We start from the raw sequence: 144,179 nt of genomic DNA, 5'->3' as shown, positions 1-144,179 counted from the left end.
AGAGTGCATCGATCTAATGTAGTGACAACCAAAATATGCAAGAACTGTGTTTTGCAGGCCTCTAAAAGGCATTTGCGACATATGATCATTAAAAGGAATTAGGAGATGTACTTACAAACTATTCAGGCTCTGGTGCGACACTATAAATTGTACGTCTCTATACTGAGAAAACATGAGAAGGCTGATGTCGAGCACACATCTCTCTACCATAAAGTCTTTCACAGGCACTTTGTTGTATGCGACAGGGAAGAGCACTTTCAAGCTGTGTTTGGTTACACGAAACCTGAGGCCATCCTGTGACTGCAAAGAAAAAAATCATCAGAAAACAGGACTGGTCAAACAACTGGAGGCAGCAAGCTGTTGGACGAAGAGCGAAGTGTGGGAGTCAGGAGATCTGAGGGTCCCATCACATTTGCTACTAACCCGCCGTGTGCCCTTGGACATGTAGCTAACACTGACCAACTTCAGTTTCCTGATTCATAACGTGGGGGAGGGGAGGCCAGTTAAACACCTGGAGCACAAGATAACTGCGTCATATTATAATTGACATCTTCTAAAAATTAATAAGGTGATGAATCACACTAAACCTGTCACTGTGAGCCAACAGAAAGGAACACAGAGAGATCTGAAGGAACAAAGACAATGGCTCTGTGTCAGCAGCCAACATTCATGGTAGATGGTACAATCCACAGGAAATACAACAGATACAAACCCTTCGAACGCAGTGAAATTCTGGCAACATTATTTTTGTACAATTGAAGGAATGACTTAGCAATGCAATTTATTAGGCCCACAATCCAGTTCAAGACGTGGAGTCCTTATTGATTTCATTTCGTAAACTAAAATGAATATAGCTCAAAAGTGAAATGAGTCACAGTGGTCAGGAAATTGTCACTGCTGCTTACTAAAATCTTTCAGCCCAGGAAGCAGAGGCCACATGAGGAACCCCATATTGTAATCATTGGAATGTATCAGCCTTTGGGTCCAGAACAAAGCGCAGACTGTGGCAGAGGTAGAAATGGACACAATGGGAGGCAATAACCGGACCCACTCCTTACAACTAGGTGAAATTTTAAAAATTGAGTCCAATGCCTGGTCTCTAGATAACTATTATCAGAGACAAATTTTAATTCTTCAAGTAAATCAATGAATTTGCAACTAAGTTTGTAAGCTCTCATGTGCTTAGTAATTTGTTGTGGATTTCTTAGTTAGGAGAATAGAGTTTCTCTATGCAAGACTGTACATCGGTAGCAAAAGTCCCAAGTTTATCATAAAGCTTAGGAAAGCTTTTAATGAAATACATTCCAGAGGGTATGTGCAGTGCTGCAAACAGCTGCTGCGGCTCGGGTCCCTCTAGTCCTGGGAAGAAGGCAGAGAACAAGAGATGTGAAGCCTGGACAGGCAGGAGTGGAAATGTGTCTTGTCTTTCAGCAAAGACTGACAGCTTAACTGGAAGTGGTCATGGGAACAGAATTGGAAGCATTTTCAGCTCTTGTCAATTCCTGTTTCTCTTGTTGGAAACTTCTTCTCAGTCCTTCCAGTCCTTAATATGAGGTGTTAAAACGCACTTTTACATCAGTGGGGAAAGACTAGTTTTTCATTAAATAATGTTGCGACAGCTGGCTAACCATTTAGAAAAACAAAGTCAGGACCCTATCTCAAACCAAAATAAACCACAAGTGGGTTGAATATAGAAAGGAATAAAAAGACATGAAAATATCAGAAGACAATACAGGTAGATAGTAATAGAACTATGTTATGGGGAAAGCTTTATGACTAAAAGGCTTGCAGCAGAAATTATAATGGGAAACATGATTGTTGATTGCATTAACATTTTAAAAATGTCCTTTTATCAAAAAAAAAACCATAGACAAAATAAGGAGAACAGTAACTTAAGAAAACACTTTGATATATCAGGTTAAAGGGTTAATTCTTCTCAATAAAGAAAATGCTTTAATAAATGAATTAGGAAAAAGTGACCTGTCCCTTCTTCTCCCCTTACCCTAATGCGGTAATAGTCACACATGGGATGTTTTAAAAAGAAGAAAGACATATGTGGTTAATAGACATGAAGAAAGTACAACCTGGGGTGGGGAGGAGGGAGCAGGTTGGAGGGCTGGGTGGGGGTGTGGTGGAAGGGTTGAGCAAAAAAAAGAGAAAAAAACTCATGAAATGGACAACACTGTGGTGATTGCTGGGAGGAGGGGGCTGGGAGGAGGTGAGGAGGGTATAGGGGGATAAACGGTGATGGACCGAGACTTGACTTGGGGTGGTGAACACACAATACAGTGTACACGATGTGTTGTACAATTGTGCACCTGAGACCTGTATGATTTTGTTAACCAGTGTCACCCCAATAAATTCAACGAATAGGGAAAAAAAGAAAGTTCAGCCTCACCTGTAATCAAGTGCTTTTCATTGACCAGGCTGTCAAAGACAAAAAGCACCGACACCCCACGTAAGAAAGCCCCGGGCGGGCAACGTGCAGTTGTGCGCACGCATGTGTTATGGCGGAGCAAACACGCAAACGCTTTCTGGGGACGATGGGCCATTAGATACATTTTTAGTGAGATGTCTTTGACAACTTCTGATATTTATGCTTAGAAAATGATCAATCAATGACATGCCTGAGTATTTAGACCAAGGATGTTCACTGTAGCATAGTTTAGGATCTCAGTTTTGAAAGCTAAGGAGACATCTGCCATCTGAGGTTTGTTAATTAAGATATTGTTTCCACAACGGAATACTACAAAACTATTTTTTTAAAGTCATGTGTTGATGTGGAATGACATGGTGTCTTGGACTGGATCCTGGAACAGAAAGAGGACCTTAATGGAAAACTGATGAAATCCAAATAAAGTTTGGAATTTAGTGAAGTGTAATATATCAATGTCAATTTCTTGGCTCTGAGAAATGCACCACAGTCAAGTGAGGTGTGAACAACGAGGGGTTGCTCAGGGGCATGTGGGAACTTACCATGCTATCTGAAGCTTTTATGAAAATCCAAAGTTATTCCAACATAAAATGTTTATTAAAAATATCAAAACAGTTTCAAAAAGGGTGTATACCTAAGGAGTTGGATTAGGATGAGAGACCCAAAAACTTTCAAACTCTATGTGCATAATTTTTTATGACTATGCATGTTATATAGTGAAGGATAAACTGATTTAAAAGTGAAATGACATACTTCTACAAAAAAGTTTATCTGTGAACGTGGTCTAATAAGAAAAAAAACAAATCAGCATGATTCTATTTAAATGTCTTCTGAGTTGGTGATTTTTTGCTTACTTTTATATTCTAATTTATAAAACAAATATATATTTATTATCAGCTAAAATAATTAAAATTTAAAACCTATCTGAAGGTGAGTGTGGGACAGGTGCAATTCTCAAATCTCTGGTCTTGTGTGTTGGTATTAGGGATTTCCTGGCCACATGCCTGCCCCTTGGAACTTTGGGGTCACAGAAACTTTGTTGCTTTCTTCTGGTGATTAATTTTAATAAATATTTCTTTACTCTAATTATAATCCAACATATCTTGCCATTGCTTAGGTCAGTCCATTCATGACAGAAGGGAAAAGATGCGAGTTTTGATATAAATAAAATGGGAGAGAATAGCTTAAGAGCATGAAACATCATTTCCTGCCAGACTGGTTATTTATAATCTGATTTTCAGAGAAAATGACAACCAGCTGATGAGAGAAAACAACAAAATCACTCAACTTAAACACTGCTATTGGAAAACTGAAGACAAAATATAAATAACCATTTGCCCATTTTATGTTTATCACATAATCACAGTTCTACCATATTTGGAATAAATAGGCTAATAATTGAATGCAAATGTGACTGATGTTTATTGTAATGCTTTAGACATGTATTCACATAACGCAATCTTCTCCTATGTTTGTCTTGCCCAGAAATGAATTTGCTGGCTGGTTTCCAAGCTGTAATTTGTACTTATAAGAATATAAATACCACATTCTCATGGATTTGCTGGTGGTTTTCAGCTCACAGTGATTAGGTAATGGTCAACGAAGCCGCGGGGACACATCTGCTCACGTCACCTACCACACAGGCCTCCCACCCGCATGCGCTATATTGAAAAATATGCAAGAGAGGACCTCCAAAATGGAATTTATTTATAAAATATTGTGTATTTAGTCTTACATGTTGAAACTTCAGTCACCTTCAAAGTACTCTTCATTTGATGCAATACTTTTATCAAGACTTTTTTTCCACTGTTCAAAACAGTTTTTGAACTTTGAACTCATCCATTTTGATGCCTTCTAGTACTTCTGCTGTTTTTTGTTTCACCTTTCATACCAGTAAAATGTTTCCCTTTGAGGACTTTCTTCATCCGGGCAAACAAAATAAAGTCACTCTGGGAAAGATTGGGTGAATGTGGGGGGGGGGGTGGATGGGGGTCATGCTGGTTTTGGTCAAAAACTAGACACTCAGCACAGTGTGGGCAGGCGCACTCATAAATCACCCATTATGAAATGGGCACACATGTTCAAAGAGTCTTTTAAAAAAAATTAACTGAGGCCATATACAGCCTCTCACAACAACACCAGCTGGTACTCGGATGCAGATGGGTTCCTCGGACACTAACCAACAGGGGAAGCCTGTACTACAAGGGGCCCACCCTCCAGAAGGTAATTCTGGGTCATTTGGGGGGTTCCTCCTCATATTTCTGTGAGTTGTAGAGACTTTATGGTTTGAAGGGCCTTCTTTATAAACACAATAATTTATGCCAGCTGAGGATTACTGACAAGTCAACTGGTAATGATAACATAATGCGTGAAGTGCTGTAATTGGTGAAATTATAAGAGTTCACAGGAAATCAGAAGAGAAGCACCTTAGAACATGGATACCTGGGTGCACAAAAGGCCTGCCCAGGTAAGTGGTGCACCTAAAGTGAGGTTTGAAGGATGAGGAGTCACGTCTCAGGTGAACACGAGAGCAGGGAGAAAGAACAGTGTTCCAGGCCAAGACAGCTTCATGTGCAAGGGCCAGCAGAATGGGTAGAGCATGTGGGGGCCAGTAGGGTGGGCAGAGCCCTGGGGTGCAAATTGCTCACCGAGGGGTGAGGGCTGGGGCCAAAGGGGAGGAGCAACCCATTCGGAAGGGCCTTGGAAGCCAGAGTGAGGAAGTTGGATTTTATCCTAAGGGCGTTAGGAACTGAATTGTGTTCTTGCACCTCCCAAATTTCATAGGTTGAAGCCCTAACCACACAGTACCCCAGAATGTGACACTATTGGGAGATAAGGAACTTAAAGAAGCAATTCAGTTAATATTAAGTCATTAAGATGAGCCCTAGCCCAATAGGACTGGTGTCCTTATGAGAGGCAACAAGGACACACAGCAAGAAGACCATATGAAGACGCAAGGAGAAGACGGCCCTGTGCCTGCCAAGGAGGGAGGCCTCAGAAGAACCCAGGCCTGCTGATTCCCATGCTTCGGCACTGTGAGAAAATGTGTTTCTTCTGTTCAAGTAATCCAGTCCCCAATACTTGGTGTGGCAGCCCTAACAAACTCATACTAAGGGCAAGGAAGTGTTTTAAGGAGGCAGAAAGGCAGGAGCAGGATGGTTGGATTTATCTTTCTCAAAACCACTCTGGCTGATGGACAGAGGGCTGGATGATGGTTGTGGCTGCTCTGAGGGTCTGTGCAGGCTGTGCTCCGCACAGCAGGAGGGGCAGCTTCCAAATAGATGATGGTGCAAATCATGTGCCCACAGGTTGTGTACTGCACACTTCACAACTACACAGTAGACAGGTAAACAAATTGGAAATAAGTGAATAGAGTTGAGAGAGATTTAGAAAATAGACTCAATAGTTTTTAAAGATTTGTTGGAAACCAGTAACGAGAGAAAGGAAGAGGTAAAGGACAAAGCTACTTTTCAGCAACTTGGGGGGTGGAGGCAACTGCCAAAGACATGAAAAAAAAAAATCCGAAGAGGAAGAGCTAGATTGGGGAGAATGAGTCCATTTTGGCTCGAATTTGAGGAACAAAGGGGATGTGTCCAAGTGGAGATTTTTAATAAGGAATTGGAGACATGAAGATAGGGACTTTCATATGGATCACAGTTTTGAAGCCCACTATTTTAAACCACAGAGGTTGATAAGAGGTTGATAGTAACACAGAGGCTGGTAAGAAGAAATAACATGTAAAAGAAAAAAACAGCGTAAGCAAAATAAAAATAAGCATTGTTTTTATAATCCAGACCACCCAGCTGGAAACTCATTTAGGAATGTAGTGCAAAATAAGAAAAGTGGTGCCAATCAATCCCTTCTCCTTTTATACCCAGTCCCTGGTTCCAGGCACAGTCAGGTGCTCTTGTCCAGCTCCCCGAGGCCCAGAAGTGCCCTGGATACCGACCCCATGCATGCACAGGTTTCCGTACTTGTTCAGCAAACACCAGGGAACCTATCACATGTTATATACTATACTAAGCTTCTGTTGATTAATAAAAACCGTCATGTTGCTTCCCATTCTCAGAACAATCCAGATGTTTCCTCTGTTGCAGCACCCTAGGAACTGTCCTGCCAGTGAGAGCTTGAAAGAGTAAGGCCAAGTCTTTGCTGAATGCATAGCTGAAGTTGCTTCAAGAATACATGTAGCTTTGGAAAAGGAAAAAACGAAGCAAAGCCAACTGCCCTTCCATCGTTATTGTTATAAGTAATCAAGGGTTGACCATAAGGTAGCTGAAGGTGGTACTTGGCATTTGGTATTATCTGAGCTGAAGTTCAAACAGTACTAGTTATCACTCACCCCCTCCCCCCAAATATCTTTTTAAAAAATTCATGAACATGTCTACAGCCTTTGGTCTAGTTATTAAAGCAGATACGTTTAGGAATTATGCTTTGCAACAGGACACGCTAGAACAGAAGAGGATGCCTAGAAACCACAGCTGTTCGCCCAGTTTCTGTGTACCTAGGAGGAACCCCCTTTAGGGCCATGGGAAAGTAATTGATGGACAACAGGAGAGGGGGCTTTGTTCTTGCATGAGCTCAAGGCATGATGATTTGAGGACAGTTGTAAATGTAACCTTATTATCAGCTCCAGACTGTGAGGCCCAGAAATACTTGGGCAACATGAAATAAGTAAACATATATTCAAATCCTTCTGGGAGCCTGGGATAAGACTGCCTTGTTTTTTTTTTAAAGAATATTTATAATATGAAATAATCATTTATGTTGGTCTTTCACTTTAAGATGGAAGTTTGTTCAGCTTAGCAACTCCATCAAGAGTAAAAAATTCACATGCAGGAGATTATAGGAAAGCAGAAAGCTTTAGTCTTTTGGCAGAAGAAAAGGGAAATAGCCAGCCATGACGAAGAAGTCAAAAATCCTTAACTGAGCTGTAAAATCTAGTCTGGGAGCAACAGGAGATCCACAATCAGCCGCCCAACCACGTTCTTATAACAGGCTGGTGACACCAAAGGAGGAGCTGGACTTAAAAGGTAGAAAAGGTTTAAAGTGATGCCTCCCAAATCAGGTAGAATTGGACTTCCAAGCTTTCCAGGGGCCCATGTCAAGTCCTTTTATTGTTTCGTTCTGATTCAGTACACGTTCAGCCCAAATGGGAAGTCAGCTGAGGCTGGAGGTCTCTGGTGACAGAGAAGTGAGAGATGTGACAACATTTTACCCAGAAGAATAATCCACAAACTGAAATTAATTCCAGGACACACACTCTGCATAGGTAAATGTGCCAGCCCTGGTGCTCACCTGCCTTTATCTTCCCGTGATGCTTCAAGGTAGATAAGCCACCTAAAAAACAGCTAGATGTCTTCTGTGTGAACTGAGATTTTGCGTCCTACAAGTCAACTGTGAGGAGGGCAAAATTGACTGTCAGAAACCACTAATGGCAGACAAATTCTCCTGAGGCCTCTCGAGCAGCGTTCTCAACTGGGGTGTGCATACGGACAGTCCAGGAGGTGTAGTGAAAATGCACATTCTGATTCAGCATGTCTGAGGCGGGGCCTGAGGTTTCTCTTTCCAAGGAAGGCCAATGCCATTGGTCTGTGCCACACTTCAGCAAGCCCACATTTCCTATAACGTCCCGTAAAGCTCCTCGCCTTTTCCTCCTACCATTGCAGAAGACTCAGCCACAGAGCAGTGGGTTTCCTGGTGTTCGGCAGGATTTAATTTTAGGCTGCCTGCGCACCGTGGATGAGCTTTACAGATAATTACCAATTTAAAATAAACAGAGGCGGGTGTTGATGGTTGTAATCCCTGCTATCATCACAGTTTTAAAACACCATGTTGTAAAATTCCGAATTTACCCAGGACTAAAATTATTATGAGGACAAAGCCTGGTGTCTGAAAGTATTGACAAAACGTCAAACAGTCCTAACAATGACGACAACAACAATAATGTTCTGGCTCTTTGAGGCATTGGGCAGCATATAAAAATTTAAAGAGAAAGCACCCTTTCTTCTGGAATGAAAACCAGAAGACCTAAACATTTAGATAAGACATCTTAATCAGGACAAAGGTGGATCAGGAAACCGCCATCTTTTTCCCACATGCCGTGTATCTCAGAAACCAAGCGAAAGAAAAGTACGTAATGGTGAGCATGTGACAGCAGTCCTTGCTTTCGCTGACCTGGAAGAATATTCAGATCTTGAATCATAAGGAAAATGTCAGCACCACTAAGGAGCTTTGAGTTGGGGTTATTTGTATAGTTAAAATATCGGAATCAAAATATGAACCTGGGAGACTTGTTTCCTTTTCTCCAGAAAAGCACCAGATAAGAAGTTAGTTTAAGACTAAATTATACCTCTGACATCTAACATAGAGCCTAGCACAGGACCAGAGGCTCCCAGGAGCTTAACCCTGCATTTTTCCAAGAGCAATGATTCAGTGTTCATGAGATTTTAAGAGCATAACTACCATGAATAATAAGAATCAGTCATAAATACAGATGAGGTAATATGAGTCTGAAATTTGCTTTAAAATAATTTGGAGGACTGAAAGTTAGAATATAAATAAGATAGACTGGCCATAAATAAATTGTTCAAGGTGTGTAAAAGGTATATGAGTGTTCATTATATTATTCTTTCAGCTCTGTATATATTTGAAATTTCCCATAACAGAAAGGTTTTATTTTTAAAAGAGAGAGAGAATAGCATAGCAGAAACACAAGTTTGGCTTTTCTTCAGACATTAAAAAAAATCACTTAGTGCATTATATCAAGAAATATAATTATTTAGAAGTAGAATAAATTAAATTTCACATTAAGTATAAATGATTCAGTGCCATGTTAAAGTTAAGTATATACAAATCTGCAAAAGATAGTGAACGAGTGTGGGCTTTATAAATTGTAAGGTAATATGGCAACTTACATGTTGTTTTTAGAAAGTAAAAAGAGAGGCAAGAGACTTCTAAATAGAAGACTACGTTCTGCCATTTGACTGTAATAAAGCTCAGTTTCTAACCCTCACTCTTACTTATCCCATTAATGAACCCGCTTCAAGCCCCTGGGACGGCTGCACCCCATCTGCCCCCACTCAGCGTCTGAGAGTTCATACCAGGTCAGATGCGAGGCCTGACGTCCTGTGTTATCACTACCTATTTCCACTGCAGTGCCTCCTCAACTCGCTCCCAAGCTCTCCGACACAAATCCAACAGTTCCTTTTGCCAGGCTAAAACTTCTGTATATTCTGTTCTCCCTCGTTGCCTACAATGGTGTTTTCCAAGTATGTTCTAAGGGGAAGTTCCAGAGACATGTGCCGGAACATCCGAAGGCCGGGGTCGGCTAAAGGACCCGGAGCTGACCAGCAGCATAGAGCAGCGCCCACTCTAGAATTTGGGTTTGTAAAAGCTTTTGCAAGGCGGAAAAAAAATCCTGCTTCTTAGAAAAAAAAAATGCAGAAGGTAAGTTTCTGAGGCTCATTTTATAATGTGTGAATGTGAGGGCTTGATAAATACATATCACAGCTGTTCCCGATGAGCCCGGCTCACTCAGGTGAAAGACACCAATTTCATTAGGTTTTCTTACAGAAACCGGGCTCTTCTGCAGCCAAAATCAACATGGGTTTTTCTGAAATGTTTAGCACTGGCCAGATTGTTTTCACCAAGCTGCGTGTTGTTTGAGGGTCTTTAGCTTGAGAAAGATTTGGAGAACCCTAAAAGATGTTTGAGTCCTCATCCTCATTACTCTTTCTTTGTATGCCAGTCATTGCATGAATTACTTTGCATTATTTTTTTTTAAGATTTTATTTATTTAATTTTAGAGAGAGGGGAAAGGAGAGAGAAAAAGAGGCAGTGAAACATCAGTGTGTGGTTGTCTCTTATGCACCCCAACCAGGGACCTGGCCTGCAACCCAGGCATGTGCCCTGACTGGGAATTGAACCTGCGACCCTTTGGTTTGCAGGTTGGCTCTCAATCCACTGAATCACACCATTGTTATTATTATTATTAATTCCCTCTCAGTAAACTTGCAAAACCGTTGGTAGCATCCTCATGTGTTATGCTTTCACAGGCAAGTGGCAGGCATCCAGATCTAATTAGCTTAAGTCGTGTTTGCCAGGTGTAGAAGTGCAGGGTGGATCCTGTCTCTAGAGGGATCAAAACCCAGGGCTCCAAAGCCCACAGGACCCCAATTCCCTTCCCTCCTCTTGGCTTCCATCTTCCCTTTGGCTTGTACCCTCCGGAGATGGTCACTTTACATGCTTTCCACGAAAGTAGGGACCTTGCTTTTTTATTACAATACTCCCAGCAGACATAGTAAATGCTCAGTGTGTTATGTACTTTACATGCATTATCTCATTGAATTTATCAATTAATATCTCTGAGCATTTACTATGTCAGATACTATTATTTGCAATTTGTCCCTGAGACACTTCAGTTGAATGATTCTTATTATTTGAAAAAGAAAGGGATGGATCAGAGTTCAGTCAGAGTGGTTGATTAGCTAAGACATGGAAGAAGTATAAAGATGACTTTAATGGTTGTAGGACAGTCCATCTGCTTTTCTTTGTGAGCCAGTGTCCCACACCCTTGAATCTTCACAGAAGGTTCTACCAGTTGAAAATCTGATTAGAAGCGTGTTCAACAGGAATTTAGGAATTCTAGAGAAACTAAATATAGGAAAAATGTCCATAATAATTCACGATTCAGAGAAGGAAAACTCTGACTCCAAAAAACCTCCGCTGCCTTGCGGCATACCTCTTCAGGGGAAAGGCTAAGGGAGTAAACCCCGACAGAAAATCCGGAGCCGGAGTCCCTAAGGCGGTTTGACGTTGTAGTCAACACCGGCAACTCCTGCGGCGCACCTGAACCCAAGCTGTATCGACTCCGTCTTTCCCTTGGACCCTTCAGCTGCGAAGAGAGGGGGGGTCTGCTGCATGGGCAACAGCAGACCCTCCATATTACCCTGCCCAGGCTCTGTAGCTTCAGCGTCATCACAAGATGTCGATTCAACACGGGAGGAGGCAGATACCATGTCACTCCCGAGTCGGACTGCACAGCCATTCTCGGCGGTGCAGATAGACTCTTAAGAAGCTACACCATCGTCTCTCGAGACGGACGGCTGCCGACGACTCCCAGCAGATAAAACAACACCTCGCACATGGAAGGCACTCAAAATGTATCTGTTGAATCAGTGGATGGGATACAATCATGGTATGGGTTTTGTAAGTCCCATGATTCTATGCTCATGGGACCTTTCCTGGGGTACAGTGTACCCCTGTGTGCACTGAGCGGGTGCATCTCCACAGCCTCCCTCCAGCCAGCTTCAGAATGGCCTCTGTTATCACACCATTATGTGTTCTTTCTCACTCGTAGCCAAGTTATCACTCCAGAAGTCCAGAAGTTTTTCTTTTTTTTCTTTTTTGGTGTGATATGTGTGAATCTAGAGGTAAAACAAGATGAGCACACTATCTTTCCATGAAATACACAGGCAGGTTGGTCTAGAGAGCTCTCCTGACTTCAGGTTACTACAGAGTCCCTTGCCATTTATTGAGCATCTATCCTCTTAGTTCCAGTCTACCAAGCAATCTCACTACACATCTATCATTTTAATTTGAAGAAGAAGCATCCTCCCATGGGTTGGGTCCAGAAGAAAGTCAAAGACTTAACCTTGGACCGCCAAGATAAAATGAAAGGTCTGGACAAAGAATTCAAGGAATTTCCTGGTTTATTCTGAACATCCTCTTACCCATTGCTCATCTTCACATCTGCCCAGCGCTGTTCACTACTGGGGGCCAAAGCCAGGGTGTTTTTCTACATTGGTCTCAGGAAGGCATTTCAATACTGGTTTTTAGAAAATATAAGTCCCTAGCAGGCTTTCTAGAGAAGGAAACAAGCAATAAATAATAGCTAGTATGTACTGTATATTGTATAATGTAGAATTTAATAAGATACATGATGTAAGATAGCAAAAAGGGACAGGAATAGAGCAATGCTGTGCAGTAGATGTCTTTAATTTCCAGTAGTCACATTTAAAATGTAAAAAGAAAGTGGCTGCTCTGGGTGGTGTGGCTCCATTGGTTGAGTTTCATTCTGCAAACTGAAAGTTCATGGGTCTGAGTCCTGGTCAGGGCGCATGCCTGGGTTGTGGGTTTGCCCCCAGCTGGGGTGCATGCTGAAGGCAACTGATGGATGTTTCTAGCTCGCATGATGTTTCTCTCCCTCTCTTTCTTCCTCCCTTCCCCCCTCTAAAATCGATAAAATAATTTTTTTAAAAGGAAATGGTGAAATTAATCTCAATAATACAGTTGATAAAACCAAATAGATACAAAAATGATCAACATGTAATGAATAAAAACAGTGAGATATTTTACATTATGTTTCACACTAAATCTTCAAAATCCACTAACATTTTTTTGAAACCCAAGTGTGCTTCACACTTACAGCATATTCTATTTTGGTTTAACACTAAATTTTCAATAAAGTAAAATCTAGTCTCTTCAAACAATCAAATTGTTCAACAGGAAAATCTTTCACATGCCTTTAGTCTTCAAATTAAAGTTAAATACAATTAGAAACTCAGCAGCACTAGTCACATACATCAAGCGCTCAAGAGCTACACATGACTAAAGCTAGCGCGTTAAATGGCAAAGCATAGGGGGCTCCAGGGCCGAGGGGCAACGGTTTAAGATAAAGAAGTCTTGCACGAAGACGACAGTGCGAGCAGACACATGAATGGAATGAGAGAGGGAGTCTGCCAAGATGTGAGGAGGCAGCATTCCAGGAAAAGAGAAATAAAAACCGCAGAGGCCCTGCGAATGGGATGGTGAACATCCACACATGTAGAATCTTGGAAGTCGTGACCTTGGAAGTCCAAATCACTGGTGCTAAGAACACCACCTTGGTGCAGTATCTTTTTGGTGTTTGGGACACAAAGTTCCTGAAATATGCACGGCTTCCCCTTCCTGTTATTCATTACAACAAAACATGAGAGTCATCTCTGTTATGAGAAACAAGTAAAAAGAAATTTAAGGCTCTGGGACTGGTCTCAGGACTGAGCCCGCTGCCTCTTGGTAGCTTTGTGGTGTGTACCACTAGAGAGACATTAAAAAGACACAATTTCTGGAAGACACCTGGTGGGGAGGTGCTGCTTGTTCTCACCCCCCCAACCCTGCCCTTGAAAAGGGTTCACGGTGGCCCGCCATCTGCGTTTAGCTAATCTCAGTGTTATTTCTCTCTTGGCAGGTTTCTAGACAGCTGACACCTTTGACGGAGATATCAGAAGTAGGTTCCCAAACAGTGCGGTTCAGAATCCACTCAGAGAATCTGAGCAAATGGATGAAAGCCTTTCTTATCTTTGCTTTTTCTTAGGCAAGTTAGACAGAGGTGTGTAAGCTGCTGAGTAATCTCAGCCAGGGACAGAAAGTCTAGAGGAACTGAATGACCAGGAGCTGAAAGGCTTCTCAAGTGAGCCCTGAGCCCCCAGGCAGGGAGCTCACAGAGCACAGGAGGCAATTCAGGGAACAAAGGACACCAACTTCCTGTATACGGAAGGCCCTTTTATACCCCACAAAATACCTAAGTGTGTGTCCAGTATTGTTGAAATGAAGAAGGAAGATCCAAGTGTGTAACACAACAAAAATAGATTTTGTTAAGGTGGTTGGTTGAAAGCTTTTTACTTTTATCAAAATTATCTTTCACTATTGATACTAATTAAAAGTTGTAAAACAGTAAGAAGATGCTTCACATCACTAATCTTCAGGAAAATGCAAAGCAGAACCAGAATGAGATATCACCTCATACCTGTTAGGGCAGCTACCATCAAAGACAAAAGAAAAACAAAACGAACAAGTGCTGGCGAGGAGGAAGAGGAGAAAAGGGAACTCTGGTGCACTGCTGGTGGGGGTGCAGCCACGATGAAAGACGGTGTGGAAGTTCCTCAAAAAATTACAAATAGAGCTGCCACAAACAATTCCACTTCTGGGCATTCTCCAAAGAAGATAAAGTCGCTGTCTTAAAGAGAAGTCTGCACCTCCACATTTATTGCAGCTTTAGTTACAATAGCCAAGACATGGAAATAACTGCAGAGCCCATCGGTGAGTGGGTGGATGAAGAAAACATGATACGCACACCAAGGAGTGGGCAAAAGCAGGTTTACAGTTGTGAGTGCGTGAGAGCTTGTTCTTGGACTATTGTTTATTAGTCATTGTATTATTTTTTTGTATAAACAGCTGTAAACCTGCCTTTACCCACTTCTGTAAATACTACCCAGCTATGAAAAAGAAGGAAATCCTGCCATTGACAACAACATGGATGGGCCTTGAAGGCATCATGCTAGGTGAAATATCACAGAGAGACAAATACTAGATGATCTCACGTATATGTGGAGTCCAGAAAAGCCGAGCTCACAGAGAGAGAGAGAGGAATGTGGTGGGCCCAGGGGTGGGGGTGGGGAGAAATGAGGATGCATTGGACGGGAGGTGCAAACTTGCAGCTCTAAGATGGATTAGTTCTGGGGAATCTGATGTCCAGAACAGGAACTACAGTTAACAATGTTGTATTGTGTGCTTGAAAGTTGTTAAGAGAGTAGATCTTCAATGTTCTCACCACAAAAAGGAAATGATAATTATGTGACATGATAGAGGTGTTAGCTAATGCTCTGGTGATAATCATTTTGCAACGCGTGAGTGTATCAAACCAATACGTTATACACCTTAAACTCATGCAATATTATATGTCAATTATATCTCAATGAAATTAGGGGAAAAGTTGTGAAACAAGAAAGCTTGTAAATTTATTTTTAATTTAAGATAAGTACTGCTCCACCTTTCAGCCTTTATTAAGCCTTGATGAAGGAGGATCCAGAGATGGTTTGTGCAGGCTTGACCCCAGCCCCTCCCCTGGATTAAAGCCTCATGAGGGTGAGCATGTGCCTGTCTTGTTCACCAGGTAGCCCCCAAAACTCAAAACCATTTGTTGAATAGTGAAGGGTCAATGTCATGTAAGAAGTCCTTGCCCGATTACTGGACAGTAGAAGAAATGCAGAAAATGGAACCATGTGCCTCAGAGGGAAGTATGAGGTTTTATTTTCTTTATCTTATTTTTTTAATTATGGTATATTTTACTGATTATGCTATTACGGTTGTCCTGATTTTTCCCATTTTGCCCCCTCCCCCCACCATTGTTCATGTCCATAGGTCATGCATCTAAGTTCTTTGGCTACTTCATTTCCTATCCTGTACTTTACATCCCATGGCTGTTCTGCAACTACCTATTTGTACTTCTTAATCCCCTCACCTCTTCACTCATAACCTCCCATCCTCCTCCCACCTGGTAACCATCAAAGCATCCTCTGTGTCCATGATTCTGTCTCTGTTCTTCTTGTTTGCTTAGTTTCTTTTTTAGATTCAATAGATAGATATCTATTTTTGCCATTTTATTGTTTATAGTTTTGATGATCTTTTTTCTTAAATAAGTTCCTTTAACATTTCATATAATAATGGTTTGGTGATGATGAACTCCTTAAGTTTTTTCTTGTCTGGGAAGCTCTTTATCTGCCTTTCATTTTAAATGACAGCTTTGCCGGGCATAGCAATCTTGGCTATGTAGGTCCCTGCTTTTCATGACTTTGAATAATTCTTGCCAATCCCTTCTAGCCTGCAAAGATCTTTTGAGAAATCAGCTGACAGTCTTATGGGAACTCCCCTGTAGGTAATTAACTTCTTTCCTCTTGCTGCTTTTAAGATTCTCTCTTTATCTTTAACCTTTGGCATTTTAATTATGATGTGTCTCTGAGTGGGCCTCTTTGCATCCATCTTGTTTGGGGCTCTCTGTGCTTACCGGACTTGCATGTCTATTTCCTTCACCAAATTAGGGAAGATTTCTTTCATTATTTTTTCAAACACATTCCCAACCTGTTGCTCTTTCTCTTTTCCTTCTGGTACTCCTATGATGCGATTGTTGGAACGCTTTAAGTTGTCCCAGAGGCTCCTTACACTATCCTTGTTTTTTTAAGATTTTTTCTTCTTCTTGTTGTTTGATTGGCTTTTTGTTTCCTTATATTCAAATCATTGATTTGATTCTCAACTTCATCCACTCTACTGTTGTTTTCCTGTAAATTGTTTGTTTCAATTAGTGTATGCTTCATTTCTGACTGGATCTTTTTTATGATGTTGAGCCTCCTTGTGTTTGTTTCTATGTATTAGGGAGAGCTGCTTTGACTCCGTATCTTGGTAGTGTGGCCTAAAGTAGTAGCTGTCCTACAGTGTTCAGTGGCACAGCCTCCCCTATCACTCAAGCTGGGTACTCAAGGTGCATCCTTTATGTGGGCTGAATACACCCTCCTCTTGTAGTTGAGCCTTGGTTGTTGTTGGCAGGTCAATGGGAGAGATTTACCCAGGCCTGTTAGATGCAAAGATTAGGATTGATTGTGACCACTTACCTCCAACCTCTGCCCTCTGTGGAGGATCAGCTGCGCAGGGAGAGGGTGGTGGTGCTCTGACAGGTCTGTACCTGTCCACTGAGTGCGCTGGCCCCAGGGTTTCCTGGGTGGTGTAGGCCAAGGTCAGCCCCCACCTGTGTTTTGCCTGGGGCCACCCTGCCTAAGTAATCTGAGATGGCTGCTAATGTGCTGGGCTTGGAGATTTCCTGACAAAGCCAAGTGATTGAATTTAAGCTGGCTGCTCCTAGTGCCAGGCCTGGGGCTCACTGAGGTCAGCTGTTGCTTGTTTGAGATTTAGGAAGTTGTGTAGCATGAACCAAGACCAGCCATTCATATGGAAAAGCAGCTTGGGTGGTCCCATAAATTGGCTGGGGTGGAGTCTCTGGGGATCTCCAAGGTGTGTCAAACAGTGTTAGCCAGGTTGATGGAGTCTAGGATATGGCACCAGCTTGCCGGCTCTGTGGGGGAGGGTTTAGAAAAGGGACAATGGTCTCTGCTCAACTTGATGCCAGACACTTCAGTTCCTCTCTTTATGCCACTGGTGCCTTTTAAGCTGTTACCCTGGTGCTGGAGCTCAGAGGAAGTGAGTCTGAGTAGGTGAGTCCATGTGTGGGTTCTTTAAGAGGAACTGCTTGGGGCTCCAGCAGTTTCTTCCACCAACTCAGTCCCTGCTAGTTGTGGGGACTTATCTTCCTGGCACTGGAACCCTGGGCTGAGGGGGCCTGGTGTGGGACTGGGACTCCTTGCTCCTGCGATAATCCCTCCTGCATTCTTATCCACCACCCGTGGGTGAGGGACCAGCCTGTTCCACATCTCTGCCCCTCCTACCAGTCTGAATGGATGCGGGTTCTTTGATTTCATAGTTCTCAGACTTCAACTCAATTTTGTAGTTGTTAGACCTACATTCCTCTTAATTTTTGATGGTTCTGAGTGATGATTGTTCTGTATTTTTTGTTGTAATTTTGGTGCGATTGTGCAAAGATGCGAGCCATGTCTGCCTACACCACCTTTTTTTTACTGGAAGTCCCTGGGAAGTATGAGGTTTTAGAAATTGAGACCCTGAAGAGTGAATGCATTTCTGGAGTTGCCGGAGGATGGAGGTTCCAGGCAGTGTAGAAAGCCACTTTGAAGGACATCCAGGGCCCTGAATTTTTAAGTCCAGGGACACAAGGAACTTGGGTTGTAATAGCACCTGCCTTTGTAGGTTTGAGACTCTTCAGCTGGCAGATGAGTCTGCCCTGAGGTTTGAGAAGCGAGAGACAAATGAAGCACCGACTCTGCCCCACGCCCCTTTTGACTGTTCAGCACTAAAGGTGAGCAGTAAACATTCTGCTGTGAGACCAGCAGCTTCTGGCTGGGAAGGGAGCTCAGAGCCAGGCCTCCTCTCTGCCCTCAGGGGAGAACCGCAAAGGTGAGAAACAAAGTATTTTCCTTGACCCTCCAGTCCAACAGCATCTTCCCCTCCTCTGACCCCCAGGATATCAGAGTGCTGTGAGGTAAGAGAAAAAGCAGACTTCCCGTGCCCCTCTAGGAAGAAGATTTCTGCTCGGTTTTACAAAGACGGTGCTAACCTGTACAGCTCTGCATGTCACAGGCTGCCTTCTGAAGTGAGGTCCGCGTCCGAGCCTGCGGGACCCGACCCACAGCCTCACAGGGGAAAGCCTGCACCTGGAGAGAGCTGCCGCTCGATGCGCTGCCTCGCTAACAAGCGCACGCCTGTGTGAGCAGAGCCAGCGCCTCCGATCAGGGCCAGCTGGCCGGGCGCAGGGCACCCATGCTCCACCCCAACCTGAGCAGAGTCCAGACTACAGGGCCGGGGGTCCTTTGTCCCCTGCAAACACGGACGCTTTTCAAGTGCAAGGGGACCGTAATGACAATGGGCAGAGCAGGGCAGATAGGCAGCCGTGGCCCCTAACTAGAGTGCACTATTAGTAAAGCTGACCAGCCTGTTAGAGGAATCTATGGCTCTAAACAATAACATTTATTAATGGGCTTAATATCTGCCTGGTGCTATTAAAGACAGAGGGCCTTTGACAACTCCAGCAAGACATATAGCCATGGGCTGTCCTACAGTGACCCTTGGCTGGGAACTCTGGTGGATACGAAACACTGGATGGTTTAAGGGAGGCCTCAGGCTGGAAGAGAGAGGTGAAGTGCTGAGAACGTGAGTGTGGGAGGAGGCTTGTTTCAAAATGCCTTTCCATGGACACTTTAAACACCCTTAAAGGTGAGACTCAGAAATTCTCAACTGCCATAGCAAATTCTGTCATTTTCTTTCTGATGGAGTAATTTGGGAAATGCCTAGAGTAGATGTATAGACCACCCCCGCCCTGCCGCCACTGCATCATCACCAGGCCACACCTCCCTGCTGGCACCGCTGAGATTGACAAACATCTGGATGTCAAGTCCTCATCTGTAAAGCCAAGCAGGAGGCCTTTGCCACTGGGTCTCCATCCAGCTTGGACCTCTGTGACTTCACTCTCCTACTGACTTACAGCAAACAAGCTGGCGCCGTGCCGGGCCATTGCAGACCTACCAGAGTGATTCATTTCATGATATTTGTAATCTTTGAAATATGAGGTTGCTCCATAAAAAGGAGTTAGAAAATAACTGTGACTTTAGTAATGTGTTAGCATGCATACCCAGGAGTCTGTCCTGTCCAAACAACTTTATGATCTCCTGCCTTCTTACTATTCTCCCCCTTCTGGGGCTCCTAAAGTCAGACTCACCCTAGAATAGTTTGAAAGTCCCGTCCTTTCTGACTGGGCCCATCTGAATGGAGCCGTCACTACTGTCTTCACAAATGGCATTTCCATTAACATTTCTATTTCTGTCCAATTGGGGCACCTAAAGATTTCCCACCAAGATTTACATCAACTATTTTAAGAAAGTGCTTTTAAAAAGCCAATGCATTGGCTAAGTTTAAATCTGACTTTCTCAAGGGATGTTTAAAAGAAATACACAAAGTTTTTTTTAAAAAGAACCTTTGTAAGTTCAAAATAACATTCCAGAAGGAGTCACTAGAAAAACATTCAGGGTAAGGGGGAAAAAAAATTTTTTTTTGCATTTGTGGCAGACAGACCTAGCTTGATCCTAATGTTCTGTTTGTTTTTTGACACAGAAAAGTCAAATAGCCATAAGAGTCAGATAATTGAAAGAAAAATGGGTTGTGCTACGCATATCTCGAATATTACAACAGAAGGAGGAGTCAAGTCTGTGTGGATCCATTCACTAGGCCAGGAGGTTTTGACAAATAGCAGAGCTTGGGAGGTTCTCATAGACCTTATAGGAGCAGCATCAAAGCCATTATTATTATTTCCATGCTCACCAGAGGACATTTTTTCATTGTTTTTAGAAAGAGAGGAAGAGAGAGAGAGAGAGAGAGAAACACAGATGTAAGAAAGAAGCACTGATCAGTGACCACCCCCTACACACAGGGACCAGGGATAGAACCCACAACCTAGGTAAGTGCACTGATTGGGAACCGACCCTGCACCCCTTCTGTTATGGGAGACACTCCAACTGAACCACACCAGCCAGGGAAGAGCCATTCTTCAACTGCCCACTGGAACTGTCCATCAGGCCGATGATCCGCGGTCTTCCCATGCCAGAGCCTGATGGAGTGCCTGATGCGGTTGGACCGCTGCCAGTCAGAAAGATAAACTGTATGTCTCTAGGCTTAGAGACGGGCCTCTGTGGGCAGAGCAAGATGAGAGCATCATTGAGAATTAGGTTTTGCTGCTAAGACTAAAACACCCTCATAATAGTGGCCTAATCATGAAAAGTATCCAGGGGGGAGGCTTGGGGCTGGTATGATAGGACTACAATGTTATCAGGAACCTTGGCTCTTTATACTCTTCTCTGCCACCTCAAGCACATGGCTTTTATTCTGCAGGTTACCTCATGGTCCTAGACAGCTGCCAGGCTACTTACCCTTCATCATGATGGCCTTCCAAATACATGGGGAGAGGAACAAGGGAAAGTGTGGGCCCCATCTGTTAGATGTCCCGGCAGTCTCGTACAACAGGGCATTATGTCTCATTGGTCAGAGTTCGATCACCTGGCAATCACCAGCCACAATGCAGGATGGGAGTTGCTAGTTCAGAAGGGTTCCCAGCCACCTCTTTCACACACATAGACTGCTCTGAGGCTTTCATATCTTCCAGAGACCTACTGTCCTAAAATCAGCATTTTAGACTGCAAAAGTCTATATGTATGTTTGCTCACCATTGGGCATTAAAAAGTAATCTGGAAGTCTGAAAAGAATGCCATTTTCCTAGAACTATAATAGTGTTTAATCCTAAAAATCGTAGGCAAGAGTATCTCTTGTGCTTCCCCCAGAAATGCATAAGGAAGAAGGCCCATGTTAGAGTCTAATAACGGTGTTATGTCCTAAATTCACATTTAAAGCAAAACGAGAAAACCATCAGCTTCTAGAGAATCTACCGCCAGTGCTTGCAGCATTCGTATGGAAAATCCATCATCACCATAACTCTACGCAGAATCGCTGACCTGTGCCAGACTGGCTGGGAGGGTAGAAGTTAAGGGGGGAAGAGGAGGTGAAGGCGGTAAAACTTGTCTTCAAGGTTTATTTCCATAACAACATGATGTTCATGATTTGTTCAAAATCTGTGGCTTTCAAGTTTAGTAATCCCCACCCCCATGATGGAGCAACTTGGTGACATGAGGCAGTCCTGTGTTGGAAACATTTTTAATCTTCCCGCACAGCCAATGCTTACGAAGCAGGTGCCTCCCACAGGATCCGGGGCTGCTGCCCAGGAGGCCTGAGCTCTTGACCGCAAGTGTTTAGTGGATCTTTCAACTTTAAGTGTTTCTTTCTATTTGAATAGACAATACTCAGGGGGGCTCTTTCACACCAAGATCTATCATGATGAAAATAAAGGAGCTATCTGGGAATAACTGTGTCTGTTATTTATATGCTATGGAGTAAAATACATGTTGGTCATGAAACCATCACAACAGACGCCAATAATCAGGCACTGGCGGGGTTTTATAAATGGTTTCTCCAGCTTTACTGAGGTATAATTGAATAATAAAATGGGAAGATATTTAAAGTGGACAGCATGATGATATGATATCTGTACACATTGTGAACAGAGAAGGAAAACTCTGACTCCAAAAAACCTCCGCTGCCTTGCGGCATACCTCTTCAGGGGAAAGGCTAAGGGAGTAAACCCCGACAGAAAATCCGGAGCCGGAGTCCCTAAGGCGGTTTGACGTTGTAGTCAACACCAGCAACTCCTGCGGCGCACCTGAAGCCAAGCTGTATTGACTCCGTCTTTCCCTTGGACCCTTCAGCTGCGAAGAGAGGGGGGGGTCTGCTGCATGGGCAACAGCAGACCCTCCATATCACCCTGCCCAGGCTCTGTAGCTTCAGCTTCACTGGAGAGGACACTCCAGCGTCATCGCAAGATGTCGATTCAACACGGGAGGAGACAGATACCGTGTCACTCCCGAGTCGGACTGCACAGCCATTCTCGGCGGTGCAGATAGACTCTTAAGAAGCTACACCATCGTCTCTCGAGACGGACGGCTGCCGCCGCCGCCGCCAACACATTGTGAAAGGGTTCCCCCCCATTGTGCTAATTACACATGAAACACCGCATGTTTACCTTTTCCTTCTTTTTTCTGGGGGATGTGGTGATGAGAGGTGAGAACATTTAACAACCACGCTCTCAGCAATGGAGCATTATCAACAACAGTCCTCGTGCTGTGCAATGGATCCTCAGACCTTATTCATCTTAAACTGAAAGTTTTACTCTTTTACCAAACTCCCTCCACCCCGAGGTCCTAGCAACCACTTTTCCACTCCCTGCCAGAGGCGGATTAAGGTCAGTTGAGGCCCCAGGTGCAGAAGAAAATATTGGGCCACTTGAAAAAAAGAGAGAGACAGGGAAAATAAAAATACATGTTAACCGTATTTTTAAATAAATAAAAAAATATTATGTACTATTAATGTTTTATTTCCAATAAAATTTGAACATAATATATGTGTAATGTAATTAATAATAGCATAATAATAATCACAAAGTTTCGATGTCGTTTCATTTTTCTAGCTACCAATGAAAAGGAAAATATAAAATTTAATAGTCTGAATGATTAGAATACTAGAGAAGAGATTTTTCATTATAGTGCAATAAATAATTAAAATTCAAAAATTATTCATAAACTATGAAAATCCAGGTGCTGAAGTAACAACAGGAATTAATTTTATCTTATTATAATTTCAACAATAGGAATTAATTTTATTTTAATATAATTTCAACTTACCTGAATATTTATTTATATGCACAGAAAACTATTTTTAAAACCGCAAGTGAAACAAGTACACATCCACAAGCTACTTTACACCCCTGCGTATTTGCGTACATCCGAAGTCTGCGCTGCAGGAGAGCCTTTGTACGTACTAAGTAGCAACTATGATCCCATCGCTCCGATGAGCGGTAGCGCAGCCACGCGGGGCCTTTGCAGCGTAGTATGTGTAGTATGCAGTGTAGTAATGCAATAATGAAAGTAAGCGAATATAAACATACTATCAGGTTTTACCACTGACTGTAAACTTGTACGTAATTAAAATTGCACATATGAAACCAAACTTGGTATCATTAGAAAAAAGTGTAAAGTTGGGGTTTTGTGGGGCCCTTCAGAAGTCGGGGCCCAGGGCGCGCGCCCAGTGCACCCACCATTAAATCTGCCTCTGCTCCCTGCTTGAGTTTGCCACTTTTTTTTAGAGTCTACATATTTCACACTCTTCAGTAGGCAGATTATTGATGGAATTAACAGGAAAGATCATCTCGGTCTTTTCTCATTCCTAAGATACACTCTGATGTACACAAATAGGTTCAGAAAGCTCCTGAAATTCCACGTCCAGTTGCATACATATTTGTGTATTTGCCGTGGGAGCAGGATGCTCATCAGATTCTCAGACACATCTGTGGTCCTTAAAACCACAGCCCTGTTTTTCCTACTTCAGCAATGCAGATCTCGCAAGGGCCAGCCCCGCGAGGTTGTCTTCTCCCTCCACACCTGCCAGAGAACAGAGAGAAGAGGCATTCCAGGTGCAGGGAGCAGTGCTGCCGAATGGCCAGCTCCTGCTTAGCCTTCATATTCCAGCACAAAGCCTGTCTTCTCTCGAAACCTTCTGACTCCCGTAAGCACATGCAGGCTGTCGGCGCCCAGGCTGTGCTGCCGGCACCACATTTCATCGTATCGTGCTGTAATCGTGTGTGTGAATTTCCTCCCCTTGTCTGTGACATCTCGGGGGCTCAGACTGACTTTGCACATATGTGTCACCTAGTACTGCCACTGGCACATTGCAGTGAGTTCCCAGTGGATGGCTAGACAGATGGAGCCTCTTCTTTCATTGCCAACTTTGCATTATGTACAGATCCACTTCTGTTCTCTATACGATTATTCATTTCTTTAACTTAGGGCTAATACTCATTGCAATGCCTGAAATTGCTGAATGTTAGGCTTTGAAATAAATAATCATGATTAATTGAACTTCAGTCTATCTATTTCAGCTTTCTCTGGACAAGTTCTAGAGCTGCAACTATATTCTGTAAACGAGCCTCACTTGGCTGATGAGTAACAAACAGTGTTTTTTCTCTTTTTGGGGGGCTGTTTTGTGCTTCGACCTTATTGCAGAGAGAAAACTTCCAGTCTTGGGCTTATCTGAACCTAGCCCCACTTTTCACAAGTTGTTTTTGCTCCAGCTCCCTAGCTTGGCACTCTGTCAATAGCAGATTCCCACCCTCAACAGTAACTAGATTTTAAAAACTGTTTTGGTCTCCCTGGGATTTTACTGATTTTTACTTCATAGTGCTAACTTGCAGGTCTTAAATTTGCATATCTCTAAATGTTCTCCCAAGAGCTGACAACCTTCCTCTGCCATGCTGATAAGTCATCAAAGAGGGAAGAGTGGGGAGAGGAAAGAGTTACTGACTGTCTCACAAGCTGTGGTTTGCCTGCCTAGAGCAGCGTTTTGGATGAGGCTCATTATTTGTGGAAATGGTGTGTTCCACAGGCAAAAATAACTTTTTTAAAAAAAGAACATCTCTGTACCCTCTTGAAGTCATCTCAAAATGAATTCAAGATTTCTCATGAAACAGAGAATCCTTTATTATGGCCCAAAGGGGTCCTTGTGTACTTGGCCATGGCATATGAAGCCTAATCTAGGCAACTTGAGGGTCCAGAGAAAACTAATAGGGGCTTAATGGTGAAGTATTGAGAACGCAGGTCAAGCCCGGAAATAGGTTTTCTACTCGGAGCCACACAGCAATGGGAAAGTCTCCCTCGAGCACCGTTAACTACTGAAAAGAAGCAACTGAAAGAGAAGAGTATGGGACTTTTCCCTCACCTGATTTTAAATTAAGCACAAAGGACACCACATTTTAAATAATAAATCAAAATGTATATGTCAGCATCCCATGAGAATCAGCTAAGGGAAGGAGAAAGAGAGGGGAAAGAGAGAAAATGGAGGCGCAAAGAGAAAAGAGCAGAGGAAAAGGGAGAGGGAACAGATGTCTGGGGAAAATAAGCAGCACTTACTTTGTGCTGGGCACTGTTCTAAGTACTCCAAGCATGTTAATTGCTTTAATCATTATAACAATGCACAAGGTCCACGTTATTACCGTCTCTGAAGAAGGGGCGCACAGAGAGGTTGAGTAACTTGCCCAAAGTCAACACAGCTGGTGGGTAGAAGAAATGGAATTTGACCAAGCAGCTAGGCTCCAGGCCGAGGATGTGAGAATGTGACTGTCAGCAGATGTGAAGGAAGGGCTGGGAATGCTGAGCTAGCCTGACCTGACCACATGCTATAGACTATTTACATTTCCTCAGAATTCATATGTTAAAATATAGCCCCCAGTGTGATGGTATTAGAAACTGGGGACATAGGGAGGTGATCAGGTCATGAGGGTGGAGCTCTAATGGATGCAACTAGTGCCCTTATGTAAGAGACCCCAGAGAGCTCCCTCACCCCATCCCCCATGTGAGGTTACAGCCAGAAGACAGGAACTATGAACCAGGAAGTGGGCCTTCACCAAATATCAAATCTGCTGGTGCCTTTGAAGCCGGAAAAGCCGGTGTTCGTGCTGCCTGTCACCTACCAGACCCAATAAGCAGACAGAGTTTGAATCTTTATGGGCGCTTTATTCAGATGGTCGGTGATCTGAGAAGACAGCAGGTTTGTACCCTAACAGACTGTCTTCAATTCCATTATAAACGGGCCTTTTTATAAGGAGAAGAAAAGTGTCCTAAGGGGTTTGGAATTCAGGGAAGAAGTTAATCAGATAAAAACTGCAGCATTCTTTCCTCTGTGTCCTGGGTGGTGGTCACCTCACCCTGGTGCACAATGGCTCAGATACCATCCTGATTGCCTGCAGTCCTCCTGAGCCACAAAGGTGGAACTGCTTATGGTCTCCTGGAGTCAAGGTGGGTCATACCTTCAGTGCCTGAAACAATAGCTTCTTGGGCACATGAGTACTAAGTTTACTAGCTATTACCTGAAACTAAAATTTTTCTAACATTTGAGTCCCCCATCACTTTGATCTTGGACTTCCCAGACTCCAGAAATGTGAGAAATAAATTTCTGTTGTTTATAAGCGGCCCAGTCTGTGGTATTCTATTCCAAGCAGCCCACGTGAGCTAAGACACCATGGACTGCCTGTGACAAATGGCATTCAGAGTTCAGCCACGCACAGCCCTGCTCTGCACTTTCCACCTCTCTGCTCACACTCACGGGCTCCTGAGAAAGCCTTTCTGAATGCCCAGCTCAGCCACTCACCCTTCACCCAGATATGACCCCTGCCTAAGCCTTCTAACCTGTGGGACCCTACGTCCTGTCCCCAAGGGACCTGACAGCCCAGAGGAGGCAAGCCCCCAGCCCAGCCCAGGAGTTCCACTCCATGGGCCACGCCTACCGCTGAGAGTTCGTTTCTGTTGCTGATCAGTTCATCTCTACAGGTCAGTTCTGATGGAGTCTCAGGCAGGACATAGGGAGGTGAACATGTCTGAACTTTGCTCTCAGTGCCCGCGGTTCACCAGAACCTACTCTGAGAGAACATGGAGAAAACCGAGCGAAATTGAGCTAGTTCTCAGCGGGGGTGTGCACGGTGCTGTTAGAGGAGGATGCTGAATAGATTCGGACACTTCTGATCTCATCACCGTTGAAAACTAGAAGTTTCAGCTAAGCCAGTAAACTCGGTGGAGCAGGTAGTCTAGCCTTACGGTGGTGACCTTTGCCCAAGGAAACAGCGACACAAAATATTTTCTTGAATAGATGTGTGAATATTTCCAACCCTGGACATCTAACTTGACAAAAATCATCCTGTAATGACAAATTTTATTTTATAGACAATATAGCTTTAAGTACAATTTCCTTCCCTAAGAGTTCTAGTTCAGAGGACACAGGAGGGACAGACCACCCTGGGTTTGAGGTAAGTCGAACTGAGGAGGGTAGTGGACACAGCAATGGGACCCGCAGAAGCCCAGCTGCAGGGCGTGTGACGAGCTGATGGCTCTCAGCCGAATCACATTATAGGAGATTTATTGCCCCTGGCTGGTTTGGCTCAGTGGATTGAGCGTCGGCCTGTGAGCTAAGTGTCGCTGGTTCGATCTTCCAGTCAGGGCACATCAGAGAAGGAAAACTCTGACTCCAAAAAACCTCCGCTGCCTTGCGGCATACCTCTTCAGGGGAAAGGCTAAGGGAGTAAACCCCGACAGAAAATCCGGAGCCGGAGTCCCTAAGGCGGTTTGACATTGTAGTCAACACCGGCAACTCCTGCGGCGCACCTGAAGCCAAGCTGTATTGACTCCGTCTTTCCCTTGGACCCTTCAGCTGCGAAGAGAGGGGGGGTCTGCTGCATGGGCAACAGCAGACCCTCCATATCACCCTGCCCAGGCTCTGTAGCTTCAGCTCCACTGGAGAGGACACTCCAGCGTCATCGCAAGATGTCGATTCAACACGGGAGGAGACAGATACCGTGTCACTCCCGAGTTGGACTGCACAGCCATTCTCGGCGGTGCAGATAGACTCTTAAGAAGCTACACCATCGTCTCTCGAGACGGACGGCTGCCGACGATTGTCACCCAAAGAGCATTACCCAAGGTACATAATCTCCTAAGGTGCAGATCTTCCCAGTGACTGGTGCACAGGATGGTGGATAGACAGGCCGAGCCTCACTGCCTCAGGGCAGGGCAACTCTGAAAGACCATCCTGACTTCAAAGCTGCCTGGGATTTGGGGCCAGAACTAAGGTGAGGAGAACCAGGCTAGGCACGCAATTGAAGGAGAAAATTTTAATGCAATATATATATATTTTTTAAGTAATGCAAAAAATCACAGTTTAAAATAAAGACAGACTTCCAAGGTTGAGTAAGCTGAGGAGAGCAAGGTGAGTAGGTAAGTGCAGGATTGGATTTCATCTTTATTTAAATTTTTGGTGTTTTGTTCATCATGCTTTCTTTTTCTTTTTTTTATCAGTTCAAAAATTTTTAAATGTTGCATTAAATTGTTGTGTACCTTGACTACTGAGTTTCCTGGCACCCCTTAAATTGCGCCCCGCGGCAAGCCTTGCCTCGGCTTGGTCCTGGCTTGACGGGGTCTGCTGAGGCTTCTGCTGCAGGTGCAGCACAGTTTCACTGCTCCCCTCCCTCAGTGCTGCCTACTCTTTCACTCCCTTTCAGGCCTTATCCCCATGCCATTGGCAGTGAGCCCTCTGTACAAAAACCCAAGTATGTCAGAGTCTGTTTCCCGAGGAGCCAACCTACGATGGGGAGACAACCTGGTAATAGAGAAGGCTTGCGTGGTGGGTCCGCCCGAGATGGCTACTCAGCCCCCGGCTTACTGCAAGTGTGAGCCTGGGCTGGAGCCTGCAGCCTCCCCGGCCTGACCTTCCTCCAGGATGCAATGAGAGCAGTAATGCCTATCCCTCGTTTAACCTCGGTTTCCGTGAGGAGTCGATGAGCTCACCTACATAAAAACATACTTTGGCATCTAGCAGATAACAGCTTTGCAGGAGGTGTTGTTGTCCCTCCCTGTGGCTCACCCGCCCGTGTCCTTGAGCCCTTAAACAGACTGAAATAAGCACCTGTCCTCTCACAACAAGACCAGAGGTGTGAGAAAAGGGATGGCGCTCTGTTACATCGGTTTTGCCAGATCAGCCAGGGTTCGTCCTCCCGCAGCAGAGTTACACTCCTTTTATCAGTGGGCTGCTCATAATCTGACCCCCTGCTTCCTGGTCAAGCCTAACCTGTGAGGTCTTCCTTCTTGGTTGTTTAGAAACATCTGTGATTAGAGACAATCAGGGATGGCTGTGCCTGCCAGGCTTCTCCTTTCAGCTGGGGAGGAAGTCCTGATGCGCCATTATCACCAGAGTTGTCAGCTGTCAGCCTCGGGCTCACTCAGACCTGCACCAATCTCCCTAGTTTTATCTGTGCTCCCCGAGTGCCTCAGACTGTCTGCTGCTCACTGATAGAGGAATCTGGCATCTCGTTTTCTCAATGACCAGGACAAGGGTCTTAAATAGCAAGAACTCAGATAGGCGTCGCGGAATGTCAAGGAAACCAGGAAAACCAAAGTGAATAGACAGTCCCCTCTTCCAAGAAGCTTCCAGCATTCCAGTGGGAAAGAGAATAAACACACACTTGAGAGACAAGCAAAACCCATCACTGTGGACTTCTGGAGGGAGGGATGCACCCAGCTCCCGCCTGCCGCCTGATAAAACCCATCGGGGCCCCTGTGACAGCTCCTTTGCTAGGCACTCCTCTCTCCTTCACACCCCCACCCCACCACCAGAAGTGACTTCTTCACGCTCTCTTTCCTTAGTTTGAAACACTATTCTGATTTCTAGATGCTTGGCTTTAAATGTGCATGGCCACAAGCTCTCTCATACCTGTTTTAAATTTCTCGTCCATAATGTTTTGTGCAAAGCAGGTGCTTACTGAATGCTTGGAAAGGGGTGGCTGTGCTAGAAAAGATCAGGAACCACGAGGAAAGGAAGGACGGGTTTCCAGGCAAGGTGGTCTTTGTAAAACAACTTTTGAAGGAATGAAAAGCAAGGTCCTCTGGGGCCGGAGTTGCAAACTGGAGCTCCAAGGGCCACCTTCCACTGACCCACGTGTGCTGGGCTGCCATGGTGTTCAGAGATGTTAACATCTGAATGCCGGTGGCCAGCGTGCAATCCCCCACTGCGGTGCATCTTACATCACGTCCTGTCTGTTCGCAACAATACAGTGCACGCCTGGTCCCCAGACCCCTTCAGTGTGTCTCCTGCTCTGCAGATAGCTGATCGGAGCCACTTCCGTCTCTGGGGTTAGACGGTCCTGGCCAAAATTCATGCAGATTAAGGTAGCTGTGTGTGTCTTACCCAATTTTACAGCCATCCCCCTTAAATGCAGATTAAGACCTGTTTTTTCAGAGCCAAAAACAGATGTGGGAAGATAAGGGACAGAGCAGTCATTAAGTGTCCACCACATAACAAGGCTTTATTCCAGTTAATCTCTGCAAGCACCTTAAAATTAGGTATTACTTATCCCCATTTTACACATGAGCAAACTGAGGCTCAGCGAGGTTAAGTAGCTCGCCCAGGGCTACAGAGCTGCGAAGCAGTGGAGCCAGATTTCAGACCTAGATCTTCACGTGTCCCACATGCTTCACCTGCCAGGGAGGAGCAGGTGCCCAGAACCTGCGTTTCCATGGGCAGAATGGTGGGAGGGAGGATGAGGCATGTTCTGGGCAGCACAGGGTTTGCCTGCAAGCGATTCCTATTTATCTGCAATAAGGCCGGCGAGTCATGTGCAGATAATCCAAAAATAGTTTCTAATTTTTCTTGGGATAAATATAAATTTTTGGCAACAAACACCCCTTTCAAAGTGTGTTTTGATTAGAGGTGCACGAAAAGGCGTTTGTGTTCTCTGAGGATTTGCCAACTAACGAGCAAAAGGTAACAGAGGAGTGTGCCAGCCGCCCTCCCTCCTGCCACCACAGGACTGTGTCCAGTCCACGGAGCTGTCGGCGGAACAACCCTGGCGGCAGTAGGACACTTGGGCTCTGCTGAGTTCCCACCACTCTCGAATGTGAAACCCAACTCAACCGTCCTCATTTCACAAGCACATCTTTAGGAAACTATGATCTGCTTGTGTCTTAGCCAAGGCCAAAGGCAAGTTAATAGAGAGTTGGGATGCAGGATCTACAGCCCTTCAAGTCACCTCTTTTCAATATTAACTCTCCTCCCTGGACTGCTCCAGAGTCAGGAGTAGCCAGGAATTGAGATTAAAAAGACATTTGCCTATGACTCAAGGCATGAACCCAAAAGATGAGGGACAGAAAACGGTGGGTGAGCACTGCTCTGTTGGAGGCCCAGAAGCTGAGAGCCTGTGAACGCTCTGCGTCTGGAGACTGATGAGGAGCGTGGAGACAATAACGAGGCAACTGGAGTAGAGTGGCCAGAGCGGAAGCTCGAAGTCAGGCAGACCGGTGTGAACTGGGGCACTTAATCACTCTTGGCTTTTCCTTAACTGAAAAGTTTAATTACTGTGGGAAATTACAAAAGCACCTGGCATATAGAAAAGATTCAGTTAATGCAAATGCATGGCCTTGTTGAGGTTGAAGGGACCTTCCCGGTCTAGTCCTACCAAGTAAATCTGACTTCTGTTGAGTGATTTTTTGTTAAATTTATTGACAGTGATTTACTGGTGGCTCTCTTCTTTCTTCCAAATGTCTGCAATAGATGGAAGAGAATTAATAAATTTCCACGCAAGGAAAAACAAGACCTATATTCCCTGCTCCTCAGACTCAAACCTATGTCCTTCTTTCCCACAATTAGTTGAAGATGGCAGAAGCTGTGGCCCAATGGGACAGGGCCATGGAAGGGGGAGAAGCAGGAAGGGAAACAACCCTAGACCATCCTCTTCTGGGTACACAGGGTCCAGCAGATTAAGGTTGACCAACATTTTCTAGTGCAAATAGGAAGACTATTCTGGCTGGAAGAGCCAGACCGATGAACACCCAAGTTTCTGTCTTTAAGATGAGACCTGAGGAGGCCTGAGAGATAGTTTACTATTAACATGGCCCTTAACTCTCCCTTACCTAACTCAGCCTATCACAGGAACAATGTGTAGATATTCAGGAATAACTCATGAATGGAAACTCAGGAATGGTCAGATAGGATTTAGTAATCCCATTTTATAGATAAGAGAATTGAGACTCAGGAAAGTCAAACATCTCCTTCAAGAGCACACAGCATATAGTGAGAGAGCGGCTAGTAGAACCTGCTGTCGTGTAAGGGACTGTTTCTATGCCTTGTGACCGCTTGAGGACAGAAGCTGTATATTATTCATCTTTGTGTCTTCAGTGCCTAGCGGACAATAAAGCTTCTTCAGCAAGCATTTGCTGAAGGAATAAATTTCCTATATATTATGCTACCGTGCATATATTTGAAGAAGTCTGGGATTATGAATCATCATGCCGTTCCATCTCAAGGAGCATGTGACTTCAGAAAGTCTCTGTGATCGGAAACTAAACCAAGTATAAGGTAGTGAGGCAAGTATTTATTTAGCCATATTAAAGATTCTTTTAGTACAAACGTTTTTTGCAAAATCATAATCCATCAATCATTTAAAAATCAACTGCTTTCTCACTCTCTAAATATAATCAATAGGACTGAATGATCATTCTTTATGAGACACTGAAGTAGCATCACGCAGTGATCTTTTTGGTCTACTGAGGCACATTTGATAGAATTCGGTGGGAGCAGGACAAGAAGCCGAGACAACTGAGCGTGTCCTCGGAATGAAGATACTAATTTCAGCATTTCCTCTGTGGCAAGCTCTAAGCCACCATTTCATACTCCCCTAGACAATCTGTTTTGAAAAAAGAAAGTTCTTTTCAGCCAAAACAAATTTTTTTCTTTGTTTCTAATATTAAAATAACGGTATCTGTCCAGTACTTTGGCGCCATCACCCTGGCTCTTCCATCCGCATTCTCATTTATGCGCTGTTTCACTCTGTTCCACACATGCCCTTGCCCGGCTCCCTGTGTAGACAAAATCTCTAGGGCCAAGTGCAGGAAGTTAAGGGAGGTCAGCTGTTCTGCACTATAAAGAACTGACCTGACCATTCCTTGGAAGTGGAGTCTTTATCACCACCAACTGAATAAGGGAATGGACAAATAGAAGCGGTTTTATGCCAGAATCCTATTCTATTCTCTAAGGAATCAGAAAAGGCCCTGATCAGCATCCTAGCAGCACAGAGGGAAAGGTGCAATCTGAGATGGTGTGGGATCACCAGAGGGAGCATTTTTGTTCACCAGGGCGGCCATAACCAAGTGCCACTGACTGGTGGCTTAAACGGCAGGTATTTATTTCTTACAGTTCTGGAGGCTAGAAGTCCAAGATCAAAATGTCAACAGGGTTTTTTTTTTCTGACAACCCTCCCCTTGGCTTGCAGATAGCTGTCCTGTCCCTGTGTCTCCACTTGGTCTTTGCTCTGCACATTCTTGGTTTCTCCTATGGTCCTAACCTCTTCTCTGTACCAGGACTTCAGTGAGATTGAATTAGGGCCCACTGTACCAGCTTTGTTTTAATTTAATCACTCTTTAAAGGCCTATCTCCAAAGACAATCATATTCTGAAGCACTGAGCATAATGGCTTCAATATATGAATCTGGGGAGGATATAATTTAAGTCTATAACAGGAGGAATGTGTAAAAGCACAAGAACCAATTTTTGTCTTCATCACAAAATTTTCAAGGCAAATTTAGACACTCAGGCCAGGAAAATAAAAAACGAAATAGGTTTACGAAGAGCACTTGTATGCTGATCAATGTTTAACAAGCATCTGCCAGGGAGGGAGGAAGTCGTGATTTACAGTGTTTGCCAATTTATGTGCTGTAACTATTTCCACCATCTATTTCAGGTTAGCACTGTGGTGTCACTGAGCATGGGGTAGGGAAGAGTCAATCGAACCTCACAAGCCGGTGTGAGCTGGCGCCAGTGCACCTGCAGACAGTGGGAAGGTCAGGAATGTTGTGTCGTCCCGGCCAGAGTCCTTCTCGCCATTGCTGTGTCTGGTTGGAAGTTGCTCCTTGCTCCCTACACGCTACTGGATTTCTAATCTGAACATCTAAACATTTCCCTTTTCCTTTCTTGTGGACCTGAAATATTTTTGTATGAGTACACATAGAACCATCTCAAATCTCTGTATTGGACAAATCATCTGTAAGAGTGATCCTGGGGAAAAAGCAGTAGAAATGTGAAAATAGTCAACAATCTTCAAAAATGAAACTGATCTGGTAAATCAAAGTAGATATCCCTATTTCAGTGACAGTTATGGAAACAATCCTGGCAACCTGATTTCTAATATGTATTTTTAATGTTCTTCAGTAGGATTTTAAATTTATGAAGCTTCTTCTGAAAAGAAAGCAACCTGACATGAAAATACTTATTGGTGATTTTTAAAATGACAGATACATTTTAAAATGCAGTAAGTGTAGTACATAGCAAAAAAGAAATCTGTATAAAAACTAGATAATTTTATTATAGTACAAATTCAAGAAGTTTCCCCATAACCAGGAGTACAAGAGATTAAAATAATGAAGAGTTAAGAGATGAGAAACACAGGAGGAACGATCCAGAAAGTCTAATATTTTGTAGAACAGAATTTTGTAGAAAGAGAGCAGTACAGTCAAAGATTCAAAATGAAGGTATTAAAGTAAAATTATTTCTGAACTGAAAAATGTCATGAGTATTTTCACCATGTATGACGTCCATTAAATGAATGAATCAAGACATATCCTGTTTGCATTTTTTTTTTTAATTCAAGTATTGGGGGGTTGGGAAATCCCTTTATCATCCAAAGATTTTTTAAAAAAGTTACCCATAAAATAAAAAGTCAGTTTTACATCAAACTTCTCCTTTGCAACACTAAAAGTCAAAAGACAAATCTATAGATTTTAAATGAGAAAATATTGCAACAAAGAGAAATGTTATTCAACATGCAGACTTTAAAACTATACCAGTACACCTATTCCTGTAATAAAGACCAGAGAAACTGATTTCACAAAAACAAGTAAATAAAATTGAAATAGGTAATTCAAGTAAATAAAATAAAAGAAGATAATGCAAGATTGAAGAAGGCAGAGTACAAATAAATGGTGGTGAGGAATTAAAACAGTAATATTTTGACTATAGTGAAGTTTTGGTTAAAATGATTTTGAAACTGAATGCAAATGTAAGAATAATTCTTGTAAAAGTACTGTATAGTGAAAAAATAAATTATTTAAGTCGATTATTAAATTACCTGGATTTAATATTCTTGATCATTAAAAAAAAAAAATAGAAAGGGGAGACTACAGAGATTAAATTATACTCTCATTTGAAAGAAAGAATTAGAGAAGGTTTCCCAGAAAGCATGCCAATTAACTAAGTCCTGGAGAATGTCAAGGTGAGGAGAAGGGGAATCTTGTTCCTAACAGAAGGAACACATAAATGAAGGATCACAGCATGAATAGAAAAAATATAGGTTCAACTTGTTTTAAAAGAGATAAGGTAATATTAAAAGACTAAAAAAAGTAAGATATAGAATTTGAAAATTACTATAGGAAAGAAAAATAGAAAGAGAAAAGAACTATGGAATATAGAAAATCAGAAGACAAAGCAAGATGAGAGAAATAATACTAACCAAATAATTTACCACAATAAATGTTAATGGATTAACATTAATTCTCCTATTTGGAGACTGCAGAACTGAATCAGATTGAAAATCCAAATTGTGTTTTTCATTAGATAAATACCTAAACAAAATAACATAAAAATTAAAATAAACTTATGTACAAACAAAGTAATGCAGGGATACTAATACTAACATTAAACAAAGAAGAATTCAAAGCAAGAAGTGTTTAATGACACAAGTTTATGTACCTATTACTGTTTCCTCAGCTATAAAATGGAAAAAATAATAAGAATAAGTCCTATTGAATATAAAGCGAGATGATGCTTAAAAGTAAGTGCAGTGCTGCCTGGCACATAGGAAGGGTTAACTAAATGGTAGTTATGTAAGACTTAAGAAGCATCATTGACCAATTCACTGAAATTTTTCTCACATCCCACCTTTGCTCTCCATTCTCATTTCTGCAATCCTAGTACAGTCTCTCACTATATTTCTGCTAGATTACAAAGGTAATCCCCTAACTGCTTTCTCTGTCTTCAGTTTTACTCACTTCAATCCACCCTGCCCAGATTAAACCTCTTAGAACACTATTTTTAGTCTGGAACCCTTGGGCTTAAAATTTATATACAACGTGAAATCCGAACTTCCCAGCTTGTTAGTCAAAGCCTCTGAAATCCACGTCAATCCTACCTATATTTATATGCTTCTGCTGGTTTCCTCTCAATGTGACCTTGGCACTGCAGGAATATCTACCTTTTCAATAACCCTGGAATATGTTTTAATCACTTCTGTCTCTGTGTTTTTGTTCACACTTGAAACTTCCTTCCACCTGTTTATTTCCATGTTCACTGTTGACCTTCTGCTCCTACCCTCAGACCCCAAAATATCTTCCTTTCTCCTCCTTAAGTGTAGTCTAGCTTGGTTAAAACAAAAACAAAAACACCCAGCAAACCTTCTTCTTCTGATGTCCAAGGAATTAGCTGCCATATTCTTATACTTAAATAAATACTCCTGTGTGTCATTATTTATCATATGCTACCAAATTTGAGTGTTGAATAAGATAAAGCATTCTTTTATGCACTACTAAGAAAGAAAAAAAAAACTGCCAATTACAACGTGACATTCCATTGATTTTTAAGGTGTATTACTTTTTGGGTGATAGTAAAAGATGGAAAAATGTCCATCTTAGGATCAATAACTATAGTAGGTATTTCATACATTCATTCATTTATTATTCAATAAATGTTTCCTGATGGCCTACCATCTGCTCAACACTGTACAGATAGTATCACCAAACAATACAAATACTGATAAGGCAATTACATTCTAGTTTACAAGGGGGAACCTCCAAAATCCAGAACTATCTTCTGGAGGGTGGGACCCTTGAGGTACAGGCTTCCCCGAGTAGATGAGTGTTCTAGGAACCCATCTGTATCAGTGCACCAACTGGCTTTGTTGTGAGAGGCTGCATTTGGCTTCAGTGAATTTTTTTTGAAGACTCTTTCAAAGCATTTGCCCATTTCATGATGGTGATTTACAAGTGTACTTGCCCACACTGTGTCGAGTGTTGAGCAGTTTTTGACCAAAAATGGCATGACCCTCTGCCCCATCCTTCAATTCACCTGATCTTACCCCAAATCACTTTTTTGTTTCCACAGATGAAAAAAGTCCTCCAAGGGAAATGTTTGCTGATGTGGAAAAGATAAGACAAAAAATGGCAGAAGCACTAAAAGGCATCAAAAGCAATGAGTTCAAAAACTGTTGTGAGCAGCAGAAAACATGTCTCAATAGATGTATTGCACGCAATGGAGAGTACTTTGAAGGTGCCTGAAATTAAAACACATAAGAATAAATACACAAACTTTTATAAATAAATTTCTGGTTTTTGGGTTCTCCCTCGTATACTCTGCTGCACATATGGCTTTGCCTCCCCACCCTCACCATTCCCCGACCCCACTAAAAGGATGGTAAGGCCTTTAAGGTATAAAATAATGTCTCATACTTCACCTCACATAGTTTTTCTCTTTTGCACATAGTAGGCACTTTAAATATTCAGTGAGTGAGGAGATAAGTGAAATAAGGGTGTAATGGTGTGATAAAGTCAGTTCTAAGTTCAGACACAGAGAATATGCGGCCAGTTAAAACTAATTAGATATCAACCTCTTAATGTGAATGCCTTTTCACTACCTCACAAAATAGGGAAAACGTTCAAAAGCCGCGGGATGAAGCAATCCTGCTATGTACATGTGACCGAGAGCTGTCTCCACCACTCTCCCAGTGAAAGAAACGAGCACAGAGGACTGTAATTAACATACTATTAACACCGCTTTATAAAATTACTTTCTTCCCAATTATTTAGAACAACAAATCTGCAGATCTTTGTCATTTGTTCATTTAAGATTTTTGGTTTTTACCCTAGAATCCATGATGTCTAAAAATTTGCCATTTTCCTAAGAATCCCATCCCTCGGGGTGTTGCTGGGTGAAAGACTCCCCAAGCCAGGAAGGAGCACAACCTGCCAGCCTGTATTTCTGCACCTCAGCGTAGCTTTGCCCTTCTCCTCTCCATTATCTGAGAAGCTGAGGATTCTTGAGACTGCGGGATATAGCCCTGGAGAATGCTGAGGGCCTGCTGTGGTTTTGATTAGTGGGGGCTCCTGACTCCTGGAAGTTCATCCTCTTTGCCTCCTTGGAGAACTGAATAAGGAGAGAAACACTTTGCCTGCCAAAGGGTCTCATTCATTCAATCAAGAAGCCTGTGAGAGATTTACAATGTGCCAGGCTCGGTGTTAGACACTGGGGCACATACAAAGTGGGGTACACTCTGAGGTATATGCAATGCTCCCTTCAATTTGAACCGTCTTTTAAAAAAAATTTTATTGTATTTTTTCCCATTACCATTTAGTCTCCTTTTACCTCCCACCCCACAAAATCACCACACTGTTGCCTATGTCCATGAGTTCTTTTTCTTTTTGCTCAATCCATTCACCCCCTCACCTGCCCCCCACTAGCTGTCATCTGTTCTCCATCTATGAGTCTGTCTCTATTTTGCTTGTTAGTTCAGTTTGTTCATTAGATTCCACGTATGAATGAAATCACATGGTATTTGTTTTTCTCTGACTGGCTTATCTCACTTAGCATAATGCTCTCCTGTTCCATCCATACTGTCACAGAGCATAACATTTTCTTCTTTTTTATGGCTGACTAGTATTCCACTGTTTAAATGTATCATAGTTTTTTATGCACTCATCTACTGATGGGCACTTGGGCTGCTTCCATATCTTTGAACCATCTTTTATAGGACTTTCACATTTCTGATTATTCTATCTTGTTTTCATTTTGTTCCTCACAACCACCCAGTATAATAGCCAGGAAACATGTTGGTCCCGTTTTACAGATGATGAAACTGAGGCCCAGAGATATTCAGAGAATTGCCTACATTCAAATGGCTAGAAGCTCTCCTAACTTAATCCTCTTATAACACTAACGCTTTTGGCAGATTATACATATAGAGAGTCAAGAATATTAATAGGGTGGATGGAATTTCAAAGTGATTCCACATAAGTCCTGGATGGTATTCCAGAAACATCAGTCCACTCCCCCACCTCCAAGCACAAAAATCAAAGAATCACTGACTGAGTTGAATATCTAAAGGTCCACGTATCAAAGATAAGGAAAAGCTTCTGTGCAAGCTGAATGAGCAATGGGAAGTGACAGGGAAATTTAAATGTCCCTCCGTGTTCCATCTCGCCCTCTGTTCTTGTCTGTGGCTCAGCCCTGACCGTGGAGCCCCAGCTGGGATGAATAGGGCCTGGGGCCAGCCTCAGGGCTGTGTTTTGGCTGCACGTTGGCACCTCGTCAGGCTGGACCTTCACGCTGTCCTCCCGTATGACGCTGGCCCACTTCAGCTGGCTGAATTATTTAAATATTGTACAATACTAGTTAATAGACACAACATATTGAAAGTTTTACAATCAAATATTTATGCTGCTAGAAAACATTTTACATGATCTTTAAACAGCCATGTCATCTATTTATTTTCATTCTCTGATCTTTCTGTTTTGTATCAGAATCAGAGAATTTAGCCTATTTACCCAGAAATAAATATTATGATGAAAACATTGGGCAGCTCAAAAGTAGACTTAGTAAAGTGCAGAAGTATTTTTTGTTAGTGTCAATTGCACAACAGCCCTTGCAGGGTAATAAATGAAGAAATTTCTTTGGGGTGCTTGATGCATAGGGATTAATATTTCATGGCTAGAGACTGCCTCTATCTGCCTTTGGTCACCTTGATAGACCAGCCAAGTCATTCTTTTTGGCCATGAATTCCTTTTCTGAAATAGAAAGGCTCTTCCTGGGCAGAATGGGCATTGGCAGGTGGCTTCCATCAAGGGGATACCTTTAGTCCTGAACCTTGGGCTGCAAGTAAGAATGGACACTTGATGGTCTGAAGTCTCTTTGGCAACCAAAGACCACCCAGCCCTCCGGTTGGTCTCTTCTGTTTTTGCCAGATTCTCTGAACTCCTGAACACTTTTCTCTAACTCTGTTCTGTGTTGCTGCTTTATTAGGCCTCAAAAGCTAGTCACCATGTTTCAGGTACAACTTATCTTTACCCTATCAAGGGTCCTGCCCACATCTCCTCTTATCACTGAGTCAGAGAGAAAAACTCTCCTTGAATATTGGGTTTTTTTTCCACGTCCTTTCCAAAGAACACTCTTAAAGGCACAGGGAAGGTGCCAGAGCACCAAAGGGCCAGAAAGCACCATCCTTACGACAAGCTTTGACCCGAGTCTCTGACTCCCGTGCTCAAGACCTAGTGCCTGCCCTTCACTTTCGATTGGCTCTTTCATGCTCTCTGTTCCCTGAATTTCATTCCTTCATGCATGTCCAGTTTTTCAAACTCTGGCTGATCTCCTGATCGGGGTCTTAATTCCGTGCCACTCCTCACTTTGGAAGCTGGAAAACCTGCAGCTCCCGGCCCTCACCTACAGGAATTGCCTTGGATTTGAAAGGGTTGTACTGGATTAAGGGGAGTGAGGCCTGTGCCAGAACCCATCCCACCTTTCCTGTAGCCTCAGGCAGTCTCCTAACTGCCTGGAAGTTCAGGTAAGAGGAAGACACATAGATCACAGAACTGTCATGATGAACATATGAGACTTCATATGAATTGCATGTAAAGTGCCTCATACTGTGTTTGGTCCAGAATGAGTATTCATCAATTAAGTGTGGCAACTGAATTATTATTTTACTTAATTATTATTACTATTTTGTAGTACAGATGTCCTGACTTTCTCAAAGATCTCTCAGGTCTTGATTTCCCCAATTTCTCTCCAAGGCTAGTATGGTTTTTTCCAAGTCATTATGCTAACATTACCCTTAGTCAGTGGTTCCCAGCTGCAGGGGAAGTAAGATACATGAACAAAAGAGGAAGAGAGAATAAAGAGATCTTGGGGCAAATGCAGGTTAGAAAAATCCATGGTTTTGAATAAATCACTCATATTAAAAGTACGTATCCAGGAAATAGACCAGAAAGAAAAAAGGCTCCTTTCTACCAAAAATAAAATAAAATTACATGATACAAATGAGATAGAAATTTGAAAACTGGAAGAGGCAGCCTTGGGTCACAGAACTCTTGGTTCAGGTCCCGATGTGAGGACCTAGACAAGGTGCATTTCCACAGGCCTCAGCTTCCTCACCTGCACAATGAAATGGTCCAACTGACTCCTTGGATGAACTCTCAGCAATCACTTATTGAGCATCTAGTATGTTCTAGGCATAGTTCCAGGCACTGGGGTTAAAGAGGAACACAGGAGAGGCAAGATCCCAGCTCACATTGCAATTGTAGAGGGGGTAAAAAAAAAGGACAAGTAGATGACTAAATGAGATCAATTCTATTCATGATAAGGGACTTGAAGAAAACAAAACATAGGAATTGATAATAACTGTTTGGAGGAGTGGGCTGTCTAAGGCAGGAATGTCAGAGACGGCTTTTCTGTGCAGCTGCTGCTTACGTGAATGGGGTCCAGGTGTGCAGGGGTCCGGACTAAGGCAGAGAGGACAGCAAGGAGCTGAGCGTGGGGTGTGTGTGGAAAGGAGGGGTCCGTGTGAGGGGAGGACAGTAAACAAGGGGACCCTGGGGTAGGCAGCAGCCAGGCTTGGGGAACTTGAAGTGCAGCAAGGAGCAGGCAGCACGTGAAAATTGGGCAAATTGAAGTTTCATTATGAGCAACATTTACGAAGATGGGGGTAGGGTAGGAAAACCACAAAGCACAGTATCACACCCCCACGGCTAGAAACAGCGGGACGCCCTGATTGCTCCTGGTGTTGCAGAGAGGGAGAGGGTGGAGTAGTCACCAGGGGCCACAGGGAGGGAGCTGAATGGGGAAGACTGTCTGGTGGGGGCTGTGCCTTCAGAGGGGATGCGGCTAGAGTCAGGGGGCCCTGGGAAACAAATGCCCTGGCCTCACGCTTCCAAATCTCACTAATCCGCACTAGAGCTCCCCATTGGCTGACCACAGTGGCCACTCTCCCATCACCTCCCACATCACCACCCCCAAGTGAAGGGTAGGACAGAGGAAGGAGGAGGGAAAAAAAGAAACTGTCAGAAATATTCAGAGCAGCCATGATAAGATGTTTGGTTTAATTCTGAGGGCATTGGTGAGCCACTTGACAGTTTTGAGCAAGGGAGTACTTTAAACTAACTCATGTTAAAAGAGCTAATCTAGTCCTGGCCTGTGTGACTCAGTTGGTTGGAGCATCATCCTATAACCAAAAGGTTGTGGTTTGATTCCTGGGCAGAGCACATACGTTGGCCGCGGGTTTGACCACCAGGTGGGGCACATATAGTCCCTGGTCCAGATGCACACGGGAGGCAACCAATTGATGTCTCTCTCTCTCCCCCTTCCTCTACAAAAAGCAATGAAAAAAAAAGAAAGGAAGAAAGAGTCAACCTGGCTTCTGTGTAGGAAATGGATTTTAGAGGGGCAAGAGTGAAAGTTGGAAAATACCTAGGAGGTTATTACACCAACTAAGGAAGACATGCATGTTGCTGTGGTCTAGCATGCTGGCTGAAGATATAGAAAAATGCACAAATCTAAGATATACATTGGGAAAAAGTTCTGTCATTGTCATGAGCTTAACATTTTTCTTCTACAAACCTAATGGAAAATAAGAACATCGAAGCTGCCACCTCTGGAACCTCCCTGCCCCACTGCCAACCAGTGTTGCTTTTACAGGGCCAAGCGCATCGAGATGAACTTATCATCTCTGCTGTTTTCATTTATAAGAAGGAAAGAGAAAATCAGGAGTTTTTCAAGCCTTGCATGTAGAAAACTGATTTGTCCAGTCAACCTGATGAATAACAAAGAGTAAAGTCTCCTAGTTTTATTGTTGGCATTATCATAAAGAACACTCTGTGCTTGTTATCTGATTAAAGGGGTTTTATTCTTTGCGGTGTTGAAGTGAGTTATAATCTTTAAGAAACAAATAACGTCAGTAATTTTTAAATTCCACAGCCATGAATGTAGATTGTTGTTGTCTTTCACTCTCTCTCTCTCTCTCTTCGGTGCTACTTTTGTCCGACATCAGAAATGCTTGTGCTGCATTCCCACACAGGGTGCCATTTCCAACTAAAGAGTTGAAGGCTATTTCTAAAAACCCACCGACGTCTCTTCAAGGGTCAGCCTACACCACTGATGAGTGGCTTAAAGGCTGGTGTCATAATACCAATCCCAAGCCATTCCTTCAATCCTGGGAGGTTCCAATGTCCCATAAGTAAGCCTGGGTAGATTATTAAATTCATATTCTTGTCTAAGGTGGGCCTAGCATGGAAGGTGGTCACAGACCAAATGAAATTATGGAAGAGTTGTTTGATCATTCTGCACAAAAATGACTTAATAAATATTGTTGAGAGGATTGATAATTTTGCAAAATGTATATGTAAGGAGAACAACTCCTAATATCTTTTAAAATAAAAAGCAGTTATGTGAGCACTTCACACACACATGAGGTCAGGTAACAGTTCTGCCACTTACCAGCTGGAGAATCTCGATCAAATTGCACTACCTCTCTAAAGATGGCTGCTTAGAGCAGTAGCTTTGGACAATATTTTTTGCAAGACTCCTGCCTATATAAATCTGACTGTAAGCACAATTCTGGCAGCTCAATAACACACCTGTCAGAGGAAGCTATCCACTCCCGATGCTGCCCTCCCAGAACCAGAGCTGGTCATGAGTCTCTAGGGAATCCTGTTAGGCTCCACTTCTGGAGCTTCTTCGGGCATCTGGTCAACCCCACCATAGGCTGGAGGGTTAGGTAACAACCAAAAGTGAGAAACACACTATCTGACTTGGGTTCAGAGCACCTAGCCCAGATGGCAAGGCTGGCCTCCACAGTTCCCAGGTACCACAAGAAAACAGACAATCTCAAGGGAGGCACTCCAGGGCACAGGAGGTTCCTGAGAGGTGGCATCTGGGGCAGAGCCCTTGATCCAAGGATGGCACTTTTTCTTACAGTTCCATATCTGTAAGATGGGAACAAAATTGTACCTACTTCCTACGGCTATTGTGAGTATTACATGAGATAATGAAACCATACAGATTCCTAGCCTAGAGTAAGCATTCACTTAATATCAGCTAATGTAGTTGTAGCATGGATGTATGTACAAATACAGACACATTAATATGTATGCTGCAGCCCAGATCCATGAAATTTTTTAAGTATATTTTATTGATTATGTTGTTACAGTAGTTCCAATTTTTCCCCCTTTGCTCCTCTCTGCCCAGTACCCTCCTTCCCTCCAGCAATCCCATGCCCCTTAGTTCATGTCCATGGGTCATTCATATAAGTTCTTTGGCTTCACCCTTTCCTATATTATTCTTAACTTTCTCCTGTCTATTTTGTACCAACCAATAATGCTTCTTAATCCCTGCACCATTTCCCTATTTCTCCCCCTTCCCCCTCCCAGCTGATAATCCTCCAAATGATCCCCATACCTCTGATTCTGTTCCTATTCTGGTTTGCTTAGTTGGATTTTGTTTTTATTTTTTAGATTCAGTTGTTGATAGTTGTGAGTTTGTTGTCATTTTAGTGTTCATAGTTTTGATCCTCTTTTTCTTAAGTAAGTCCCTTTGACATTTCATATAATAATGGCTTGGTGATGATGAACTCTTTTAGCTTCACCTTGTCTGGGAAACACTTTATCTGCCCTTCCATTCAAAATGATAGCTTTGCTGGATAGAGTAATCTCGGCTGTAAGTCCTTGCTTTCTATCACATTGAATACTGCATACCAATCCCTTCTTGCCTGCAAAGTGTCTTTTGAGAAATTAGCTGATAGTCTTATAGGCACCCCTTTGTAGGCAACTCTTCGCTTCTCTCTTGCTGCTTTTGGGATTCTCTCTTTATCTTTTATCTTTGGCATTTTAATCATGATGTGTCTTGGTATGGTCCCCTCTGGGTCCAGCTTGCCTGGGACTCTCCATGCTTCCTGGACTTGTATGTCTATTTCCTTTGCAAAAACTGGGAAGTTTTCCTCCATTAATTTTTCACATAAGTTTTCAATTTCTTGCTCTTTTTATCCTCCTCCTGGCACCCCCATGATTCAGATGTTAGCATGTTTAAAGTTTTCCCAGAGGTTCCCAAGTCTCTACTCATTTTTTTCAATTCTTGTTTCCTCATTCTGTACTGGTTGACTGTTTTTTTCTTCCTTATATTCCAAATCATTGATTTGAACACCAGTTTTCTTCCCTTCACTATTGGTTTTGTGTGGATTTTCCTTCATTTCACTTAACATAGCCTTCATTTCCCTATGCGTTCGCCATACTCAAGCATATCTGTCAAGCCTGTGAGCATCTTTATCACCAGTGTTTTGAATTCTTCATGTGTTAAGTTGTCTATCTCCTCATCTGTGAGGTTGGCTATCTCCTTATCACTTAGTTCTTCCACTGGAATCTTGATCCGTTCCCTCTTTTGGGCTATACTTCTCTGTCTCCTCATTCTGACAGGCTCCTGTGTTTGTTTGCCTCTGTGTCTTAGGTAGAGCTGTCGCTCCCGTTGTAAGGGGCAGAACCTTAGGTATTTGTCAGTAGAGGGCGACCTGTTTCACCACATTGTGGTGCTGTATGTGGGGGAGGGGTCTGAGAGGGAACAATGCTCCTTGCCCAGCACTCGTCCCTTTTCCAGGCACTTCTCCCACTTCCGTATGGGACTGGTGCCTCTCTAGCTGCTGCCCTGGCCATCGTTCCCAGAGTGGGTGGGTCTGTGGATGTTCTAGGTCTGTGGGGTCCCTTTAAACAAGGGGACTCTGCTGAGAGACCAGCAATTTCTGCCTCTGCCCCAACCCCCACTGGTTTTCACAGTCAGAAGCAACGAAGCTTGATTTTCTCTGGTGTTGGAACTGTGAGCTGCGTGGTGTCATGAGAAGCTGGGAACACTCCCCAGGTGTCCCTCCTGACTTTTTGAAACATGTAACTGTGCTTTCTGCTGCCCTGCTGCTGCCACTGCTGCTGCCACCACCACAACGCATCCTCTCCACCCCTCCTACCTATTTGAATAAGTATTTCTTCTTTATATCTTTGTTTGTTGGACTTCCATGCAGTCTGATGTTCTAGAACTTCTGGCTGTTTCTAGTTTTGAGATAGTTGCATTCATCTTAGTTGTGGAGGGAGACACAGCATGTCTGTCTATGCCTCCATTTTGGCTGGAAGTCCTGAAATTTTTTTGACGATACATCAAAACACTTGGCTCTATTATCTGTCTTCAAGATCACCAATCATCAAACTCCACATAGCAAAAACAAACAAAAAAAGAAAAAAAAGAAAAAGAAAAGAGGGCACGAAACCTTCAGAATTATTAGTTCTAACTTCACAAAGTTCTGCCTGAGTAGATAATAGTTTACAGGGTTGTATCTTTTCAAATCAGGCAAAAACAAAACTTCCAAAGTCTAAATATCTCTAAACCAAATATCACTATTTTTACCATTATGGTTCACTTAAGTATGGGTCATTCCACATTTATAATTCCAGTGGGATCTTTAGAAAAAAGTCAGGTGCCCACCAAGCCAAACCTGCATCTCAGGGGTCTGACTGCGGTGTCCCTGGTGTGTTGCCCCTCCTGCAGTTCTGCATCTATTCTCAAGGCACCGACTTCACACAGGACAACCAGGTCTGAGGTACCTGGAGGCTGTTTAAAACACATTGACTTTTTTCTCACACCTGCTTTGGAATTGCCCTGGCTGTTTCCACCACAGAAGAGTCATTTCCAGAAGGACTCTAATATGTAGCATTTGTAGAGCACTTTAAAATATACAAGGTGCTCCCTGCACTTTAGCGCTGCCTGTAAATGAGTCGGTCGAGGGACACACATGATCGTCATCACTGCCATCACCAGCAACCACCATGACAGCCATCACCACGTAGCTCCTTCGATGGGAGCTTCCCAGGCACCAGGCTGTGTCTGGAGGGCTTCCCATGGATTTATTGACTCACTGAATCTTCTTTAGAACTTTATGAATGAGGTACCTTCACCTTACAGTTGAGGATACAGGGCCACAAAGAACAGAGCAGTTAAGTAACTTGCCCAGGGTCACACAGGTAACAGAAGGTGGGGCATCTGGCTCCAGAACCCACACCCCTGCACAGCCAGCCATGGTGCTACTGCTGCCTCTGCCCACGAGAGGAAGGACTATGCCAGCAATAGCTTCATGTTCCATTAACTTCTTTCCAAACCTAACCCATCTGCTGACATGTACATTTTATTGGATCGTTGAGGGTTCTCCTCTGGTCATGTTTAGTAAATTTCCTCTCAAACACACTGGAAGGTACCCCAGTTTCATGTCTTGAAGGTTTTAGATACGCAGCTACCATTCTTTAGCTTTAAATGACAATGTAACACAATCCCAGTTCTTGGGGTTCCTTTTTTTTTTTTTTTTTTTTTTTTAATGGCATGGGTCAGTACCAAGTTCAGTTTGTAATAAAGAATTTTCCGAAAGAAAAACAAAAGTTGGCAATGTACTGTAAAAAAATATTGCATGCGCCAGGAAGCAATGTAGCGATGTTTAAATTTTCCCTGACATGAGTACTGACCACCTGAGGGGAATTAAAACAAAAAAAAAACAAAAAAAAAAACCCACCAGTGGAAGACGGTGTGTACCCAGAGAGGGAAACCTGAGCAGGCTCTGAGTCACCTGTCAAACGAGAGGCTGCATGAGCTGGTGCACAGAATAGTCACCCGGAAATGTTGAGACCCGAGACCTGGTCTCCCCTCTACCTAGAGGGACAATTTCCCATGAGTCAGTGATCTCTCCTGCATCAGATACTTTGGCTGTCAAAGAGTGTCTCAAATAATTGCTCTGAAGATCACAAAGGAAACTAGGCACAGCAGGGCTTCAAAGTTAAAAGGAGAGAAGCACAAACACAGTGCACGTGTAAAACAAGAAAATCTTCTGGGGGTGGGGGGTGAGTCAGGGGAGCACGGAGGATTTTGAGGATGGTGACAGGATTCTGTGTGACACTCTAATGATGGACCCATGTCATTATACACTTATCCAAAGCCACAGGAAGTTCACCGCCAAGAGTGAGCCCTGGTGGAAACCGTGGACTTGGTGTGAGTATGGCATGTCAGCATAGGCGCGTCAGCTGTAATAGACCCCCTCTCTGGTGAGACGTTGGCAATGGGGGCCTGCACCTGTGGGGTCACGGGTTATATGGGAGCTCCCCGTGCCCTCCTCTCGATGTTGCTGAGAACCCAAAAGTGGTCTAAAAAGTCTCAATAGAAACAAATCTCATGAGAAGAGGCGTCCCAAAGCTCGCAGACCCTCCCTGGATAGCATGTGGGTTTAAGTCTGAGAGGTGCTGGGTCAATTCTTATAAAACTGGCAGAGCCCTTCAAATCATATTCATAAAAAGGAATTTTGCTGCAGAAGCATTCCGTGGATCTGAACGGCCCTTGGCCATTGGCTAAACCGAATGATTTTTTTAAGTCAGCTTTTGCTGCACACTGGGTTCCAGAGAGCGCTGAGCGTATTGCTCGGTAACAAGCCCCCACCATGCATTTTCTTTATTGTTATCATAGCTGGTTTTAATAGTGCTTGGAATGCTCCCCTTTCAGACCTTCTCACATGGACTGTACTAATTTTAATAGGCAGAAGTCAGTTTTCGCTAAGCTGTTCTAATTACCTGAGAGGGCCAGGTTGCTTTCAGAGAGAGAGAAATGCTCTCCCCAGACCTGAAAGCTCTCCTCTCTGACTCATAGCCCTATAGACGGGCAGTGAGGTGAGGAGGCCGTTTGGAAAGCTGTTGAGCAACTGTGGTCCGCTAAGTAGTCGCGGTGGCCCTCCCCCACGCCCGCCCCCACCGCACGCTGGGGTAGCGCTTCACCATTCCTTAGCCATAATAGGCGTGCAGGGTTAATGAGACAAGACACGCATGATTTGTAAGGTCACCTGAAGCAGGTCAGGGATTTATGGGCCTCCATTCTGTTTTCTGGGGAGCGGGGGAGATGGCAGGCATGCTGAGCGAAGGGAGGAGTTAGGAAACAGAATGTAACCAGTTGCGCGCGCGCGCGTGCACACGGACACACACACACACACACACTCACCCACACACAGGTTTGGAAGAGAAAGCAAACTCCCACATCAGCTCACATTTTATGAACCACAAGTGGTTTCATCATCATTTCTGGAAAGTGTATAATGTTGTATCAGGCCCTGAACGGAGTGAATCTGCACAAACCAGTCTGTACACCCCAGGCACCATCCAACAACCCCTGTTGCATTTAGTCTTTGGAAACCACGTGTAAGATGCCTGGGTAAATATAAAGAATGTAAGACATAGCCAAAGCCCTCAAAAAGTTTATCTGCAGAAGAAAAGGTCAAAAACAAGAAACAGTTTTTGATATTTAATAATCTGAACACAAGTTATGTCAAAGGGCAGCTTATTATATGATGAGTAATACAAAAATTTAGCAAAACAGAATTCAAAGAAAAAGTAGATAATGAGCTATAGACATAGATGAAAACAATATGTCTGTCTCCTAGTAGCCTATAAACTACTGGAAGGATTTTCATGTTAAGAAGTCATTGAGCCCTGGCCGGGGTGGCTCAGTTTGTTGGAGCATTGTTCCATAAGCCAAAGGGTTGCAGGTTTGATTCCTGGTCAGGGCACATGCCTGGGTTGTGGGTTCAGTCCCTAGTCGGGACACATACAAGAGGTAATTGATCAATGTTTCTCTCTTATATCAATGTTTCCTTTCCTTCCCCTCTATCTAAAATCAATAAGCATGTCCTCGGTGAGGATAAAAACAAAAGTCATTAATAACACCCCTCGACAAAGGCAGTTATGGGAGAACCTACAGGATGCTTTTGGTGGGAAAGCAAGGGGAGTGTGATGAACTCTGCCTGGGGCTGTCAAGAAAGGTTTTCTGAATAAGGTGAAGTCTGAGCTGGGTTTTGAAGTATAAGCAGGAAATCTCTAGACAGAGAAAGGCAGGAATGGAGCTTGGACACCTGGGATGATTGAGTCAAACCTGTCAGAGTGCACATTCCTCATTTCTGATCTTTGCTCCTCCCCACTGCAATGGCAGAAAGACACAGGAAGAAGCAGAAGAGGCAATACGTGAATGCATGACATGTTAACACAGTGACCCTGCCCTCTGGCACATGTGGCCTATCCCGATGGCTTTAAATTGGAAGTATCAAGTCATATTCTCTTTTCTTGAGAAGGAGGGAGAACAGGGCCATTCAAAGAGAGGAGGAGCCCTGGCTGGTGTGGCTCAGTGGATTGAGCACCGGATTGTGAACCAAAGGGTCGCCGGTTTGATTCCCAGTCAGGGCACATGCCTGGATTGTGGGCCAGGTCCCCAGTTGGGGGCACACGAGAGGCAGCCACACATTGATGTTTCTATCCCTCTCTTTCTCCCTCCCTTCCCCTTTCCCTAAAAATAAATAAATAAAGAAAGAACAGGAGGAAAAGGAGAGAGGCGTTGATGGCAGTCAGGGGAAGGAGAGCTGTATGGATACTTTCAACTGAAACTAGTTTCTTTACATTTGTTTAATTTAAGTCTTTGTTTAAATTAGGCAAAAGTCTTTTATATTCATTGTCACTTAAAAAACAAAACAAAAACAGGTTGTATTAGTGTGGCTCCCACTAGTTCCCTGTGATGCTTCATTGCATTCCTAGTGTAATAATAGCAGCGGATGCCTGGTTTGCTAGGAGTTTGTGGGTGCCTGTCACTTTATTTGTAGCCCCTTGAGGTCCAGGATTGTGTCTTCTTTATCTTTGTAAACTCTGCACTGCTAGAACACCTTCTGTGGCTAATAAACATTTCTGGAATGGAAACAAACTGATAGGCTGAGACTGCATTCCTTACCCAGGTAATTCCTTAAACAGGTAACCTGAGAATACAGAGTTCACCCTCCCTCCTGGAGTCCAGATGAAACCTCTCAGAGGCCAGAGCCCAGACTTCACAGCAGGGGCTGCAAAATGGAGCTGTATGAGCGTCCCTCTGTGTGCACGCATGTTTTCTTAGCCCCAGACATGGATTTACTGTGAAGTCAAAGAGGCTTAAGCTTCACCCTCTTCTCCCACCCCGACCCTGCCCCCCAACACCCATCCACTCCGCTGCTTGCAGGGGCACTGAGGGTGCTGGGAGGAGCTTGGAGTTCTAGTGAATTCCAGGTGGGAAGAGGAAGCCAGAATGCAATCAGGAAACATGTCTGCATTCCCATTTCTGGGCAGTTGACCGAAGGATCTTATGAGGAAGGAAATGCACTGTCCATGCCCCAGGTCGTTGTAATTCCATTTACCAATCTAAATCAGCATCACACTTCCACTAACCCTCACATTTCTAACTCTGCACTTGTTTTGTGAAAGGCCCCCATATTGTATAAAGCTCAGGTCCCACAACCTGGATCTGCCCCTGGCTGACTCATACTATGTTTTAAAACTTACTTTACAATTGTGAGTAGTTGCTCATATTTTTGAAAACAATATATTGAACATTATAACCTGGATTACCAGTTTATCTGGACAACTGGAGGGAATGGCGAGTGTCTGCTGTACCTCCCAAAAGGCTGCAGTCAGCTAGAGCCAGGCCGTGTGCTGCTGAATCTGCTGCACACACCCTCTCCACACATTTTCTGTAACTCTGGGCCTCTCATCTGATTTTGCAAACCTGTCTTTTTACTGTGTGTCTTCCAGGGTACTTGCCAACGTGACTTGCAAAGATCCCTCAGCACATTTCCAATGAATGGATGAAAGAGAAACAAATGTTCCCCTGCACATATGACAGAAAAAAAGAGAAGAAACGCTCATCATGACATGTGAAAGGAAAGAGAGAAAACAGACAAGAGGCGATACCAGGAACAGGCACTTGGGACTAGAAGATGGTGAGACTCAAGAAGACGGTAATGACCTTGGGTGGGTGAGGGGCTTGTGCTAAGAAGGGGAGAACTGGAGGTTCTGAGGCCAGCATAGGGGAGCTGTCTGTCCCTCTGTCACTGCTGCCTGCTCTTTTCTTAGTAGCTGACCTCATGCTAACCCAGAAGGAAGCCCATAAGGGGCCAGAGTTCAAGCTGACAACCCTGAGCTGTGCTGAGGACACACTTACAGATGCAATCACTCCCATCTGGTGGAGGGCCAAGGCTCACAGCTGTGAAAGGCGGAATTCTCAAGGAACCCTGAACAAGTTATACCCAGGGATGGGCTGGTGAATGTGACAGATGACGCTGTCATGACTAAGTTGTGTTTTGTGGCGGAAGTAAAGAGATTTTGTAGGTATCATTAGGGTTCCTGATTTTGAGTTAATCAAAAGGGACGTAATCCTGAGTGGGTCTGACTAATCAGATGAGCCCTTTAAGAGTGACTTCCCTGAGGCAGACTCCCCCGATGGCCTTGAGGAAGCAAGCCAGCGTGGGTTCTAGAGCTGCAAGGAGCCAGGTTCTCCCAACAGCTAGTGAGCTTGGAAGAGGACACGGAGCCTCTGCTGGGACCTCAACCCCAGCCGACGCCTTGATTGCAGTGTCGTGAGGTCCTGAGCAGAGGACCAGCTAAGTCAGGCCCAGAATCCTGACCCATGGAAAAGGCGAGGTAATAAACGCATGTGCTGTTTTAGGCTGCCAGAGGTAACTGATGGCACAGGAAAGGAAAGCTGTAACAAAGGGAAGGTGTCAGGATTGCTTGAAATCAGGAAGAACAGTGGGAGGTGAGAAGAGGGTAAAGAGAGGAGCTTCAGATGCACCAGGAAGGATTGTTCTGGGTGCTCCAAATGTGTTATTTCATTTCAACATTCCAACTTTTCTGGAGAGCATTCCTAACTCCACTTGCCACGAAGGTGCTGTGTGTCTCTCAGGACTTGAATGACTCACTCCAGGTCACGAGGTAGCTTTGATTCAAATAAAGCTCCTCCTGATTTGAGAAGCTCCCATGTCTCCTCTGCACCACATCCCGGCTCACTGTAGACCTCAGGGGAGCAGGGCACAGGGTAGCCAGGCAGAGAGGCGCGGCCGAGGTGATCGGATGGTAGGCCAGAGCCTGGTTGCCTGCTGCAGCATCGGCCGCTGCTCCCAGCACACTGCAGGCCATGCTGTTCCTATTGGGGATATCCTCATCACATCCCACTAAAAAATTTTTTTTCCCAAAAAAATGCCTGCATGGAGAAGGAGAAGGATGCGCTTCTATATGAGCATATTTATATCCATGGATATTCCATGCCATAGGGGGTATAAATCCCAGAGGGCAGCTCCAGAGTATGATGGGAAAACTGAGGAGGGCTATGATTACCAGCAGTTCCCAAATGCACTGAGAAAAGAAACTATGCTTACACACACACACACACACACACACACACACACAAGCACACGTGCACACACACACACTGGCAAGCAGAGGAAAAACAATTTACTCCTGTCCAACTCATCTGGGTCATGCAGACCCTTACATTCAATGCTGGCTTCAGCTGTTTTTATCACAACTTTCACTAAGAAAACGATTCTCTGCCAAGTTGCCTTCTTCTCAACTCCACAGTCCTTAGGATAAAAAATCTGTTTGGCTCTCTTTTGTTTTTGAAATTGCTCAGAATAGTTTTTTTCTCTACTCGGACAATTTAGCAACATTCCTTGTCCCACCATCTGTTCCCCACAGAGCACCTCCCTGCCACAGGCCGCTCCAAGCTCAGCAGAGTTCCTTCAGGCTCCTGGGTGTCCCCATCCAGAGGCGGATTTAACGGCGGGCGCACCAGGCACGCACCCTGGGCACTGACTTCTAAAGGGCCCCGCAAAACCATGTATTTTCATTTTTCCTGTCTCTCTCTCTCTCTCTCTTTTTTTTTTTTTTAAGGAGCCTAATATTTTCTTCTGTGCCTGGGGCCTCTGCCGACCTTAACCCACCTCTGCCTCCACTTGGCCTGTTTTCATTGAAGACCAGGACCCTGGGGCTCGACTGAGGACTAGAACATGCTGCTTGAAAGAGGGGTCATGCTGTCTCAGAGGCAGAATAGAGCCTCCTCTTCCCATGTTTGCATCTTAATCCCAGAAAGCTGTGAGGATGCTGAAGTACGTGGCAAAGGGGAATAAGGTAACAGAAGGGAGGGATTAAGGTTGCTAATCAGCTGAGCGTGCACCAGGGTTTATCCAGGTGGGCCCAACAGAATCACAAGGGTCCTTCAATGTGTAGGAGGGAGGTAGAAGGGAAGAAGTGAGAGCCTTACCACACGGTAAGGACTTGAACCACTGCTGCTGGCTTTGAAGATGGAGGAGGGACCACGAGCCCAGAAACATAGATGGACTCTAGAAGCTGGAAGCAACTTTCTTCTAGATCCTCCAGATGGGAACCAGCTCTGCCAACCCCTTGATTCCAGCCCGTTGAGACCCATTGCAGACTTCTGACCTCCCAAACTGCAGAATAGTTCATTTGCAGTCTTTGAAGCCCCTCGGCCTGTTACATACAGCAGGACTAAGACAGTAAGACAGTCTATATGGGGATGTTGCGGGGTCATTGGAATGCTTGTGCGCATATCATCAGCCTCTACACAGGCTCCACGGCCACGTCATCACTACTCCCAAAGGGAACACGGGTGGGCTTACCCCACCTCCTTCCTGGCACATCACGAATTAGGGGTCTATCCCAGAAGGCCTTATTTATACCAGTGACTGCTCGGATCCAAAGAGTGGACTCCAGACTCAGAGAATTCGGTCGGAGGCCCAGACTCAGGATATTAAAAGTTGCACCATGAGTTGTTGTTGTATCAGGGCTTTGTCTGTCACCCACAGATCTTTTAAGTGTCTAGGGGTCTCCTGAGACACAAGCAGTCATGTATATAATAGATAATACGTGGAGGTCTATGTGCATGTAAGATGGCAAATAAATTCAACCCAACTTTACGTACATATATATTTTTTTTCTTTCTGTGCTGCCATCTATTAAGCAGCTTCTTGAGAGCAGGGTCTTTTATTTACTGATGAGCTGATAACATCTAGGACATTCTGGATGCCCGGATGCGCACAGTATCCGGTCTTGGATTTGGAATGGATTTTGCCCTTAGGGGTCCTCACTCCTAGGAAAAGCCCCCGAGCCTTTCCACGCTAAGCCCAGCCAAGCCCAGCTCTGACTTGCCCCCTGCTCCAGACACACTCCGTCCTCAAATCTCACCCTACTGAGAGTACAAAAGGGCATTCAACTCATGCGTCTTCCCCGGGATGGAGAGCACTGTGTTCTGCTGGATGTGCAGACACTGAGTCAGGTTGTCCAGAAAGCGCACAATCCAGAGAAATGAAAGGCTTTTCGTTTTCTCCGCGAACATGTATTCAAGTCTGACAGTTGAGCCGAGAGATGTATAAAGTCAGTACCTGTGACCCTCAAACGGGGAGAGAATGTGGGAACTTCGGTCTGTTGGAAACTTTGTTAATCTGCAAGTGGTCCAGCTTATGTGCAAAACGCGGTGCGCAGCGAGTCCCGCAGGCGCGCGCGTCCCCTCTCGGGTAGGAGGTTCCCGCCGCGTCCGCCTCCCAGGCAGCAGCCGGCGGCGGGGGAAGTCCCGCGGCTCTCATGCACCCAGGCCCAGGCCCTCTATGTGCATCACCTGCGAGCCCAGGCGCTTTGCAGCCCTCCGTTCTGTGCTGCCGGCTTCCTAACGCTACGCCTCGCCAGTGTCCGACCCTGGCCCTGCCTCCCACCCTTGCGCCTCCGCGTCCGCTCAGCCCGCTGCAAAGAGTTAAGACCCGTCTCAGGAGACGCCTCTGGCTGCTCCAAGTCCCTGGCCCCTGCTCGCGGCTCCTGATTGGCTGAGCTCCTGTCAGTAGTAAAAAAGTATCAGATAGCAAACTTGGGACCTTCATAAAGGCGTGGTGGCGATACTCCGCAAACGCTAGCAGCCTATGACATCTGCCAAGAACGCCTGGGATGCCGCTGCTCCTGGCCAGACGCAGGAGGAGGAGGGTCCTGCCGGCTAAGAGTTAATCAGCCCCGCACAGCGAGGGGGGAGCCACCAGTTTTCTGGGGACACTGGTTTCGGTCACTGGCTGCCACTGTACTCCTACCCAGGGGAGCTCCCGGAGAGTTGGATGCATGCTGAGTTGTTAGCTGCTGTCAGCTGGGCTCCCGGGAGCCTGTTCCTGGTGGAAAGCAGGGGGCGTCTGGCCAAGGGACCAGCGGCTCGCTGAGACTCAACATGACCCTCCTGGGGGCTGAGCACTCTTTGCTGATTAGGAGCAAGTTCAGATCAGGTAGGGCTGGGGCATTTAGCATTCCTTCCTAAACTTTCCTCTTCTGCACTTCTCACGTCTACATTGCTTTCCAATAAATGTCTCAAAGCCCGCCGTGGCTACTTCAACCTTGTTCCCCAAAAGCACATTTTGGAAGTGGAAATTTTATTGGACTTTGGGGGCCTTTAATGTCTTCCGTTTTTAAGTACTTGGAGTTGGTGAGTGTGGTTTTGTTTGTGAAAGGGCCAATCCTTGCATTTTATTTTATTTTCTCTCTATCTGTGAATAAAAATTTTGGAGGTTCATCCAAAAGGAACAAGTTTGGAAATGAACAAATAAGGGATTTCAAGATTGTGAGCTGCATAATATTAGTTGTAATTGCTGAGAAGATAAACCTGATGCTGTGTATCGGATTACAAGGGTCACTTAAAATGTAGCTAATCCAAACAATGTATTTCCCAAAAAAGTCACTGGGGGGAAGTAAAAATAGCAAATTTGGAGCACAACAAGTATTTAAAATGACATCACTGTAGGGAAAAAAAAAAAGTCCAGTGCCACAAATATTTTTTTCCCAAACCATCTGATATTTATAAATGGAGACTTTCCCCCCAAATTTCTGTGTTAGCAGCGCATAGAGAAACTTTTCAAAGGACGCTGAGGGAAGGTGAGTGGAAGACGGGGACGGGCGCGCTGCTCAGGAAGGGCGGTACAGGCGCCCGTGGGCGGTGTGGACTGTGGGCTCCACACTGAGACGCAGAGGCCCTGGCCTCCTTAAGTTCTTTCTCCGTAACTGTGTTTAATGCTGGTTTTGTAAAAGCAGTAAGAAGCCACTCAATAAATGGCAGAGCTTTTACTTAGAAGATGAATTCTTTTCTGAGAGCTCCGATGTGAACATCCCATGGAGCAGGTGTCGGGAGATGCTGGCCTAGTGTGCTAAGTGTTCCTTCCCCCTTCTAAAGAGGACCACTCAGTGTTTCACTTGCGATGATGGATGTGTCAAGAATGAGAAGAGTGGATGCTGGAAAATGAGGGTTATCTGTGATTTCCTCAGATGCTCCTGGCTTTTGGCTATCTGTGGTTCCACTGGAGATTTTCTCAGCCTCTGTACTGTTGGAGCAAAGATGAAAACTCGGGCTTGGCCGACCGTTATACTCAGGGCCCTGGAGCCCTGGGGCCTGTCTGCCAGCCATTGGGTTCAGTGGTGGTTAGTTACATCCTTCTTCTTCCCATGGTGAGGTGAGGTGGTTGGTCTGTTAATCTGCTGGAGTCTTGGCCACTGCTTTGTAATTTCGTCAAAACCGCAAGGCAACACTGCCACCTTTCTGAAGAAAAGAAGATGCAGGTTTGTTTTGCAAAAAGTTACATTCATTTCAAAGACGCCCTTGCCAGTTCACGTGGGGGGCAGGGGAGGGGCTGGTTTGCCTCTCAGAGGATTTGGTGAGGTACTGGATAGGATCGTGAGGACAGATTTATCAAACAAACCCTTCCTTCCTGAAGTGCAGCCCAGAGGGGAGATGAGTTTGCTCTGCTCCCAGTTCCTGTCTCAGTGGACTGGTAGGGTTCTGGGGTCTCCCCAGTAGGCCATGGAGCTTCTGAGAATTCCAGTTGTGGCCTATTTGTTTCCTTAAAGCTTGGACGGGCCCTGGTGTCACAGGAAGGGTCGTGTCAGAAAACATGGTATCAAAGCAGACCCAGGCATGCTCCCTCCTCCACCTGTGATGGACAGGGAAGCTGGGGCCTGGAAACAGACCAAGCAGATCGATCATCTGTGATGGCCAATAATTTGAAAGACAAAGAAGAAAAGCAAGCAGAATATAAAACTATGTAGATGTAATATTGAGGACGGTGATTATTCTTTCTGGGTGTAATTACAACTGTAACGGCACCAACGTGGAAGCTGGCTGGCAGAGGGTTTACACGGGGGCCTGCCTCTTCCTAAGAGAACTCGGTTTATTTTATGACTGACAATGGATTAGGAAGCCTTCTCCTCTGTTTTGATTTTTCTCTCTCTCTCCCTCTCTGTCTTTTCCTTTGTTTCTTCTTTTCTCTATGAGCTACTCAAAATGTAAACTCATAAAATTCTATTTGACTGCTAATGTTGGCTTTGATGGTAGACCCCGGTGTAACGTATTTCATTAAAAATATATATATTTTTAAATAAATGAAACTAAATTGCTCTCTGATCAAAAAAGACTCCTTGTAAGATAGGGCTTGTTTGGAAGTGAGCAGGTAACTGCTTCAGCTCCGAAGGTGACAAGAATGGCAACAGCATCCAGCCGGCTTTCTGTAAGCTATGTTCAAGCGACCTTGTTAGTAAGTAAGACACCAGGCCACAGGAGCAGTAAACTGGGAAAGTGTACATGTATGAACGTGTTTAATGGTATACGCTCATCTTATCGGAGAGGCCAGCCCCGCGGTTTCATGGTTGAGTGTGTGGGTCTAGAACAAAACGAGCTGGGATTTTAGCGGATGCCTCTACTCATTAGTTATAGAACCTGGAGCCTTAGATAAGCTACATAATTCTCTCTGCCTCAGTTTCCCTCCTTTGACTAATGAGAATGATCATAGGGTTGTTGTGAGGATTAAGTGGGATCATGGAAGTAGATCACTAAGGAAAATGCCTGGCACTTAGTAAGCCATCAAAAGATATTGTTCCGTTATTAATCTTCAGGCAGCCAGATTCTGTGTTGGTCACTTTCTTTCTGAGTCCTGGTTAGTGAATGTGTAAATGTCACGGTTGCATTAGATTATTTCTCAGACCCTTCAGTAACACTTTGTGGTTCTGTGAAAACATGCAAAGCTTGGGCACAGGCAAAATTGTGACTGGGCTGTGAGGCATTGGGGCATGTATGATAGGCAGCTCATATAAATGCAGTAAATAGCGTTACTTTTAAACTAACTACACTTTTACGGGTTTTAATCTGTGTTGTTTTGTCAACATCTGTAATCAATATCACTGTCAACAATTTTCCCCAATACCACAATTCTTGTGTCAACAAAACACAAGGACTTATATGTATGTAAACACACACAGACATACACCATGCATGAAGGGTCAGAACGAGAGAGAGAGGGCCACTGATGGGTTTTGCTTCTAAAGAACTCCTGTGTTTTGCCTGTTTCCTTCTCTTTTTCTCCTTTTCCCACTCAAACAGCTCACACAAAGGCAGACTCTGGCACCTGCCATGACCTTGCCTCTATCCCTCACAAATTTTGGGTTGTCACATTTAGCAAATAAAAATACAGATAAACAATGACTATTTTAGCATACTGTAATATCAAGGGCATATTTTTATCTGAAACCCAAACTGAATTAGGCCTTCTGTAATTTATCTGGCAGCCCTACCTACAATCTGAGCTGTCTTTGCTCAACACTCTATGCTGCCCTGTCCAAATATCCATCAAGCTCTTGGGATTCGGGTGCTCAAAGACTCCCCAAAATACAAACATTTGCATTTCAGGCATGAAAGCAGAGATTCAGAATGAGGAGGGGGTGCCATGAGCCTGAACCCTGGGTCTGTGGGGGTGGAGCCAGAATATGGATTAGGGCAAACTCTGAGAACTTCCCTTTTGACTTTCTGAGGAGGAGGAAGATGAGCTCAGGCATCTGCTCAGGTGCAGGGGCTCCCGGAATAGGGGCCGCAGCTGAAAGAAGCCGAGGACCATGCAAAGCAGGCACGGAGAGGCAGTGGCTGAGCTCAGCTCAGCACTGGACGGTGGAACACACCAACACCTCATCTCCAATGTCTGGGGACGGGCCTCCAGTGTCTGCCACTGCTGTGTGTCCTTCCAGGGACAGCAAGGGACATCTCGGGACTCTGCCCGCCATACTCTCTGTGTTTTCTCTGTCCTATGGCCTTCAGGTCACCTAACAGGACTGCTGAGTTCTACTTTCAGATAAATCCTGAACATCTCTGAGGCTGAGTATTTCTTTAATGAGTCGAGGAGCCTGGACTAAGAGGTTGGTCCAAAGGTTTTTACCACATGGACACTATTGAAGAAAATTCCACCAGGACCTCAAGGCAAGTTCAGGCTCTGGCTTTACCTTCATCATTACTTCATTTTATAACCTAGGACAGATATTTTAACCCAGTGCCTTGTCATGTCTATTGTGGAAAAGGCACTTTTCTAGGTTAAATTAGTTGTCCTAGGCTATAAAACTAACTATATAAAGATCTAGGTACAGACATATAGATATACATTTTTTTCTTTATCTAATTTAATTGACCTCTTTATGACTCATTTTTGTCATCTACAAAATAGAGAATTTTGACTGGCTTATCACTGAAGTTGCTTCTAGCCCTAGCATTTGGCATTTTTCCAAGTGAATGGCCCTAAGTATTTTTGTAAAGTTTCAAAGACTAAGCTTTATAAAAGCATTACTGTGATGTTTCTGAACTGTTATATTTTCAGGGAACTTGACATATACTAGATGCACAATAAATATTTCTTAAGTGGATGAATAAATAATTCATACCTACCATTTTCATAATTAACACAGTAGTAGTCAAGAAAATTAATTTCTATTTTTTCATATGCTCAGTCTTCTTTTCAAAATGTCATTGACAGCTTTTGGGTGTGAAGCCCACTGAAGCACAGGTAACTAGTCCTCAATACCATCTTGCTATTGAAATGACCAGTGGAATATTTAAAAAGTTTTTTGATGGAAAACTTATTCCATCAAAATCTTTCAGTAATTTCTACTAGACGTAATCAGAACAGGAAGAAACCAGGGCAAATTGTCACTATGGGGTTCTGTACAAACTGTTCTCAGCTGAACTTCTCCTTCCTTCCTTTGCTGACAAACAATAATTCCCTTCTCGGCAATGGCATTGGTTTCCTATTTCTGCTATAGCAAATTACTACAAACTTACTGACTTAAAACAGCATGCATGTATTATTATCTTATAGTTAGTTACAGAGGTCAAGAGTCTGAACGGTACTGCTGGTCCAGGCGTTGGCAGGGCTGCGTTCCTTCTGGGGACTCTAAAGGAGAATCTGTTTCCTGTCCTTTCTAGACTATGGAAGCTGCCATATCCTTTGGCTTGTGGCCCCTTCCTCCAGTTAAGGAAGCAGTGTACCATCTGCAAATATCTCGCTGACTCGACTCTTCTGTTTCTGTCTTCCACATTTAAGAACCCTTGTGATTTCATCGGGCTCACCGCAAATCATCCTCCTAGTTTAAGGTCCGCTGATCAGCAACCTTAATCCCATCTGCTGTACTATGCCATGTGTTTCAGTCAGCACTGGCTGCTCTAACAAAAGACTGGTGGCGGAAAAAAAAAAAGCACAGAAATTTACTTTCTCAGTTCTGGAGGCTGGAAGTCCAAGATCAGGGTGCCAGCAGGAGGTGAAAGCTTTCTTCCTGGCTAGCTGGCCACCTTCTTGCTGTGAGAGTCAGAGGGAGATAATATCTGGTATCTCTTCTCATAAGGGGACTAATTCTGTCACTAGGGCCCTACCCTCATCACCTCATATAAACTAATCACCTCCCAAAGGCCCATCTCCAATACCATCACACAATTCAGTCCACAGGACCATGTAAGGTGACATATTCCTAGGTTCCAGGGACTAAAACAGGGGTGCCGTTGGAGTGGGGAGGAGCATTATTCCGCCTGTGACAGCGGCTTCCAATATGGCGTCCCGCCTTTCACACCTGCACAAGACCTCTGTCCTGCAGACAGTGCTCTGCAGGACTTGTCTCATCATATGGACTGTCCAGCCATAATCCCAGTGCTTGCTCCAAGGTGACCCATAAAAGTCTAATTCCACAGTTGTTTAGCAGGAAATTTTTTTAAAAGAGAGAGGCAGAATAGACTGAAAGATTAAATGGCATTTTTTAACTTCAGGATTTCTCCAAAGCTTTAATATTTCTAATATACATTATGAACTTCTAAAGGACAGTGATCCCCAGATGTGTGGTAGTTTATTCACAGGGCACCTCTCGGGGCAAGTGCAGCTGGACAGACACAGTGTGGAAAACTCTGCTCCACGCAGAGAAGTCCTCAGTTTCCAGCAGGCATTTATTTAACGGGGTTATCTCTACACGAATGTTGCTGGCAAGCCTCTACCCTGCCCCCCTAACCGACCCTCCACCCCCCGGTAAGAACTCTGATGGTTTTCCTTCCTGGCTGCTTATTTATAACTGCTCACCCTTCACTCCCCAAGCTTATTATTTTGGAGATCAGGACCAGTTTCCAACCCCTAGGGTGAGCATCAGAGGATTGCACTCCCTGTCCTCCAAGAGCTCACAGACAATCTGAAAAACACTGTATGAGAGCTATATATTTATTAGTCAATTCATTCAACGAATAATTCTTTCATGGTTCCCTTGTAACAGAGACTGTGCTGGGAGCTGGGGATACAGCTGGGGAGCAGAAAAGACACACTCTGTGCCCTCACATGGACTATTTGAACTCATGCCCCAAAACCCTGGGCATGTTTCCTGCAATCTGTGCCTTCGGAAGTCCACACTGGAACACAGTTAGATGGACCTTAAAAGATGAGTGTATTTTACATCCTAAGTGGGAATTTTAAATCTTTTTTAAAGGGCAAAGGAACCTTCAGTGTCTGACTCAGGCCACCTGCTTGAGATCACTGTCCTTGCCTCAGGTCTGACTGCATTAGATTTACTGATATACCAGGAGCCTTTGCCCAGCAGCTTAAATACTATGCAAGAGCCCCAACCCTCTCTGCCCCTGAACTTCTTGCCTTAGCGCTTATCATTATTGGGCATACTAGGCATTTTACTTGGTTATTCCACAAGGGTAGGAGTTTTTGTTTGTTCATTTGTTTTTACCACTTTATTTCCCAGCACCTAGAACAGTTATTAGCAGAGAGAAAGCACCATTTAATATGTGTAGGCCAAGGTAAGAAAAGGTTCTTGGTGGTTCCTGGGTCAAGCAGTGGCTGCATCATGCTCATTCGTAGGCAAGTTAATTACACAATGTTTGTTCATGGACCGATGATGGTACCTGGGATACTTAAAAATATTGTTTTCTAAGATCAGAAAGAGTGGTGCTCACCTTTCATCTGCTACAGTATATGACAGACACAGTCAGTAAGGTTTTGTTAAATTGGATTAAACCAGACTGAATGGATTCTGATCTAAGAAGATTAAATTGGAGATGAAGAGAAGCGGGTGGCAGAAGCAGCAGTGCCGGAGCCCAGGGCTGGACGCGCGCGCACCTCACAAAAGCCCGACCTGAACAGGAGCTGCTAGAGTCTGCAGTGTGCGTTCAGCTCCCTTCTTTCCATCTTGTCAGCAAGAACTGACTGGTCATCTAGCGGATGGTGACCTGCTAGTCATCTTTCATCTCCACCCAGATCAGGGCGCAGGAGCCAGTGGTGAGCACCTGCCTGCTGGGTCTCAGGAGGTCTCCTGCAGGCAGCCCAGAGTGAGACCTCCTCACACCCCCGCTGCGACCGCGTGACCTTGGGAAAGTCATCTCAGCTCCCTGGGCCTCGGTTTTCATACTGATAAAGTGATTCATGCCATTTGTGAGGGAAAGGCCTTCAGAGAATTATCGAGGGTTTTGTTTGGATTTTTACAGAAAGCAGTCCCTGTTCCCCATGCGGCATGTGAGCTGCGCAAGAGAGAAGCATGGAGTAGTTAAAAGGTTTGCATGGACACAAATAGAAATTTAAAAACAACAAAAACCTTTAGCCAAAGAGTAGTTTTAGAGTCTTACAATTTTAGTACTTTGATTTTCAACTTTATTAAGCAGGTAGTGTTTGTTTCTTTCTGAAGTCGATAATTTGCACTAAGCTCTATTCTGAGATTATCCAGAATGGCTAGTAGGTCAAGCATTACTTAATCAGACTTTAATCATCATTCTTAGATAAAATACCAGGGCCTCTAAATTCTGTTAAAATAAAATGTAGTGTTTATTTCTCTGAAATTTAGAATAAATAGGGGAGATTCCTGACTTTTACTTTTATAAGGCCCAGCAAGGTGCCCTGAAGAACCATGGGAAAACAAACTTCTTTCCTCCTGTTGGGTGAGGGAAGATAAATTCTCCCATTTCCTTACAGACACTGTTGGAGCACTTTGCTTACCTTTCAGTCACTCCAGGTGACATTTGCTGTATTCTACCACCTGAGATCATTAGAAAAACTATAGCATTCTAGCAGTAGAAACAGTGGATTAAGCCACCGTAATATTGTAAAAGGTATTCATTGGGTCCCCTTGTGTATAGGAGCTTAGCCGTCACTTGGTATGTGTAGCAATAATAGGTGAATACACAACCTGCCAAATACTTAGTGTGTCTTGCTTCGCACCTCTTGTTTAGCCCCCCAATTTGAATTACCACGTAAGCTTTCCACTCCTCAATCTTTATCTCTTTCCCCTCGGCCTCCTAATTGTACAAAAAAAATCATCAGTTTTATTCTCATAAAATATAGTCAAATAGCCCCAGGGTGAAATGACTGGAAAGTACCCTGTAAGCTGTTCTCACTTTCCTAGTTGCAGAGACCCTCTCCCTCAGGCAGTCATTCCACTTTGCTCCCCTCAGGCCTGACTGGGCTGGCTTCTCAACCTGAAGTCGGGTTCCATGTGGAACTTTTTGATACTCAAGCTCCAGACAGGGCAGTATAAGGCTCCCAAACAGGCAAAATCCAGAAAATGCTCTTCACCAGTAACTGGACAGTAATCTCCTCAATACTTTAACTATTTCTACTACTTTGTAGAGATATTTGTCCAGATGCATAAAGAATTTTACCAACTTATATCTGAGTATATGCATAAATTGACACAGCCTTTTGATCAGTCAGCATAATATCGTAAGTACTTTTTCAAGCTCACTACACAGCAGCATAATTCTTGTTTGAAAAACTATACTAGAGTCCACCAAGTGAGTGTATAATAACTTACTAAACCATTCTCACTTGTATTGGAAAAATCAGCCCATTATATTTTTTATATTACAAATAACACTAAGAAAATCTTTATGCACATCATCTTGTTCTTCCTCTGGACTGGTTTTACAGAATACTCATTGTTTAGAGAAAACCTCTAAGTGTGGGGATAATAAATGTAAATCTTTATGATCCATTATGGCAGCTAGTATCTCTGGAGTACAGTATTCCCTCACTTATTGTGGGTATTACATACTAGACACCCCCGTGATAGGTGAAAATCTGCGAAGTAGGAACCTTACATTTATTTTAGTATTTATATATATTTTAAGGCTTTATAAACCCTTCCCACACACTTATAAACCGTTCCCACTCCCTTATTAACCTTTCCCACTCCCTTATAAACTTTTCCACACTTTTATAAACACTACTTATGTTCTTAAACATATTCTACACTCTTAAACATACGTAACTTTAACAACATATGTATACAGTACCGCAAAATCCTGTGATGTAGTGAAAAATCCATGATAAATAATTAAATATAATATTTAAAAAAATCCCATGATACAGTGAGGTCGTGATAAGTGAACCACGATATAGAGAGGAACTACTGTACTTATCTTGTATAAAGCTTAACCATCATCCTATTTCCATATGGCAATGAACTCTTGCTCCTATAACAGAACTAGCTCAGAGTCATCTTGGGTACTTATCCAATGGTAACTGGTGTTCAATGAGATTTTTACACCTTTTCAGTCATAAAGGAAAAAGAGTCACAGTTATCTGATAACTTTGAGAACTTCTGTGTGATCTGCTATGTGGGGCCCACCTGTTACCAAATACGACTGATGACTCATCAGAGAAGAAGTAAAGAGGACTAGGAGTTACTGAAAACCTTTTATCTGTGGCATGTTTTTTTTTATCTCATTTAACCCTTACCAAAGTGCTATGAGACAGATATGATTATCCCCATTTTGTAGATGATGAAGCTGAGGTTCAAAGACATAAGATGTTAAATGGCTTGGTCAGAGTAACATAACCAATAAATGGCAGAGGCCAGATCTGATACCATTCATGACCATCTCTATTGCAAACTAAAGCTCCTGGCTCCCACCCCTGCCTCACCCCTCACACACACACACTTGGCCCACAGGGTTTAATACACTTCGTTCTGGACTACAACTCCAGGCATGTACCCAATTGCCATTGTTGGACTTGATTTCCTAAATAGTGATTTATCAAGATCCTTGTTTCTACTACAAATCTGCCTATAAATTATATATGCCACCCCCCTCTCCAAATCCTAAGACTTTTTAATGAAACAACTATTTCAATCTCATTTTATTTGAGAAAAAATATTCAAGAAATTTTTGAAAAATAACAACTGGTAAAATAGACTTGCTCAAAGGCACTAAATATAGCTATTCAAGATATGCAAACTGGGGCAAAAGTAGGTTTACAGTTCTGAGTATGCAAAACGGTTTATTCTTATATTATTATTTATTAATTATTGCATAATTTTTCATTCAAAAAACTTTAAACTTTTGTTCCACCCTGTATCTATTAACAGAGAACAGAACATTGGTTGCCAAAGGCTGGAGGGTGGAGGAAATAGGGAGAGGTTGGTAGAAGGATACAAACTTTCAATTATAAGAGGATCTCATGTATAACACGGATACTATAGTTGATAACTCTGTATTGCATAATTGAAATTTGCTAAGAGACTAGAACTTAAGTGTTCTCACCCCTACACCCCCTAAAAAATAAATATATGAGGTGATGGGTGTGGTAATTAACTTGATGGCAAGGAATCCTTTCACAATGTATACCTAATCATCATGTTGTAAACTTCAAATATATTATAGTTCTGTCAATCATATCTCAATAAGGCTGAAAAACAAAAGAAATATCTAGTAATTGCTATTAGGAGTGAAACTGACAAATATAAGTGGGTCAGAATTTTGTGTATGTGTATACATATACATAGATTTATTATGTGTATATGTATGAATCTAATCTCTAATTAATTACTCATCTTTCATAATAATGGTGACTGTTCAAATCAGCAATAAAATATGTGATAAAGGTTTGTTGGGGAAGTTTACTATCTATTATGAAATAAATGAATTTTGCTACTTTATAATATATCTTAAAATAAATTCCATATGGATTAAAGAGTCAAGGAAATCTATAAAATACTAGAAGAAACCATGAGAACAATTTTATAATCTTTGAGAGGGACAAACCTTCCCAAACATGACACCAATGTCAGAGTAGAAATTAAAACTGGCATATTTGACCACTTAAAAAGTTTAAAATTATACATGGAAAAAAATCACCAAAAAATAAAAAAATAAAAATTCAAAGACAAACAGTAGATTGAAAGAAAATACTTGAAATGAGAATGCCAGACAAAGTTATCACAAGGAATTCTATAAACAGTAAGATTAAAAGCAGACTACTTAAGAGAAACATAATTCAAAAAGGAAAAATAGTCAATAAGCCCATGAAATATACTCAACCCATTAATGTTAAAGAAAATGAAAATTAAGAGAGCAAGATCCCATTTTGTCAAACATCAGATTGCCAAAAATGTCAAGTATTGATAACATCAAGTAAGTATTGGACAACCGGAGAGAAATAGGCACCTATGTTCTGTGGACCAGCACATGGGTCAGCACATCTGGAAGCTTAAAGGATACAACTTGACAGTTTCTATTGAATTTTAAATGAGTCTTACCATCAACCAAGAAACTTCAAGGAGTCTACTCTAAAGAAGTACCTGTATGTCCAGGGATTTTCATTGCGTCATAGTTTTTACTGCTAACAAATAAAAAATGGAGGAACATAAACATTCACCAATAAGGTGAGGGTGATTAAATCGTGGTGCACTCATTCTATGAAATATAATTCAAAGCAAAACAGAAATGATAAAATATTATATAAACTCATATGGGAAGATCTCCAAGACATACAATTAATTTTTTAAAGCAAATTGTGAAATAATTGGGCAAACCATCGCATTTATGTTTTTAAAAATTATTTAGACATAAATACACAGAAAGTAAACCTTCAGGTATAATTTTGCAGGAGGAGAGCAAGAACCTATCTTTTCTTTACTATTTAAATCTTCTAAAATAAGAGTGTATAATAGGTATTTATGAAATTTTAAAAATATTTCTAAAAAGAGAAATTGACATAATAGTAGTAAAAATATATTTCTGTAAGTCTAATCACGTAGACAAAAATTCAAATGAGGGTTTAAGGGATATGAATACCAAAGTTAATTTTATTACATATTTTAAACCTTTTACATGAGGTAAAATATTGGAAGACAATTTTAAATTTATCAACCTATTCCAACACACACACACACAGAAATGTCAATAAATTTCTAACTATCAGGCTTATATCTTGACTATAAAGCAGTAAAAAAAAAAAAAAAAAAAGAAAGAGAAGAAAATACTTTTAAAACTCAACACATTAAGGAAGAAAACACACCACAAACATAACAAAAGTGCTAAAATAAAGAAAACACATGCCTGGAAATATGCGTTTGTAGAGAGGAGGGTTGTCCAGCTCAGGTCTAACTGTGTTTCTGAAGGGAGACCAGGCCTTGTCTGGACCCCTGCAAGATTCAAAGGGTCAGCAAAGGCTCATGGCTTTTTATGAGGCTCTACTGAGAAACCCAAACTCCTACCATATAATTGAAAATACCGTTCTTTCTAAAACTAAAATTTAGGAGGAAAGTTTTCTCCAGAGGGAACAAAGTTTGAGGATAAGACAGCTAGTAGAGAAGTCTGCTAACTGTACCCTAGCTTTTGTTTGTTCGTTTGTTTTCATTTTCAAGAGATATCCTCCATCCCTTTACTTTCAGTCTGTGTGTATCTTCCAATCCTAAGTGAGTCTCTTGTAGACAACAGATGTAAGGGTCTTATTTTGTTATCCATTCAGCCACCATATATCTTTTTTTTTTTTATTGGTTGATTGATTTGAGAGAGAGAGAGAGAGAGAGAGAGAGAGAGAGAGAGAAACATCACCCATTTGTTGTTCCACTTATTTATGCATCTGTTGATTGATTCTTGTATGTGCCCTGACTGGGGATCAAACCCACAACCTTGGCGTATTAGGATAATGCTCTAACCAACTGAGCTACCTGGCCAGGGCCACCATATATCTTTTGATTGAAGCATTTAATCCATTTGCATTTAAAGTGATTGTTGATAGGTATGTATTTATTGCCATTTTATTATTCATATTTTTGTTATTTCCTTCTCCTTTTTAAAGAAAACCCTTTAACATTTCTTAAAATATCGGTTTGCTGGTGATAAACTTTAGCTTGTTCTTGTCTGGGGAGCTTTGTATCTATCTTTCAATTCTAAATGATAGCTTTGCTGGGTGGAGTAATTTTGGTTGTAGATCCTTGTTTTTTACCACTTTGAATATTTCATGCCAATCCTTACTAGCTTGCAAAGTTTCTCTTGAGGAATCAGCTAACAGTCTTATGGGAGCCCCCCTTTACATAGCTAACTGCTTTTCTCTTGCCGCTTTTACAATTCTCTCATTGTCTTTCACCTTTGGTGTTTAATTATGTGTCTGGGCATGGTCCTCTTTGGATTCATCTTGCTTGGGACTCTGTGCTTACTGGACTCATATGTTTATTTCCATCACCTGGTTAGGGAAACTTTCTGTCATTATTTTTTCCCATAGGTTTTTAATTCCTTGTACTCTCTTTTCTCTTTTTTTTTACACCTCTGTGATGTGAATGTTGGTACGCTTGAAGTTGTCCCAGAAGCTCCTTAAACTATCCTAATTTTTTTTATTCTTCTTTTTGCTGTTCTAATTGGATATTTTCTGCTTCCTTATCTTCTAAATCTCTGATTTGATCATCTGCTTCATCTATTGCACTCTTGATTTCCTGTAATGTCTCCTTCATTTCAGTTATTGTGTTCTTCACTTCTGATGCTTTTTATTATTATTTTTTAATGTTTCCTATCCCTTTGTTGAAGTGCTCTCTTAAGTTCATCTACCTTCCCCCTAAGATGATTTGGGATCCTTGTAACCAATATTTTGAACTTTGCATGCAATGGATTGCTTATCTCCATTTTGCTCAGTTCTTTTCTGGTGTTTTGTTCTGTTATTTTATTTGGGACATGTTTCTTTGTCTCCTCATTTTGGCGGCTTCCCTGTGTTTGCTTCTATGTGATAGGTAGAGCTGCTACAGCTCCTGGAGTTGGTAGAGTGGCCTAATGTAGTAGGTGTCCTGTGGGGCTCAGGGGCGCAGCCTCACTGGCATCCCGATCTGGGTGCTCCGGGTGGCCTCCTGCAATGCAGGCTGTGTACACCCTCCTGTTATAGTTGAGTCTTGACTGCTGTTGTCATATGAATGGAAGGAATTTAACCCCTCGGCCTATCAGCTGTAAAAACTGGCCAAGACCACATTGGGGACTTGCTGTGGAGGGGCCCACCCCACAGAGCAGGACTGGCATCAGTGGAGACTCTGGTGCCTGCTGAGTCTACCCCTTGAGTGTCTTGCTGGTGTTGGTGGTTGGGTGAGTGCTTTGGTGTGATCTAAATCTGTCCACAGGATGAGCTGGCCCTGGGGCTTTCCCAGAGGTGTAAGCCAAAGTCAACCACTTTCCATGCCTAGGGCCACCTGGCATGAGCTGAAAAGCAATCTGTAGATGGCTGCTACTTGTGCTGGGCTTAGATATACCCAGAAGAGGCCAAGTTTCAAACCAAGGCTATCTGCCACTAGTACGAGGACTGCAGCCACTTAGCAAGTGGTATGGGACCTGCCAAGACCAGGTGCTGCTTGTTTAGGAGCTTTTAGGAAAGTGTGTAGCATGAGCCAAGACAGGCCATTTATATGGAAAAGCCACTAGAAGCAGCTTGGATGGGTGGGATTGGGTCTCAGGGAATCAGCAGAGTAGGGCAGACAGTGTGAGCCAGGTTGATGGAGACTCAGATATGGTGCCTGTGTGCCTGCTCTGTGGGGGAGGGCTCAGAAAAGGAACAATGGCCTCTGTCAGAACTTCTGTCTGGGGCAAAGCTGCCCCTCCAGCTCTTACTCTAATGCCACACAATTCAGTTCCTCCCTGCTGCCTTTAACACATTTTTATTTTTATGGTGCTCTCCTCACCAAAAAATCAAATCAAGTAAATCATATCATTTAATGTGCTTTTATTTTTACATAAACTCTGAGACTGCAAAGCTGGTTATACAGATGAGGAGACTGAGGATCAGAAACATTAAGAAATTTTCCCAAGGACACTCTGTAGATTTAGAACCAGAACTCTGGTCTCTGGGCTTCCCGAACCAAATTTCCTATATGATCCCTCTGAGGAATTTGTATCCAGGGAGTCACAACTGGTGTAAAATGTGTATGGTTGGCTTTGAAACCAGGGGCTTTCTCACAAAATGGTCCCTCTTCTTCAAGTTTTCTTTGCATGTTGTAGCCATCTGCATTGGCTTTAAGACTGAAGGAACTACATTAGAAGGAGAGGTGAAAATTCATCCAATTCAACACAGTATTGGCTGGGAGAGGAGAACTGAATGAGGCTTAGACCTTGCAAAGGAACCCTTGACTTAGTGGAATGCCAGCCTCTGCAGATTAGATCTAACACACAGATTAGAACCTGACACGTGGAGAGTCCCAGAAACAGAAAAGATCCTTAAATGTTATGTTTGGTTGCTTCAAAACCTTGTAGAAAAACAGGCCAAGGTTATTTTCTAACATTTCAAAAAAATTTTACTATGTGTATATTAACTATTTTCTCAAAATTTAAAGGAACAGTACAAGTATATTAATGAAAGGTATATACTTTCACATATATATATACTCACGCATGTATTATATATATTAATGCAGTTATATGTACAAGAGTAAGGTACAATAGTAGTACATAGAACAGTGTGAATATATAATATATAATACATACACACATATATGTCTATTGTATCTATATATGTACTGTATATAATATCATATGAAGGGTCAAAGAAATATGTTCTTTGTAATCTTATATATACTAAGAAAAATTGAAGAAAAAACAAAATATTTGACAAAAGGAGAATGAGTACATTGAAAATGGAACATAATGGCACTTTCAAAGAATATCTAATGAGATAGAAAAATGTTTACAATGCAAAAAGGACTTTTTAAAAATTGTCTATGTAATACAATCCAAATTCTTTAGAAGTTGTAGAGTAGGTATTTTTATATACATGTACATACTTGTGAGTTGGAAGAAAGAAGGCAAAGTAGTAGCAGGTGTTCGTCAACCCTACAGACTTGAATTACCATTAATTTCACATTCCATCCTGAAAGGTTGCCCATTTTCCCAACTTTGTATAATGAGCATGCATTTTTGCATTACAATCAGAGAAGGCAACGCGTGCTCTAAATGCTAGCATAGTGCATAGGCTTAACTTAGACTCTCAGAAGAACTTAACTGATATTTAAGGGCTAGAGCAATGTGGAAAGAAAATTTTCCTCTTAATTTGGGGATGATTCCTTTTACCCTCATAAAATACACCCTTTGTTTCAAGTTCTAATTCCCCTGTTTCCAATACTCACCCAATTATTCACTGGCTACCTACATTAACTTCATTAATATTTCTGGAGCCGTTTATCACTGCTAAAGGAGTCTTGGTTTGATCTCTGCAATTACCCACTTATGGATAATGGTACCTTATAATGATATCATCCTTTCAGTGATGAAACACCAATATTCAGAAAGGATTAATGACCTGCTGAAATTCACTGCACACACAAAAGTGTGGCAGAGCAGGACTGGAACCTGGACCTCTCGGCCCCAGATCTCCGACCTCTCTCAGTGAACAGCTGGACACAAGGAGGCATCAGTCAGAGTCCCTTTTCTCAGGGACCTCCCCGGTAATGACTTTCAAGGAAAGCAGGTCAGATGGCAGGTTCTCTTCCCCGCAGGCCCCTCCTGCTGGCTCCGGGCGCGCACACGCGTCGGCTTAATTCACTCGTGGCTCTCCGCCATGGAACACATAAACAAGCGGGGAAAGCCTCGGAGAGGAACCATGATGCCCAAATGGAGCGATTTGTCTTCCAAGATTATTGTTTGAAATTGTTTATGTCAGTTGCCGAGTTTCTGTTCTGTACTTCAGGGACCTGTTTGTGGTGGAAGAAAAAGTTCCTGAAGCTGGACAGCTATCCCCCTGGGGCGGCTCTGATGACAGGGTGCCCTGCTGCTGGCCTGCCCTCCCGACATAGGCAGCGGTTGGGGAGGTTCACTACGGCCCCAGCAGAGCACCCCAAGTATTATCTGTTGCTGGGCACACTGGAAGCATGTGTAACTAATTTAACCCTCACAGCATCCCTGAAGGGACGTACTATTGTCACCCTACCCCTCCAGATGAAGAAACCGAAGCACCTCCCTGTTAAGGAAATTTCATGATTAATAAACAGAAAAGTTGGGACTTGAACTCACGAACCCCTGGGCTTCAGAGCCCCTGTACTGCTTCTCCCAGGCACCTACCCTGGCCAGAGCCGGCTGGAGTCATCTGACACTCTCATCTGTCCTCTCAGAGCATGCGCGTTGTGAATCTGCCCCCTCAGTGACATGGTAAGCCCCAAGGCATTTCCACTTGAGGTCCACGTTCCTCTCCCTCTAGTGTCTTGAGATATCGTAATATAAAAGCCTTAAGCTCACAAACCTGGCAGTGTTGTGAGGGAGAGAGAATTCCTTTTGAGGCGTGAATTAGTCTTCTTCAAATGTTTTGACAAACTGAGAGTGTGGTGCTTAGGGAAGGAATGGCTTCCCAGTGTTTGTGTGAACAGACATCTTCCTAAAACAACTTCAGACCCTGCCTGAGGCTTGGTCAGCGAAGTAACTGCGTGATGATTCTGAGTTAAGGCTCTTTGGATTTGAACATTCTCCTGGTTTTCACCCTCCAAACGCCGAGTGCCAGGAGCTGGCCTGAGCTAACATTTCTCAGTCTTCTTAAAGGAAGCGGACTCAGAACACGTCGCAGGGTGAAGAGGGAACAGTGCGTGCCTGACCCCAGCCTCCGCCATGCAGGCCTGCTCACCTGGGGGGCCACCAAGGCCAGGCCAGCTCCCCTCCGGCTCCTTCCTCCTGCAGACCACGAAGGCCTTCCTCAGTGATCTGAGCATCACCATTCTTGTCTCCTTTTCTCAGGTCGCTCCCGGCAATCGATGGGTAGCTAGTCAGGCCGATGTCATTCTTGGTCACTGCAACCATCTGGCTGTGCCTCAGCACAGGGCAATGGTTGGCCAGGGAGCAGTTATTATTGGTACCTGGACTGAGATGGCTAGGAGCAGAGTGTTCTCAGGCCTCAGGACTGCACACAAAAATAATTCCCGGTTCTCAGCCTTGTCTGGGAAACAGGGCCAGAACTGGAGCAGAAACAGCCTAGACAACAAGGCCCGTCGGGCCACATTCTCCCGACTTTATGTCAGTGGTGGCTCTGTCCCCCCTTCTCCGGGTGGCTTGAAGCCTGTGTACCCCAAGGAAGAACATATCAGGGCTATGAGTGACTCAGGCTACTCATAGGAAGGGTGGCTTTTTCCCCAGATTCAGATCATTCCAGGTCGAGGAACGAATTTTGTGGGTGGGCCGCCCTTTGGGCAAGAAGAGGAGAGTTATAGCTATAAATAAGTGTCCCACAATGTTGGCCTTCAGCTCTGGAAGGGACCTGACACTTCCAATCGTGGTCCTGCTTTTTTACTTTTCAGGATGTCATCCATTGGCCATCAGCTTCTTAATGGCCTGTGTCTGACAGTGTCCTTAAAAGTAGCGGTGTCTATGTCAGGGTTTGCACCTGAAGGTCAATCCAGCTAAACCCAGGGTCGGAATCAAAAAAAAGTAGTTCAAGGACTAAATTAAGCACAGGTACTCCTGCCCTTTCTGAGGGAAGAGGCTTTAGCTGGCTGATGCTCTGTTGTGTCCAGAGCTAGTCATGTTTACCTGGCACTGTACAGAGAGGGAGCCACATCAACAGCCATCTGGGATATTTTCCATGACATGCTTAACCAGTTCCTGCCCGTGCCAGGGTCTGTCTCTGGTGTGTATGCTTCAGCCACCTTTACAAACTCTAAGTCCACACACTTAGGAGTCTTTGGTAGAACAGCATTTTAAAATAGACCTCAAAGCTTTGCTTGGTTGTGCTCCTAGCTTTCCACCACCTCTGGATGGCCCTCCTCAACACTAACTAGAAGGGAGCCTCTGGATTCACAGAGAATCAAATAATAGACATTTTGAACAAGCTTAAGCAAAAAAGAGCACTTACTATGAAGATACGAGCGTGTCTCATGGAACTCAGCAACAGGCATGTGGTTGGGATTTGGAGGAAAATGCGCAGGACTCGGGGAGTGAACACCTTCAGACCGAACACTCTCCCCTAGCTCTCAGCTCTGCTCCGTTCTTCTCCCTCCCCACCCACCAGCTTTACTCTTTTCCCCAGTCCACGTGCTTGAAAAGGACCACCCAACAGCTACTGAGGTTGCTCTCTCCCAGTCCCATTTCCGACATTCCTGGGGAAAAGCCCAGTGTGGCTGGTGGATGCTCATCTTTGATGCAAAAAACTGTGATCAGGGAGAGAGGCAACACAGTGGGGACATCTTAGCTACATGAAAACTATATCCATGGCAGATTAAAAACAAAAGAAGCTGTGTGTGGGGGGGGGGCTTTTCTTGTAAATCCAGTGGGGAAAACTATTCAGAAGAGAATAAAAGGCAGCTATCACCAGCTACTCATTTTTTTCTTTTATTCCTCAGCCTTCCAGTAACTTTGCTGTCAGCGTGGCCCTCTCTCACGGGGCCGGCCGTCTTTAGGAAACAAAACTGACTCCTATACATGTTCACATGCGCATGGCAGCTGTTGCTGGGTACAACTCGGCAGCCATCTGTCTCGAGAGACGATGGTGTAGCTTCTTAAGAGTCTATCTGCACCGCCGAGAATGGCTGTGCAGTCCGACTCGGGAGTGACACGGTATCTGTCTCCTCCCGTGTTGAATCGACATCTTGCGATGACGCTGGAGTGTCCTCTCCAGTGAAGCTGAAGCTACAGAGCCTGGGCAGGGTGATATGGAGGGTCTGCTGTTGCCCATGCAGCAGACCCCCCCTCTCTTCGCAGCTGAAGGGTCCAAGGGAAAGACGGAGTCAATACAGCTTGGCTTCAGGTGCGCCGCAGGAGTTGCCGGTGTTGACTACAACGTCAAACCGCCTTAGGGACTCCGGCTCCGGATTTTCTGTCGGGGTTTACTCCCTTTGGGTACAACTAGAAGGAAACAAATTAAGTGTCGTGGGCTTAACAACATCATTTCTTTATTTACCTTTCAGAACAGCCTTCTCTAATTTCCAAGCCACATGCAACTTTCCTTTCATGACATCCCACAGTTGTGACTGTTTAACATCCTTTTCTCTCTCTCGATGTCAAAATTAACCTCGGCAGAGCCCTGCCAGCTTTGTTCACAGCCACTCTTCCACGTCTGGGACAGTGCCTGGAAGTATATTACAATGGAATGAATGACGTGAGTGTGTTCACCTTACTGTCAAGTTTCCAGAGAAAAGCAGTACCTCAAAGGGTCTTGGCAGCCCTACCAATTTTGCTCCAATAATCACAGTAACAATGCTTCTGTTTGTTCTACTTTTTTGCAAAGGTCTGCTTTAAAAATTGTCATGTGAATTCGATTCACCTGTCCCTGACTCTCTTACCCTTTCTTTCTCCCTCTCCCTTTCTCTTTCCTTTCCTCATTTATTATTTAGACATAGCAGTTTTTCCCCACTGGTTTCTCATACCTTCCCCGTCCTCCTCCTTCCCACCATGTCCACGTGGACTGTTCTGTCTTAGGCGTGGATCATGATGAGAGTCTTCAGACCAGCAGCGTCTTTCCTGTTCATGTTAGCACAAGATCACTCATCCTAAAATCTCAATGTCACCATGTTACTGCGCTGCTCGAAAAATGCCAGGGCTGCCCTCTTTCTGCAGGATGAAGTCCAAAACACTTCGGCATAACGTTCAAGGCCTTCTGTCATTGAATCCCCACCGTCTTTTCCGTTACTAGCTCTTACCACTCCACAATACACCCCTTTCTTTGCTCAAGGCGATATTCTGGGGGACATTGCATATTTTGACGATGCGAGCTCCTTGTTCAAAAATGATAAAAATTTCAGACGGTGACAGCACAGGGTTAAAGCACATGCAGGCCCCTCTGGACAGATCATGTTCATTCTATATTCAAGTTTTTATGCATGTTCCTCTCTTGTTCAGGAATGCCCTTTATCAGCCATCTTACCCATATGACTCTCTCTTGAAAATTTAAAGGTACAGGTCTCCTTAAAGAAAGGTTTAGGTGTTAACTAAAATTAAAGGTCCAGTTCTCCTTCTATGTATCTGCATTCCTTAATCACATATTGCTAACACTTCATCTAATTCAAGTGTGTATGTCTTCTCCTCCCCAGTAGATTATTCATGCCTGCAATTGCTCTGTTTCATCCTCCCTGTATAGAGATGCCTCAGCAAATAACAAGAAACTGCTAAATGCTTTTTGAGGGGCTGAACTGGTAGATAAATTCATAATTACCAGAGTGGCCTCGTGATCTGAAATATTCTAAAGCTTTCTGTGGCCTTTATAAAACTAACTGGTTGAGTTCACATTTTCCTTTTCAGGGTCACTTTTGGATCCTACATTTCACAACTGATTTTTACAACCCTTGGTGGGCTACTGCTTTGCAACCTTATAACCCTTTCCTGTAGCATTTTGAACATAATACTAAGGACTATTACAAGAACTTTTATAATCTCATGGGGAAAACTCTAAAAATTAAGAAATATTTCAGAGGTCTGAATTTGAGACTTATAAAGACCCAGGTCAAAAATGAAGCCAAGTGTCATGAAATAGTAGCACTCCAAGGAGCCTCCAAGATCACCAGTTCATCTTTCTTGTTTTACAAAGGAGAAAACTGAGGCCTGAAAAAGTGAACTGTCTTGGTCAAAGTCACATAGCTCTTTAGTGAGAGGGCTCTTGAACCTTGCATGACATTCAAGGGACATTCTGTTGATACATTGTGTCAGACAGAAATTTGAGGGACCTTCTAATAACTGCTCATAAGTATTTTGCCTACAGTACATGCAAAGCCAAAATTGAATTCAGATGTAGATTATATTTTTAAATACAGTTCACTTGGATTCTCTATGAAAATTCTGGAATTTAGCATCTTATTGTCCAACATTTAAATGATTAAACTTGACACTTAGACATAGGGTTTATTGTATATGCAAAACATGGAAAAAGTATAAAGCAATGACATAAGCCGTATTATGGGTCTAAGGGAATGACTGCTCTGTAGTTACCAAGGGGTGCTGGTTGCTAGGCAGGGTATAGAAGGTTCCAACAGTAGCCAAGAGTCCATTGTAAGAAGGTAGTGAAAGCCCACCACCATCTGCTGATGTTAAAGTAGGCTTCCTTCTGCTGCTGCTGCAAAGGGACCTGGGCTTGGTCCTCTGCTGGAATCGGAGGCTTTCCTGTGCTCTTGAGGCTTCAGACTCCCACCAGGAATGTTCAAAGATCAAGATGAGTTGGGAATATGGGCTCATGTCAATGCAGTGGTGCCACAAGCCACCCCAGCCCTTGCTCCTGGATAAAACCACCCCATCTGTTTCTAAGCAATATCTCTTCGGAGGTTTGAGACTTTTTATATATAAATCATAAAAGTAATATACTTAGGTCAGAGGGGATTTAGGCATCACCCAACCGAACGAGTTTCATACTCTGCTCCTCGGGGCTTTGACATGTTATTGCTCACCCCTTTGCTATTGTTTGTTTCCTTTCATGTTATATTTCAGTTAAAAAAATGTTTCCAGTGCTTTTTAAAAAGTTTGAAAGCACCTCCTTCTAACCTAGTCCTTCCCTTCATGAGTAAAGGGGCTGGAGCCCAGAAAGATGAATTCCTTGTATTATTATTTTGAGGTGTTGAGGGAAGATGACATTTAAGTTCATTTAGTAGAATTTGGCGAGTTATCATCACCTTCCCACATGGTCAAGGCAGAGCCATTCCTAGAAAGACTGGAAGCCATGCAGCATTAGAAGAAAGAGGAGCCTGATGGCCGATAATGAACACATGGTTAGGTACTATGAGAACACTGTTTATTTTCTGTATCAATGACTATTGTTTCTATAATTTTACATTTATTCCCCCCAAAATATGACTTGCTACATATAGAGTAAACATAGATTACGTTATGGCTTTGGTAAAGTTTAAATATACATTAATTTGTAATTCAGAAAAAGAAAAGACATCTTTTTAGACCACACATTCTGGTGCTCCCTTAGAAAACAGAGCCATTCTCAGAGCCTGTAGAGGTTATGGCAAGTAAGCTGCACAGAAACCACAGGCCCAGTGAGGCTAAAGGGACTTTGCTTAAGAAAAATGAAGGGTTTGGTAGGAAAAAAATACAACAGTTGAATGGAAGGAGTGTAGAAGAGAAAAATTAATCAAAATGAATACTATGACGCTGGCTGCTGTGGCTCAGTGGATTGAGCGTCGGCCTGCGAGCCAAGTGTCTCTGGTTCGATTCCCAGTCAGGGCACATGACTAGGTTGCACGTCAGGTCCCCAGTTGTGGGCGCAAGTGAGAGGCAACCACCCAGTGATGTTTCTCTCCCTCTCTTTCTCCTCTCCCCTCTCTCTAAAAATAAAAATAAATAAACAAATAAATAACTAAATTATTTTTGAATCCTATGGTCTTAAGAAGCAGCATATTTCCACAACGTGGGAGAAGTAAAGGGTAAGGGCGAAGCTCTTAGCAATGGTAATGTATTGGGATGAACCAAATAGAAACTTAACACACAGATCCAAGTAACTTCTTTGATACTCTTTGGACGAGTCCATATCAAGAACTAAGATATCCAATATTATTGTTCAGGAACAGTAATATTGCTAGAAGCACTGGAAAGTCTCCTACAACCAAGGGAGGAAAAGGCAGCTCTTTCCCACCTTGAATGACGATAGGAGTGATTTCTGGGTTTCAGATGGACCTGCCGGCTTCGTCAGCACGGCCCCATCTTAGGTGCACACGGGCACCCTTAGAGCAGGGTAGATAGCCCAGGTGAATAATCCTGCCACCACCGCCCCTCTGCTCGAATTGTTGCTTCCAAATTATCTAAACAGTTGACCAAATAGTCAGATTCATTCTGAAATTCTTAGAGCAAATCTTTCATGTATAAGTAGGTTTCTTACCTCTCTCTTCCTTCTTTTCCTTTCTTCCTTTCTTTGTTCCTTTTTTTTTTTTTTTTTTAAGAATTAGAATCACTTCTGTGTTGGGACCAAGGAAACAGGTCAGGATGTGGGCAGAGGCATAGCCTTATTAATCTGAAGTTTTGTCAGGACACTTGGCCTATCTCTTGTTTCCTTCCTGGGGCAGGACCTGGGGTGCCCCTGGATTAATGCATCTTTTATTTTCTATTAAGTACATATGAATGTATAGCCATTGCTGGAATAGATCGTCTCACACACGCATTCACACACACTCACCATAAAGAAATAAAACCTTTTTTCCTATTTTTATTCTCTTTATTTCGTCTTTCTACCTGTTCCCCACGCTTGCTTCCTCTTTTGTCTACTCTCTTTCCCCCTAAAATCCTCAGTACCTTCAGAACTGATTCATATTCAGATTTCATCCAATGAAACTTTCCCTTCCTGTTGTATGTAAACATTCAGACAAATACATAACACTTAGGCGAATTAAAATACTATCTTAATGTGGCGTGTGCCTCTGTTGGGCAGAAACTACTTTCTACTTTTTGGTCCTTTGAAACTTTGGAATTATTTGAAAATCATTCTGAAGGCTTTGTTTGGGGGATCTAAACTAGGTTTGTGTAACTAGAAGATTCAGGGTATTCCGAACTGGACTCCTACATCCTACAAAGTGTATATTTAAGTCCAGTATCACACAGCCTGCCACTAAACAAAATAAATATTTGGGTCAGAATATAAAGAAAAAGTAACAACAGATTTAAGGTATTATAAGTATATATTTATGACACATACAGTATCTAAAATCCATTTACTATAGAAGTTGTTAGAATATTTAGTTAAGACTTTGAAGACGTAATTAAAGTCTTTTCTAATACTATATATAGAATTAATTCCAGATGCATTGCAAACTCATATGCAAAAACTAAAAACATGAAAAAGTAACAAGTATATTTAAGTGAATATGTAATCTGGATATGAAGATTTTCTAAATATACACTGAAGATAAAAATCATAAAGAGTTTTTTAATGGATTGCATATAAAAATGTTAAATGCCAAAAATTTTCACAAACAAGATTGAATGGCAAACTAAAAATCAGTAGAAATTTATAACATAGATGACTGTGTTTAATGTGCTTGAAGTATAAATAGCTCTCCCAAATCTATAATTAAAAAATTTCAGTGGATAAATTTGCAGAGTCTTAGGCAGTTCATAAATGGAAAGATAGTAATTGTCAATAAATCCACGAAAACATGTTTGAGTCATACAATGAGGTATCATTATTACTTATTAGCAAAGCTTTTTTTTTCTTCTTTAACAGCATCCTCTATGCTTGATAGCATAGAATGAAATGGTGTATTCCTAGCAGGAGTACAAAATGATACATCATTTCTGGAGGAAAGAAACAAAATATACAGTAAAGGGAGATTAGTTTAAAAGATACTAGATGAAATACTTGGTAGCCATTAAAAATGAGAGACTACATATACACACCCACGCAAAAAGTAATAACATATTGCCAATAAAAAAGCAAAGCACAAAACAGTATTAATAGCCTTCCTTATTTCTATTTCTGAAAACTATGTTCTCTTCAAAATTTCCTATAACATTTTTAAAAATAGAGTTTCAGTTTACCCTAGACCTAACTGGACTATAGTCTCCAGGAAAGGGACAAAAGAAATGAATGTTGTTCTTTAGTTTTTGACCCAAGTGACTCTCATAAGATAAATTGGGGAAATACTGATCTAATCAATATAATCTAATCTCTTTTGGGGGTTTATAGTGAAGCTGAGATCCAGAGAGATTCTGGGACCTGTCTAAAGTAACAACTATGTGGTAGCAGAGTGGGGTCTAGAGTTGCACATGCTATATTCCAGAAGAACGGTCTCCTTTTAGAGAACAGAGCTTCTTCAGGCCAGGAATCTTAACTTAAATTCCCATCAACCTCTCTCTTCAATCAGGCAGGTAACTGAACTTCTTTTAAGCTCCATTGTTTCATGTTCAGTAATGATCTTTCTTTGTTGATGGCGAATGGAAAGTTTTCCATTTCCACCGTTCCCTAGCAATGTGACATTTCAAACAGTAGCACAGAACTCTTTAAATAGAAAAGATCCATTTCCACTCTATCGTGACTCAGTAACAGCCACAGGATTCTTCGCAAACTTTCCTAAAAATGTCATCTTTGGGCTGGACTCAAGAGGAACATTTCAGCCAAGGAAACGCATTTTCCACTCTGTCAGGAACGAGCGAGCAGGGCTTTGGAACATAAAGTGTTTTGCAGTCCTCAGAAAAGCAATACTTCTCACCAAAACCATGGCAACAGCTGTGTGATACGTCAGAGCCTGGGAGCACTCAGGAGCCTCCTCCTAATTGGACACTCCTCGGGGCCTGCAAACTTATGTTGGTTAATAGCAGTCACCCAGCTGCAAGTAAGAGAACGGTACCCCACATGACTGTTGCTACGGAGACACTGTGAGCAGAGATGCTGAGCTGAGGGTCCCTTATGTCGAGTTACCTACGAGGGAGGTGGCAAGAAACGTTCCTCATGTTCTAGTGGCTCCTGATTCTTCCTGAATGGAACCCTCCCCCGCAAACGGGTTCCTTTCAGACACAGGGTATGACACGGCAAATTTACTCTTTCATCATCCAAACAGTCCCATTTGGAACTTGCACCCCTGAGGCAAAACAGCAGAGTCCAGAGTCATGGGTTTGAAATTTGCTTCCCTGACTTCTAACTCCGTGGCCTTGGATGAGCTATTTATACCCTCTGGGTCTTAGGAGCTGTAACATGAAATAGTAATTCACACTCTTTGTGGGATCTGTGAGAGGTTTCAATGAGATGATTGGTATAAAAACTTCTAACCCAGAGACCAGCACTTTTCATTCTGCCAATGCCAGCAAGACAGGGAGAAGAATAAAAGAAGTGAATTGGAAGATGAGAGAAGCGATCTGGAGGAGTGAATGGCTCACTTTCTTCTCTTCACCCCTCCCTTTTTCTGTCTCCTGCCTCTCCCACCTCATGGGACCCATGTACTCAGTGCCCTCCTCCTACAAGACTCCTACAGATTCCTCTCTCACAGCTTGCACCCCCCCCCCCCCCCAGGGACAGCAAGCCCTGGGCATGGCTGACATTTTTTAAGTCACACATTGGTGATCCCACTGCAGCTTGCAAGTCCCTTTTCTTTTTCAGATTCTACAACTGGAACCAAACAGGTGGGCTTTCTCTTGAAGCAACCATTATCAATATAAAACAGAAAGGTAGCCTTGTCTAGTTTAGGAAGTGTTTAACTCATGAACTCCATCCCAATAATGCTGTGAAATTGTTATTGTGATGTGTGATTAATGTTAGTATTATGACTGTATCCAGATGAGCAGGCTAGGACTCACAGACACGGAACCTTCCCTAAGGTTACACAGCTTGGTGGAGTCGAAGTTGAGTCTGTGCTTTCTATTCCCAACACCCTTGCTTTTTCAAGCTGCCTCTCTTCTGCATCAAGAAGGTTCTGCCCACAAGCTAGAGGATGTGATGAGAAATGTGACCATGTCCATCAGTCCTGATTGTCTCCCCCTCTTCAACCTGAAACTCTCAAGCCACCTGCATAGTTGCTCCTGGTTCTTCCTCTCTTGGGCACAAGCAAGTGCAACCCAGTGGTGTGCAGAGATGGTCTAACTGCCATTCCTGAGTTGCGTACCCAGTCCCAGCCCCAGCTGCATGCGGGGAATCTATTCCTGGTCCTTCACTATAGTTGATCCAGAAGTTTCTATATATTCTTTAATAATCATTAAGCAGAGGGGCTGCTTTTCTGACTTAATGGAGTTTACACTTATGATTATAAAATATCCAGGGAACACATTCCCTCTTCTTTGAGGAAGGTAGTGCTTGGGGTGTTGGTGGAACTTACTCTGGTCCTGAAGTTTACGTGGGCGGGGGGAGGAGGGTGGCGGGCCAGAGTAGTCAAGAAGCATTTATGAAAACAGGTAATATGAGATTATCTCTACCAGACAGAAAAATCTAACACGAGTCTGGAGTAACTGAAATAATGTAGTACTGAACAACTCTAGCCAGGCACATAAGGAAATGAGACTCAAGAGCTCAGAACTTCTGAGTAAAGAGGTAACTTAAATGCAAAGGTACATCTTAAAATTCTGACAAAGAAATGCAAAAATAGATAAGAAAAAAATAACTTTGTTTCTGGAAGCTAACAAAGATGGACGCCCAGCGTCAGAGCCACAGAAGAACATATTGGGATGAAGTGGAAAAGGTACCAAGAACTCACATACCTCCACCCCCCCAAAGATGACCATATGGCCTCAAAGGACAGGAAGCAAAAACCCCACCAGGGCCTGGCATGGGTGGGTGGCTAGACCTGGGAGTGGGGGGAAGGCAGGGGCCCAAAAGCAACCCCTCCCCTCAGTTTAGTTTAGCCACTGCGGGTCAGTGAAGGTTTGCCCGGAGGTCTGGGGACACAAACGGCCACAGCAAACTGAACGCAGGGAAAGGGTGCGTCTCAGCAAAGCCCAGAAAGACGGTCAGGGAATGAGGCCAGGCCCTCGCTGAGGACAGCGGTGCCCAGAGGGAAAGGCTGCTTCGCCAGGCACAGGCTTCTGCCGGGAGTGTCGGGCCTCTGCCATGTGCGGGGAGAGTGGAGACATGGGCTCAGTCATTCACGCGCCACCTCTAGCAGCGGAGCTTTGCAGGACCTGGAGAAGAAGACTCCCAGGGACAAATTCTACTGCCAAGATCGTACTGGCCGTGGATCTCTGGCCACTGCCTTTAGGCATGGAGAGATGGAGCGCAGCACTGGCAGCCACGCCACCCGCTTCTGGGCAGAGAAGGAGGACAGCCGCTCGCAGGCAATAAAAGCAGCGGGGCGCAGGGCATTGGGCAACCCGGCCACTTCACTAGGGAGAAGAGCATCCGGACAACCTTCAGGAGAGCTCTCTGCCTTATGACCACAAGCCTTCAAATGCGACAGTTCCTACTTCTAGGAGGGCATCCTCTAGTAATGCTGAGGATGCGGGCCAAAATCAACTACAAAGAATGTCCATTGCTGTTTTTTCATAGCAAAATATTGGAAATAAACTCAATATTCAATAATGGGCATTTGGTTTAATAACTTATAGAATAACCAAAAAATACATACTATGCAGCTACAAAATACTGTGTTTTGAATGGCATTAAATACTGTAACATGGGAACATATCTGTGATATATCACTAATAACAGAAAGCAGGTAATGAAGGAAAACTTATAATATGATCCAATATAAACATATAGGAAAAAGGAACACAAGTACACACATCCCATATAAGTAATAGCTATCTCTAGTTCAGCAATAGTATTTTTTCTGGAAGTTTGTTTCTGCATTGGGTACATATTGGTTTTGCTTCTGCCCCTTTATTCCTTGGTGTTACACTCTAGAGCTGTTCAGCTCAACCTTTGGCTTACTAACTTGTTTTTAACTATATTAATTCTGATATTCGGTTATCCATTTGAATCTGTTTATTACAATGAACTGAATTTTACTTTGATATTTGTTGTTTTTTAATTTTTAAAAATTTTATAAAACACATAAATAGAAATTTACCATCTTAACCATTTAAAAATGTTTGAAGTTAGAAGATGTTTCTAACTAAATATGTATACATTGTTGAATACAGCGGGCAAAAGGCTTGTTCTCTTTCAAAAATATCATTATAATTAATGCCATTTACAGGTTTAATGTGAGAACAAACATAGTTTCATAGCAGTTAGTTTAAAAACTACTCATTACTCACTTGCACTCATTGAAGAACACAGGGCATGTGTTGGTTTGCAAGTAAACACTTAAGAGACTTAACGCCAAACCTATTTTAATTTCAAACAAAACACAAATTTCAACCCTTCCCACTTACTCTACCACAAACTTAACTTTAATACAAAACCCAAACCAAACATTAGAGCAAAATGTAATCATTGTACAAGCGCTGCTTCTCCTTCTGACCGTAATATTCATTCAGATCTTCAACTCAAGCTAAACTATAAAGCTAAGTATAACTGCAATTCTAGTGTTATAACAAGCAAAAACCCTAAACAAATTCTAACCCATTAGTTAAGTCTAGGTCTGGCTTAAAGCTTAAATCTAAGATTAACATGACCTAAAACTTTATTTGTCTATAAACATTTTCATGTCTAACCTGAATTTTCACTTCAACTCAATTCTGTTCTCTAACATTAGACTTACCCTAAATCTAAGTCTTCAATTGAGAATGCCATGAAATTCATCATATTTTATGAAGGCACTAGTAAATATCTTTTAAAATAGAAGGTTTTTTTATATCTGAATTCACAAATATTTTTTACATAATTAGAAGAATTTGAATTTAGGGGTTATATCCTCGGCTGAAAAGTTTTCCATCTTAATCATTTTTTAGGTGTACAATTTAGTGGCATTAAAAATCTTCACATTGTGCAACCATCACTACCACCATCTTCAGAGCTCTTTTCATCTTGCTATACTGAAACTCAATAGCCATTAAACAGTACTCCTCAGCCCCCTCCCTCAGTCCCTGGAAACCACCGTTCTGCTTTCTGTCCCTATGAGTTTGACTAATCTAGGTACCTCATGTAAGTGAATTCATGCAGTATGAGTCCTTCGGAGACTGGTTTATTTCACTCAGCATAATGTCCTTTAAGTTTCATCTATGTTGTAGCATGTGTCAGAATTTCCTTATTTTTTAAGGCTAATACTCTATTGTATGTATGGGATGGGCAAAAATAGGTTTACAGTTGTGAGTCCACAAAGCAGAGTTTATTCTTGTATCATTAATAGAGTAATTATTGTAAACCTACTTTACTAATTACTGTAAACCTATTTTTGCCCACCCTGTATATATCACATTTTGTTTATCCAGTCATCTGCTGATGGACACTTGGGTTACTTGCACCTTTTGGTCACTGTAAATAGGAACATGAATGTCCAAGTCTCTGCTTTCACTTCTTTCGGCTATACACTCCAAAGTGGGAGTGCTGGATCACATGGCAGTTCTATTTTAAATTTGTTTTGAGGCCTGTTTTTCACAGCAGCTCTACCTTTCTACATCCCCACTAATAGTGCACATGGGTTCCGATTTCTCCACCGCCTCTCCAACACCTGTTATTTTTTTGTACATATATATAGTAGCCATCCTAACGTGTGTGAAGTGGTTTAGTTTTGTTTTCATTAATGAATATTCCTTTGCCTGTCTTTGAGAAAGGCCTGTTGCATTTGTTTACACTCTAACCTTGAGTATATGTTCTTTCATGGTTAAGTATGGAGTCTTTCTTTCACGGTGCTGACATGTCCCCAGGTTAGGCTATTCTCCATGGCCCCCTCTCAGTGTGCCTTTGTGCATGGCTGTTACGTGTAAGGCACAGGTGTTCCCAGCCTACAGGGAAAAGACTAGTTGCTGATGCTTGAGTTTGATTTCATCCCAGGGGTTGATGGGGAGAGAAGCACAGGATGGCCAGTAGCTAGTTTCAGACAGTGAAGGATTCTTAACCCTCTCGGGTATCGCCAACAATCCCCTCCTGTGTCTCCCAAGAGGCCGTATTTGCTGTTCCCCCTGCAGATAGTCCCATACCCATAACCAGTGCCTGGTCCAGTGTGGGGAGGACACGGTAGAGGCTGACCACTTGCTTTGGTACCCAAACTAACAGCCCCGTTAGATTGAGCCTTAGACCCCCTCCTGTTCCTGGGCAAAAAAATTTGGATTCTTGGTGCAGCTTTCAATTACTTACCTGTGTGTGTCTTGGGATGTAGTTGAATTCAGTCTCACATTCCTTTTGTGCCTCATAGATTATTTATAATTTTGATCTGCTGAGGAAGCCTCTTTCCCAGTGTAGGCAAATGTCTGCTCTCTCCATCCTTATTCTGACCAACTTAGACCCATAATGTCCCTGAGAAAATGGAGTACATGTATAAAAGAAGATAAATGTTGAAAGAGAGAATGGGTTTGGGGTAGAGGGGTGAGGAGAAAGAGAAAAAAATCACAATACACTCATTTATACACAAACACACACACATTACACTCATTCTATATATACTACCTCTATGTATATATGTACATGATATAATCTATTTGCATTATGGATGGTAACATAACTTTTTAGAAAATAGTGTTTAGTTTGGACAATTTACAATGTTTTATTTCCCCTACGCAAGCATGATACCAGAAGCCATTCTTTGGATTTACAAATGGATTCCAGAGTCTCAATACTACCATGTATTGATGACTTACTTTATTCCAAGCACTCTGCTAAGCAACCTACATAGGTTGTCTTTTCAAACTTTATAGCAACACTACAAGATAGGCATTGTTCCCACTTGCAAATGAGGCGACTGTATCTCAGAGAGGTCTTACCTAGAGTTACTCACCTATGAAGGGCTAGAGATGAAATTTAAACCCATGTGAGACTCCAAAGCCTATACTTTCTTTATTTCGTCTCCCTTCTTGAAATTATGGGACAATTCCCAGAAGAATTTTATGGTATTTATCTTCCAAGTGGTATAGTAAGGACAGAGGGAGCATGGTGCGGTGAGAATAACATTCCCTTCAAAGAGGAGACCCATGTTCTCATCCTAGGTTGTTACCAACTTACCAAAAAATGCTACAACCCTCTCAGCTCCTCTCATCCTTCTTTCTCTGTGTCTGCAACAAAAGCAAAGGTGTACCTTACACAAACTTTCACAAGTGTTCTGGAAATAAAATGAGAAAAGCTATGCTAAAACGTATGATAGAAATATAAGTGCTTATGATCACATTTGGCCTCACTCACAAACTAACACTTTTTTTTCCTAAGTTTTGCAGTTACGACTTCAACAGAGAAGGACCCAGGAACAACTGGCCAACCAAGGCATAATACCACGTGAGTAGCTGCGTGTCCTATTTGTTGATTTACTACAATGGGACCATGGGATTTGGGAGCTGGAAAGCACCTCAGAGGTCATTTAGTCTAAGCCCATGGATCGTCATAGAATCTGTATCATCGGAAATCCCAGACTGGCTGCTTCACCCCAAATGCTACTTGCCCACAAGATGGGTGATTCCCTAAAATGTCATTGTGGTGGGTTTGGTTTTAGTGTACACACAATTCACTGTGGGCATCCCTCACCCTTTTCTTACTTTTAAAATTGGATATGATCGCTATTCTTTCTAGAAGCATTAATCACATCATCTTTTTTCTTACCTCCTCAGTTTCACTTCCGTTTTGTATACTTGCATCCACAGTTAATCAAATATTGTCAAGTGAATAACTGAGTAGAAATACCACTCTAGCACAAATGGCATAATATTGAATTACTGGCCATGATGTAGGTCAAAGAACAAGGATTATCAAATCTTTTAGAAGATGTATTTGACATTTTCTACCAATCTAGCAATTAAAGCTCACTTTTGGGTTTTTTTTTTTTTTTTTTTAATATAGAAATAGCAAAATGGGTACTCTGGATGATTGAAGTCACAGTTTAAGCTTCTTTAGGTCATAGTTTCTAACTTTCTCTTTCAACAAAATTAAAAAATTAAGATTCATAATGACTTGCAGAAATACAGGTCCCTGTCATGACTAGTGCTTCAGACTTTAGTATGAAACAAGTGGAAGGTTGTTTTTGACAAAATGCCCTGCAGTAAGTAATATTAGAGCATTATGACTTAAGGTCTAAAATTTTTAGGTATAATTATGTGATTCAGAGCCAAAACAGAACTAAGAATTTTTCAAGCATTTTCCTTTGTATTTCAAAAGTAGTTTTTGGTTCGTAATGAAGCCCTACAAACAGAAAGCAACAGGAGAGCTTATAGTGGAACAGCTTTTTTAGAAGTTTGCAAACACTAAAGGAAAAGCTCACCCTGCCACTTCAAAGCTACTTAAACAACATGTACAACTATGACGGGAAAGCCCTGGAGCTTCATCCTGCGTGTGGCCTGCTCATGGTAGTCAGACGGCCTGTGCACACGCAGAGGACCTAGCAGAGACAGGTCTGCAGTCTTCAGGTCACACAAATTACATACGACTTCACTTAAAGCTGACGAGGCCAGTCTTTTGAGGAATCCTGCCACTAATGTAGAGAATCTAATTTGTTTAACCATTATTTCAAAAAAAAAAGTTCACTAAGATTGTAGACAAATGTAGATCCACTAGGATCCTTTCAGTGAACCACAGTCTGTGTACCATGTGCCCTTAAGTAGGTGATGAGCCACCAATTTGAAAAGTATTAAAATAATCTATCTCGTCACTAGTTTTCTTTGTCTTAATTCTAGAAAGGCAAATGAATTGGCTAGACTAGGAACTTCAAGTCAGCTCCAGCTGCTCACAGCTGACTTAAAATTCCACACATGTGCTTAAATTCTGAGGCTGGGTCTTACAGCTGGCATTTGAATGAGAATAAACATTTTTTTTATTTTTTAGGTTAATAGGATTACATCTCTGAAAATCTGTAAAAACACATAATAAGATAGAAATTAACCTTATGTTACATTTTAAAATAACACCCCTATGTAAGCCGGGAAAAGCAAATGTCCATTTTTGTAGCAGGGTTCAATGGAGACAGAATGTTTTGTTCCCCAGGATTTTTGGAATCAGTTGTACAAATTAATGAAATACTGCTTGACAGAAATTTTGTATCCATAGGCCATTGTATCATTAAGATAAGTGCTGGGAAAAGTTCTCTGAGTAAGGAAATGGTTTTTTTTTCTTTTTAATTCAGCAAAATGATAAAGGTTAATTAAACATCAGCTTTTCCATAGTTTTCAGCCGACTCTCAAACAGGCTCTCCAAGTGTGTAGATTCTCTGTGAAAAAGGGCCCCAGCCACAGTGGGCGCACACCACAGGTCCAGCCTGGAGAAACCCTGACAACTGAGCTCTTCTCAGAAAGCTGGACCCAGAGGAACCTCTACCTGCCCAGAGATGGGGGGCAGGGAGGACAGGGCCAGCCTCTCCTCCCTGCCCACAATCAGAGATTTTAAACAGGCAAAAATGCATGGCAGGATGGGCAGGGCAGGAAGGGGCAGTGTGCTTGCTCAGGCCCTAAGGGTACCTGTGTCAGCCCCCAGTGGGGAAAGGAAGGATGAGCCAACAGTCTCAGGGTCCTTTCAACTTTCTTGAATTCAACCCATTTCAAAGCAGACACTCCGCAGGACACGGTGCCAGGCACTCTAGACACAACAGTGAGCCAGACAGCCCTTCAGGGAGACTCAAGATTCCAAGAGAAAGGGTGATAGGAAATACACGTAAGCATAAGTCAAGGTCGAACTCATTACATTCACAAGAGGGCTTCTTATTTCTTCATTCTTTTATTTGAATTTTTTGGAACAGAACAAAAGAGATAAAGTGGAAGAAAGGGACTAGAACGGGGTGGGGTGGGGGAGAAGCTGATTATCCTTAGAGATCATCTACTTCTGTGATTTTCAATTTTTTGAATTACTAAATATATGTTGTGCATGCATGTACTGGCTGAAATAGGGTGGGGCCTCTGCCCACTTACTCAGCCCCCTCATCCCTCCTAGATGCCCCCAATTGTCTTCCCTAGAGAGCTGGTTCTCTTCAGAATAGTGTTTGAAAACCCCTGACCTGGTCCACACCCCATTCATTGTTTTAATGTTTGTAAAACTGAGGATGATGGGGTCTAAGAGATATTTCACATGTCCCAAAGCCTGGACCTAATGTGGTTCTAATTCCTGCAAATTTGATTTGTGAGAATTTAAGTGCATGCACAATAAAATTATTTTTAAAATTTCACTTTATTAATAAAATTTGAAATATTTACAATCTTCCCCCAAATTTTAAAACCACAAATTGCCAAAAGTGAAAGTTGACGGCCACATGAATTGTTCATTGTTCTTATGTTATTATTTTATAGCACTACTGTTTTTTGCTGGTAAACAGACACACTGGCTATCCTTTTGCAGAATTAGTCTTGAGTTTTACATTACCTTACATGTCAAGGGGCTGTCCATTGCAAAAATGCACCCCCTCCTGTGTGTTGGGCATTGGGGCAGAGCGGAGGCCAGGACCGGTGTCTTCTGATGCCTATACAGCACTCTTATCTCAAATATTCAAAAGGCATCACTTGAACTTTTAAAGCACTTACTTAAAGTTCTACCATAAAGCATTTTGTGGCTCCCCAAATTCATATAGATAGATAGATAGATATAGATATAGATATGGATATCTCATGACAATATACATCATGACAAGAATAAACCAATGGTTTTTTGAATGGCTTCAGGTACTACATCATAATCCATGCCTCACTATGATCAGTATAGAGTGGAAAATTCCACTGACTTAACTGTGTGGCAGATCGCAATTCAATCGCATTCCAAATCAATGGTTAAATTGTAAGGTTCCTTCCCCCTCCCCCACCCCCACTGACTCCAGTGAACTAAACCACGTATAATTTTCAGTTGACTAGTGAAACTTGTCCAAATGGATTTAACTTAATTTCTCCCTGTCCTTGGCTGTGCATCCTATAGGTTTTGAGTTTACCAACGAGTAACAAAGAGTCCACAGCAAACAGGGACAAATTCTCTTGTATGATCCCCCTTAATCACTTCATTAAGCATTTACAGTATCCCCTCACTTATTGTGGGTATCAGGACCCCCCCCCCCAGCAAAGTAGGAGCATTACATTTATTCTACACTCTTAAACCTACATAACTTTAACAGCATATGTATATACAGTATTGCAAAATCCCGCAATATAGCGAAAAATCCGAGATAAATAATTAAATATAATATTTTAAAACATCCCACGATACGGTGAGTCCATGATAAGTGAACCACGATATAGAGGGACTACTGTACTTATTTCTTATTTATGTGCATTATAGGTTTAGGATTTTCCCTTTCTGGTGCCTTGAATGAATTTAAAGGCATCATTCCTTGACTATTAGTCAAGGGTTCTGAGGTCAGCACTGAACCCCTAGAATAACTTCCAACAGTAAGAAAGGGGTTCTTGAGCCAGGAGCATGGACCTAAACCAGAGTCTAAGGTCACTTTTACATTTATAACATCACTTGTGAAATTCACGCTTTCACAATAGTCGTAATATCTCAGTGAAATAATCTTCTTGAAGTTAACTTAGAAATATTTGAGAATTTATTGTTTGGATTTATCTCCAAAATCTTATCTCTGAGTCTCACAATGGAGATGACACATTGCCTACTTCGTCAGTCAACTCAAATTCACAGGGAATGGCTCCCTGCGCCCCCTTCCAGGCTCCTGGACTTAAGAACGGCAAGTCTCTGCTTTCTCGGGGCTGCGGGACAGAGCCGGCGCCCTACCCCTGCAGACCTATGGATCTGTTCATCATTTCTCACGCCGGTTGTCTCACCTCCAGTTTTCTCCTCGGGCGTCACTTTCCTGGGTAGAAGCTTAAACAACACAATTTTATTCCAACCACTTCAGAAGCCTCAGTGCAGAAGGATGGTCGATCAGCTAATATGGATCAGAAGGAATCAATGATCAGAGAGCAAGTCAGTAAATATTTTGACCATCTTCTCTGAGGAAGGTCCCATAGAACACAGAGAAACCAGACATAAATTCTGTTTCAAAGTGCTTACAGCCCAGAAGGGGCACCGAATCACCCCTACTTAATTGCCCCCATTAACAATACTGACATCACTGCCTGGGAGGGGGTGCTGGGAGGACTGAAGGAAGTAAGTTACTTTTCCTTTGTCTCTTCCATTGCTGTGTAAGTGGGGCTAATGTATATGAATCCAGGGGAGTGAGAAGAGAGCATTAGTTTATTGTCCTGGAACGCGGAAAATGAGATCAGAGGACTGAAATGGATAACATGGGGCCCGGGGCCCAGAGAGGTCGTGACTTCTCCGCAGAAACCGAGAAAGCCTCCGCTGGCCAGAATGACATGTCTGGGCGGCTTGGTTCCATGATCTGATCAATGTAAATGAATTTAAAGATACGATGAGCTGTCTATGAATGGTGCTGCCTTTATTTGTTTTGCAGACTAATCCAAGCCACAGCAGCCACATACTTACTGCAAAGCCTTGGTAAATCCCTGAACTCTGTGATTCTCCTCCTGCATAGCCAGAAGAATGACGGGGGCAGTTCCTGTTCCCACACCACATGCAGCTTCACCATAGTTTTGAGAAGTTGACTGGGCAGAGCCTTTCTTCCTCTTGTCAGTGCATTCAGTTGACTTGGCTTATTCCTACAGCACCCTCCCCCACACTGCTGGCTGTCGTAGCAGAACACGGCACAAGGGTCCTCCTGTCTGCCTCTTCCCTTCTTTCTAACATCTCGATTCCAGAGACAGGAAAAGGCACACCCTGGATTTTCACGGCAAACCCATTTTGGTCGTTAATCCTAAGTTCCTTCTTTCCCTTCCTTTGTCTTCAATTTTCTGGCTTCTTATTCCTTAGAAACTAGTAAACTGGTAATTATAGGCATACTTTGAATTCTTCTTTGCATCTTTATTTTGAGAAATTCCAAATTTTTCACTTTTCCCAGGGCCCAAGCGAGGTCTTCAGTATTACAAAGCTACATTGGGAAGATGCCCTAAAACTATCAGTAGGGTACTGAATTGGCAGTTCATTGTCAACCTAAAGAGAGGACATAATTTCCAAAGCATTATCACTTGCACATGCCATGGTGACAACACACAGCTTACTTCTTGACTTGGAATAAAAATACTCACAACCCAATATGTCTTTAAAAGTGAGGCAAAGAGAGGGCAAGCTTTTCTAAACCCATCTTATAAGTGGGAAACTGAGAACACAGGAAGACTCTCAGGCTCGTTCAAGGCTGTAAGAAAAATAGATGGCAAAGCGAGGACAGAGCCCAGACAGATGGTTCCCCAAATGTTAGCCACCCAAGACTTCTTTAATTATACCGACTACAGATCTACTGCCGTAGATCTAATGTTTGCATTGGTTTTGTCTTCCTCCCAAAGAACCCTACATACATGAATTATTAACCCATGTGTCGGTCTTTGATGAATTAATGGCACATAAACGTACCAGCCAGTGCTTTCCCATGAGGACAAGCATGACTAAAGGAAGCTGGTATGAATCCAGGCAGCAACAGTGAAAAGTGATAGTTCCTTTTGCCTAAGCAGCCTTTTTTCCTCTGGGCAAACATACCCCTCTTCTTCAGGTTCTTGAACTACTGAAAATCCCTCCTAGAAATCTCTTTTTGAACTCCCAAGGGCCCTAGACTGGGACCCACTGGCCTTACAAACTCCAGTGCAGCAGCTCTCAGACGTGTGCCTCAGGGTCACTGGGGGGCTTATTAAAACACAGATGCGGGGTCCCACAGCTCCAGAGTGCTGGGCTCTGTAGGTCCGAGGTGAGGCCTGTGAATTGGCGTTTTGGCAAGTATCCGGGTGATGCTGAAAGTGCTGGTCTGGGGGCCACACTTCGAGAGCCACTGCTTGAATTCCTGTCCCAGGGCACTGGCACTTGGATTCTACCTCTTGATCCTTATCAGAAGTACCGAAGGAGCTGGGTTCTCTCCCTCCAGCCCTGGGAGTGAGCACCCCCTGAGAGGAGGCCAGTTCTGCTCCACACACAGCCCTGCCTCTGCTAGCAGAGCTGCCACCCACACGAGGCCCCCACCCGGGGCTGACCCCTCTCCTTATTTGGTTAAATTGCCCCACGATCTATTTTTCCCTCTTTCTGAGCTCCCCGTGAAGGCATGAGGTTAGAGCGCAGAGCAGAGCTGCAGGAGGCCTGTTCTCACCTTGTGATGCTTTCTCGAGCTCTAAGAGAGCAAATGTTTGCACACACAGCTGACCCACGTTAGCTGGAGCTGCAGGGACCGAAATAGCGTGAGTCCGTGACTAAACTCGGAGGTGAGAATGTGAGCTCCCTTGTGAGGAGCGATTAGTCTCCCTCCAAGGGGAATGAGTGAGATGTGTGGCTGACTGAACTGACAACCATATTTTAATTTGAAATCACATTGACTTTATTTTTTTTAATTTAGAAATTCAAATTCCTTTTCAATCTTAAATGTCAACGTCCCTTAAATACAACATTTTGACATTGGATACTCCCAGGGCTGGCAGCAGAAGAGGTCCTTTATGTGTTTTCCAAAAAGTGAACTTGAGTGGTTGCCTCACGGCGTGTGCTGGCCCTCAGGGGAGGTGGCAAAACCCACATTCTCTGGAGTGACCGAAAGCGCCGCCGTCTGTGGCAGGGCCTGGTGGGGTAACACCCCTTAAGCCCTGAGAAAGACAGCGTGTGGTGAAATGCAGTGCGTTGCCCTCTTTGGCTTTCTCCCCAAGTCCTCGCTTCATGGACACAGCTTCCCCACCCTGTGTCTTCTAGAAGACCTCCGTGGTCCTGGCAGTGGAGAACTGGACTGTATGAGTCATTTCACAGTGCAGTTCGTAACACCAAGAAGTGATGAAGTATAGCTCTGCAAGCTACACAGGAAATGCAATGTTTCTTAGAAAAATTAATAAACTGTGCTAAAAGGATGGAAGAACCTCAGGGACGAGAGAACCAGATAAATTCCTCCCAAGTCTTAAGCCCAATTAAAACCAATTGAGTTTGAAATGTAAGAGATATCTTAAGATACATTCATACTATTCCCTTAGGGTTGCTTCCTAAGGAAAAGGATATGTTATTCTTCTTAACCACTTAATCAGGCCACACTCAGATCACTTCCTTTTCTGGACTGTAAGTGATTAAACTCCTCCAGTCCATAACACCTACTTAGAGGAGCAGCAGCGTGTAGGTCACAGGTGAACACCTGTTGGTTCAGACTGTGTAGACCCATCAGGGCTCACTGGACTTCAGGCAGATGTGGAGGATCCAGTTGCCTAGGGAACCGGAAGTTGCTTTCAGAACTCCATCAATATAAATTGGAACTGTGATTAAATGCAGGAAAGGGCAAGCCTCTTTACTAAGGATGGCAACCAGACCCAAACCAAAGAAAATGCATAAGCATCGCAGCAGAACTGCATGTGTCTCCAGATGATTTCTTGGAGTCACCGAGCGGGGACAGAAGGAAGGAGGGGGAGGGCCCATTTGAAATGGCAGGTTTTGCAAAGAAGCCCATTTTAAGAGTGAAAATGTCTAAGAGAAATTGTTGTTAGATCAATAGAAAATGTAATATTCAATCAACACATTTGATTTTTTTTTTTTTTTCCTATAAGGTAACCCTCTTTATCTGCTAAAGCTACAGGAAGGGGCTCCTGCCGTACACTTGGCACAAGACAGCCAGCTGGGACTATTCTGCATGCTCCTTTGGATAACACTGTTAATGCTGGGGAGAAGCAGGGAGATTTGCAGAAAGCATGCGTAGCCCCTTCCCAAGCAGGGTCCCCAGTAGAGGATAACATAGCCTGAACTACAAGGAGCTGGCTTTGTGTCCGCCCAGCCTTTTGAAAACTGCTCAAACCTAGTGTGATCTTAAGGACTGAATGAGGCACACACAGACACACACACACACACACACACACACACACACACACACACACACACCCAAGTGCCCATTTGGCCAGAAACCAAGTTTTTTTATTCTGGCCAAAATTTGAAGAGTATTTCATTGCCTGCAGCTTAAAAGTGGACATGTGTTGGAGTAATATTAGAACTGTAGGTCACACGGCTCATCCACTTGTTCAGACTTACACGGAAAAATATTCAGTGCAATTCTGTGATCTCTGATCAGCCTCATCCCTTGTAATGCAAGGTGGTTGTTTGTGGCTCCTGATTGAGATTGCTCCAGGGATCAGAAAACTGGAGGCAAAAGCGTGGACTTTTGCTGAGTGATGGCCTACTTCTGTGCAAAGCCCAGAGAGTTTAGTAAATCACGGGGTGGGGGAGCTGTGAGGCGGTAGGAGGGACAGGGAGTAGTGGCAAGAATGGAGACTAGCATTTGGTTAAGGTTGTAAATGGCTGCTGAAGGAAGTTAGGTTTTCAGAGGACCTAGGATGCTAGCCTTAATTGGGTGACCCTGGACAAATCAACCAATTTCTGTGGGCCTCAGTTTCCCCATTCTGTTCAGAGTTGGAGTGGTAGTTCATTATCTCCAAGGTCCCTTCCAGCCCTCAAAGTCCGATTCTGTGCTTCCCACTCAACATTCTCAATTGCATGTTCCTACCAACCGGCCACATACCACATCCAAGGGGCAAGTTCCTCCTTATAATATGGGGCCCCTGTCCACAGACCCCAGCTTCAGTGCAATCTTTGGTACTCAAGGGAAGAGCAAGGTCAAGGAGGGTGTAACTTACCACACCTCCCCTGCTTCTGTCCCTGATTTCCCATAGGCCTGTGTTTCCTCAGGAACTTGGAATGCCCTGTCTCTTCCTGTCTCACCTGCCTCTGCTGCTCCTCCTGTTTGAGGCCTGAATTCCACCTTCCTCTGTGTCCTGTGGCTTTAGGGAAGCTGGTGTTCACCAGGCCTTTCCTCTTCAACTGCTTGTGGCCGAATACAGGCGACCTCGTTCGCACTGTGCACAGCTCAGCCAGCGCACCAGCAAACGCTGCAATGCTGCCCAGAGCCCAGGGGTCCGCTCTGCTCACGTCTTTGTCTTTCTGTTTCAGCACTGAAAAGCCCAACTGTATTCCATGAGCAAAGAAAACATTTGGATAGTGACAAGGTAACTTTTTGCAAACTGCCCTCTTCCTGAACTTAGACTCCAGGGTATAGGTCCCTGCATGCTATGCTTTGGCTAAAGCTGGTAGAATTTCTACGAGAAGCTCAACTCATTTGCCAGTTCCCTACCGCCGTGCCCTATGGACTCTTACTCCGATCAACTGAAAACTGTGGAAATTGGATCAACTATATTAGCTTTAAAAATGTTATTTTTTAGCTTAAAAATGTCCTCCATCTTTCTGATTTGGGGGATCACTGCAAGGATGCAATAGAAGTCAAAGGGTGTCAGCCCTCAGGGCAAAAGGTCACTGAGTGACTGACTACTTGGTCAATTCTTGGTCAGGGCACATGCCAGGGTGGTACATTTGGTCTCTGGTTGGGGCATATATGAGAGACAACCAATCGATGTTTCTCTCTCACATCCATGTTTCTCTCCCTCTCTTTCTCCCTTTCTTACCCTCTCTCCAAATATAAATAAATAAAACCTTAAAAAAAAAAAAAAAAAAGAAAAAGGTCAGCTCTGGCTGGTGTGGCTCAGTGGATTCAGTGCGACCCTGTGAGCCAAAGGGTTTCCAGTTCAATTCCCAGTCAGGACACGTGCCTGGGTTGCAGGCCAGGTCCCAGGTTGAGAGGCAATTGATCGACGCTTCTCTTGCATGTTGATATTTCTCTCCCTCTCTTTCCCTCTCCCATGCCCTCTCTTTAAAAATAAATAAATAAAATCTCTTTAAAAAAGAGGTCAAAGAGATTTTAAACAGGGAAGTAAAAGTCAGTTTGCAAGCTGCTTTGCCTTTCATTACAGTCCTTTCTTAGTAACAATCAGATTTTTTTTTTTTTTAAATATAATTCAATGCTAAGGTAGGGCCTGTGGATACAGACCTCATTTGCAGTTACTTAAGGCAAAAGGCATCAAGTTTATTTCTGTTTCTGTTTCTGGGGGAGGGGTGGCATTTTGGGGGAGATTGGCATATATTCTGCATCTTCATAGCAAATCTCTGCCACCTGAACGTATCAATAATATAAATATGACTTAGCAAACATCAGCACTGCAGGTAAGCAGGAAACACAGAGCAGGTGTCTTTCTCCTGGGACTACTTTGTCTAAGAGTCCTGGCCTTGCACCTTGTCTGGGCGGAGATGGCAGCAGAGCTCTGCAACTCTTCATAGGTGCTCACTCGTGAGGGCTATGGTTCCTCCTCCCTGGAGAGTAACTGTTCCCTGTCTGTTTGTTTGATCAGAACTGGGGTTGTCCCCAGACCCCTCTTGGGGGTCAAATAGGAGAGCCAGTGTAGGGGACCCAGACCTGGACACCAGGGCCCTGAGGCGCGGCGCAGACCTGCCGCAGCCCACGCGGTCTCCATAGGCAGCTGTGTCACCAGGGGGTTGATGAGCTCGGTGAACAGTCTGCTTCTAAGTGTCCTTCCAACTCAGGACGGGTCTGAATCTGCTGGGTTTACATTTTTCCTGTCCTAAGAGAGGAGCCAGGTGAGTAACGGAAGGCAGGCAGATGTCACATCATGCCAGATGGACTCGGGTTACATTTTATATCCAATCCTAATTAATTTTGTGGCCATTTTAAGAGGCAATATAATAGGCTTAACTATCTCGCAAGCAGCTTAGTATCATCACAGTTTCATTAATATTTTATTACCATGTAACTACCTGGCCTTTCACTTTGTAGCCCTGATGTGGACCAAGCTTTTTACCTCTATCTTATCTCTCCATTCTAAAACTATTAAAGATGCTTTTGTAAGAGTTCCTGCATCAAATTATAAGAGGCCAGGGATCTCTGCATATTCCATTTGTCATAAAAAGCTTACCCTCCCCTTTGAGAAAATCAGGGTTCTCTTAAAGTTCAAATTAGGTGATTCAATGACATGTGGTTGATAACAGATTTTATTCTCTGCTTGTGCCCACAGACTGAAGACACCCTGAAGCGCAAGGTCAGAAGGAGGTCCGCTGGCGCTGGCTTGGTTAATATGCACATACTCCAGGGTAAGTCTGCATGAAGTCATAAACCAGGATGCCCCCCCGAATGGTAGGTCATTTGCGAGAGTTGTTTGTCTCTGTATAGTTGCTAAGTCCTCTTAGGAAGTGTCCCCTGCCCTTAGAAATTGGTGCTTTAGGGCTCTGTCAGCGGCCTTTCTCACCTAGTCATTCTAGGCCATTTAGACAATCAGTCTGGGAAGCCATGTCGTGGCTAGAAAGGTGTCAGACTTGGGTTCCAATCTTAGCTGTGCCACTTCCTAATTCTCTCTGAGCATACAGGGAGAACATACAGAAAATTCCTTTAAAATGTGTCCACCCCTTAGCCCAGCAATACATTTATAGTACAGGTATACCTCAGAAATATTTCAGATTCGGTTCCAGACCACCACAATAAAGCAAGTATCACAATAAAGGGAGTTGTAAATTCTTTGGTGGTGTAAGGTCTTGCCTTCAATTTGTAAAAAACATGACATCTGTGATGTGCCATAAAGCAAAGCACAGTAAGACGAGATCTGCCTGTATTTTATCCAAAGAAAACAGTCAGACATGCAAAGATTTATGTACAGTGATGCTAATTATGGAATTACTTTAGCTAGTGAGACATTGCAAATAGTGAAATGTCCAAAAATAAGGGATGGGCTGAATAAATTACGCATGAGCCATATAATTAAATACCTTGCAGCCAGTATAAATAAGACTTTGAAAGAGTAATGATTTAATGACAAAAGGCTTACAAGATGATGTTTAGGGAAGAAAAAAGAAAAGAAAACTATATTTGCAATCAAATTCAGGGCAGAGAAACCATACACATAAACTGTATTTCCAGTCAGCTATTGTGATGAAAAACAATAGGCCTAGCAATATATATGAATAACTAAGAAAGACACCCACTTATGGATCCTAAGTGGGGAGTTTCTGATGCTTCCAGCTTCATCAAATGCTTTGCAGGTGCAACTTCGCAGACAGGTCTGGCCTGTTGCGACAAGTTGATGTCCCTAGACTTCTGCTGTATGAAGATTTCTAGATCAGACATGAGGCCTGGGTTAATTGGATGAAAGTAACAGAACAAGGGGGTAGAGCGGCTTGCCTGTAAATATCTCACTTTCTAAATTTGCGAAGTTGAGAGAGATGCTGCAAACGTTTAAGGAATCTCACCCTCCAGTTCTGCATTGCAGCAATGCCTGGTTGATTAGCTTCCCCTCCACGTGCGTGCACAGTAAAGTGAGGGCCTAAGTGACAAGAATGTGAGTGTGATTCAGGGCTCTGTCAGCAACTGTTCTCACCCACCCAAGGATCATCAGCTGCTTGTTGGACAAATTCAGTTTTTAAAATCCCTCTGTTTAATTAAATAACTGTTTCAAAGGGAATTTTTTTCTTTGACAACTGACCTTGATATTTGAATCAGTTAGTATCACACTGACAACTACAGAAGCCTTAAGAAATCATACTACTATGACTAATTATAACAATAGATAACATTTACTGCAGAATCAGCCAAGGAATATACAAACAGGATGTGCATCCAAATGTTGTAGCTTAGGGTCAGCAAGCCATGCAGGCCCCGTGGACTGCTTGCTTACGGAATTGCCAAATAGCATATTTCTTTTAAAATCCTCACAAAGCAAGTTTCTCTAACTTTTCTGTGTGCCTAACTTGCTATTTGTCTTTATTTGGAAGTGTCTAGCCTTAGCTGCTAATCCATGTGAAATGATGATGATTATGTTGAAAAATTATTAGGATGGTAGAGCATAATGTGACACATTGTTTTGGTTACAAAAGCAAAAAAAAAGGGAGGGGAGGGGGAATAACACCAAATTCTACAGCTGATCCTTTTACCCTCAACCCCTCAGCCTCCACTGCGGAGAGGTCCATTCCAGCTGCTCAGATGAAGCTGAAAAGAGCCAGACTTGCAGATGATCTCAATGAAAAAATTGCTCTCCGGCCAGGGCCGCTGGAGCTGGTGGAGAAGAACATACTCCCTGTCGATTCTGCTGTGAAAGAGGCCATAAAAGGTAGTAGAACAAATGGCATGCTTCTCTCTGTGCCCTGAGATGTGGGGCAGCCATGGATCTGACATGTGGGGGCCCTGGGGCTGAGGACCTCTCCCTGGACGAGATTCATGCCATGGGTTGCTGTCCAGGGGTGTTCCCCATAACCAGAGGTCCTGAGAGCGAGGAACAGATTTCCATCCACTCACCCTCCAAGCGCAGGGAAACAGATGAATTGTGTTCTAGTGAAGCAGGTTGAGAACCTGACTTGCTGTAATCCTCAAAACATCTGCTCTACAAGGTTCCATCTTTTCAGAGCCATGGCTGTTTTCAGCCTTCCTCTCGTGTGGGGAGTGACTGGCAGAGCAGAAACAGCCCTGGCCTTGAATGAGAAGGCCTGGACTCTAGGTCTGGGCTGCCTGCTGTGTGTCGGGGTTTCCCCAAGTTAGTTCGAGTCTCTCAGATGTAGACCACGAAATCTGCCCAGCGCCTAGGCTCTTGGGACAAAGTTCAGGCTCTATAAAAATGTGAAAACTCTTTGACAACCCTCAAATGTGCTAAAAAGTTGAGGGACAAACTTAAAGAGGAGACACAAACATTAATTCTATTTTAAACTGAGAGCAAATGGACCCAAACAGCCTGAGTGTACTAAACCCATTCATAGAGGTGTTGGGGTGACACTGGAAACCTATGGTAGAAGGGAAAAAGAAGAGCTTAACATTTCCACAGGCAAACTTATTTTCTTCCAGTTGTGCCCATACAGAAGAGCTCTAAGGATTATGTATTTAATCAGCAACGCACACTTAAATGTTTAAACACATGGTGAAGATGTACAGTCAGACCTCAGTACGTGCTGACTTCAGAATTCATCAAACCCTGTCCTCGTCGCATTTTGACGAGAACAAAACATTTCAGCGCTCGGCACTTGCTCGGGACTCATCGCCCTCGCTAGAACTTGTGTGAGTCACGACGCTGCCCTGCAAGAAAAAATGCTTCATTGTTCGGCACTCTTTGTGAGTCCCAGAATGAATTAATGATGTGTACCGAGGTGCCACTGCACGTATAAAGACATTTTATCAAACACTAAGTTTATCATCAAACTTACCATTAAGGGTATTATCCACATTCTAAAATCTTGCTCTCACCTGGTCGTTCCAAGGCCGCATGAATTTTGTATTTGGAACCTGTACGTATGAAAATCTCAACTCTAGGAGAGACAATATGCTAACCTTCAGTGCCCCTAAATAAGCCATTGTGATCTACCCTCTCCACTCTCTCCCTTCACACTGATCACCCCACATGCTTTTGAATTGGGACTAGCCTGTTCAACCATGCACTATCTCCACCTTTACTCTGATAAGGTCCAGGACAGAAAAAGCTCCCCATTAGGCATCTCATCATTTCTTTAAACATTCTATTCCATGCATGTAAATTTATTATTGATTCTTATATGATAGGCAAAAGATCTCATTTTAATTTGCATTCTTTGTTTATGATGAGATTATATTTTTCCATATGGTTTTGGGTCATTGGAAATTCATGACTACTTCTTCTTCCTGGGCATTTTCTTCCCTTACTGTTTTGTAAAAGCTATTTATATAAGAAAAAAAATGCTAATCCTTCATCTGGCTTAGGTGTTACAGATCCTTTTTACCAATTTGTCCTTGGCCTTTGTGGGTGTGTGTGTAGAGTATATTTTACCTGTAGCACTTTTTAATTTTGGTATAGTTAAATCAATTAATCTTTTTCTTTATGGTTTCTGACTTTATTTATTGAAAACATTTTTAGCTCAAGAATATAGTTATTCTTTTATACTGTCTTCTAACATTTATATGCTTTATTTTTATAATTCCATCCTTAGCACATATGATATTTTTTAAGTGCATGATTTAAGAGAAAGAGCTAACTTTGGTATTACACAGTTCTATTGATATATTTTACAGTTGGTTTTAATATCTGTCTTCACAAGCTTCTTTACATTGACCTGATTTTTCTAGTATTTCTTGACTACTCTCACAAGTATATGCTGAGTGAAATATAAAATCAGTTTATCACATGCCAATTTCAGTCTAGTTAGAATTTTATTTATAGATTAATTGCATATTTAAAATACATTAATTGTGAGGAAAAATACAGTCTCTCTTTCTACCTATTCAAGTCTTTTTTTATTTTCCTAAATAGGTATTTTAAAGTGAAGTCAATTACTGCTGACATGTGGAAAGCCTACTGATTTTGCACATTTATTTTATAACTTTGTGGATTTTCTTAATAGTTTTAGTAGTTTCTCAGTTTATCTTAGATTACATAGGTACACAATCATATTGTTTGCAAATAATGAAAATTTGCCTCCTGCTTCATCTTTTTTCTGCCTTGATGCACTGGTTGATACTTGACAAGCAACATTATGGTTTTATTAATATGTAATTAATATAATTTTCAAAATTACATACAGAATATTTATAACATCAATTATATATACTTTTTGTTTTATTCATAGATTATATATTATACACTTACATTTATAAATTATATGAATTTTGTATAAATTTTGTAAGTTATAAAGTATAATATATTATATAAATCAAGTTAAATATATTTTACTGTACACAAAATATTTATATTATGTATAGATGCATAGCATATGTAAAATTATATGTATGACTATGGAGTACATATAATTTTATATTATTTTATAGTGTGCAAAATTTTTTATTATATAATTTAATAATTATTAATATAGCACATAGTCAAAAATTATTATTATTGTTGCATTGCTGGTGCTTCAAAAGCAGTATTACATTGTTACATGTACGTATGTTATGTTTTTTTGTTGTGTTTTTGATGATAATATTTGTTTTTGTTTTGTTTCTATCATAAATGGGAATTTCTCGAGTCATTCACCTCCGCATATGATATTAGCTGTTGGTATAAGCAGACACTCTGAGGACATATTTCTCTGTCCTGTTCCACTATGAGTAATTTGTAAGATGGAGGCTGTTTTTCAACGGCCTTCAACCTGCCTGCAAGGGTCGCATGGGTTTTCTTTTTAGACCTAGTAATGTGCTATTGCTATCTTTCCTAATCACCTTGCATGTCTGGAAAAAAATCTTACATGGACTCTTTTTTTATAGAAGTTGCTAGTATTTTATTGGAGATTTTGCATCTTGTATTATTAGTTTGGAATAATGGTAGCTGCTAAACAAGCAACAAAACCTCAGCAGCGTAACAATACAAGTGAATCTTACTTATAAACAACCCAGAGGTTTTCTCAATGGTGAATCTTTCAGCCACACTGTCTCCTTCAGTCTTACTGCTCCTTGGTCCCTTAGAGCAGGGTGGCAAACTTTCTCTTAAAGGGCCAGCTGGTAAATAAGCTAAGTATCTCAGCTCTCTGTCACAACCACTCAGCTCAGCTGCTGCAGCATGAAAGGAGCCATAGCAGTAAGTAAAAACATGCGCATGGACATGTCCTAATAAAACGTCACTTGTGAAAACAGAGCAGGCTCAAAGGCCATAATTTGCCAACCTGTGCCCTAGAGCTCCATCATCCTCTGAGGTAAAGAGGAAGGAAAGAATGAAAAGGCCCACTCATACATTTAAAAAGTCACAGCCTGGAAATGAACTCGTCATTTCCACTCACGTTCCATTGTGAGAATAGTACGTATGGATGGAGAAGTTGTTTCTGTAGCAAAGAGATTTCCCAGCAAAGTGTCTGTACTATGGCAGGGGAAACATAAATTTCGACAAAGAGCTGGTCCTCTCTGCTATGATGTTCACACGTAATATTAGACTATACTGTTGTTTTATATTTCTCAGGTTTAAATGTGAAAGCTGCAAGTGCTTCACAAAGTGTTATAATTACCTTTGCATGTTTTTGCATGTTTGGGAAATACTGAAATATGATCACAATGATCTTGTGAAACATTGGAAACATTGCCTATTAAAATTATAGGGGCTTGGTACTTTTCTTAGGAGTAGTTTTTGATAGCTTTTCTTTAATTTTGTTCATATTACTTTGTGGATCCAAATTTTCTCCTTAAGGCAATTTGTACAACTTAAATTTTTCTAAAAATTCTCATTATCCTCCCTGAATTTCAAACTGATACCTAGAGTTGTATAAAGTATTAGCTTACAGTTATTCTGAGCTTCTCTGAACCAGGGGTTAGACTCCATTTTTCATTGCAAATGTTGTAATCTGTGCATTCTCCCCTTCCTCCCTTGCTGAAAGTCTTTTTTTTTTTCCCATTGATTATTAGTACAAAGAAGCCGTTCAGGAATTAGTTCACACATTTTGTTGGTGTCTTGTCTTTCCTTGAATTCATTTAATTTGGCGTTATGTCAGGTTGTGACTCTGCACGAGGAGAGCTGAGGGGCAGGCCCAGTAACTGGCTTCACACGCAGGGGCAGTGGGGGGAGGCAGGGTGATGCTTAAAAACTGTGCACTCATTTGGGCGAGGAGTCAGCGGGGTGTGATCAGGGGCATGATCAAGGTCAATGGAAATGGACAGAAGGCAACAAACATGAGGGCTATTTTTAAAAAATGTAATGAACAGGATGCAGAGATGCCTGAAGTCAGGGAAGCAGGAGCCTGGTTTTCAAAGCTCGACTCTTTGTGACTTTGGCCACATGGCCATTGAGTTATGTAACCTCACTGTGCCTCAATAGTTCCTCTCTGAAATCCCAACAATAATAATGGCTATCTCCTGGGGATTTTTGCAAGGTGTATTCAACTTTAACATGTATGTGAAGACTTAGCAGGGAACTTGGGGACATGTTAGCACAGTTAGTCTCATTTCTGACCTCCAGGACTTTGCGCTTCAGCAAGAAAAGAGGCATGGAAGAAGAAAGTTATCATTCCTTGTGATAATCCCTATCAAGGGAATAGAGAAATGTCACAATGGCAATGTGATGTGTGTACCTAACCAAGGCGTCCTGGAAGATGTGGCTTCTTGATTGCGCCCTGAAAGGAGAGGCAGAAACGAGTACTGGTCAGATTATAAAGGCATATTTAATTGTATCTTAAAAGCAGTAGAGAGGTTCAAACTTCTCTCATCACTTAAGGGAACAAATATAAGCAATCTTCTAATTGCCCAAGAAGGGGAAACGTAATTAAAATGCTAATAGTGGGGAGCCACTGGGAGGGTTCTCCTGGGAATTGGCACTGTGCTTTGTGTGAATGAGGCAGCTGTGTTGCATGTAGAAGTATCCCTCTGCTGTAGTGTGGACTCAGTAGACATGAAATAGAGTTAAAGAGCTCGGTGAGGAGGCTATTGGACTTGTTTGATGAGAATTGATGAGTCTGAACCAGAGTCATGGTCACAGGTGTGGAAGAAAAGAGGATCTGAGAGGTCATTGATTCTGTGTGATTAGATGATCAGTAGACTATATCAATTTGGACAAAGAGAAGAGTCAAAGGTGACACCTAGGTTTCCTTTTTGGGCAGTTGGATACATGGCAGCCATTCATGAAGATGGGAACTGTGAGTAGAAGAGAGGATCTGGGGAGAGATGATGAATTCTTGTTTAACTCCCGGATTTGAAAGGCTCACAAGAACTCAATAGGCAGGGATTAAGTACGCAGTGGGTGCTGTTAACCTAGAGTTCAGAGCGATAGACTAGTGTCTGTGGTGATTTAAACAGATGGACTACATGAGAGTGCCCTCTCATTCATTTATTTCTTAATATTTATGGAGCATCTTCTATGTGTCAGACACTGTTCTAAATGCGTGGGATAGCTCAGTGAACAAAACATACCAAAGTTTCTGCTCTAACAGTGGGGGGAGACAGACAATAAACCAAAACAACGAATAGTTGTCTGTCATAATAAAAGATGATAAGTGCTGTAAAAAAGTAGAATTAGTGCAGGGTACAAACAATCCGAAGTGCCCATAGAGGGTGGTTAGGGCAACAGAGGATGTATGAAAAGAGAAAAGGGCTAAAATGAAGTTCTTGTGCAATGTTTAGGACAGAGGCATGGATTCTGCGAAGAATGAAGAGAAGAAGAGCTACTGAAAGAGAGGGAGGATAGAGGCTGACCTAACCCAAGGAAGGCCGAGATGTGGGCACCAGTAATGGGGGAGTGAGCACCTGTTGCCAACCCTCTTTAGTAGTAATCTTTCAAAGCGCATGAGTTTCCGTGGGCAAGGGGATGTCATCAGAGGAAATGTCATAAAGGCAGGAGGACTTGCTCAGAGACCAGCTGCAGAGACAGCACTTTGTGTAGCATTTCCCACGATGATGATGGTCCAGCACCTTCCTGTCACTTCTTGTGATCAGATCACGTCCCCTCGATGAGGCGGTGACTCAGGCTGAGGTTGGCTGAGTGTCATTCTCCTGGAGTCTGTGTCCCCCCACCCCACCCCGCCCCTCCACGTGCCTTTCCAGATGTGTTTACATTCTCCAGCGCTGCCTGCAGCTGTGTTTGTGTGATTCTGCCAAGCTCTCAGCCGAATGCTCAGTCATTGTCTTGCTCCCTCCAGGTTTTAATCAGGGCCAACTATTCTCCAGTCCTAAGATTAAAAAAAGAAATCTAGAACCTCTCCGAACACAGGGAAGGACATTTTTTGAGAGAGAACCAGTTGTCCACTCTGGCATTGTTTCTCTCCTTCCCAGGTGTCAACCCCTCTTGCAGTCAGCTGAATGACGGCAGCGTCTTTTCCCAAAAACTTCCCCCTCCTTTATGGAGTCAGCTAGCAATCTCACCTCCAGGCTGCAAGTGCATTTTCTGAGTCAAGTAGAATGCTGCAGATCACAGCTGGAGGAGATCCAGGCTTGTATGACTGGAATGACATAATGTGGAGCAATAGGGAGCTCTCCGATTGGACTTCCACAGGAGGAGGGGCTCCATCTCAGAGCGTGTACCTGACTCCCTGTTTTTCTTTCATAGATCACTAGCAGCCACCTCTCTCAGACCAGAACGCTGCATACAAATGTGAGGTCACACTGGAGTGATGCTTTACGAGAACAGAAATTCTATGCTGGAGTTTAGCTTGTTGCGCTTAGGCATGGATCGCTGTTACTCAGGGATCCCTCAGCTTACTCCAAGCTTCTTAATTATCTCTAATCATCTGAGTGTTTTCTTCATGTGACAGGAGCATCCCTTAGCGACCAAGGAAACTGCTTATTGTCCGGAGTCCTGGTTTGTGCTGGAGGAAAACAGAGCCTAGCTGGCTTTCCCAGCTCTTCGGTCAGTGGGAGGGTCCTGGTGTCCCGCCCCAGTCGGCAAGCACCTCCCCCACAAGGGTCCTCACCTTGTCCTCGGACTGAGCCGGGCTTCCCACCTCGATGACTGAGTCAGCTTTTCAGCTATTTAAAAAATAAATTTAAAAAATCAGATCTGTGCTTCACAATATACAGCCTCATTATCAAAGATGGGCGAGTTATTTTTATCGCCCTAACCCTTTTACGCAGGAAGCAGCCTTTCCCGTCCACCAGGACTGGCTCAGGAGTCACCCCTTCACAGCCGCCACGTGACCTTTCTGAAAGGTCCTACCCCAGTCCTTGCTCACCCATATTCCCAAGGCTCAGACTTCGTAATAAAGCAAAAAAAATCATATTTACTGAGAATCCAGTCACCTTCAGACTCTGGAGATCCTGACACACTCTTACTCACTTTTAAGGCAAATAGACAATAAGCCAGATCGTAGTGGTTTGCTTTGGCTTAAAAAGAAAAGGTTTGCTTTAGTGTAACTTTCTCGTGGACCAACTCTTTCGCTCCATAATAAGAAATAATTTCCAAACAGCAAATCTTTGGAGGAAAGAAACTCACTGAGGCGTATGTGAAAAATACGCTTCTGAGGAAGGTTCTGGGAAAGGAGAACTGGGGACGAGGAGGGACAGGAAGGACAGCTAGCCAGCGCTGAGCAGAGGCGGCGGGGCTGGCGTCTGAGGTGACCCCAGACATCCTTGTGGGTAGGCAGGGCGTGCCCAGTTGGGGCCTGCCACTGGGGAGAAGTTTCTAGAAGTCTGAGAGAGTGCTGTGAGAGAGCGGGGTCCTGCAGAGGGGAAGTGAGAGAGGGTGCTGAGCTCTCTCTCCGCTCCTGGAGATCTTGGCGCCTAGAGAGTTAGCCCCAAGAGCTATATCAAGAGCTTATCGGTGAGTTAACGGTCTTTCCCAATTCCTGTAGTCCTAGGATCAGGCTCTGTCTAGAGACTTAAGGCAAATTTCTAGCCAGGAAACGGAGGAAAAGGAATTATTCCTTCTAACGTCCACTGACATCTGTTTCCATAATGAAGGCTCTGGTCCCCTTCAGGGGCGGGGAGGTCTGTCTTTGCTGGGCGATGCAACCCCTCCCCTACGGAAGAGGATACCTTCAGGGCGCTGAGATATCTTGAAGCAAGAGCCACATTTAAACTGTATCTATCTACCTTCACCTAATAGCCTCCTCCCTGATGGAATGGATTTCGTTTCAGACTCTCCCAGGAGGATGTTATTAGGAGTGGTTTGCCCATGAATTAAAATAGCTCTCCTGCAGGGCCTGTCTCCAGCTCACAGACAGATAAGCAGGCAAGGCCCATTTTCACATTCCGCTCTGTGCTTTCCAGCCCTTGGTTCGGGCCCAGCAGAAAGGTAACTAGGACTCCAATTATCTCACCCTAATCTTGGAATTTCAAATGTTTATGCAGAGGAAAGTACTACTGACTCATTCATCTAATCACTTTCAGGGGGGAGAGGGGAAGCTAAGAGTCACCAGGCCAAGATCCCCAAGGGGCCAGCGCAGAGCCAGCCCTGGGGGCATAGCTGGGGGATGATATCAGGGCTTCCCAAAGCAGGTCCTTGTCATCACACCCCGAAGTGTCTGCAGGGACAATAGCCAGGGCACAACACTCCCAGAGGGCCAAGCACCAGGGAGATTGGAGCAGAGGCCCAGGCTCACAGCATGAAGGTGATAGACTTGGTTGTTCCAAGGCAGGACGATAAGCTGGCCTTTGTCCCTGGCCACTTCGTCGTCTGGCTTGAACCAGGAAGGGGAGGAGAATGTGACACTCCTTTCCTGGGACACTCCTCCTGCTCTGGGGAAGGCCTGTCCCTGCTTTCCCAGAGCGAACCACTCGGGACAAACCCATTTTTCTGTCCTGGGAGCTGTGCTGACCTTTGCAAGGCTGACCACAGGATAAACTGCCTCCTGGGTGGTCTTTTCTATTTTGATAATGGTAAACTTGAGACAAGCAGATACTCCTAACAAAAACAATATTAACAATAACAGCAGCTAGAAATTATTGAACAATTACTCATCAGGGACTATATATTATAAATAATATACAACGTGCTTTGCATGTGTTATTTTCATCCTCAAAATGCTGAAAGGGAGCTATTATTATTATTCTCCTTTGATAGATGGGGAAAATGAGGCCTCACAAGGTCAAATAACTTGCCAACAGGCACTTTACCACTGAGGTGGTAGAACCAAGAAACAAACCGAGCCTACTGGACTCTAGAACCACAGCTTCTTCTCACACCGAACACCACGTACGTCATCTCAAAGGGAGGCCATTGCCTTTGACTCTCAGCGGCCTGTCTGCTCTATGGTCTTATGGTTTTCTTCGTGCGCAGAGTCTGGGCCCAGTGTGGGCTGTGTGTGGGCTCCGTGCCCTTCTACCCATCTCCTGCCTGGGTCACAGACACACGCCACTCAGAGTACCGAGGGGGCAGTGAGTGACTGGGGCCCCCTGGTGGGGTCCTTTGACCTGGACAGTGCTTGTGACTGGTCTCAACGTGTCTGTTGGCATGTTCTGATCTGGCACATTGTGCTTTTTAGATACCACGCTGGAGTTACATTTGGGGCCTTGGCCTTCACCCGTTTTTGTTGTTGTTGTTTTATTCAGGTGTAAACAGCTACCCTACCCGTGGTTGCTCGTACTAATGGTTTCTTCATTGATTTAAGCAGAGGAGCCTCTTTACATGATTGATGTCACTTGATGAAGTAGATTCTTAGAAGCTGTGTCTCTCCAGAGATTGGCTCCCAAAATAAACCTCTGCCCTGGCTGGGAGAGTTTCTTCCTCCCCCTTCCCAGCCCAGCACTCTGTCCCTTTGCTTCCACCCCCCACTCTCCCCATTATTGCCGAGTCTTCTCATCCCCCTTTTAATTGCCCATCCACAGCTGACAGTCATTTCAGGCTCAGTGTAATCCTGCCTCCCCCCAGGAGTCTTCCTGGACCACCCCACACTGCTGTCCCCTCCTCTAACCACCAGCAGCCCTCCCCAGTGGAGTCCTTGATGATTCCCCAGCTGTGTCCCGTGGCCATGGCTGAGCCTCATGGTTGGCCGTCTCCTCACCACGTCGGGTCTGATTGCGCGTCTGCTTCTCTCTAGTTCTCTTCCGGTGGGAAGGCTGGAAATGCATAAAATAACTGAGGAGTGTTCTGCCCAGTACCAGGGAAATGGGACCGGTTACTGACTCCTTTGTTCCAGACACATGACTTCTAGACCTTTCCATGCCCATTCCAGTGCCTTGGTCTGAGGTCCCCCAATGCCAGGTGTTAAAGTGCAAAGGACATGCTGATGTACTAGTAGCAACGAGAGGGCTTCCCAATGCCACCCCCAGCCCTTCTCTGAGACAAGTCCCAAGGAAGTGACCACACCACCCCTCCCAGAGTCTCCGGCCTTCTTTGCTCCCACAATCAAGTTGTCACGTTCAGCCTCTCAAATCACAAAACCTCAAATAAAATACATGGTGGGACATGGACATGTTCTTAGGACACGTGTGCAGAAAAAGGAGAGATGTTAGCTGCTTCCTAGGCCACTTCCCTCCAACAGCCAGCAGATCTTCCAGTGTCCCTAAACGGGGTCCCTGGCAGCCTCCGGGGAGTGGCGCTGACTTCCCACCCCCTCGGCTATGGCTTTGAGAATCCGGAGGCTGAGTCCTCAGCCAGCCCAGTCTCTGAGCCACTGGGTGGACTGACCTTGCAAGGCCCCCAAAACGGAGATGAGAAAAGGTGCCCCTGCTCTGACTTACTGGTCCAATACCCAGCCTAACAAAAGTTGATTATTTTTGTTACTGCTGCACTATTGAGTGAACTACTGATACGAACTACTGCTCTTATCATTGGCTGTCACTCCACTTGAAAAGGGCGATTGTTGCGAGCTAAGGAGAGAAAACATTCTCTCTCTCACTCTCCCCCCTCCCTCCCCCCACCCCCGCCCCAACCCTTCTTGCAACATTTCTACCCATGTTCCACTGCTTGGACAACTTGGCAATTTGGCCAATTCCCTCTAATCTGTACACATTTGAGATGTGACACTGTGTTTGGGTGTGGGCAGGGGGGTGTCACCTGAAGTATCAAACTGCACAGGGGAGATCCTTACCCATTTAGACAGAAGCAGTGGAGAGGGGGGATGTGTGATAATGAAGCTCTCAGATGGGGGCCCTACTGGGCAGAAAAGACCAGCACCTCAAGGGGCTGATGCGGGCACACACAGCATCCTCTGAGGACAGGAATGGCATTGGCTCAGGGTGTGCGCCAAGTGGCTCCCCATGAGATGCTGTGATTTCTGGGCTGGGGGAGGCTTGACACCCACCCACCCCCTCCAGCACCCATGCCCACCCACCCGGCCGTCAATAATGCATGTGATCTTTCTCACAGGGACAGGGTGTTTAATTAAGTAGGATCTGGAAATTTCAACAAAACATGGTTTCTAACGTGAAGGAATTTATAGACTGAGTTTAAAATGGAAGCTGGGAGGCAACTGAGAGGACCTTCCTGGGAAGACCGAAGGCCACTGATCCCCTTGAAAAAGGAATGTATACATTTTTCCACATTCCATGAAAATGCCAAATACAGCTTTATTTGCAGAACACAGGCTTTGTTGTGAGAGAAAGAGAAGGGAAGTTGTGAGCTAATTCTGGACTCTTAAAAGAGAGAGGGAGGTGAGACCAGAGTCGTAAAGGGGTGGGGTGGGGGCAGAGTGGCCCCTGATCTCAAAGAAAAAGTTGATGTTTGTCAAATACCCAATGAAATGTCCCTGTTGGAAAATGAATAGGTTTCTGATGCAACTACAAGAACATGATAGGATGTATTTATTTCAGGTGATACATAAGCAGATTTTTTTATTACTCTCTTTACTTGTCTATTTTTTTTGGATATCTTACAGTTAAGAAAGTACACTTTACAAAATAAAAACTGAAAAATAAAAGTTCTCATTACTGCAATGGAAAACTGTGTAGCTGTTACCAAAACAATAATGATTTTTAATTGAGGAAAACCTCGATGTGCTCACATGGGAAGATCTTCAGGAAACATTTTAGAGTAAAATAAAGCATGTTTTAGAACAGTACATTTTACCCAGTCCTATCTGGATGAAATACTTTTCAAAACTTGTGTGTATGTCTTGCTCTAAGTTTAGAATCAAATCTAGCAGAGGAAACAAATTATTCATGGGAAGTGGGGTTATTGTGGACATTCTGTATGGCATGAATTTTTATGACAAGCATATATTACTTCTATAATCATAGAAAAGCAGCAGTATGGTCCCCAAACTGTTGCAGGTCAGCAGGCTGCCCACTGGGGCAGCAACTGGAGTTTCCACCTGCCCTGTCCTTGTCTGGCCTCTTTCCTGACTTGACCCCTGGATGTCTGAGTGAGGGGCCGTGACAGATGCCAGCAGTGGTGGCGATGACAAGCCCCAAACCACATTTGTTCCATGACTTCCAGCTCCTCGTTGCCTCTCCAGTCTGCAGGCTGAAAGCTCCTGTCTCTTATCTGCCCAGAGCAAGAGTCAGAGTTCTAGTCGGTGTGACTTCAGAATACCGGGCTGGGAGACTTCCTGATAATTCCCAGATTCCTGCAGAGGAGCTGCGCCTGCGACCAGGCCAGATGAGCAATGTGGCCTCAGCACATCTTGCAATGTACAGTTGGATGATAAACCACATGGAATTGAGCAGTTAAGAAACATAAGGGACATATAAAGATGTCATATTAGACCATTCAGTCTGATAAACCCTCTCCCCAAGCTAAGGTGGCTGTTCCCCTCCAAAGACCACGTGGGCTGCTGAGGAAGAATCTCTGCATGTGTGAGCCAGTGCAGATTTCCAAAATAGACACAGAGATATGAGGAATTGAAAGAAAATCCAAATAATAGACCAATAAAGATGACCCTGACATTTCAGAAACACATTTATGGCTTTTATAAACACTGAATGGGGCTTTGGGACACCTCGGTGACATTAGCTAGTTCTGACATTTAGGAATTTAAATTTAGTAGCTGCCCTAGCTTACCCTGTTAGCAAAGTTTGCTAAACACTTTGTGCTGTGTGTTCTGCCTTCTGTGTGAAGACAATGCACATGACAGCTGTCACCTCGGCTCCCTCTTCTGTTGTGAGACTGAGGCAGATGGGCATTGTCTGAACAGCTTGCTCCAGGGGCTCGGGCTTCGTCCAGCAGTCCCTTTTCTTTCTTCCACCTTCCCTGATCGGTTTCAAAAAGATATGGGTTCACCTAGAAAATGGTTGGGAATGGATAAACCTGAAAATAAAGTTGAATAAATAATTAACTCATTCTTCCCTGCTGAACATATCAGTTTTAAAAATCCAAGTTCCCATATGGAATAAATAGATGAGATACAAAATAATTTAAAATTTATCTGCATGCTTCCCTTGAACTGGAAACAGATCAAGGAGCGAATCCTAATGGAGTGGGGGGGACCCATTGAAGCATTTGATGGGCCTAAGCAACTGACCCAGTTTTGGCTTCTACCCCTCAGGTAACCAGGTGAGTTTCTCCAAACCTGCAGATGCCTTTGCCTTCGAGGAGGACAGCAGCAGCGATGGGCTTTCTCCAGATCATGCTCGAAGCGAAGACCCCCAGGGCTCAGCAAGATCCCCCCCAGACACTAAACCAATAGAGACCCCTTTGGCAGGTGCTCCGGGGACAATCCAGGTAAACCAACCACACCTCAGCCTGTCATCTCTTCAGTCTTAAAACCAACAGTTTTGCTTCACGATCCAGAGGCATTGCTTGACGGCACATTACCTGGGTCCCTATCCTCGCCATTTGGGTCCAGGGTTCTGTGTCTAGTGGCAAAAACCTCCAGAAAGCCCCAAAGGAGAAGCCCAGGACTGTCCCCATTGACTTACTTTTTGAGCATCTACTCTGCCAAGCAGATACCTTATATCTCTTATTTTACAGGGAAAATAAACACAAGGGTCACTGAGATGAGATGCTCTGCCAACCATGTCCTGGACAGAATGTGCCCGAGCAGGACTGGTTTCAAAGCCCAGTCTCTCCACGCACCGAACAGTCACTAGAGGTGCTGGGCCACAGAACGGAGGCACACGTTGGTCCTACTGTGAGCAGGTTTCTACCTGCCAAACCCCAGCAAGGTCCACTTCTAGCCCCAAACCGAGCACAGCCCTCGCCTCTTTCTGGACAAATCCATAAACTCCTAAAATGTGAGGAACGTCTATTGCGAGTATTGGTAAAAGCGCACTCATAAAGAACCATAACGGTTACTAACAGCAACCATGGCCTGTGTCGCGCACTCACCGTGTGCCGGGGCCAGCACCAGCCACTCTGTACGCATGTTCTAGTGGCTGTCACGGTCCCTGAGGCAGGGAGCGCTATGCTGACTCTGATAGAGGAGGAAGCAAGGCTCCTCCATGAGGCTGAGGGCTGTGTGGTCGGCAGGAAACTGCACTGTCCCCGGCCCTGGGGCTGCCCCTTTAGAAGCCACCAGGCCGACGGGGACTTTCCTCAGCCGGCACGCTGGTGCGCACGGAGCCCTAAGAGCAGGGGTGGGGCTGCCCGCACATGAGGGAAGGATGCCCACTGGTGTGGCCGTGAGGTGTGGGTCTTCCTGCCCTGGTTCTGGGCAGCACTCTCCAGACCTTCGGTCCCTGCCCTTTAGCCAGATTTGACTCCTCCGGACCTCCCAGGAATTACTGGATGGATCGAAATTAGATATTACATTTGAAAATATGTTTTACACCGTGAAGCACCGTACAGCTATCAGGGACAGTTCGGTAATTATCATCCAGTGCCCTGTTCCCCGAAATGGTGCTACTTCCTGGTTGTTGTCATGCCCTCCTTCCCTCTGTCGGCGCAAAACTGAGGCTGCCAAGGAGAGAATGTGGAGTGGCAGGAGCAGGGAGACGTCAAAGCAGAGCCAGACTGTGCATACGTCTTCCATGTGGGGGCTCCTGATTGAAGCGCGCCACCTGCCCCGCGTGCTGCAGTTGGTCTTCGCAGCCAGAGCTCTTTGATAACGGCAGACAGTCTTTCAGGCCACTTGTGCCGTTATTCTGACAGCAGGTTCCTCAGCTTCTGAGTCAGGAACGGTGTGAGGAGAAGACAAGGACTTTTCTGCTGAGCCCTAAGAGCGGGGAAGAAGGGGACACTGAGCAATGCCAGGCAAAATGCAAGGGTCATTTTGCCCTATTATCTGGCTACCCCATGTGACAGATGAGGACACAGAGGGTCTGGAGGAATGGATCCTTCAGACCTTTGCAAGTGCCGGGTTCAGGGAAGGAGTGAGAAGCCCCAGAGGGAGATCCTGAGCAGCCCCTGCCCCTTTCTGTCAACATCACAGCATAGGAGTGAAGGAACAGAAGAGAAGAGAACTACATTTTCCTCCAAGTGCTCTGCATATGGAAACCTGCCTCTCACAAAGGTTTTCCTGACAGTACAAGCACTCACACTCACACCCCTACATATATTCGAGTATACACAACACACCTACATAGACACACATGCACATAAATACAGAGATGCACATACACATAAACTCACATATATATACACAGAGACACACACCAAATACCCACACACACACATTACATGCACATAAACACATACAGAATACATCATATATTCACACATAGACACACATGGACACACACACATTCCCTACATGTATACATGCACATACACATGCATATGCACACACGTATACACAGAAATATGGCCACGCCGCAAACGTGCACACATGTGCACACATATATTGACAGAGATACATATACACACATACACACACACATTTTCCTCCATCTGCTAGCACCCTGTCATCTAATTTTTATTGTCCTACTTCCCCACAGTTTTGCAAGCACCCCTCTGTCTCCCTTTCTTTTTAATCCCATTACCAAGTCTAACAGGTGGACCTTGTCACAGACAGGAGGAACCCTCACACAGGGTGACCAGATGTCCCAGTTTGCCAAGAATAGGCCAGTTCTGTATCTGTCTTATGGAATATTTACTAATAATAACCCCTTTCTCTCCTCAAAATGTCCTCAAATAGTTGACAAGTTATATACGTGACTCCTTCCCCTGGAGGAAGTAGTCTTATATGTACTTGGGTAGGAATCTAGGATTAAACAGTAGAGCTATGTGCTTGGGTGGGGGGTGGCTCTAATCTAACATGTCTCTGTCACACCGTTCTTACCCTTACATTCTAACAATGCTAAACTTTGGATTTCAGGATCTCACTTCTGGCTCAGAAAATGACAGGAACGACTCAGTCTCACAGCCCAGCAACCAGTCTGACACAGGGAAGCAGGGGCTTGGCCCCCTCAGCACCCCCAACCCCATGCACGCTGCTGTCAAGGTACGGATGGGCCAGCCTCCTCGCCCTGCCTGAGAGCTGGCTCACAGAGTCCCCATGGAGTAGGGCTCTCTGAGTTAGGTCTGGCAAAAAAAGGCGAGTCCCCCAGGGCCATGAATAGGTCTAGTCCACTAGGGACATCGTGTGACAAGAGTTGAGCAATGGGCCGCTGGTAAATGTGGACCAAGATCCTATGACCTATGCAGCATAGCACAGGTCTTCCCTGCAGAGGAGAAACCTATGGGTTTGCTTTCTTTGGAATCACAGCTCAGCTAGTATGTTCCTGGCTTAAAAGACTTCATAAGCTCATCCTAGAGATAGGCACAGCTGATTGTATGCACGCAGAATGTGGAAGTTCCGTGAAATCAGTATAGGGAGTTGGCTTTTATGTAGGGGAAGCAGACCTGAAGACCTTGCACAAATAAGACATATATCATCCAAACCAGTCTCTATGGAAATACAGATAAGGGCAGGGATTTTATTCACAGGAGACAAAGAACTGTAAGCATTATAGCATATTTTTGGTTTAAGTTTCTCAATATTCTATCTGATAGTTTACAGAGCGCTCTCTCCTCAATGAACTGTCGGGTAGTCATTTAGCCTTCTTCATAGTAATTTATCCCATAGAACCTCCCGTTAGTTTGGGAGCATGTCTTCTCATCTCTAAGGCCACCACTTCATGAATACTGAAATGACTCTTAGGAAATCATTTTTGGGGGATTGTAAACAGAGTAAGAATCATCGTTGAAGTAACAGTCCCATAGTCCCCTCACTGCCAACACAAAAGCATGTAGCAGGCCTTTCAGCTGCCCGGTAAAGCTCCCCCCACAAACCACAGTAACTTAAACCCAGCTTACAAGTCACTCAGCTCAACAGCTTTGAAGTTCTGTGACTGCTGATGACATTTGTTCATTGCCGGTGGAAGGAGATGATTCACATTGTTTCCAGTGTGAAATTTTATTACTATTTTACCACAGTATTTAAAATTTCATAATTCCCATTAGCAGAGGCTTCAGCCTCCATGTAGTAAGCGAATGTGATAGCTGCCCTGAGGAAGGACAGGGCAGTTCTAATAATAAAGAGCAGGATTGGTTGTTCATGTAACAGCCAACGTTTTCTGATCGCTCAAAGCCTGGGAATTCTCAGTTGTTCAATATTCATCATCTCCAAATTCAGAGGATACCAGGGGCTCCTCAAAGAAGGAGGCCGCTGCGCTGCAAAGAACGTCCCTGTCCTGGTGACGCTGGAAGGGTCATGTGAGGCCAGCAATAGAATGAAGACAAGCGCTCTGATAACGCTGTTTCTGATGGGAGCTCCTGGGGGAGTGCGTGTCAGAGCCGCGTGAAACAGGCCCCTGCCCTCAAGGAGCCTGAAGCCTAGTTGGGTATCACAGCCACTTCGAGTTTGGAGCAAGTAGGAAAAATGTGCCCCAAAGGACCCAAATAGACATTTCTCCAGAGATAAAGCAGTTGCCAATAATCACATAAAAAGGTGCTCAATGTCATCAGCCATCAGGAAAATGCAAACTTAAACCAGAACGAAATACCACATGACACCTACCAGAATGGCTATAATGTAAAAATTAAGTAAAATAAAAATGAAAAGGGCCAGTGTTGAGGATGCGGAGAGGGGAGCTCTCATGAGTTGCCGGCAGAGGTGTGGAATGGAGCAGCCTGTAAGGAAACCGGGAGTAGTTCCTCAGTAGATTAAGCATAGGATTGCTGCATGACCTAGTAATTCTGCTCCTACGTAAGTGCCCACAAGACCTGAAAACCGGTGTTCAAACAAAAACATGTGCATGAATATTCACAGCAACGCCATTCACAATGGTCACAAGTTGAAACTAACCCAGATGTCCATCAGCTGAAGAAGGGATGACGTGTGGCATGGCCGCACCATGGAATATCATTCAGCTATAAAGAGACGTGAGTGCTGAGACAGAATGTACCAGGATGAACCTTGAACATAGTGTACTGAGAGACAAAAGCCTGACATGAAAGGCTCACTCACAGTGTGTGAGTCCATTTCTATGAAATGTCCTGAACAGCCAAAGCCATAGAGACAGAAAGCAGGTAGTGGTTCCGGGGACTTCAGGGACCAGGGAATGGGTAGTGGCTGCTCAGTGGGTACAGGATTTCCCTTCAGGGTGATGAAAATGTTCTGGAACTGGACACTGATGACATTTGCACAACATTGTGAACGTCCTAAATGCCACCGAACTGTGCACTTTAAAATGGTCACTATGGTGATTTCATGTTATTTGTATTTCACCACAATAGAAAAAGAGGTTCCCCTTCCCCGGGCAGCCACAGTCCCTGCAGGGCCAGCAGCCTAGGAAGCAGCCTCCCTCACCCCTCAGCAAGGCATCACCATTATCAGGAAGCCTGGACAGGGAAATGCCGCATGAGACCTGCAGGTGACAGACACAACTGTGAGTTAGGAAAAGCTTCCCAGATGAGCTGAGGTTTGAACTGGACTCAAAGGTTGAGCTGGAATCAGATAGCAAGTGGGCGAGAGAGTGCGAACAGCAGAAAAGTGCAAGGAGAAGAGGCAGTGGGGTGAGCGGTTGGAGAGGGGCGGCCTGGCAGCTTGGAGAACAGTCTGCTCTGGCAGGCGGGAGTGGGGACGTCACCTGCGGGGCAGAGCTGCTGACGCGGCTGGGCTGCTGGGCTGTGAGCAGGCCCAGCGAGTCTGCGTGCAGGTCAGAGCAAGAACGCCTTTAGCTCACAGGCTGCTGGGTTTCCTCCCGCACTACTCCAACCTGCCTTAGACATTTATGTCCAGCCCTTAAGCCACTGGACTTTGGATGCACCTCTGCTTTAGAAAGATGAATGTTGTCCCCTTAGATTGGCCATGCAGTTCTGGGTAGGAAAGAGAAAAGCAAATCCATAGCTTTTCTATCCTCTGGTCTCAGAAAGAGTGGGAAACTACACAGGTCCATGAATTCAGAGTTTCATGTGTTCGGTAGATTTTGCCCTCACTATGCAGAGAAAGTCCGGTTTTAGGACCTTCTGGATGGCTCCATCCTTGTGCTAAGGCAACATGGAGAGTCAATTCCTTAGCTATATCCAGGGCTGCAGCTCTCCGGGACAAGGATGAGGTAGGAACAGAAGCTGAGCTGGAGCAAAGCGGTGCAGAGCTGACTGAAGGGCCTGCAGAAATTCTCCCAAGTGTGGAAGATCAACTCGTTAGCTAGAATGGTAATCGATTAATGAGCAGCCAGAAGTACTTGTGCTCACTATTCATTAGTCTCTGGGAAGATGCCCCCTTGAGAAAAACACAAAAGAGGCTTCGGTGGTGGGATGTGCTGAGTCAGAGAAAAGCCAGTCCCCAGCTCATGTGGAGAGGTCACATTCACATGTGTGTTTTGTGGTTAATGTGGGGACGCTGCCAGGTCAGAACAGGCCTGCCAGCTGTTCAGGAGCCCCCTCTTCTGGGCACTGTTGGTACCACACTTTCCCTCCAGCTTTTCCCCAAAGTCTCAAGCATCTTCTGTGGTTAACACCACATTCTTCATTCCAACCTTCTGGAATACAGTCAGGGTTTGAAAATTTATATTTTTCAACTGATTGTGGTATGAATTCATTGCTTCCTAATACATGTTGGAGGCCTTTTGATTTTAGGAGCAGGTTATAGATATAATCACACTGACCTCTGAGACCAATTATTATTTCAATATTATCTAATATTGTCCATATAATGATCACTGAAAAAGAAAGTAGAGAATATTTTTCCCCAACTTACAGGTGAGGTGACTAAGATGTAGTAACGTAATTGTACTATGTTCAGATATTTAACTTCCTAGCCTGCACCCTTAACTTCTTTCAATATGTCCTAATCATGCTTCACAAAGGGTAGCTTCTGGAAGGGTCCTGGGGTGTACTCCTATAGTGAGTACAGTGTCATTAGATCAGAGGGTGTCACTTCCTGATTTTATATCAGGATCTGGGGATGCGGGTGGGAGGGACATTCTATCTTACTTTTCACCCCAAAGCAACAAAGCTTCACATCCCGGATTCTCAAAGGCAAGGTTAATTTCATCTAAGTTTATGTCATTTCTAAGTCAATGTACTAAGTGCTTCACTAACTGTGATTCCATGTATCCACATGAAAGAACTTCCTTATGAATCAATCCCAGCATCAGAATGTATCCTTTATTAGGCCCTCGATTGGCTTGCAGGGAGGCGAGCATTCCCACTGAAACCCAGACTTAATCTCACTCCACGCAGGGGAGAAAATACTCCAGGAGCCACTTCTGAGGTTCCAGGCTGCCCCTGCTCAGGGGTGCCTTTCCCACGTACCGCACTTGCAGGAGGTTGTCCATTAGAGAGTGTGGTGTCCCGCATCTCTCTGCACATTGTGCCTTTGCTGTGCTGTATTTTCGCGAACATCTGTCAGACAAAACCTCCTCGCGATATACCCGTGACGCCAATCAGTCCCACCTGAAGCACATGTATGTCTTCATCCTTTTGCAGTCCAAGTCCTTGAGCGACAGTAAGAACCGCCACAAAAAGCCCAAGGACCCCAAGCCAAAGGTGAAGAAGCTCAAGTACCACCAGTACATCCCCCCAGACCAGAAGGCGGAGAAGTCGCCTCCGCCCATGGACTCGGCCTACGCCCGGCTGCTCCAGCAGCAGCAGCTGTTCCTGCAGCTGCAGATCCTCAGCCAGCAGCAGCAGCAGAGGCTCAGCTACCCCGGGGTTCACCACGCGCAGCTCAAGTGAGTCAGGGGGAAGGAGGGGGCTGCGCGCAGGGCGGGGCGGCTTCGGCCTGTCCCACGCACCCTGGGCCCGCACCTGGGGACCCAGCGAGTCCCATAGTGCGTCACGTCCCCATCTGATATGGGTAGGATATGACTGTTCAGAAACCACACACACCTTTTCAGGAACGTAAGGCCGGGAGAGAGCAAGTAAATCAATGTCACGCTAGGGGGCCCACTTGGGAAAAGGGGAGGTATGAGCCCTTGCAGCCTGAATTGCGGAATGGAGAAACCATCTGAGAGTGCCTACTGGAACGGGGAGCAATTCCAGCACAGGCTACGTGTCTTAAATGGGCTCAGCACTTGTGTCCTAGGAAGTGACAGAGCTGAGAGACTGAATGACAACCTCAAAGACTGACTCCCTTTTCTTTTTTGTATTATAATGTTGTACACCTGAAATTTATATAAGGTTGTTCACCAATCTTACTTACCCCAATAGATTTAAACAATAGACAAACTCGAAGAAAATTCATAAAATATCAATACTAATTACCTCTAGCTAGTGAAATTATGAATTTTTTTTACTACCTAAAATCTTTTCCTTTCCTCCACCCGTTTTCTAAAATGAAGATGTATTTTTTAGAGCCTAATTTATTTATTTATTTATTTTTTATTTTCCATAAAATGAAGATGTATTATTTATATAATGAGAAAAAAAGGTTGACTCTTGAGCCTCGGTGTGTGACCTCAATGCCCAGCCACCTTTTCAGTGGTCAGACTCTTCAGCTCTAAAGCTGGGATGTGGGTTCCAGCTGTCTCTCTGCTCAGCCTTGGGGGATGCGGGCGACTATGCTGAGGATGGTCAGGCCTCTCAGGCATGCTTCTGCCTCCACGGGACAACGCGCCTGCTAAGTCATGCACGGACATGCCTCCCCCACATGCCAGAGTCTCTCCACCGATCCCTCCTGTCTTCCCCAAATGCAGCTTGGATCTCACTCGCCATCCAGCCTTCTGGGGCTTTCCTCACCCTGCCTCTTCTGCCGACTTAGTACTTGCCTGATCCTGGTAGACAATTAACTTGTGGTGTGATTTAAATACATCACCCCCTAAGGCTCCAGTCACCCAATTCCAATGTGTGAGGGAGGTTTTCCCCACATCACAAAGCGATTCTCCAACAGCAGCTGGGTGTCCAACAATTCAACTTAATTCTGACACTAGCTACCAGGGAACAGCATCACACCACAGGCGACGGGCTCAGTCCCACAAGGCTGCCACCCTCACCCCCTTATGATGCCAGTTGCAAGTCCAGAAGTTGTCACCTGGGCCTCTGGTCAACTAGCTATAAGTTGGAGGTTCCCACAACCACCTCCTTGGGTTTGATTAACTTGCTACAGAGGCTCATAGAACTCAGAGAAACATTTTACTTACTAGATTACTGGTTTGTTATGAAAGAATATAACTGAGGAAGCAGCCAGGTGGGAGAGACGCACAGGGCAAGGCCTGGGGAATGGGTGTGGACCTCCCATGCCCTCTCTAGGCCGGCCTCTCTCCCAGCACCTCCACATGTTGATCAACCCAGAAACTTCCTGATCCCCAACCTTTTGGTTTTTTACAGAAGTTTCATGACAAAGGCACAACTGATGAAATCATTGGTCATTGGTGAATTCAACCTCCAGTCCCTCGCCCCCACCTGGAGCTCAGGGGGGTGGGAATAAAAGCTTTAACCATCTGATCGCATGATGGATTGTCTTGGCAACCAGCATCTCTCCTTAGATAGAGTCCAAAAGTCACCTCATTAATATGACAAAAGATACCTTTGTCACTCTCACCGCGTAGGACATTTCAAGGGTTTTAAGAGCTACAAGCCAGAAACCGTATGAATACCAAATATATATTCCTTATTATAAATCACAATATCACAACCTCATATATAGACCTGACCATATTTTAAGTGCCTCTTTTTTGTTTGTTTTTCAGGGAACCAAATGACCAGATGGTCAGAAATCCAAACTCTTCTTCAACAACACTGAGCAATATCCCTTTGTCTCCTGTCAAAACCAGTTTTTCTGGACAAACTGGTGTCTCTTCTCTCAAACCAGGCCCACTCCCATCAAACCTAGATGACCTGAAGGTATAGGATTTGGCATATTTTTCTTTTTTTTTCTTTAACAAATGCATCAGTACATTTAAAATAGAATTTTCACCAGCCTAGTTCTTGTGTAGAAGAGCGGGATGGAGAAGCACATGGGAGAAACTCAGAGGTGACAGAATAACTGCCGGGGTTGAATACCCGTCTCAGCTCTGTTGCTGGCTGTGCAAATTGGGGCTAGTTTCTTAATTTTATTGCATCTCAGATTCCTCATTTGCATAAATGATTTATCATGAAAATCAAATGGAATTGTATAGACATGATAGAGCTTAGCACAGAGAGCAGCTGTGGGGCTGATATGAGCTCTCAGCCAGAGGTCAGTTCCATGGTCACCTTTTACCAAAATGATGAAATGAGAAAACAAGAACTCTGTAAAGGACTTTGCATGAATCTAAGTATGTTCAACAGATCTGACTAATCTTTATTCAAAGTACTTATTTTCTCCCAATGTTTTGAATGCTAAAAGATGCTTTCCAGTAGGAAATGATGATAGTAGATGAAAGCTGAGTGTTTCTGAGCGTTTCTTTTTATTAGAAGAAATAATATTAACTAAGGATATTAGTCTTTATTTAACAAGATAAACTGTTGGTAACTCTGTGTCCATTACATGACTTAAAACAATGTACTGTTTTATGAAACCCCCCCAATCTGAAACCCTCTGAAATGTGCTGGTGATTTGCTCTGGGTTACAGACCACACAGACCTCAATTCACTGAAATGACCCTGAACTTTGAGTTGAACCTAGTGTGTTCTGGAGCTATTTGCTGGATTACATATGCATTCACCCAGTATTCACAAAATAACTGGGAAGACAAATGCAGTACCTTCAACTTCTCTAACCTGTGAGCACCCCTGCCCCCCACAAAGCCTCCCCCGACTCTCAGGGATTGCACCTGTTTCCCTGGATTCCATCTCATCTACTTGTCTCCCCCAACAAAGGATCTTACCACTTTTCCCAAAACACTAAATTCATACATGTCCCCATAGTCTTCACTGTGCCAGTGTTCCAGCCTTTCTCAGACCTCACTTGCCACCCTCATTCCCATTCTCAGTCATTATCTTCCTTGGAGGGGGAGTAGGATTGAGATTATTTCAAATTAAAGGAAACTATACGGCTCTCAAGTGCCAACACCAGGAAATAAAATATATGTTGGTTCCTCTATTCCTTCCACTTGAGGTAGAGGAATTAGGTTTTATTTTGGCACCCATACACCTGGAAGAGGGTGCCAAGTGTATGATAATCCTCTCCTGAGTGGTAGGTTCCTATGATACCTTCCACCCCCCAGATCATAAATGCACAGAGGTAAAAGCAGGCTCTTTCACCTTGAAAAGAGTATTATGCTAAGTGAAATAAGCCAGACACAAAGGGACAAGTGTTGTATGAGTCCACTTACATGAGGTACCTGGCGCAGTCAAAGTCAGAGACGCAGAACACAGAGCGGTGGGTGCCAGGGACTGGGGAGGTGAGAATGGGGAGTTAGTGTTTCATGGGGACAGAGGTTCAGCTTGAAAAGGTTCTGGAGATGGTGGTGATAGTTGCACAATGCTGTTAAAGTACTAATGCCACTGAACTGTATATTGAAATATGATTAAATGGTAAATTTTATGTTATGTGTCTTTTACCACAATAAAATTATCTTTTTTAAAGGAGTCTACCACTGTATGGGAGCCTAGGTCAGGTAGGACTGGAGATGCCTTGGCTCCAGAGAAAACATAGTCCAGACATAACATGCTGGCTGTCAGAATCCCCTCAGTACCACTGGCTGGTTGTAGTCATAATAATTAGTGTAGGTACTAGGAGATGATGATGATGATAGTGGCAACTACTATTTTTTAATATATCAGCCAGCCATTGCCTTGCAAGATAAGCTTTAAATATGAACATAAAAGTTAGTCTTAAAGAGGTTAAATAATATGCAAGTTAACCATTTAATAAATGAAAAACCTGGGACTTGAACTTAAGTGACTGATTTCAAAGGCTTTGCTACTTCAGATGAGAATGGAAAGGGAGGGGCAGACAGAAGAAATCTGAACTGGACTTGACCACCGGGTGTGTGGGAGAGAGGAGAGGAAGAAACCTTAACCCAGTGCACCTGGGTGAATTACACCAGTGACAAAAATTGGGAGGGTGGCTTGAAGAACTGATTTGAAGTGACATTAGCAGATTCATTCAGTCTGGGAAAGCCGAGCTGCAGGAACCAGCAGCACAACAAAAAGTCTATCAAGTTCCCATCTGTTAGAAATACACCAACCTAGTTGGGCTCAAAGGTGTTGTCAGGAATAGGAGCAGAATTTTTGGGATTGTTTTCATAGTGGGGAGGGTTGAAACTGGAAGGGCGAATGAGATGAAGGAGAGCAAAATGGAAAGAGTGGGAGGGAAGGATGGAGGGGGAGAAAAGAGAGGAGAGAAGAGGACTAAGGAAAGCAGATGATGTAATCACACTTTGGGAAAGGAAGAAATAAGAGAAATTAATGAAGGTGACCCTCCAAAAAAGTGATCAATGAAGAGTTTGGTTTCTCATTAAAAACTTATAAGCAGTAATATCACAGTCAGGTTTTTGTTTTGTTTTTTGTATCCAGTTTCTAACAAACTGGGAGAAGAGAGTAAGAGAATGTGAAAGTGAATGGGAAGTTTAAAAACTGGAACAACATTTGATGGCTATTAAGAAATAATGGTTCATATTTTTAGATGTTATAATGGTATTGTATCTGTGTTTTTAAAGTACTTACTTTTTAGAGATAGATACCAAAATATTTAAAGATTAAATTAAATGATTTGCTGCAACATAATTCAGAAAACATAAAGGAAGAGATGGTTTGAGTATTAATGAAATAAGATTGAGCACAGGGCACGAGTTGATAATTCTTGAGGCTGGGTGATGGGTATATGGGGTTGATTATACTTCTTTATCTACTTCATGTATGTTTGAAATTTTCCATTATAAATGGTTTAAAAGTTTTCATTGATTGAAACACCAACGAATGTAGGAAAGGGGTGTGTACAGAGCTTTGTCCCAAGCAAGCCCGCACAGCATAACATTCTGAAATTTCAGCTAAACTGAACTCAACGAGCCTTCATTTCATTTTAGAATTTGAGCTGCATTATTTAATAATGTAGCTTAAGTTATTCAGAGCCAGAACAGACTCTAAAAATAAAGGCAGAAGTCATTAATTGAAGTCATTCAAAATTAAAACAATGAGTTGCCATTTTACACCTTTTCAAACCAGAATATCTAAAAGAAAATAATAAAAACAGTTCTGGCAAGGTTTGGGGGAGGGCGGGTAGCACGTTTATGGCTGCGGCAGCGTACGTTTTTGCAGTCTTTGTAAAATAACTTTTCGCTGAGTATAATGTAACATATATTCATTATGGAAATGTAATAGGGCACAGAGAAGTAAAGAGTATTTTAAAAGATAGTTGACCGCAAATAGCATTACAGATTGTGTTTCCTTCTAGATTTAAAGTGCACATGGACATATTTTGTCTTAAAATAATCATTTTAAAATAATTATGTGAGCATAAATTTCTGGCATGCTTTTTTGTCTAACATATGAATGTTTTTTGTAACTCTTGATAGTCAATAATTTTTAAAAAATTTTAATAGCAGCCTATCATTTCACCACCTAGTTAACATTTCTCTATTAAACGTTTCACCTGCTTTTAAATTTTTACTGTTAGAAATATAATTTGAACATACATTTATTAATTTCTCTAATTATCTCCCCAGGCTAAAAATACTTAAGAATAGAATTCCTGAACCAAAACAAACTATGTTAGTATTTTTAGGAGTTCTAGATACATATTCCAAAGTTGTCATGAACACGTGTGCCAGGCTCGTCCCATAAGCGTGTGTTACAGCAGCCCTTCTCGGATGTCACCGGCACACGGGGCTCTTGGTCAAACACAGTTTTCTGTCCAGTATGTCTGAGGAGGGTCCTGGGGGGTCTGCATTTCTTACACGGTCCCAGATGCTGGCGGTGCTGCTGGCCCAAGGACTGTGCTTGGAATAGCCAGGTATTAAAGTCCGAAAGAGCTTTTGGAAAGTCACTTTTATTCACTTATTTTTGCTGCTATTTGAGAACACAAAGTGTTATTACGTGTTTCTTTGTCAATTTGATGAATACAAAAATCTGTACATGTTATTTTATTTGCACATTTTTGACTAGTAATGATGGTACACATACATTGTTGGCCATTAAAAATTTTTTCTTTCTTGCGAAGGGTTGGATAATATCCATTACCCATTTTTGTATTGGGTGTCAATCTTTTTTCTTTTGGGTTGTTAATCACACTTGCTACATTGAGCATACTAATACCCTTTTTCCTGCAGTTATTTTTTTTCTTAAAAGTCTATTTGCATTTGCATCTTCTTTTTAGTGACTTATAGGTGTTTTCAATTTTTGTTAACTTTTATGATTAGTTTATTTGCTTTTATGCTCAAAAGATCTTTTTCTAAAGAATATCAGAATATTATTTCCCCATGTATTCTTCTAGCTGTTTATAGAATTGACATTTAGGTATTTAATATGGTTCCTGTTTTAATTATAAAAGTAATATGCTTATGGGAAATACTTAAGAAATACAGATAAAGAGAGCCATCATTAGCACATTTTAGCATATCTTTGTCTTGATATTTTCATCTGCAAGCACAGGTTTAAATATATATATTTACATACATATACATATTTATTAAATGTATGTACATATCAATATAATTAGTAGAAAAATAGAATAAAGCAATTTAAAATTTTGATATACCATAAACAATTAATATTTTATATAAAAAATATTCATAGCATCCGTTTTAGTAGATTTAAAGTATCCCATCATTTATATACATTATTATTTATTTAGTTTCCATATTTTTAGATATCTGATGGTTAAAATTTATGAACATTATTAAAAACGCAGGGATGAAATAATTATGTAAGTCAAAATAATAAGAACAAACCTTACACTGCACTAACCATTTGCAAGGCACTATTCCAAGTGCTTTATACATTCTAAGCTATCTTAATCCTCACAAAAATATGCAAGGTAAGTATGATTGTGTCCATTTCACAGAAGTGGAACCGAGGCACAGAGTGGTCCCTGGGCTAGTGAGAGGCAGGGCCAGCATTTGAAGGGATGGTCTACTCAGCACACTTGCTCTCTCTCGGTACAGCGCTGTTATGCAGCCAGTTGTTAAACTTTGGACGAAATGTTAATGTTCGACCTGGTTCTCAAAAACTAGTCCAGGGAACTGTCAGAAATGCACGCTCTCGGTCCCCACCTGAGACCCGCTGAGTCCGAGACGCGGCGCTGGGGCCCAGCTCTGCAATAACCACGGGCCCGGGGTTCCGGTCCCGCTCAGGTGTGAGAACCACCCTCCCAAAGGGCGTGTCGGGAGAGTGGGAGGCAGAGCGCCCGAGTGCCAGCCCGCTTCAGGACGACTGGTGCCCCGGTGTCCGAGCCTAGGCGGACGCCAAGTTTCTCGTCTATAAAACGGGGCCCAGGGCCGGGATGGGCTCGGGGCAGGACCCGAGGTGCCGCGGTGGCTCACCTGAGCCCCGCAGGTCTGGGATCTGCCTACGATTCTGGGGCCATGAACACGTGGGACAGGACACATTTTAAGAGCGTTATTACAACTGTGCAAAACCGATTTATATTAGGTGCAGGGAAGGAAGTCAGAAAAAAGTACTAAAAAGAGAAATAAACGTTGTGAAACTTCATTTGTGATGTTCTAGAGTTACTGTGATAATAAACGCACTTTTTAAAGCACTGTCACCGAGCAGCACCCTAACAGCGCCCTGCTTTCCTTAGGTTTCTGAATTAAGACAACAGCTTCGAATACGAGGCTTGCCAGTGTCAGGCACGAAGACGGCCCTCATGGACAGGCTTCGGCCCTTCCAGGACTGTCCCGGGAACCCCGTGCCCAACTTCGGTGACATAACGACCGTCACTTTCCCTGTCACGCCCACCAACGCCCTGCCCAGTTACCAGTCCTCGCCGTCCGCCAGCGCCTTGTCCAACGGCTTCTACCACTTCGGCAGCACCAGCTCCAGCCCCCCGATCTCACCCGCCTCGTCCGACCTGTCGATGGCCGGGTCGCTGCCGGACACCTTCCACGACGCGTCGCCCTCCTTCGGCCTCCACCCGTCCCCCGTGCACCTCTGCCCGGAAGAGAGCCTCGTGAGCAGCCTGAACGGGGGCAGCGTTCCTTCCGAGCTGGACGGGCTGGACTCCGAGAAGGACAAGATGCTGGTGGAGAAGCAGAAGGTGATCAACGAGCTCACCTGGAAACTGCAGCAGGAGCAGAGGCACGTGGAGGAGCTGCGCATGCAGCTGCAGAAGCAGAAGAGGAGCAAGTGTGCCGAGAAGAAGCCGCTGCCCTTCCTGGGGGCCCCCATCAAGCAGGAAGACGCTGTCTCCAGCTGTCCTTTTGCGTCCCAGCACATACCTGGGAAAAGGCAGAGCAACAACTCAGACAGCCCGGCGCAGGCTTGTGAAGCCGCTCAGCTCCTCCTGCCCCCCGGGAGCAGCCACTGTGTGGAGTCCTCGGCTCAAACCAACGTACTTTCTTCCACGTTTCTCAGCCCGCAGTGCTCCCCGCAGCACTCGCCACTTGGGGCTGTGAAAAGCCCGCAGCACATCAGTTTGCCCCCGTCACCAAACAACCATTACTTCCTCGCTTCGTCTTCAGGCACTCAAGGGGAAGGGCACGGGGTCTCCTCACCCGTCAGCACCCAGGGGTGTACTGCACAGGTAAGAACTCCTTGCCCCATGCCCAGTGCACCCCTCTTCCTGGAAATGGGGTATGGATCGGCAACGTTAAAGAGCTGATGTTGCATCCTGACTGGGTGACTCAATGATTGAAGCATGGTCCCACGCACCACAAGGCTGTGGGTTCAATTCCCGGTCAGGGCACACGCGTACGTTGCAGGTTTGATCCCCAGTCAGGGCACATATGGAGGGCAACCGATCGATGTTTTTGCTCACATGGATCTCTCTCTCGCTCTCAAATCAATAAACATATTCTCAGGTCAGGATTAAAAAAAAAAAAAAAAAAGAGCCAGTGTTGGAACTTTCAATGGGAAGAGTTTACCAGAAGTGAAACAGCAAGTCCCAGACACCAAGACTCACAGGCCTTCAGAGCAGACCAACTTACTTCTCTGAAACAGAGATGGACACAGTTGTTCTGCAAAAGGCTAGATAATAACTACTTTTGGCTTTGCGGAGCATTATGGTCTCTGCCACAACTACTCAACTTGACCCTGTATCGTGAAAACAGCCACAGACAACTTCTAAACAAATGCACGTAGCCATGAGGCAGATTTGGCTCACCGGGCTGTAGATTGCCAACACTTATTTTCAAGATTCCTTGGCAACAAGCCTTACCATAGGTCAAACCAGTTCATTAGGAGAGCCGAAGGGGGAGTGAGCAGAACTTACTGCTCTCTCTGGGTGGTGGTCTGCAGAGTGCAAATATTTACTAAACACCGACTGTGTGCCAGGTCAGGCCCTTTTCTAGTCTCTGGGGACTAGTGCTCAACTAGCCAAAAATAATCCCTATCCTCATGGGAAGAGAGACAGCAAATTTAAAAAATAAGTAAAATATATAATGTATTAGAAGATGATACATCCTATGGAGAGAAAGCAAAGAAGGGAGGGTGAGGAGTTTGGAAGTTTATAATCTTAAGTAAAAAGGTCAGGGGCACTTGAGCAAAGCTTTGAAGGAAGTAAAGGAGAAAGCCTGTGAATATTTGGGATGAAAGCATTTCAGACAAAGGAAGAACAGCAAGAGCAAGGCCCTGAGGTGGGAGCAAGCATCAGACAGAAAGCCAGTGTGGCTGAAGTGGAGACTTGCAGGAGTTGGCCCAGAAGAGTAACAATTTCAAAGACTAGACCAAGGTGATCATCAAAGACTTGACTTTGTCTATGAAGCCAAAGAATTATTAGGAGCCTGTATTTGAGTTTATCTGAGAAAGAAAATTATATTATTAAAATGTTCTAAGCTCTATATTGTTAGAAAGGGAATAGGAAAAACTCATTAACTGCATTCCTGCCATGAATATGTATGTCTATGAGGCATGTATATGATCAATCTTTCAAGTGTCACAACAATCTTTTGGGCTCCAATTTATTATTCTTTCTTTGCCAGTGAGGAAATGTAGTTCAGGAATGTTAAGCCACTTGCCCAGGATCACATAAACTTGGGATTATCTGATACAAAATACAAGCTCTTTTTACACTGAATATTCTCTACCCTGAGAGTAGAAGGGTGTGGCCATAGGTAATGAGAATACATTTTTATAGACCTAGTGGAACAATACATTCAAGTGAATGATGCCCACCTTGAGTTGGCACTTTGGGAAGTGTTGGGACTTAGCTGTATTATCATCATCATTGATAACATTTAATGAATGCATAGTGTCCTGGGAATCCAAGGTAAAAATAATTCATTTTACATAGCTCTGGACCATAAGACCTTCAATTCCAATGATATCGATACTCTCAAGAAGAACCAAATTAATACTGTGACTTATGGTTTACAAAGCACTCTCTGAAGACATGAATGATTACGTGATGAAAAGATAAAAAGAAACTGAGCAAAATAGGATAACATTCCTGACCCGTGTTTGTAACGTTATGGCGGGGGTGGGGGTGGCAGATTGATCACGAAGGGCTAGAAAAGTCCAGGAAGACTTGGGGAAGGGGCTGAACTTAAACAGAAGTGTGGCATTAAAAAAGGAGAGTCAGGAACATTCCATGAAGCAAAGGCTAGGGAGGTAGAATGTACAGGGTCTGCTGAGGAAAGCTCATAGAAGGATTAGCTGAATTTAAACTTGCAGAAGGAACTAGTACTTGGCTGTGAAGGTCTTGAGCATTGATCTTGGCCAGAAATGGAGACCCTATTCTGTGGATATGTAGAAGCTGCTGGAAGTGTCCAAGCAGAGGTGATACATACAAAGCCAGCATTGAGACTTTGGTGGTAGAATTTAAGATAAGACACCAGGACCAGTAGTCTTAGCAAAGGCTACTCTTAAACATGCCACAGGTGGGTGTTTAATTTGTTGATTCTTTCTTCCTACAGAACTCAGGGGCACACGAGGGCCATCCTCCAAGCTTCTCTCCCCAGCCTGCCAGCCTCCACCCCCCTTTCTCTGGAGGCCCGGCAGACAGCAGTCATGGTGCTGGGGGTGACCCTTGTCCCCAAAGCCCGGGTGTACAGCAAAAGGTAGGCAACTGGAGAAAGAGTTAAACTGGGGATTTACCTTGCCTCTCCTTTCTTCTGTGGCTCTTGTTCTCACAATGATGAGGTTCAAAGCCAACATGAATGACATTTTAGATAGAAACAAGTACCCCTGGAAGGGTCTGAAAGGGACGTCCAAATATAAGTCAGGCGGTACTCTAAGGAGTCATTTCCTGGGGTCACTGCAGAAGTCACGATGACTAAAAATGGCCAGGGTATGTCTGTGAAACCACATGGCGAACACACCGGTTTCAGTGAAGTTGAAGACTGAATAGGGAGCATGGAGAAATAGTGCTGGGGAAAGGGAAGTACATGGATCTGTGGCAAGGGTGGGAAGGATCCAGAAAGTTGGGACCACAGTGCAATATCTCCACAGAAAAAGGAAGAGATGGCACATATCAGCAGGTGGGAGAATCGAGGATGTGAAGGTCCCAGGGGAGTTCCAAGGAGCAGTGAAGAGGTGATAAGAAGGAGCAAGCACAGGTGGTCATGATACAAAAGTGCTACACACCACAAGGCAGGGCAAGGCATCCTTTGAAGACGGAGACCCATAATGGCCCAGACACTGCATGAAAACACTCACAGAATGCAAGGCTGGTTCTTGGAGGGATTGCCCCAGCAATGCCTCCAGCTCTCTGCAAATACACCCAGTTAGAAATGAAACAGCCTGGGGGATAAATTATTCCGGAAACTCCTGGGTCAATGGACTTCTTTGTATTGGACTGGACTCTTTTTATTTATTTTTCTCCTCTCGATTTCTCCTAACCAAAGAGGGTGTACCTTAGAGAGGGATGAATCTGTGAGGTTCTCATCCTAAGGTGCTTTCAGCAATAAGTCCGTGGTGCTATATAGTATTGTTAATACACTGTAATTTTTTTTCGAAATGCTAACTCCTGTTTTTCCCCTTACGTCAATTTTTCCACAATGTAGCCTGTAGTTTCTAATACAGAAGCCGGACCATTTCTGACACGTGAATTGTCTATTTCTTCATTTTACTCACACAGATGGCTGGTTTACACTCTTCTGATAAGGCAGGGCCAAAGTTTTCAGTTCCATCCCCAACATTTTCTAAGTCAACTTCAGCAGTTTCAGAGATAACACAGCCTCCATCCTATGAAGATGCCGTAAAGCAGGTAACTGCATGATTTGTTCTTTATAGGAGAATGGGCTGGCTAAATTGGACTTTGTTTTCCAGGGTTCACCTTCATGCCTGTGGATCCCAGTACTGAGTGTGTCTAGTGCCTGCCCACCAGAATGGACAGAGTGCCTAGATGCTAACTGTAGAGAGGTGCTGATGTGCCCATGAGCTGTGTGAGGCCGAGGGAAGAGGTTTGCCTGGGCACCCAGGTGGCTGGACTTAGTGCCAGCTCGGCCACCAGACAGCTGCCACTGCCACGAAGGCTGGGCGGTCCTCAAATTCCCTTACGTGAAATAGGACTGATATCTACCTTGTAATGATCCTAGATAACACAGCACTTAACGCCTTGTCCAGGCGCAGGGTAGGTACTCAAATACATGAGAGCAGTTGTCAGGGTGACCCTTTCTAAGGTTCTTCCCAGCTTCAGATTTCACTGTTCCTGGCAAAATATTGATGGTTATTGAGCTGGGTGGTAATGGAGGTTTGTTGCATCCTCTGCTTTCATTTATGTTTGAAATTTTTCAAAATGATAGGTAAGAAAAGAGAAGCAATTAATCTTATATTCCAAATGGCCCGAGTTGAGATAAAGTGTCAGCTGGCCCTTCCTAGGTGCTCTAGCCATAAAAAGGAGCTGCACCAGCACCTGTATACTGGTACCCCACAGATCACATCAGGTTTTGCCTGGCTTACAAAGTATCTTAAATAGTAGGAGATTTTATGCAAAATGTAAGCTTTCTTGTTTCTGAAAAATCAGGGGATCTGGCTACACAGAGGCCACATTTCTCCCAGAAAATAATTGCCTGAAGCGAAGATTCGCTGCCTCCTTGAACCACAGCATATGTTTTACAATCTACCCTTCTCCCTTGTTCTGCATTGGCCCTTTCATAGCACCTGCCAGACCCTGTGGGCATCGAGCGCCTCCTGGGCTGGCAGATGACTCATTCTCTGAGCAGTGCTCCCCTCTGAATTGATTATTGATGCCTGTGTTTATTGGGACTGGTCTCTCAGAGGAGTGAGATGGGTCTATGTCTCAGTGCTCCCCATTTCCTTTCCCTGGGATGTGTAAACATGAACTGGTCCTTTCTGAAGAAAAGAAAAGAAAAAGGCCAAGCAATGTGGGCTTTCATAAATAAGACTATACTTAACTCCTATGAGCCAGAGGGGAAGGGTCCATTTCCTACAAATGTGGACAGGTTCTTCAAACTATTGCAATGAAGAACTAGGGAAATAGTTCTAGGCCACATTCACTTCCAAGTGGGATGAAGGGCCAAAACCTGAAGAATATTACCCATCCTTAACAAGGAAGGAAATTCGGACATGGGTGAACTTTGAAGACATTACACTAAGTAAAATAAGACAGTCACTGAAGGAAAAGTGCTGTCTATGAATCCACTTACATATGATATCTAGAGCAGTCAAATTTATTGGGGCGAAAAGGAGAACGGTGGCTGCCAGGGGCTGGGAGGAGAAGGGACCGGGGAGTGGTTGGTGAACGGGGACAGAGTTGCACTTTTGCAAGATAAAAAAAGTTCTGGAGATGGATGGTGGTGATAGTGGCACAACAATGGGAATGCACTTAATGCCACCAAATAGTGTGCTCTGAAATGGTTAAGATGGTAAATGTCATGTTTTGTGTATTTTGCCACAATTAAAATATAACTAACCAAGTCTAGTTCAAAAGCCTGTAGTGCTGCTTCTAGTTTCCTGCCTTCTGATGTCTGAGTCCCCCTTCGCTTACTTTGTAACAGCAGATGACTCGCAGTCAACAGATGGACGAACTCCTGGACGTCCTCATTGAGAGTGGAGGTGAGATGCCTTGTGCCTTGCCCACTGGGACACTGCACCTGCATGCTCTCTAGGGAGCGAACCCGGATGCTCGCTGCAAAGAGCGCCAAATGTCTATGGAGAGAGTGGCTGCTCCATCTGGGCTTCCCGTCTGCTTTGGGGCAGATAAAGGAAGGCATCAGTGGGTGATTGCTCACTGCCACTGTCCCTTTGTCCAGGGAGCATTTTCACCAATCATTTCAACAGTTTTCAACTCAGTCTGTTTCCCTAACATTTCTCTTGCCATACTATTCCTCTCTGCTGTTCTAATCCTAACGTCCCTATCTTCTTAATTGTAAGAAGAATAAAGCAGATGAAGCAAGTTTTGTGCTACCTACTCAAAATGAAATTCAGTTGGTAATGTCCCATTAGACGGGTCATTCATGCTTAAGTGTCATTCAAGCTGGCAGTAAAAAAATGATCAATATATTCCTTTTGCCCATTTTAAGTCACTTACACATGTATGTATAATTACATAGTATTTGCTTAGAATTTGAAACTATACAAATGAATAAGGAATGAGGTGTAGATAGAAAGAAAGGAAACCTCAGGTCTGAGCCCATAAGTAACAACACACAGTTCCAGAGAAGGAGCGCCCATGAGGCCAGCTCAGCGCTGCACTGGACCAAGTCTCCACATGCAGGGTCTGCAGTCTGGTAAGGCGGGTGGACAAACGTGGGAACGGGCAGGCCCTCCATTGTAACAAGAGAGAAGAATGAAAACACGGGTGCAGGTGCAGGTGTCTTTGTGAGTTTCGTAATGGAAAGATGAGAAGGTTCACATCAGACACTTTTATATTTTAAGGCAAGTACGAAGTGAAGCCAGCAAAGAGTAAGGGTGCAGGAGGGGAGCATGGGGGAGACGAGGAAAGAAGGGAAGTTATGAGTCAATCACGAATGAATTGAGTTTCCTGGAGGAACACAGTAGGGTTGCTAGACAGTATGAAGTGCCAGTTATAGGCTCGCCATCATGAATTTAAAGGGAATCCGGTCAGCTTCATTGTGTAATTTTTCTCTTATAGCAGATCCAGAGCAGGCTCAGAAAATAGAGATTGTAAGATTCACTCAGGTGTGGGGTTTTGCCAGGGCAGGATGATGAAAGAAGAAAATAGCAAAGATATTGAGGACATTTGTAAGAGAATAATTATAATGGTGGACCAGAGAATATAGCCTTGACAAGAAAAGAGATAAAACCCAGAAGGGACTGATGGATGGTGATGAAATAGTAAGGTCAGTAGATTGGAGTGACTCCAAGGGGCTGAGAAATTGTTGTCATTGGATAAGCTTCAGGAATAGGAGGGGATGGATTGAGAGGGGGAAGTTTTGCTTGAAATTGAGCTTTCAGGGGAAAGTGGTATTTGGAAATGATGAGGCCCAGGGTGTGTCCAACAGAGTGAGAATGAAGGAATCACTGATGTTGAGGGAAAGTGGGGTGTCCAGGAACTGAGGGGCTAACTGGACAATGGGTGACTTCCAAGGATGCTGAAGTTACATGGAATGACAGGAGTTGGCATGGGGAAAAGGCGATGAACTGGAGAATAGAGTTTTCAGTGGATGAGGAAGAGTGACCCTGAAGCTGGGGTGGTGTGGGATGGCCGGGAGGGCAGCATGACCCTCAAAACCACTGAGGAGTTATAAGAAGGCGGGGGAGTAACCCTCAGCAAGTGGCAGCAGGTGGCACCCAGGAAGACTCCCCTTCTGGCTCTGAGGTAAATGAACCCACACTGAGGGTGTGACAGAGGATGCAGTGTCCTCAGGGGACAGCCAGGTGTCAGTGAAGAAGCAGGTAAAGGAACCCACTTTGAGAGTGATAAACACAGAGTGAAATTTCCAAAAAGAGAGGGTTTGGGGAGAGCCCAGGGGAAGCAGAATTGGGGACAGGTAGAGCAGCCTAGGCTGAGACAGGGCGACGAGCGACGAGCAGAGAAGCAGAGCCGGCTCCCGTATGTAAGTGTAACCCATCCAATCCAAAGACTCACACTGTGTGGCACACTCTGTTTAAAGTGACTTGACAGTTCCCACTGTGTTTCACCAACAGAAATGCCAGCTGATGCCCGAGAGGATCATTCATGTCTTCAAAAAGTCCCGAAGGGGCCCGGGTCTTCTCGAAGCCCTACCACTGCCCTTCCCAAGCCCTCAGCATCCTTTGAACAAGTGTCTTCAGGGGGCCAGCTCTCGTTCGATCACTATGGCACAGACAGTGATGAGCACCTTGAAGTCTTATTAAATTCCCAGAGCCCCTTAGGAAAGGTGAGCGATGTTGCCCTTCTAAAAATTGGGAGTGAGGAGCCTTCTTTCGATGGCGGAATGGATGGATTCTCTGGGAAGGCTGCAGAAGACCTCTTCAATGCGCACGAGATCTTGCCAGGCCCCCTCTCCCCAATGCACACTCAGTTTTCACCCTCTTCTGTGGACAGCAGTGGGCTGCAGCTGAGCTTCACTGAGTCTCCCTGGGAAACCATGGAGTGGCTGGACCTCACTCCGCCAAGCTCCACACCAAGCTTCAGCTCCTTCACCACCAGTGGCCCCAGCATCTTCAACATTGATTTTCTGGATGTCACGGATCTCAATTTGAATTCCCCCATGGACCTTCACTTACAGCACTGGTAGAATGCCTAATGCAAAAGCGCTAACGAAGACCAATAGGAATTCCACAACCATAATACTTACATTATCCAAACAGAGGAGCAGGAAGAGGAGGAGGAGGAGGAGGAGATAAAAAAGAAGCAATGGATACTTCTGTGACAAGCACAAGCACAAAGGAGTCCTTTTTATACATAAATTGTAATATTTACCAACATTCAATGACTGTTAATGATTTTAGCAATGCACTTAATGATGCCCTTTCTCAGATCAAAAATGCCGTAAAAAAAAGTCTTTCATTACCTTTTCAAACACCAGTATTTTCTCTAGCCCATAATTGCATTAAGGCATTGTTAGGGCATAATAATCTCACCTCAGAAGCTTTTCTTGTGAATTTATCGGACCTTCTGTGGAAAGAAAATGTAAACTCTTTTGGGAGTGGAGGGAAGTCAATCCATCAAAGATTTGGAATCCATACCTGTGATGGAGGCTGATTCTCGTCTCTTTATTACCTGTCTTTCAAAATACCATCAGGGCTCAGTTTGGGTTACAGAGTTCTTGAGGCAGAATACAGGGACAGAACCAATTTGTTCCCAGGGAAGCAAAATCAACTCAGTGTCCCTCGGCCACAAAGCTGCCCCATTGGAATGATTTTCAGTCTTCTATCCAGGACTCTGTGTGATCACTGATAAAAACTGACCCACCGGGAATTTCCCTCTTAACCAATTAGCCAAATCACTCCCAGTCTCTCTGTGGTGACAAGCATTGCCAAACAGGCAAGACACTCCTGCCACGGAAGGTTCTCCAATGTACCCCCCTTTAGTTCCAAAGACTAGTGATGACCACCCAAGCAGATCAAAGATCAGAAGGATCTCTCTAGCCTCAGGAATTCATGTCAGGGATAATTAGACAGCACTAGAGAACATTGTTTCATGCATCATGGAATACCTACCAAGATACAAATTCTTTCTCACTCCTCTTTTGAATATCTTTATTTTTCTGCCCCAACATCGGGAGAAGAAGACTTCTTAGATCTGAGAATCTGCCATACTCCTAATAAAGCCATATTTTAAAAAGCTAAAACTCCAGGTTTTCCTGGAAAACTCATTCTCCATATGCATAATTTGCTGCAAAAGGAAGTTGAAAGGATGTCCTTAGGAAGAAACTGGTGACGTAGCCCGTCAGTCCCAAAGCTCATTCTACCCTCATTTGATTTACAACCATCATTGATTTGGGTTGCTCTGGGGAAATTGGAAATCATTCATTGTAAAGATAAATATGAAATACATTTACAAGGAGAGACTACTTTAGGTGTGGGTTTCTGAAAGAAAACATAATTGCGTACTGAAAACGATGGAAGGAAGGGCAGACAATGGCTTCGTGTGCATTCCTCATTAGCTCCCATGCTCTCGCTGGGAGCGGAAAACCCAGATGTCAGGACCGTCTCCCCGCGGCTCACTGGGGCTTCAGCTCACCGTCGTTAGAGTGTTGCATGCTGTAGAAAGTAGCTACTGCTGTTTTTTTAAAAAAATATAATTTAAATCACTAAGGCACTGTTTTCTCATTTTGTAAAAAGTGTTGTTCACTGTGCACTTATGGAGAAAATAACCAAAAATGTTGTGATTTTAGAAGTTCTCTTTTTGACAAATCAAAGATTTAGAAGTCATTCCATTGTTAACTTGTAAACTTGTGTGAACAGAGTGTTTTTGGTGATTGCTACTCTGAAAGCTGCCAAATCTTATTAGGGGTGGGGGACATATATATGTATAATACACACATGCCTGTGTGATAGGTATATACATATGTATATGTATGTGTGTATATGTACACACATACACATACTTATGTATATATACATACACATGTGTGTATGTATCTTGAAAAGCAGCATCACAGAGTTCTACACCAAAAACCTTTAAGCCTCAATCTGCTGTGAAATGATACTTGGCCTTTGTCACTATGAGTTTCTAATTAACCAAGCAGACGACACGTGGCCTCTCTGCGTATGACTAATGGCTCCAGCCCGATGACTCACAGCCACTTGCTTACCATGAACAAGCTCATGTTGCCAATGAATATGGATGTGAAAAGACAGAATAGCTTCACCATTAGTAGCTGGAAATGGCACTATGGTCTCTCACAGAAGAGCATAAAAGGAACATAAAAATGGCTTTACATTCCTTGATCAGCATTGTGCTTTCAAAGGTCCGGGATGGCAAATTTTTCATTTTGCTTTTATGTCAGTCATCGGAACCAAAAATCTAGAGGGAAAAATTATCAGTCTTTTCTTTGAAGATGAGGCATGGGAAGAAGCCCTTATTAACACATTCCTCACATTGGCTTATTCCTCAGATGTTGAAATTCTATTTGGACCTTAACAAAACTTGTTGGTCAGTACATTTTTCATGTGTTACATTGTGTGGTTTGTATGTTATCCCACCCTGCCCCACCCCTTATTTCCTTTGGAAAACAAACTACTTTGAGTGTCCCTACTCTGAGTCTGGTCTGAGTGTTAATTATTTTTTCCTTTGAGTATTTCTATCTGAAGGAAGAGACTTGGTTAGGAGGCCTCTGTACTTTGTAAGTTTCTACATCTTTAGGAATCTTTTTAGGATATTACCTTGTACTGGTATACATGCCTCACAGGTGACAAAACTGGGTCCCCTTTGCTGCTGCAAACCAACACACTCAGCACAGATCAGACCCCTGGATTATTGGTCTCAGCCTCCTTTACAGTCTCCACGCAGCATGTTCTCTGTCTCTTCGTAGCTCAGATGGGATGTTTGTGGAATAAAACTGGTGGTAATCGGGAGAAAATTGATGAAGTTGTATTCTCCCTGTGGATCAGATAAGTCATGTTAAAATTCATCTGTCTCCTATTAAGAATTTTTATTTTAAGCTCTTTTAAACTCTTAGTTGTGTCCTCTATTTTGGTGACAAGTTGGACCTGATGAAAAGCTGTATAGAGACTTATGAAGATGGTCACATTCATTTTCTTAATGCTCTTAGAACCTGAAAATGACTACCTGCAATTTTCTTAATGCTCCTGGGATCCCACGGTGAAGCAGACCTGCAGACTGGCACACCTGCAGCCATTGTGAATGCTGTTGTAGCCCC

General features: G+C 43.6%; 1 protein-coding gene across 1 annotated transcript; it reads left to right on the top strand.

The window, feature by feature from the left end:
* Positions 1 to 55,915: 55,915 nt before the first annotated feature.
* Positions 55,916 to 142,611, top strand: MYOCD (myocardin). Its single transcript, XM_090290651.1, has 14 exons — positions 55,916 to 56,263; positions 89,174 to 89,239; positions 98,879 to 98,934; positions 100,849 to 100,924; positions 102,769 to 102,930; positions 116,606 to 116,781; positions 119,315 to 119,440; positions 123,913 to 124,157; positions 126,114 to 126,267; positions 132,089 to 133,030; positions 135,360 to 135,503; positions 136,523 to 136,651; positions 138,405 to 138,462; positions 140,518 to 142,611. The coding sequence occupies exons 1-14, from the start codon at positions 56,209 to 56,211 to the stop codon at positions 141,087 to 141,089; spliced, it is 2,961 nt and encodes a 986-aa protein (XP_090146777.1). The 5' UTR covers positions 55,916 to 56,208; the 3' UTR covers positions 141,090 to 142,611.
* The last annotated feature ends 1,568 nt before the right edge of the window (positions 142,612 to 144,179 follow it).

Source organism: Furipterus horrens, unplaced genomic scaffold (genome assembly GCF_987537825.1).
Source record: "Furipterus horrens unplaced genomic scaffold, mFurHor1.1.pri manual_scaffold_11, whole genome shotgun sequence".
Taxonomy (NCBI): domain Eukaryota; kingdom Metazoa; phylum Chordata; class Mammalia; order Chiroptera; family Furipteridae; genus Furipterus; species Furipterus horrens.
The sequence above is the reverse complement of the archived record's forward strand: the minus strand, read 5'-3'. Positions and strand labels throughout refer to the sequence as shown.

Coding starts and splice junctions, on each gene's coding strand:
- MYOCD (XM_090290651.1), top strand. CDS start 56,209: ATGACCCTCCTGGGGGCTGAGCACTCTTTGCTGATTAGGAGCAAGTTC. Junction 133,031..135,359: donor CCCAGGGGTGTACTGCACAG/GTAAGAACTCCT, acceptor TTCTTCCTACAG/AACTCAGGGGCACACGAGGG. Junction 138,463..140,517: donor CGTCCTCATTGAGAGTGGAG/GTGAGATGCCTT, acceptor TTTCACCAACAG/AAATGCCAGCTGATGCCCGA.